This window comes from Drosophila subobscura, chromosome O, assembly GCF_008121235.1.
Source record: "Drosophila subobscura isolate 14011-0131.10 chromosome O, UCBerk_Dsub_1.0, whole genome shotgun sequence".
Lineage (NCBI taxonomy): Eukaryota > Metazoa > Arthropoda > Insecta > Diptera > Drosophilidae > Drosophila > Drosophila subobscura.
The window spans coordinates 8,735,724-8,868,576 of NC_048533.1; the positions used below are offsets into that span (position 1 = coordinate 8,735,724).

Below are 132,853 nucleotides of genomic sequence, written 5' to 3' on the forward strand. Positions count from 1 at the left end.
ACTCGAACAGCAAATATTTGTTTGTACAAAGGCACTCGGAATATTTTTCAATGCGAACGAGGAGCAGGTCAATGGATGGTTAAAGCCGAGAGACTAGGCTTTGAGCCTGCAAATTATTCAAGTCAATTGACTCAAGTCGACTCCACTCATAGGCACCAGGGCAGAGCCTCATTAGCATATTCTAATTAATTTATATTATTCCAAAATGCACAAAACTTAATTGGTTTGGACCACTTAGTTAATGAAATTGAAGTTTGCTCGAGAGTTACCCAACATCCTCAACTTCTTGTTTCACATGGAAAATCTTCTTCTCTGCAGAATTTTTTTTATCGTTCTTTTGCTGCCTCTGAGCTTTTCTGTAGCCCTTGTCTCTTGCTCTGCAGAGTTTTTGTAGCTGTTGACAATTTGGCGTTGCTCTGAATGGAAGCCAGACCCAGCCCAGCCCAGTCAGTGTTCCCCTGTCCTTCGGGCAAAGTTTTAACAACTCTACAGGGTTGCCAACATTGCATAACATGGAACCAGAGCCTCCTCCATCCTCCATCCTCCTGCCGCACCGCACCCCCTCTCATTAAGCAGCAGGGAAAGTAGCAGCAACGGCGGCTGCCTCAAGAGTTGTTGTGTTGGCAAACAAATTTTAGTCATCGTCGAGTTAGTTATGACTGACAACTTTTCGACATACAATTTGCATTTTGGCTTTTCCAACCCCCCTCTCTGCATACACTCGCAGTAGATATATCTGCCGCTGTTTCTGGTTTGTGCACCCCAAGAAGTTTGAGTGTCTGTAAGTTATTTTTGTATCCCTGTTTGACAAGGAGAGGACATGTGTTCTACCTCCTCAAAGGCAGACAGACAGCTGGGATGGGATTCCTTCTATTTGCCAGCTAATTTATGCCAAAGACAGTGGTTTGTCAGAGATGAGGATACGATTGCTGGAGACGCACCTTTGTGTGTGTGTCCCCGCATAAATGTGTCTTGTTAATTTCCACAATCCCATACCGAGCCACCACAATGTCAACCCGCTGGTGCGCTTACCTCCCTACCTCCCTCCCTCCCTGCCTGCCGAGATACTTGAAAGTTCTCCCTGCGGTTTGGCTTGCCAGGTCGTGGCATTACCATTGTTTGCCTGCACAATTGTTGCTCCACTTTTGCACCCACTTGCCTCCGGCCCCTGGCATGGAATGTGCAATGATGGGAAGACTGCTGGTGCTGCTGGCACATGGACATGTGCCAAACAATGCAGCTTCAATTACCAGGCAGCTTACAGCTTGTTTAGCTGGGAATGTTTTTGTTCCTTGAATCCTTCGAGTGGTAGGCTCAAGAAAATCCCCTACCAATGCCAATTGAATGCGGACCGGCCACTAAGACTATTAACTAAGGGTATTGTTTAACAGGCAGTAATACCCTGGCTAGTGTTTGAGTTATTGAGGGAACAAAGGAACAAAAGAATGGCTCTTGCATCGTTCTTAAAGTGTTTGCTGCGAGTGTCTGCCTGTCCATAGAGAATAAATATAAGGTAACATTTATCTATATTTTGTATGTCTTGTATTGACTTTTCTAGGTGTCCACCTAAAGATTTCATAGATACAGGGGGCATTGATAGTGAGCTTTAAATGCTTAGCTGTGAGAATATTCCTTGTTAAAATATTAAATTCCTCTGCAAAAATTACAACGAATCCTCCTCCATCAATCATTCTGCAAACTAAACCGAATCGGATGTAGGATAACCCGAACACCCCGTAGTACTCAAAAAAATCTGTGACAACCTTGAAAGCGATTGAGAGAATGGAGAAGTTAAGCAGCCAATGCCACACAGGTCTGTTCCATTCAAATTGCTGGACATTAAACGGATGTCGATAAACGAGATTGACAATGACAAACATGAAAACGAGAAGAGCGCCCCGAAACGAGAGTCAATAAAATCCCCCAAAGTAAAATCCTCCGCAGAGGTCACAGAGGGATAAGCTAAAAACGAAAAGGAAAAAACTGTTTGGAAATCCTTAAAGCAAAGCGGAGCGTGGCTGAGTGACAGCTGTAGCCCTCTCTTTTTCTCTATCTCCCTCTCTATGGGTTAACAGATGGCAGAACATTTACGGTCACAGTGTCACATATGTCAACCGGAGAGAGTCCGGATGATTGCAGGGCCGACAGAGATATGTACTGGCCAGAGGGAGAGGAGGAGCGAGATAGAGGGAGACGGACAACTGAAATGACCAAATGTCAAGAGCAATCCAAAATTCCAAAGAGAAAAGAAATACAAGAAATTAAGTCTAGTTTCTGGAGAGTCGAATCTTTGTGTACACTTGCAGATCGATCATTTAATAAAACATTTTGGGAATCTGTAACGGATGAAGTAGCATTGAAATTACTTACTTGCAACCTTCCTTGCAACCAATTATAAATTTAACACTACTACATAAAACCTTATTGATTCTAATTGAAAATCCTATGTTCTTCATTCCAATCTATGCAATATTTTGTCAGGAAATGCTTTGCAGAAAAGAACCCTCTTAAAGGGTATGCAATGACAGTGGACGAGCATTTTCCGTTTTATTTAAATGTGAATTAAAGAATCTCCCAAAGGGTGGTCCGGAGTGGAGCTTCAGGTTGGTCTAAGGTCCTAGGAGAGTTATGTAGGGCTAGGAGTAGGGCTTGGTGTTGGGTTTGGGGGTCAGAGTGTACGCACCCACACATATGAAAGATTGCTTATTTGGCTGCTGGCCACTTGGTGAGAATGGCAAGTGCAAACATTGGCTTCCAGGAGCTCTGCGCCACTTGCAGCTCACTTGTGTTGCCCCACCACTGCTGCACTTCTTCTCCAGCAACTGCAACTCCTCCTGAAACTCCACAGACACTCTTGGCTTTCGTGGTGCTTCTCCACTGCTCTTGCTGCTGCCTCTGCTCCTGATGTTCCTCTGCTGTTGCTGCTCACTTCTGCTGCTCCTGATGTTTCTCTGCTGCTGCCGTTCCAGTGCCGTTCTGCTGTTGCATGTGCCATTTGCATAAATCAAATTTGAATTTGCATTGCTGCCTGCTAAGAGCAGATGCTGGTGAAGAGTGCCAGAGAGAGAATGCTGGGTGGTAGAGATATACCCAGAGGGAGCACACAAACAGCATCTGCCGATTCAAAGCTCAACCCGTCATCCACACAAGCGTACACACGGACACCCCACCCCCACCTCCACGCCACAACCACACTCTACACCCAAAGTATATTAAACTGTTGGTGAGGCATTCTGAATTAGATTTCCATTCGAGCGCCAAGCCGTAGATTGCCATACCTTAAAGGCAAAATACCTTGCCCTTGGCCCCACCTATCCCAAACACCACCACTCACACATATGCCTGGCGAGGCAGCTGGATAAACACGTACCCAACGCGGTCCGTGGTGGTGTGGGGGCGGTGTGTTCTACCTGTGCGTGCTCGAACACGCACCAAGCAATGAGCACGCAGCCAAACTTACGCACGCTCGCTCCTCCTCGCCCCCTTTTATCCACAGCACAAACAGCGGCGACAAAGCAACGCCCGCAAAACCAGTTCCCCTTTTGCATAGTGCACCATGCAAAAGTAAAGCAATCAGATGAAGAAATGGCGGGCCTCACTTTTCCGAAATTAATAATTTCGATTACGATTTGAAAGCATTCTCCCAACAATTTAATGACAAATTTATATAATAAGCTGGAAACTTTCCTAAGCCATGAAAACGTTTTTGACACATTTGTTGGTGTCTAAATTTCAGAGTCTGGCGTACAGTTCCTTTGATTTCTTTGCAATTTCTTGCACATTAGCTCAAAAACTTTCGTTGCTAATTTACGAGGCATCCCACACTCACACGTACGCGTCCACACGTACGATATATGTACATGCAGGGAGGGGCAAGTGCATTAACACCCTGACACGCCCCAGCACACTTTGTGGCAACTTTTTGCCTCTCTCAAATGTGCAAATGAAATAATAAATGTGCGGAGTTTCGCAAATTTATAATGTTAAGCCAACCAAGCACTTTTGACTCCGCAGAGATGTAGGCGGTAATTGGAATTTAATTTTGGACCCTTGACACTTGGTGACCCAGACAAGGAATTAAGAAATGTAAAAGAATTACTCTTCATTAAATGTGAATTAATCGACAGAATGGAGAAGATCCTCCTGGTTTGTGATTTATATTTTCTTTTTTGGTGACTCCGAAATTGCATAAAAGTTTAATAAATAGAATATATGTATTAGAAGAATTAACACTATTGGAGACCCCGGAAAACATAATCTTATAAAACGAAAATTACTTCGGACTAGATTTCCTTTTCTTATGTTCATCTATCAGCTTTACCTTTTGTTGGAGAAATTTAACAAAATGTTTTCCACCGTTATCCGTCATTGAAATATCGACAGAAATCTTCCAATTTATTAAAAGAGATAAATTGCCTTTCCAGCTAGAATATAAAGCACAAAATATGCAGCTATTTTTTATCGTAAAAAATGCTTTGAGGCCAGCGAATACCAGTGTCAATGTCGCCTCAGTGTCTGTGATGGAAACCGGGCTCCATGGACGAGGGAGCACAACAAGGAACAAGTTTAATGCCCTTCAATCAAGTCTGTGGCCCCCGGAGCTGACGTGACTGTTGTTCATTTCACGCTTGGCCTTGTCATTGTCCTGCTGCCGGGACATTGTCTGCCAGCCCAGACCAAAGTCCTGATTATCGACGATTTTGCAGGAACTGCTGATAGCTTAGGATGTCCATAAACGCCAGGTTCGCCAACGGCTCTGCAACAGAGAGAAGGATATCAGTTAAGGGCTGTTGCATGATGAATCATCAGTCCGTAACAAATCACTTTCTGGCCCTGATGTCCCCGAGACTCCAGGCATCTCCGACGCATTGGCCCCCTCTGAAAAGAGAACCAAAATGAAGATCCATTGAATGGAACAGTCGATACCCTGGACGTGGAGCATATGTACGTGTGTCGCTCGAATGGTTCGGGTCCTGTTCAAATTGCGCCTGGTTGGGAGCAGCATCTGCCTTGGGATCCAGTGGAGAAGAGTTGACATTCGATTCAGTTTCGGGTTTGCTGCCGAAGAAGAAATTGGTCAGAATACTCTCCCGCCTCTTGCCGCCGGGGTCTCCAGTACCCCCGCGGCTTCGTCCGCCACCTCCACCTCCACCATCCATGAAGGGAGTCATTATCTCCATGGGGAAGGGGTAAATGATTCTGCATCGACGTTCCGCGGCAATCGAAGTCAGGATTTGTAGATGCCTTAGCTGAAATTCAGTGAAAGGGGCTAGCGTTATCCGCATAAAGAAATTTTTGACGACCCACCTGCAGGGTGATCTTGTTCTGAGACATGACATCGGAAGCCTCTTTGAGAGCCTGCGAGGCATTTAGCTCTACCTCGGCTGAAATTATCTTGGCCCTTGCCTCCCTGACTGCCTCTGCCTCGCTGGCCAGCGAACGCTGAAGTGTATAGGGTAGGCTTATGTCCATCCTATGGAATAAATTCACACGATCATTAACGAAAGATCTGTCTATAATCAGGGGAAGTTGACTTACACGTCCACTCTCTCCACTCGCACTCCCCATCGTTCCGTGATCTCAGCGACGGCAACCTGGATCTCCTTGGACAGGGTGTCCCTCGAGGTGAGAAGGGTGTGGAGTGGCTTGGCTCCGACTATGTGCCTCAGAGTGGTCTGGGCTATCAGCACGGTAGCCTCCTTCGCATCATCCACCTGAATGAGGGCATCCATGGGATCCTTGATGCAGTAGTACAGCACTGCGTCCACGGAAATCGTCACTGAGTCTCTGGTGAGGATGTCCTGGGAGGGCACCTCGGTAGCGAAGGTGCGTAGATCTACCTTAATAAAGTCGTCGATGCACGGCAGAGTCCACACGAGGCCTGGACCCCTGATGCCCTTCCTTCAGAGAGTACAGGGTGTACGGCTAAGGGAATGGAAACAGTTCCAATGATTTGCAGATCCTCACCTGACCCTGCCCAGTCGAAAGACCAGCACCCGATGGTACTCCTTTACCACAATCAGGCACAAGAAGATTGACAAGGGAAATGTGATAATTACGAAGAACACAGACAGGTAGACGGCGATCTTTTCGAAGCCCGAATCCTTGTCATCCTCGGCTGGAAGAGATCTTAGGCGATAAGTATAAAAGCGCGGAGATTGGATGATCCCTTACTGGTTGTTATGTATCGGGAAGGCCTAACCCTCGGTTCAGGGATGGCTTCATTATCGGATGGACCTGGAGGTGGCTTGTCCGGCTGCCTGTCCGGCTGCGGATTTGGCGCTAGTGTGTTCGTCGGTGGTTCCTTCTTTGGCGATGGTTCAACATCATCATACTCATCTGAAAAGGACGTTTGAATATCCCGATTTATTTTGCTCATTACAAAGATTTTGACTAACTAAGGGAAATACTATAATTTGACTTAGAGATCACGGAATGCTTTTGTCACTGTTGTGGCCTGTCAGTGGGAATGCACATAAACTACCCTTTTACCTAACAGATGACACAGCTACAGGACTATTTACTCTCATGAATTTTTTAATTTATTTTCCCACGCTAGAAGCCGGGAACAGGGAAATAGTTGTAGCAAATATGGACAGGGGGAAAATGTACAGAATCCGCAAGTGCTCATAAATTTTCCTTATTTTCTTTCCCATGCATCCGTGGGCGAGAGGGATGGAGAGGGCAGCAGGAAAGAAAGCTCAACTGCAGCCCATTCACTGTCAACCCACAAAACCCCAAAAGTGCACATTACTTTGCCTCATAAGCAAGCCACTTCTTTAAAAAGGGAATAAGGCGGCGCCTGTGTCGGTTGAAAGGAGGAGGAGTGCTGCGAAATGGAAATACTCGTACCTACAGTGCGGTTCGACAATCTAAGACAACGCAGAGTTAAATCTTAAAGAGCTGCAAGGGGATATTTGGTGATGAAATCAAATTGATTGGGTAATTGATTTATATTTGTAAAGATGAAAAGCAAAGACAAATCTATTGAAACTTTATGGACCTTGATGAAGCTTTATTATCGAAGATAAGTACATGGGTAATGAAAGAGTTTCCCCTCATTAAATGCGAAAGTTATCACTCTATATTATTACCGTTTTTATAGTTTCGCAACGCACTATACTTAGCGCCTTGACTGCCGCGGCGCAAGTGTCAAAATCTGACATGGAAAAATGAACCCAACACGAAGAGCTCCTAATTTCAGTTACAAAAGCAGGCTGCGGGTTTCTTGCCGTCGCATCGCGCCTTTGTGGCGCTTCCAGAGGAGACATGAAGTGAGATGAGAGATGACTGTGGCAGAGTGTGGGGGGAGGCAAACGGGGAGGGTAAGCTTCCGTTGATAATACCTGGTAACATGAACGTGACGATGACTGGCAAGATAACATTGAAATATTGCTTTGGCCAGAGCTACCCGTTGTGGTCCTCCCCTTGGTAGGGGTCCTGGTTCTAGTCCTACCCGTGGTTCCCATCGTGGGCAATTATAATTAGATGTGACTGACGCTTGGAGCTCAATTAAAAGCCACGTGGTCCGGGACCGAGACCGGGAGCCAGGCGAGCCGGAAAAATTGGGTTAAAACGTGCGGCAGCAAATACTCGAATGCAGGCCAGAAAAACCGCTCCAAATTGTTTCTATTTCAATTTGCCAGTCTGGTTTTTAGGGTGCGGAAGCGTGACATTTTGGCTATATTGAAATTTATGTTTTTCCGACTCAAATCCCGCACATTTACACAACTTTGGGCCCCACACTGTGGGCCTGTGGAACCAGGGGCAAAAGTTTTCGCGTTCATTTTCATGCCAAATTTCAGCACACATCCGCGTCTGTGGTCAGGTCCCCGTCCACAGCCCTAAAACCCACAGATCGGGGTCTCCACCGGAAGCCTTCGGCAATGCGACGATGGGAAATTGGTTTATTTTATTCCCATCGACAGTTTGTTGGGTGCTCAGAGGGGTTTTCGATGGTTCAATGGGTTGCGTTGAGTTGGGTTCTTGCTGGTGTTTTTGGCGAGTTTTCAAATTAACATGAAACACGATTTAACGATTTTGTTGGAAAAATCCAATTAAGAAAAAACAATTTCCTTTTTTTATATCGTTGGCGACTACCAACAAAATAATTAGAGTCGTATTAGTTGAATTCTTGATGTTTGTTCAGTTTTCCCAATGGAGAGCAACAACCGATTAAAGCCGTTTCGGAAATGTTTGGCTAACTTTTTGGGAACTAATAAAAGCGCAGCATACCGGAGTGCTCCCCAAAATGAGTTTTTATGTTAAGTCTGATGGCGAGTCACATCTGTTTTAAGCACGCATATACTCGCACGTTTATGGCTAACCTCCAGCGACCACTCCCCAAATAGTGTTCAAGTTTTCTGATTGCCCATATCATCTGCTTTAGATCTTCTAGTGTCCTGTCTGAAACACAGATTGGTTTGAAGCCAGAAACAATTTTTCTGCAGCGCTCTAATGAAAGCGAGTTTCAACGCGTTTCCCCAAATGAAGTCCGTCTACGGATGGCAATAACTGGGCCAAAAATACGGAAACAAAAAAGAGTTCACTCACTCGCATGCCCCTCTGCCAATGTCCAACCGCATGCAGCTGCAAATGCATTTTGAGTGTGCCACCGCAGAAACACCAAAAACCAAAAAGGGAGAAACCCAAGAATGAATGAAGTGGAAGACATGAATGGGTATATGCGAAACAAGTATATTCCGAGCACAAAAAAATTGGGGGGCTAAATGTGCTCGTTAGTGGTTTTCCAGCTGACTTTGTTTCTCTGTCTGGCTGTGTCCCTGATGTTCGGTGTTTCTGTTTCTGTTTCTGTCTGTGTCTGTGTCTCTTTCCACCCATTGGTTACAACCCCACATATCCGTATCCGTATCGCATAAATTGTGTCTGTGTCTAGCGGGAGCAAAATCCACACTCCCCATTTGCGATTTCTTCTAGTCTCTTCCCGGAATTCCTTTTACAACTGTGTGACTTTAAGCAAAGTCAACACGCAATTTAAATAACAATTGGATTTCTGTTAAATGTTTCAGTGGGAGAGAGAGAGAGAGTGTCATTAGCAAGACATTTATACGCCTCAGTGGAGCATCTACACACATGTTGGCCAATTTATGTGATTATGTACATATATCAGGAACCTTCTGCTGAGAATAAATTAAGTCAAGGCCAAAACGTGTTGGCTTGGGGAAGACAAGACATTTTACCAGACATGTGTCGCTCAGTGTACAACATGAGCTGCTGGAAGCAGTTGAGAATTTTGCATATTCATTAAAAGCTCCCGATCTTGTGAGAGAATGAACATCTCAGATAAAAGTTCCTTGAAGGTGGAACTTAAAGCTAAGTATACTCGTTACCATTCCGCTGTTAAAAGAGTAAGCGGTGGTAAGTAGTGCCCACCTTTTATAGTTTTACCCACATAATCGTATGTGGCTGAGAGCGTCTTATCTTAAATTCCGAGATGAAGGAAACGCGATCGGCCATAATACCAAATCTTACTCTCCGGCAAGCACTTAACACCACTCAAGCAGTGCCGGGAGCGAGCGAGAACATGCAATTGTTTACTGCTTGCTTTAACCGTTTGTTCTTCGGCTGAGCTGAGCTGCTTGCTTTTTCTCCAGCGTCCCCCCATAAGTACGCTAGTATGTTTTGTTTGTGTGTGTGTTTGTAAGCGCTTAGTAGCCATTTAAGAGCGAAAGTCTTGCGTTGAGTGAATCTTTTAACACTCACTTCCGACAGAAGCTGTGAGAAGACTCCCCCCAGCATCTATGTACCTGTAAAGCCATTCCACATGCTGAAGGGAATTATATGCAGTGGACCGGTTGACTGACCAGTCACCTGCTTCTCCCTGTCTCTCTCCTCTACCGATATCTTCCCATCGTTTTATTCCGCCGTCTGCTGTTCCTTCTCTCTCTTCTACCTCTTATCCTCTTTAACATGGCCGTTTTATCTAAGCTGAGCTTTGGCATTGTTAATGCCAACACATTTTCACATTTTTACCCACTTGGCAAATTTACGGATTCCCCCCTGTCACGGCATTTGTACTTTCATGCACTTTAGTGAGAGCGCTCAAAGCCGCACGGAGGGGCAGAGCCTTGAATTCCCACCAAGTAGGGGTTCCGCCTCAAATATTCACGAGCATCGGAGCAAATGCAAGAACAAAAAATGGGATTTTATCTTTTAGTCGCTTGTTGCTTGGGCTCTGCTACGGGTTCCTTGAAGTCCAATCTCTGGACACATCCGGCTGGAACCTTATACGTAACCTTATACGTACGTACGTACGGGTCGGGGTCGGCTTGACGTGGACTTATCGCATCTCTGGGATTTATGTTGAAGGAACAATGCTGCCGCTTCCCCTGATTGTGAGGATTAAAAGCATCGCATCGCATCGCATCGCATGGCATTGGGCATTAGTAAGATTTACGCAACATTAATTTATGGTTGCAGAGAAACTGCTTAAATTGCGTACATTTGTTGGGACATAATTGAATTCATTCGAAAGTTTCCAGAGCTGGCCGCAAGTGCCACAAGGATATTGAGTAGACAATGGCCTTTGACTTCTCTCTCTCTTCGCTCTCTGGACCAATCTCTTTTTTCGTTACAACTTCCTATGTAGAATATTTGCTTTCGCACCATTCATTGTCGTCGCCCAACAATGGACAAGGACAAAGAGAGACACCGAAGGAGAGTGCGAAGGAGAGCAATGCGCCGGCAGAAAGAGAAATTTAATGAAATTTCAAATTTCCCATTCACTTTCTGTCTAGATCTCAGGCTGTTTGTGTCTCAGTCTCGCCTCAGTCGCTGTCTTAAGTACTGGCTAAAGGGGAAAGCAGCAGATTTGAAGTAGGCATAGGAAGAGAGTCAATCGGGAACATGGCAGTGCAAATTTGATGCACATGGAAAAGACAATAATAGTTCCAGCTCCTTGAGCAGCTTCTCTTGTATTGCATTGCATTTCCTGTATCGTTTAGCCAGTACTTTAGTAACGGCCTCAGCTTTAGCTTGCATGTCCGGACACGACTCGACAAGACTCGCTTCCACTTTCCTTGTTCGTCGTCTCTTTTGTCCTGTTGCGACAGCTGCTCATTTCACGCTTGGTAATTTCAATGAATTTTGTCCTGCAGGACATCATGCTCCGCCATCTCACGCTATCTACTTATTTGTATGCCGCTTCATTAATTAAATTTCCTCTTTTATATTAGATACATCTACTTTGAATAGTTACTCATAGTTATTCAAAGTTGGAGCCGGAGCTCATTTCAATTACTTACTTGAGTGGGTTTTAGGTGGAGCCACTCAAACACTCAAATTAGTGCCCAACCATGAAAGGTCGTGCCTACTCTTGGTGCCTCTCTCCCAGACACACCATTCCCAGAGAAAACTGCACAGTGCTTACCACGCAATACAAAAAATGTTGAACTTTAATATTTGCTAATAAATAGTCTTCACCTGCGCAACAATTCCGCATGACGAGAGGGTAGATAGGCGAAGAAGCAGCTCTTTAGGGTCGCCGATTTGAGGAACTGCGGACGCATGGCCCTCCAGCAGGTGCGGGTCTCCAAGAGCAGCTTCTCGTTCAGGTTGTGATAGTAATCGTTCCTGATTTTTGTGGCCGTGTCCACCAACTTAACGACATGGCTGTAGTTGAAGTCCCCAATGAGTTCCTTCTTCTGGACACTGGGAGCATTTGCTTGCTGGGAAATCACGTCGAAAAAGGCTTGATCCGCTTTCTTGGCATTTAATTCGACCTCTTTGTGGGAGTAGATCTTGCCATAGCGCCGCTTGATCCACTCCTGGACCACCACCGCCGTGTGGGAGTTGGGGAAGGCAGCGAACACCAGCCGAGGATCGCGGCGCAGGACTCGGAAGGCATCGTGCAGCAGCCGCTCCATCAGCTTGCTGTTGTTGGGATCAAAGTACTTGATATCATCGACCCAATACAGGGGATTAGTCTTGTCCGGCGTGCAATTGGGACCCAATGGCTTGGGCGAATTGTTCTCCTTCTCCCACTGTCGCTGATGGGCCTCCAGGGAGCCGAACCACATGCTCTGGGCGCACTCAACAATTGCCTCGACCACCTGTGCTCTATGATTGAAGCTCGATCTGATGCTCTCCGCGCTGGCAGTTGTACCTTCAGGAATATCTTTCAACGAGCGAAGGACCTGCCTTCTCATTACAGTCTGTTGGGTTTCTGGCTTATCCGGCGATATCTCCTGGTAGTGGAACACGAAGGGTCGGTGCAGCGTGGCTGCCTCGAAGAATCGGCAAGGCAAGCCCGACCTCTGCTCGCTGAAGGGATCCTCCAAATCCTTATCCATTTTCGTGAATCGGGTAGCGCTTTTCCTGTGACTCTGTTCAAGGGGGAGCGGACACTTGGGCAGCTCCAGCTCAGTGGCAAAGGCCAGACATGGCTCCTCCTCGGGATCGGAGACACGCGCCCCGGCCACAGTCCTCAGGCGCTTCTTTTCGGTAATCACCTGAACGGCAGCAGTGTTCGATGTCGCCAGACGCGCGATATCTCCCTCCTGGCACATATACTTCATTTTGGCGGGGCCAACGGGTGTGGGCACAGTGCGAGCGCCGCGGACAATTCCCTGCTGCCTGATGAGACCCACTTGCGTGTACTGCAATCCTTTGAGCTTCTCCCAGCGCAGCGTAGAGTCCTCAATGTCCTTTTCTAAAAGAGAGATCACACGTTTCTTCAGGCGAACATCCTCTCTTGCTGCGAGGTCCACAAGGTCGAGGCAACGGTCGCGGGCCTTTACCGCGAGCTCATCCTTCATGAGCTGCTCCTGGCGGAGTGTCTCCACGTGATTCCTGCACAGCGACGCCTCCCCATCAATGGCCTCGTCCACGCTCAACTTCTCCCAGTATTCGTCCATTATGTCGGACACGAGCTTCAGGAGCATCCGCTTGACCGGCTGGAACTGGTAGGTGGCGAACCAGCGCTCTGCATCGTTGACTTTGTATGTGGGCTTCTCGCCCACTGGCCAGAAGGGAAAGGACACCACGTGGCTGCTACGCTGACAGCTAAAGCGGTTCGGTCCCCTCCCTCCACTTGAAGGCCTTGGCTGCTTTTGGAAGTAAGGGGATTTGTTCTTCGATACCTCCCGCTCCTTTCGTGGCCCAACCCTCGGACACACCTGAGGCGCCTGCTTTTTCTTCACGCATGGCTCATATCCCTGCGGTAGGATACGATCGAGCTCCCGAAAAGTTATATCGAGGTCGAGAAACATGATGCAGGACATGAGGATCTGTACGCTGTAGGTCAGGGGCAGCCGACAGGACTTGTAATGGCCCTCCAGGAGAAAGTACAGAAAGGCCAGGGTACTGCTGCGGCTCAGGAAGATAAGTTTCTTCAATGGTGCCGACTGTATCATTGGCGTTAGGCCCAGCTTCGTGAGGCAGATTTTGGTGTGGACCGTGGAGCCCACTTCGGCATCATCCCTGATGGCGTAGGCCAGCTCGTGAAGGGCTTCCAGTTGAAAGTCCGACAGAATTGTGTACCACGTTGCCATAGCCATTGTGTTTGTTCTTCAAGTATTCCCTTTTTTGGTTCTTTTCGCGGCTCAAATCAATTAAAAATGGTTTCATAAAATAACTTTAAAATTTTTTGTCTTTTATCTGAAGTAATATTTTTTTAAAATTGTAGTTTAAAATGGTTTTTGTTCATGGCTTATGTTTTGAGAAATGACATTTTACATCGACATGTTGTAAGGCGACTTTATCAGCCCCTGCCAATCGATTCCAACTATGTCTCCTCTGATCGACTCTCAATTATCGCTCAGCAATCAGCAATGATTGGGGCAACGGCAACTGCAGCTCATTCTGCATGAGAAACCCATTAATTTGCCACCCTGCAACACACACTCAACAAGTGGCAGACACAACACAACTCAATGGACTTCATCCTGTATCGCGCTCTGTTCCCTTCCCTCTATTTTTTGTTCTTTTCCACACCAATACGAGGATTCCATTACCCATCCTGACAACTGACAATGACGGATTAGTTCATCTGAGGAGGGCTTGCCCTGGCATTGGGTGGGACATTCATTTGCTCTCCGTTTCGCAGTTCATATTGGGTCCGCCCTGGTCCCCCTGTCTGCTCCTCCTTGGGGACTAATAACTTTATCCGTCATCGGAGCAAAATATAATAGAGTAATTTTCTATGTGACGCGCCAGGATAATTGGCTGGACTCGGGCTCGGACATGGGACTCTGACCGGACCATATGTCGCTGCACTTGCAATCAGATAAATTGTGGCAGGAGGTGACAGCCACAGAGACAGAGACAAAGGCAAAGGGGTGGAGAGGTGACCAGAAGAATGGGGCAAATCACATAAATTACTTTATGATGGCATCCCAGCCAGGAATCTGGTAGGAAAACTTTCGGTCCGGCCTGGCACATGTGGTCACGGAGTGGCAAAAAAGTTGCAACTTCGAGTCGGCTGCTGCTACTTCTGCTGCTGCCACAAGGAAGCAACAAAAGTCATTTCGAAGTTATTACCCCGCTCCTGTGGACTGTCTTCTCTAGGATCCCTCTCTTTTGGTCAGTTGCCATTTGTTTGTCGCTTCATAAAAAATAAAAATACAGAAACCAAAAGGAAAAGGCGGGAAAACAAAAGTTTTCCTTCTTTAGCTCTCCGAACTTTTGTCAGCTTCGTTGTGTGATAAAGTTTCTTTTCCCCCCTTCTATTTCATTTTCCGGCTCTCAATTTTTTCTTTATTTTTTCTGTGAATGGACTCTCGCACAATTTTTGACCATTCCGCATGTTTTTCTCTATTTTTGGTGGAATATTTTTATTTATTTTATTTTGTTTTTGCAGCAAAAGTTTCCCATTCAAAAAAAGTTGCATAAAAAATGCAATTTCGAATAAAATTTCAAGTTTCGAGTTACTTTTGGATCGCATAAATATGCAAATGATTAAATTGGGTAAATTTTAAGCTCTGCGCTTTCAATAGACCCTAAATAAATGAACGGATTCGGATGTTTTGATCCTTGAATTTACTCAACAACTCAATTGTTTTTTTGAAATTCCCTTCACAATATTTCAATTGAACAAATTATTTGTAATGAGTTATCCCACAAAGAACAATAATGGGGCACTATCATATGGAGATACTGATGCTGATGATGCACCACCAAGTCTGCAGCCGGACAAGCCACCTCCAGGTCCATCCGATAATGAAGCCATCCCTGAACCGAGGGTTAGGCCTTCCCGATACATAACAACCAGTAAGGGAATTCAACCATCCAATCTCCGCGCTTTTATCCTTATCGCCTAAGATCTCTTCCAGCCGAGGATGACAAGGATTCGGGCTTCGAAAAGATCGCCGTCTACCTGTCTGTGTTCTTCGTAATTATCACATTTCCCTTGTCGATCTTCTTGTGCCTGATTGTGGTAAAGGAGTACCATCGGGTGCTGGTCTTTCGACTGGGCAGGGTCAGGTGAGGATCTGCAAATCATTGGAACTGTTTCCATTCCCTTAGCCGTACACCCTGTACTCTCTCAAGGAAGGGTATCAGGGGACCAGGCCTCGTGTGGACTCTGCCGTGCATCGACGACTTTATAAAGGTAGATCTACGCACCTTCGCTACCGAGGTGCCCTCCCAGGACATCCTCACCAGAGACTCAGTGACGATTTCCGTGGACGCAGTGCTGTACTACTGCATCAAGGATCCCATGGATGCCCTCATTCAGGTGGATGATGCGAAGGAGGCTACCGTGCTGATAGCCCAGACCACTCTGAGGCACATAGTCGGAGCCAAGCCACTCCACACCCTTCTCACCTCGAGGGACACCCTGTCCAAGGAGATCCAGGTTGCCGTCGATGAGATCACGGAACGATGGGGAGTGCGAGTGGAGAGAGTGGATGTGTTAGTATATCCGTAAGCCTCGCCTAATCTTTCACTGATTATCTTGTGTTCTGATTCTACAGGATGGATATCAGCCTGCCTCTGGTTATGCAGCGATCCTTGGCCAGCGAGGCAGAGGCAGTTAGGGAGGCGCGGGCGAAGATCATTTCAGCGGAGGGCGAGCGGAATGCCTCGCAGGCGTTGAAGGAGGCATCCGATGTTATGTCTCAGAACAAGATCACCTTGCAGGTGGGTCCTCGTTAATGAAAGTAAGCCTTTAAATATCTGAGCCCTTTTCTGCACTTTAGCTGAGACATCTTCAGATCCTTACCGCCATCGCAGCCGAACATAACTGCACGATTATTTTTCCCTTCCCCATGGAAGTAATGACTGCATTTGGCTTCGTAGAAGGATCCTCTAAGAGCAAGCCCAAGCCAGATGGGAAAGATGGCGATGGGAAAAACCAACCATCAGATTTTTATCAATTGGGAGATTTTACGCCGAAGATCATTATTCCAGAACCAGCAAATCTCCCAGCAGACCTCCGTTTGGAGGAGACGTTTGGAGAAGAACAACAAGAAACGAATGAACCAGAAAGGAAAGCAGAAGACTCAGAATTGATCCATGAAGAACCAGGAGCTGTTAATGATATAGCGGCTGAGAATGATCACAGAAATGATAATGCGAAGAACGAAAAGAAATTGGAAGGCTCAGAATCGATTCAGCCCGAAAAAGGTGATGTGAATGATAGTGGTAACTTCACGAGTATGCCTTTGAGGCTTACCCGTCTAATTTCACCAACTTTTAGACGTTCCCATGCCAGGACCGGAGTCGAGACTGAAACTGATCCTCCAGCCACTGCCGAAGCTGATCAAAACCGAAAACACCAAGCTAGAAATGAGTTCAGCTATTATTCCATAATTCCCGAGAAAAAAGAGGAACCAAATAGAAATATTAAAACTAGTTCAAATACAAAATCAAATCCAAAACCGCCAAAACCGCCTTCACCTTCACCACCGCCTCCGTCCGCGCCTTCAGCACCGCCCTGGAATCCTTGGGATATTTATTAGTAGTGAATTGGTTTTTCCGCCAAATGGATAATGGAATAAAACATGTTAAAACATTTGGTGTTCGATTTTAATATAAACAAGGAATCCATAAAGAGAGTGTCACTAAGGCGTTCTTTTCATATTCAAACTTTCAAACGAAACAAAATCATTTCGATTTAAATTGTATTTATATATAAACTATATAATAATTCTTTAAAATATGTCGGATCTGATGAAAATATTTGGAGGTTGGCCACCAGACCAGGGCCCAGTTGCATCAAAGCCCGCCCTGGAGACTGTGAAGGCGGAGGAGTTCGAGGTCAGCCCCATGGTCTTGGGCCTGATGCTGTCCTTTTTGCTGTTTGTGATCGCCTTCTGGATCTGGCTGATCTCCCGCAGCTGTCTGCTGGCTCAGCCAGTGAAGCCAACCAAAGACCGAAAGCCGCGACAGCAGGGAGGTCAAGCTGCTGGGGCCAGAAAATCTTTGGGTCGTATCCTAAGCAAAAAGGGGCAGAGTGACGCGTCCTTTTCCAGCAAACAGAAGTCGAGCAGCTTGTTAACGTTGCCGCAGATCAGATCCCCGCGACTATCGAGACGCTATTATATGGGCTTGGACCGGATGGAGCCCTACAAACTACGCTTTGAGTCGGAGCGCACCTCAAGCGATACGAAAACGATCACTCAAAGCACAGTTAACAGGATAACAGAATCAACATCTTTGTCAGAGTCAAGCAGTCGATTGTCTAGAGAATCCTCCATAGGAAATACAACGTCTAAAACGGGAACGGAAACGGAAACGGGATCATCACCATTGTCAGAATCAAGCAGTCGACCGTCAAAAGAATCCTTCACAGGAAACTACACAACCGGAATGTCTACCTCCCCCCACGGCTGCTTGGTGACGAATCGGAGCAGGACAGCGGGTTTGCCCATGACGAAATACAGAATACGGTGGGCCAACTTGGGCAATCAGAAGGTTCGATTCATAACTTAACATTTAACATAATAAACACTGAAAGTTCCCCAGGACGAAGAACCCAACACGGAGACTACCAACAGCGAGAGGGGTTGAGAAAGAGTATTCAAAAAACGATTGGCATTCACCCTACACCTTCGTTCTGTCAAACAAAGCAAACTTGGCCAAATAAAAACTATCTTTTAATGTTTAAAAAAATATAAAGAAATAAAATATAAAATAAATTAAATGAATCCCGCATGCAAGATAGATCTGGCTGGTCGTGAGTGCCAGAAGTGGATGACGAAGGTGTGCGCCCACTGCAGCAGCCTTCTGCCGGATGCGGAGGAGGCAGCCCTTTGGGACAGATGGTGGCCGAACGAGCTGCCGTCGCCCTACAAGTCCCTGGTCAACTACATGTCCGCCTTCGACTGCCACAAGCTGCGGCGAGAGGTGGCGCGTCTGGTGGAAGAGTCGCTGTCTACAACAGACGAATCAACTGAGACCTGGACATACTCTAGAATCTATGGCTACCTTTTTGTGGCCATATTAGTGGGCGTTGTCCTTTTCCTGCTGATGTGCGTACTGTGGATGTTGGTGGTTACCTTCCGACATCATCCACAAATGGCTCCGCCATCGCCTTCGCCGAAGGGGAAGGATAAGGATGTGGAGGCAGCCAAATATAAGAAGTCGTCATCGGAATCAGCAACGCTACGTAATCCGGTCAAGCTTGCCTTTGCTGAGGAGTCCGATTCCAGGACGCACCACAGACCCTATAGAAAGAGCAGTAGCTCCGAGCTGAACTCCATGTACAATCAGGATAATAATTCGTCGTATCCAGAGCCGGGAACTGCGCAGCAGGGTCGACGAGAGCAGCACCGATTCAAATAATAAAGAATGCAAAGCCGAAGATCCCACAAGGATGGTGGATAGAGTAAGAAAGAGTCGGAAAGCAGAGCACGAAAGCTGCAGAGCATTTCGAGCTAGCGGAAAAAATAAAGGATGAGAAACGGGGAAAGCGGGTATAACCGAAAAATAACACCAACAAATTCGAAAACTGTCGTGGCTGTGCTCAATCGGGGAGAAGATTTATGAAATGTGTTCCGTTCCGCCCCGATTTGTCCTTTTTTTATTCGTTGATTTTGTTTCTGGGTTTGTTTCGTTTTGCTTGTGTGCCGCCAACAAACAGAAGAGAGACGAAAAAGAGTGCAAAAACAAATAAATATTCAACCAAATGCACAGTGGAACAGAAGCTTAGTGGAACATTTATATATTTAATAATAAAATTCAAATTTCACTTCGGTCTTTGTTGTATAAATAATTAAATCAAATTATGAAATTTTCATGCGAAAGACCATGAAACCATTTGGCATATATTGATCAGGTATAGCCCACTGTAGAACACACACACAGAGACATAATCTAGGATGTGCATGACCAGTGTGACCCCACCGAAGTGGCTTGGCCAAGTGTTGTCCCTGGCAGCGTATCAACATTTTGCCTATAAATACGGCGAATGTCGTTAATCTGGAATACAAGCAATTTTTAAAAATCCATAGACGATGGTTTATGGCTCGCCTGGGAGGGCAGCGCCAGAGGAATGGGTCTGGAGACTGACGGAGGGTCAGAGTGCACGGGATTGGCCATAAAAAAACAATTGCATTTAATATCAATTGAATGCACACACATTTTAAAATCGAAATTCTAGCAAACAATTTAGACAAAATGCGTTTATATTTATGTTATGTCTAAATGATTGTTCAAATTATGGATGCCAGCGCAGAATTTATGCGCTTTTCTTTTATATTTCAATGAATTTATTTTCGGATTTAGTTGGGGAGTCATCGAACAACCAGACGGGCAGAATCGAACCCATACCCAGACACAGAGACCCTCGTATATTCCGCAGTAGCTGCAGCAGTTGTGGCACTTAAATCACGGCCGCAACTGTAACGAAATTGAAAACTTTTACTATATGTATATGTACATATGTACATATATACGAATATGTTTGTTTGTCCCACTGTTTGTTTGTTTGTTTGTCTGTCTGTTGGTACTTTTAATTCATTCGATGCTGCAGCTGCCGCTCCCGAGCGAGACCCTTGCCTGACTTTGATTTATTTGTCGGTCTCGATGTCCAAAATGGAATTAAAAGTTTAACGGGTTGGCAGCGCTTTCCTTTCCCGCTTTAGTGCTTTAAAAACGCATTGATTGCTATTGACAAATTGATTGGCTGCTCCCAGCATTCCTGCCTTTAATGTCAATTTCATTCCAGCTTTATTAACAATTTGCGAGTGCGACATTATGACAGTCTGTCGTCGTAAATCAACCGACCGCAGACCACGTACGAGCTGCAGCCTCTTTCTGGTTCTGTCAACCCTTTTGATTCGTTATTTCCGACTGCACCATTTCTACAAGCAATTCAATCCCTATTAATATAATAATTAATCTTCGTTATAATGTTTTGCACCTCCGGAAATCAAATTAGAAATCCATTTGCATTTGATGGCTTAACAAAATTTATTTATCAAATCAATCAACTGATTGAAAATTTGGCACAAATTATTTACTAGCACTAATACATTTCCTGAGCCCTTGATGTGAAATTGGACTATGGTTTTGAGGCTACTATTCCATTCCAAATAAACCTTTCCTTGTCTTTGATATGTGCACAAAACACTCGTGGTTTAAGCCACAGAGTGGTTCAAGCAAATTTAAAATATTATAAACTTTCTCTCCGTGTAGTGCTTTCATGCTCCAGCTTCATTCTTTGCTCGATTTAACTCGTTGATTTTGTGGCTTACACTCATTAAGCCAGCCTGCACCGACCCCTGCCATTGTTGGTGGGAGCCTGCCAGCCCATCCTAACTGGACAGAGTTCGCCCCCCATTTCTTTGACCATTTGTGCCAGCTGTAGATTGTTCTTGGTTGGATTGAGACTGGCACTCGTCTCGGAGTAGGATGGGCGTTTGTTTTCCTCACGTCCACCCTTCATTACTGAAGATGTGGCCTGCATGTGGACGTTGAGTTTTATTCTCGGTTCGGTTCGGTCTCGGTCTCCGAGTTGATTTATTTTATGCCCTTGCGCCGGCTGCAATCATCAACCGGCCATTGTAGTAACTCGCCCACTGTTGGCCCTGGTGGTGCTATATGGAGGATATTGTGTGTATCCGGGGGTCTCACTTTTCACGAACTCAAACAAAGTATTAAATCGCACAAAAGCGATATGGAAAATATTAATAATCTGGCCCTGGCCAACGATTCCATGTCCCTTGTCCATAGTCTTGGAATTTACGATGCCTCGTCGTTTATTTATTCCTACCCTCGGATCCGCCCATACGATATGACCTCATTACATATTCAGGGGTCAGCCGTGTTTGCTTTAAAGTGTCCATTGGCATGGAGCGGACCAGATTGTACAACTAATTTTTATTCAAGTTTCTCACAGGCAGCCACCAAGACTGCATAATTCAGCAGATCCGAATCCAGGTCCGGAGATTCGTGAACGCCATCAATTCAAGGCACATAATGTGGCAATCGGTGAAACATTCGGTAAATATGAATTTTAGATTTGATTGAATTTGAATTACATTGTGCGCTGCTTTATCTGTTTAGCAAGTATGAAATTTGTTTTGTGTGTTTTATGTGGGTGAAATGCGCAATTTGACAAGATATAAAGCAAACAATTGAAATGGGTTTTGCGCTCAATGGAAGTACATATGTAAATGTGTGTGTTTCACATATTGTTTGATGCGGTTTTGGTGGCTATATCAATGGAATTGTGTTTTCCGACATTTGTTTTTTTATGGTAAATATAAAATTATAGATTGCCACAGCTCTATTCCTATATTTATGCCTTTTTTCATCACAGTTGTCTGTCTATTCAGAACTACTGTTCTTCTTTTTTTACACTTTTTTTAGCTGCTGTATTTGCAGTCACCTCTCCTCGTTACGCTGCCGCGCCAGCAGATAAAGCAATGCAAATAAACGTAATAAGCAGCGACGGCAAAAAGAAAAAAGAAAGAACGAAAGAAAGAAAGCAGAAGGCAAGCAGAAGAGAAGGTGGAAGCAGATACACGTCAGACGGAGCGTTGCTTTGGCAATATTCTATTTGAAGCTGTCTCTTTCACCTGAAGATGAAGCTTGCTCTTTGCCTTTCTTTCGTTTCTGTCTGGCACTTGAAGGTGGCAGGGCGTGTTAATTTGTTGTACCCTGTACTCTGACAAATTAAAGGTATATTTGTATCCACAAATGGTAAGCCATCAAGCAGAGTACATGACGACACACCACGATGAATCCAATTGTCAGGTATCCTTCAGTCGGAATACCACTCTACATAATTATCGTTTGACCACTCAGCAAACAACAAAGTGCATCAAATGTCGAGCAAAACAATGTAAGCTCTTGTGGGTATGTGCTATTAATTATTTGGATCATTGATTAAATGCGCTCACTTTATAATTGTTAATTAAATGGATATCATGCAAAGTCATGCGGCTTTTGGAAATTATTCTACTGACATAATTAATCCACAAAACACAACACAGCAAACTAAAGAGAATAATTAAACAATTTAATGATGGTTAATAATCAGCCTCTGTGACAACCTTAACCTCAATTGGGGAGCTACGACAGGAGACAGAGAGCCCAACAACCTTTTTGATTGTGTGCAAATCAGTTTTCACAGCAAATTAGGCAGCCACACATTAAAACTTTGACAGACAGGTCCCGGTCTGGGTCCCTGCCCCACGGGCACCCACGGACCACATAAAATCTCAAAGCCAACCCCAACCCTACCCTTTCCACCTAGCTGGGGGGGGAAAGTTCATCCGACGGCTCTTAAAAGTACACATGTAGCATATGTATGAAGAGCATCAAAAGTTTTAAAGCAGCTGCCACTGAAGGGCAAAGGGGTACGCCACTCGCACGCCATTCCCACTCCCATATAAAAAGTCACATAGAGATAGCGCATGGAAAAAAAAAGGTATGGAACGGTTGTACTCGAAGTTCGAGGCGTTTAATACACTTGGAGATCCATTGTGGCATTACGAAGATATTTAATTTGGATAAAATGACGCATGTTAGTTAAGAATCGGCATGTGTTGAATCATTAAATACTAATAGACTTATTCTCACAAATGCTTGTCATAAAACTTCTGCACTAATGTGAAATTTTAAGTAAGAGACGGAGACGGAGACTAGTCTGTGTAAAACAGGAAACAAATTCTCTTTTGCGTGGCAAACTTCTAAGGCAAGTTCTAATACCCACTGAAAGGGCATATCAAACTTTACGCGGCCACAGGAGCATGAAAGAGCCAAGAAAATTCAAACAAAAGTGCAACCAAGTTTGGGGTCACGACTCCTCTCATTTTGTGTGCCGCCCGCAGAAAAAGTTTTGTTCTTTGTCCTCAATTTTGTCTCTTTCCCAAAAGTACGTTTGTCGTGTAATTTATCTGATGAAAGACAATCAATAATGAGATATAAAGCATCGATAAAAATGTGGCAAATAAAATCAACAATGACATACGATTAAAGACCAAATAAAGGCAATTTAAAATTATTTAAGTCTGTGGTAACTTTCAATGGGCTGTTGCGGTTGTCAGATTTTTCTGCACACAAATACAAATAAGAGTATCTGCCATTTGTGGTGTATTAAGCGCCATCTGATTTGTTTGAAGACCTTCAATTGTCGGACTCCTGTCGTGTGGCAAGAAAAAAGCCATCTATGTGTTGCCAATTTCTCTTCCACAGCCAGCTAATTCTAGTCCAGCTAATGTCCTTGCATCTACCTCCAATATTCGGTTAAAATTTCGATTGGTCATGCCTGCCACAAAAACCACAATGAGAACACACAGACAACATGCATTCATTGCCTGGTCTTCAATTCGAACATCCTGCTCGGTCTCAGCCACGACCTATCCTCCGCTCTCATCTAATTTCATTGCCCGATGATGTAACCCCACAGCCCCTAGAGGCAATGGTTCGTTTCATGTTCCAGCATCTGCGAAAGATTTCTCGGACGTATCTATTCCGTTTCCATACATATTCCCATTCGGCACATTGGAGGAGTTGATTTTGTGTTTTGATTTTTAGAGGCAAACTGTTGCATGCTGTTCCCAGCGACGAATGCGCTTGTCTGTTCTCACAAAGTGTTCCCATGTTAACCGTTTGAGCCATATACTGTTCCCAGTTTTTGACAAATTCGAATTATCTTGATGTGAAAGGTTAAAGATAAAGAAACTTTCCTACATAAGAAAATACACAATATCGTTATAAAATAATCTCTTTAATCCACAATTTGTAAGCGAAGGCTTAATTATTAAATTATAATTATTTATGCATGTGGATATGTAGGCATTGTTTATCTATGCACCAAAAATGCACACCCTTTACCGTATTAATAAATAACTATTTTAATTGCTCCTTAATTTAATCGTTCATCCTTAAAACATGTACATATGTGTGTATATTGTGTTGGCGCTTGAACTAAAAACTGCTCCCCCACAAACTTTACCAAAACTTAATTTACTTCACAGAATTTTGCACGTAAACGTAAACTGTTACCTTTAGAGCTAATTAAATCGTGGGGGTGTAAGTAGGTCAAGTATTTTGATATTTCATCCAATATTTAATTGTTTTTGCCACTTTACTAATTAAATGAAGAGACTTTCCTTTGAGCTCTCACCTCGTGAGAGACTCCGACAATCCTATGGAGTGGGATGACCATGAAAGCGGCTACAGCTCTGACAATGGGACAAGGGCGCCTCTGGCTATGCTTATAAAGTGTGCGGAATGGGGATCCCCCGTCCGTCTGTCTGCTGGTGGCGTCTAATCTCATTCATTTTGAATAAGACGAGTCTTGTACATATGTATGTATGTACATACATACATATGCCATACATATTTAGCCCGAGTACTTGTGTCAACACAATTCAAGTCGGCTTCAAATTAAAAGGCCGTGTAATATGCGTCTATCTCTAAGACTGGTTTTGTTTCTGCTTTTTTCATGATTCTTGTTGGTTCGGCTCTTGGCATCTGTCAATGGAGATGCCTCCTTGGAGAGGTGCCTGCTTCTATTGGGACAAATTGCCTTGGACTGACGTCAGCAAGTTTTGGCCAAAGTGAAAGTAATTAAAAAAGTTCAGATGAACGGATTCTCCAAAATATCTAATTGCAAGTCTCATGTTGACAGCAAGAGGCACAGAAGAGTTGAAAAAATAAGCCATGAAGGAATATGTGGGAAATTTCTTAAATTTTAAGCTTTAAATAAACTATGCAACATTCGGAGAGTATTCTTTAAGCATTATTACTAGAAGGAAGCATATTTGAATTGACCTTTACTGGCATTTTATGAAAGTTTTTATTGCAATAAGCTGTTCTTTGTCGAGTTGCTCTTTCTCACAGTTCAAGGCAACCACCCAGCTGAGCGATTTTGTGGCATAAGACACTTGCACAATGTGGGCACTTTTCTTTTCTCTATTCCAGTTACATATGAATACATTGTTTATGGGATTATTGCCATATCAAACTACTTTTCAAAGTTTACGTTTGCGAGTTTATCTTTCAATAAGACATCATTCGGTAAACAGTTTAACCTCCTTCATACAGTATATTCTTTGTCTGTAATTCGTTCCTCTTCTCCAATCGAAGGGAAACTCGCATCTGGGGAATATTAAAAGCAGTCAGGCAGACAATCGCCGGGGAGTAGGATAATGTGGAAACTGTTCTTCCACACCCTGCTGGCCCACATTTACATTCAATAAAAGGGGTGTTCCACATGTGAATACATTGTTTAAAGGATTATAACCAGCCAAAACTACATCTGCGACCTTCAAAGTTTCCGTTTGCATGACTTTCTTTCAATGAGACATCCTTCGGTAAACGGTTTATGCTCGTTCATATCTGTAGTATATTCCTTGTCTATAATTTGTTCCTCCTCTTTAAGCGAAGTTGGGGAAAACTCTGTCATCTGGGTTTGGGGCATATTGACTTTAGCCTGCCTGAAAATTGGCTACGTGACTTGACAATACGAAGAGATGACGACGCCGTCGAGAACGACAGAGACGAGGACGTCGACCATCATGATGATGATGATGTTGGGGCTGAATGGGGGGACAATGCAAAGAGCCGCATGAAATGCAAATTTTGTAACATTAAGCGGGAGAGGGCCTGCCAATGAGGAGGTGAGGTGGTGGTGGTGGTGGAGGAAAGAATAACACAAGGAGCATAAGAGAGAAAACGAAATAAGTTTTTTTGGCTTAATTTCGTCACAGGCAGCTTGTTTTCATTAACTGGCCATCGAGGAGCCTTTTGACTTGGTCGGAACCAGAGCCCGGGGGCCCCGACCTGCTGGTTAGGCGTATGAGCAATCGATTAAGAATAATGTGCCGTTGAATTTACAGTTGCAACAGAAAGCAATCAACATTAAGCGTTTAGCCTGAGCGGAGAAGCAAGTGAGAGCAGGGGAAACCCAAGCAGTCGAAGAAGCATGGCAGCCGCATTCCTCTTATCCTCTTCCATATAACGCAGACACATCATGGCTGCTGCCTTTGGCAAAGAGCGAGGATGAGCCGTTCAAGGAACCAGCAGAGTTGCTGAGTTGCAACTTGCCTGATGGTTTATAAATAAAACCTTCTGGAGTAAAACCATGGAAAATAGAAGTAAGAAATATGAGAACAATTGTTCCGTCATGGCTTTCATGTGGGTAAACATGAATTTTGTTTAAATTAATTGATTTACAATTAATTTTGGACTGAAAAGTTAACGTATTGAATTCGAACTAGATTTCGCATCTCTATGAGCCAGATCTTCATCCTTTTCTGTCTCTTCCTCTCTCTCATCCTCTCTTGCTCGCACACACTCGCACTGCACAATAGGAAGTTGATTATTAAGTGCGTTCTCGCGGGTTGCTTCTCTTAATGCCTTCTCTCTGCTGCATTTTTCTGCTCCTGCGGCATCGTGGCAGCATGGCTCCTTGTTGCCTTCGTTTTTTTTTTGTCTGTCTGTCTTTTGGCATTCTTTATGTGTGTGTGTGTATTCCAGTACATGTTTGTGTGTGCGTGTGTTGAGTGTCGGCAAATTTCTTTATTGCGCTTTTATTTATCTGTCGGTGCCTGTTTCAACGTCGTTTACCGTTTCAATTTATCGACTCCACATGTCTGTTAATGGAGAGGGGTAGGGATATACCTTGTGGGGTGTTTGTTTGTGTTCACCGGCTACAATTCCCGGAAACTGTACGCCATTGTTGCTTGCATCCTCGTATATATGTATGTATGTACATATATTATGGATTTATGGATAGACATACTTACAGCACACATGTGAAAAGGAGCATGAACTGTAAGTGCATGAAGAGGAAGTGGGACGGATTTTCTTGAGTATCTTTATTATTATTATTTATTTTAAAGATTCGTAATGCAATAAAAATGTAGCGTAAAACTTTTAAATATAATAATTTTTATATGGCTAGGAAACTTCTTCTGAAATCAATGTCGCAGGAATTTCGATAGCGACCAATCTTGCGACTACTCATATGACGGAAGCGACGCATAGCCTCGTGTATTTCCTGGACGCTAATGGGCTTGACCACCTCCATGCCCCGACCCTGAGTGACCTCGGGACAGACATGCATCATGGCAGGACTGCCACCGGCAGAGGTTACCCGACTGTAAGGCTCCGTGGCGCGATTATCCGAGTTGAGGCGTGTTAGAATGGAGTAGTCGACAATGGCGGCAATCGTTTCGTGAGCCAAATACGCCAGGATGTTCATGGTGGGCGTGGGGATGCGCAGATCAGCGGGCAGATCCAGAAAGCGTCGAAACTTATTCTTGATCTTCTCGCCGTGGCGACAGTAGAAGGAGGTTTTGCGGGCCTCGTTGAACTCCAGGTACTGCTGGCCCGTGAGGATCTGAGAGATGCGGTCGGCGCGAAACAGGCGTCGCATACGGTCCTCATCGTGTAGCTCGTGCACTTCGATGGCCAGCTCCTCATCCTCCTCCTGCTGCTCCAGGTCGTCCATAAAGTCCTGCGGCCTGCCCGTCCTAATGCTGAGGAATCGTTTCAGTATACGCATATCCTTGAGATGCTTTCGCATGCGGGCAATCTTCACCAGATGGTTACGCATAAGAAACTCAAAGTCCGCCTGCGAGGGACACGGATTCTGCTTGCGCCGCATGGCCACCAGAGACGCCTCGTTGAAGATTCCCCTCAGCTGCTGCTGTAGGATCTGTTCCACCAGCTTGACACTGGCCGTGCGCGGCTGATCGCTGTCGCCAAAGCTGCGCATTATGTCGGCAATCTCTGTGAGCAGCGAAACCGGCGCATCGTCTTGCACCGGAGGGTTCCCAGCATTGCTGGCGTTCACGGCACTGGGCGCAGCCATATTAGCATGCTGTGGTGCAGCTCCGTGTGGCGGAGCCGGGGTCTGCGCTATGTTTCCGCTCTGCAGCAGGATAACCTGGCGTTGCACTTGAATCGGTTTGACGTCTTCCACGACCTGCAGCTGTGGTGTGGTGGGTGCCGAGGGCGGAGTGGGTGCTAGCATCACCGGCGACGATGCCAAATCGTTGGTTAATACGCATACCGAGTTTTGGCGCATTACGCGCTTTGCATTGTGATGCATTTTTTTGTATTTATAAACAAAATTTACAAATATTTAGGATCACACTCAAACAGCTGATGACGATTGTCCATCTCCTAAACCGATAGTTAGTGCATGCACCGATGGCGGGAAGGTGGTATATAAGGAGGTGGATTATGTTGGTTTTAACAAAATATTTGATATTGTTTCATCTTCTAAGTTGTGCAGACAATTATTATTTCTCTGCGATTTTGGGATCTCATCTGGTAAAAAGATTTGTTTTCCACATCGAATTTTGGGGGCGAGCTCTTTTTGTAACGATGTATCGTTACATCGACTTGTCGCAGGTATCGATAGTGCCATCGATGGTTTTGCAGCCATACTTTACGCACCACCATTTTTGTTTGGACAATGGAGAATTTTTCTAAATTTATAGAAAACGCATAATTTGGACGAAGTACCACGCCCACAAGATGTTCAATGGCATGGTGAGAACGATCCGCGACAGCGTCGTTGGAACCTACCCCTCTTGCCATGTCAGCACTCGGCTGGAGGAGCGGAGAGCCAAGCAAAGAGCGATGCGCCAGGAGCGCAGGCGGAAACCAGACAAGCCGGACGATTTTGTCACCTACGAAGACTCGGGCAGCGACGAAGAGACGCCCCAGCAGCAGGATGAGGTGCTCAACACATCATACAACCTATGCGACTACCTAAGGAGCAGAGAGAGTGCTCTCCAGGATGTGGGTATACATTGCATACAAAGATTTCATTTGCATTTCTAACAAGTATGAACTTTGCTCTGGTCTTTGTCTTTCCGTCGTCCACCTGCAGCGGCGCAGCGTCAATGTGGAGTATACCAGTCGATACGTGCTCACCCATGATATGCTGCGCGAGACCCAAATCAATCTGGGCTACATCAACAAGGTGTTCTGCTCCAAGTGGCTGAGCAACCGGCAGGTTGTGTTCGGCACCAAGTGCAATAAGCTGCTCGTCTACGATGTGAACATGCGGCGGGTGGACGCCATTCCAACGCTGTCCAACAGTCGGGCCAATCATCCGGAAGTTCAGGGAGGCCTGCATGCCATTGAGCTGTCGCCTAGTCGCTCGTTTCTGGCCACCGGTGCCCGCAACTCCTCCGACATTGCTGTGTACCGCCTGCCAACTCTGGATCCGGTGTGCGTGGGAGAGAACGGACATCGGGACTTGATCATGGGCATGTGCTGGCTAGACGATCAGTTTCTGGTCTCCGGCTCGAAGGATTCACGCATGGCCCTTTGGCGCATCAACGAGGATCATATGGAGTTTCCAGATGGCGGCGAGGAGGCGTGTCCTACCTTTGCCACCATTCATCCGCTTAGTGTTAAGGAAGTGCGAACTGCCCAAAGGGTAAATCGATTATTTAAACTCCTGAATGGATGTGGAACTAACTAATGCCCCCCAACAGATACGCTCCCTGTGCTTCAACAAGGAGTTCAAGGAGATTGCCGCCCTCTCGCTGAACGGCTACATACACATCTTCAATGCAGAGACCTTCAAGCAGACCCTCTCTCGCAAACTGCCCAACTGCCAGGACAATGTGAGCATTGCCTATCACAACGATGGCCTGTATGCGGTCGGCTGTCGTTCCTACACGATCCTACTGGACGCCCGCACGCTGCAGACCATAAAGAAGATCACCTCCCGGTACAGTGGGTGCGGCATTCGAGCCACCTCCTTCGAGGGCAACCTCCTAACGGTGGGCACTGGCCTTGGCATGCTTCTGTTCTATGACATTCGTGCCGGAAAGTATCTGGAGAGCAGCGTAAATGCCTCCCGGACAGTCGCCCTCAAGTGCAGTAAAGGGATTGTGGTATGTTGGACATGTTTGGTTCTTCTTAAAAACGATTATTAATCGACTTGTGATTGCAGTACCCGGAGGACGATTTGGACGGTTTCCAGCAGGTGAAATACGTGCCTGCCATCTACACCCACTGCTATGACAGTACGAGGATGCGACTTTTCGCGGCGGGCGGTCCACTGCCAGCCACCCTGGTTGGTAACTATGCGGGAGTTTGGCAATAGAAAGAATCCCTGGGGCTCATAAACTGATTAGCTTTTAAGTTGAGTCATTTGTTGATTTGTGATCTTTGATTTTTTCGCTCATAATTTGTCAGGCAATTTGCCTGTTAAACGTTTTTAAATTAAGCAAGCGATTAGGTACATATGTAAATTAGTCAGAACTGAATGGGTTCACCTAAAGATTTTGACCGATCAAGTCGGGGGCAGTTGTCCCTGGTTGATTTTGTTTCACTTGATTTCTCATGATTATTCTTGATTTGGTTTTAATGCGTCTTGTTTTAATTAGATATATGTATAAATGATGTATTCCTGTGTGAACAATATACACAGTTAGTAAATTTAGTTGTATGCATAATTACCGATCCTATTTATATATAGTTTATATATATATTTTAGTACATACGATACACGTAATACGAAACTAAGTAATAGACAACGCTAGCATTGATTTATAGTCTGATCTATATGGTAATAGAATTTCAAATTAAACAAACTATCGTCGGCTGTACTTATTGATTATTTGTTTAGAAAACAACAAGGAATCTCCCCCAATCGTGTGTATATTGCTCATAAGAGTGCTGTATAGGGCGCTCAATACAATGGATATATGAATACAATACAGTATAAAGTGTACAAAAACAGGAAACGGACAATTTTAAAATACATTAATATAAAAGGAATTGTACAAGATTTACAGCAAATATGTATGGGACAGAACTAGCCAAGTGTTACATTGTGTCCTACCCTCCTCCCCACACACATACATCAACATACAACAGCCAATAATACCGTTAACAAAAATATGTTTAAGAACTGTTCCCATTCTGGGCTCCACCGCCGCTCCACGCTGTCAGAAAGCCAGTCCAGCTGCGATTATTACCATCATTGGACACTGAAAGGGAAACAGAATAAAATATAAAAGGAAAACTCTAGAATATATTTACAGAGGATAGTCACCTTTTTGTCCTTTGGCCACACAGTTGAGCATCTCCATCTCGTTCCGGCTCAGGCGGAGAATGGTATTAAGCACAGGCACCAGACGCTGACGCTCATCCGCATTGTTCAGGGTAAGGAACTGCAATTTCAAAGCGTGTTAAACAATCAAAATGTGCTGTGTGCATAGTGACATTTAATTACCTTTAGGAATACATTCTTCAAGTACTCCGAATTATGCATGTGCTGCTCCCGCTCCTCGGATCGCTCTTGCCGGCGCAGCTCCTCCTTGAGCATATCGTTCATTTGCGTTAACTTGGCCAGATCCTGCTCGTTTTCGGCCAGCAGGGAAGTCAAGTGCTTGACGCGACTCTCCTGAATGCCCAACCGCTCCTTGGTGGCTTGAAGCTGGGCGACTTGGGCAGAGAAGTCTCCGCTGGCCGCCAGTTCCGCCTCCTCATCCTCCTGCATGGAAGCGCTGCGACCAAAGTGGGAAATTGTCGTAACAGTGTCGCTGGTGATCTGGTTCATAGAAGTATTGAGCAGCTCATCCAGTGGCATAAAGTCGTGGGAGCGTCTCGAGGCAGTGGAGATTTTACGCTGGGCAGCCAGTTGTGCGAGAGACGCCTCGCCCGACTGACCATCGATGGCAGCCTCGTGATCCATCAGCAGATAATCGATCTTGGACTGCTCCAAGCTGGGCTCTGCAGCCGCCACAGCAGTGTTGTTATTTGAGGAAAGCTTTTTGTGGTTCTGCTGGGACTCCTCCAGCTGCTGCTGGATCTGTTTAAGTTGTGCTTGGTGGCCGCCATCCATTTGGTCCATTTGTTGGCGATGCTGCTGCATAAGATCGTGCTGGTATTGCAGCTGGCGTTGATTTTCCTGTGTTAGGGTGTCGTTCTGCTGACGCAGATCGTCCACGAGAGTCAGGAGCTCCCTGCTACGTTTCTGCAGATCCGCATTGTCCTGCTGCAGTGCCTCCAATTGGCTCTCTAGCTGCGTTAGTCGAGCCGCCCTGCCATCGTTGCTAGCGCGCAGACTCCTTTCGCTCTCCCTCAGCGCGATTAGTTCATCCTCCAGCTCTTGCTCCTTGTTGGAGCCTTTGTTTTGGTTCTTTCGCAGCACGGCCTGCGCCTTGAGCTTGTATTCTGTGTACTCCACCCGTAGATCCTCCTGTGCACGTTCCGCATTCTTGAGATTGGTCTCCAGTTGCTTGTGCTGCTCCAAATGCGCCTCCAACTGCTGCGTCCGACTGTCCAGAAGTTCATTCGCTTTACTCAGCTTCGATTCATACTGCTGGGCACTATCCGCCAGCTGCAGACGCAGTTGTTCAGCCTCCAACTTGGACTGTTCCACACTGTGCTCCAGCTCCTTGTTCTGGGTGAGGGCCTGCTGCTTGCCGTGAACGGCATCTTTTACCTGGACTTGCATGCGGTCGATCTGCTCCTTCAGTTGCTGGGAATGTGATGCTTCTCCGTTCTTGGCCTGCTCGAGTAGACCGATCTCCTTGCGCAGCTGAACGATGGTACTCTCCTTGCCCTGCAGGGCCTCCTTGAGAGTCTCCAATTCGTTTGATTTGGCCGTCAGCTTGGCACTGACCTCGGACAGGGACTTCTCGGCCGCCTCAATCTCCAGATTGAGGACACTCGTGTTCTTCGTCTTCTCCTTGGACTTTAGTCTTTGGTTCTCCGCTCGGGCGGCATTCAAATCCTTTTGCAGCTGTGCCTGGGCCAGCTTGATGGCCTCCAGTTCCTCCTTCATGGCGGCACCCTTATCCATCTCATTGAGTTGCTGCGTCTGCTCCTGCAGTTTCTTCTTCAGCTTGGCAGCCAGTGCTCGCAGCTTGTGGTACTTCTCCTCGTAGCCCTCGTCCAGCTCTCGCAGGCGACTCAACTCCTCAGCTCGTGATATTGTCGACGTGGACAGGACATCACTCTGAGCATCCGCATTGGCCTGCTCCAGTTCCTCGACTTTCGTCTGAAGTTGCTCGATCTTCTGTGACTTTTCCCGCAACGATTGCTGACACTCGGAGAGATTCACCTCCAGTTCTCGGTACTTCTTAACCTCCAGATCGTGCTGCTCTTGCAGCCGCGAGATGACATCCCCACGGCCCTTAAGTGCCTCGTTAAGCTCGCGCATCTCGGCCAGCAGCTCGGTGTGCTCCTGCTCCTTCAGATGGTAGCGCGTGAGCAGATCTTCGTTGTGCTGACGCAGCTCAATGCAAATGGCTTCCAGGTCCTGCAGTTTTATTTGCTGACTATCACGCTCCTCCTCGAGACGTTTGGCAATGCTTTGCATTTGTTCCAGTTTGGTTTCGAACAGGCTAAAATTCAGGCTCGAGGCTTCCTTTTCCGTTTGCTGCTGATCCCGCAATAGAACAGACAATTCCTCCATCTCTGCCTTGTGCTGCTTTCTGACCATGGCCGCCAACTGTTCGACGGCGTTGAGTTTTTTAAGCATGCTTTCAACATCCAGGCCGCTCTTTTGCTGCTTTACAATATCGGTCAGGCATTCCAGATCGTTGCTGGAATTACTATTGGGCGTACCATTGCCGGCTGACTCTGAATCCTTCTTCAGCTTTTCGTTCTCTTCGTGCAGGGAGGTCATCTTGTCGCACAGCAGCTGCGAAGCTCTGATTATCTCCTCCTGCCACTTGGACACGGATGCGGCGTACTCGTGCTGCGTCTCCAGCAGGACACAGCGGCACTCCTTGAGCTTCTTCAGCTTGCGGTGGACTTCGATGAAGCGATCCTTCAGGGAGTTGAACTTCTTACGCTGCTCCGAGTTGAGTTCCTTGACATGCTGATACTTTTCCTGCAGTTCCTGGAGTTCGCTGGCACGCAACTTTGATTCCTTGTCCGCTTCCAGCAACTCCTGACGGAGGTTGTCGTTTTGCGCCTTGGCCTCCTTGAGGCTGACTATTTCCACCTCTAGGAGCTCCAGATTCTTGCGCTGCACGTTGCCCAAGGCATTCACCTGCTGCATGGCCTTCTCCATGCGGTCCACATCGCCCAGAAGGTCGTCGTTCTCATCACTCAGCCGTCCCAGCTGTCGCCTCAGACTCTCATTCTCAATCTCAAACTGCGACAACCGCTCGGCGTCGTCTTTGGTCCTGAGCTTCAAGCTGTTGACCTGCTCCGTGAGGATTAAATTCTTGTCTGTGAAGTCCTGAACCATCTCCTGCATGGCGGGCAGGGTGTTCTGCTTCTCGGCGGCCCGCTTGAGCGCCTCCTTGAGCTGGCGATTCTCCTCCGTGAGTTCTGTAAAGTGAAAAAATGGTGAATGGCTCTTCTGGAAACTTCTCCACATACCATCTTTCGCATGCTTTGCTTTCTTGGCAATGTTGAGCAGGCCTTTGTATTTGCTGATGATTTCATCTTTGCTCAGTGCTTCGATTGGGTTCGCGTTCTTCTGCAAATGCAAATTAAACGAAGATGAGACGTCATCAGCAACGTCGCCGTCACTAGCCTCTTTGGACCAGACCTGACTTGTGTCCCTCGGTGATGGGGTGTCCATGTTACTTGCTAGCGCCTGCCTTTTCAGCTCCTAGCCCTGTCGTATGCATTTATGTTGCAAAGATGTTTGTTTATGGCTTTGGCGTTTTCTGGGAGCGTATTAGATTGTTGAGAAATTGTATTGCTTTGGACCCTATAAATCAGCCACTGTCATACGGCCACACTAACAGCTGTTTTCAGGGTGTGCAACGAGAAGGTGGCGCAAGGTTAATCCAAATTAATACGAATTAATAAATAAAAATATGTCAATCTAAGAAAAAGTTAATTATCAATAAACGTTAATAATGCAGCTTCCATTGACCCTTAGGTTTTTGACTTTTATTTTTTGTGGACCGTTTTAGTGGGAACCTAATTTTGCAAATAATCCATTAAAATGAAGTCATGAAAACTAGCCAATCTGGTGGACAATTGATTCGCCAAGCAGATAAAATTGTAGTTTCAAAGCTGAGAATCTTAGCATGCCAGTAATATTAAAAAGCATATCAAAATCGTGAAATATTACTTTTATCGGTTTATTTACGATACATTTCAAAATTAAAAATGCATGTTTCAGTATGTTTTCAATGGTCTGACGGTATATTTAATCGACAGCTCCGATAACTCACACTGTTATCATATTTCCTCATTCTAAAAAGTGATGGATTTAAGTGATAATAATCAACTGGAGGATCAATATTTCATATACAAACATGAGCAGCTGTTTGGGGAAAGCTTTCCGCTATTCAAGGAGATACGAAGACTGGGCAAACTGTGCGATGTCACGCTGAAGGTCGGTAGCGAGCAATCACCCCCACAGGCAGCAGTCCGCAATGCATTTGCTGTGGCATTATCTATCGTCTAAATATAAATCCCATTCTAAATATTGCAGGTTGAAGATCAAACATTCTCGGCGCATCGCGTAGTGCTTGCTGCCACGATACCCTACTTCTATGCCATGTTTACCAACAACATGGCCGAGAGTCGGATCAAGGAAATCACCATGAAGGAGAGTGCCATCGAGCCCAGTGCCCTGGAGAGCCTTATCAACTACGTGTACAGTGGCCAGGTGCGCATCGACAATCAGAATGTGCAGAGCCTGATGGTCGGAGCCTCGTTTCTGCAATTATCCAATGTACGGGATGCCTGTGCCAACTTTCTGATCTCACGTTTCCATCCCCACAACGTCCTGGGCATACGCACCTTTGCCGACTCCATGATCTGCCGCCAATTAATCGATGCTGCCGACAAGTACATCGACCAGAACTTTGCCAAAGTCTCCCAGTCGGAGGAGTTCCTCACCCTGGACTGTGACCAGCTGCTGGAGCTGATGCGGCGCGACGAGCTCAATGTCCGCACCGAGGAGGTCATCTTTGAGGCCTGCATGAAGTGGGTGAAGTACGCGGAGGACAAGCGCTCGGAGCTGTTTCCTCAGGTGCTGGCCGCAGTCCGTCTGCCCCTGCTATCCCCCCAATTCCTGGCCGACCGAGTGGCCCGAGAGGAGCTCATCAAAACATCGCACCAGTGCCGGGATCTGCTCGACGAGGCCAAGGACTTTCATCTAATGCCCGAGCGCCGGGGGCTGCTGCAGAGTTTTCGCACTCGCCAACGATGTGGAGAATTCTTTACGGGACAAATCTATGCCGTCGGTGGACTGGCCAGCACCGGGGAGTCCGTGAGCACGGTGGAGATATACGATCCACTCACAAAGAAATGGAAAATGGGTGAACAAATGTCCATGATGAGGTGAGGACGAGCCCTTCAATGTGTGTGTATCTAATTAATTGATATTCTTGTACAGATCACGCGTGGGTGTGGCCGTTCTGGAGGGTAAACTGTACGCTTTTGGCGGTTTCAATGGCACCGAGCGTCTCTCCACTGTGGAGGTCTATGATCCGCGCAAGAACAAATGGTCTCAAGGCTGCGCCATGCTCTGTAAACGCAGTGCCGTGGGCGTGGCCGCTCTCGACGATTGCATCTATGTGTGCGGTGGATATGACGGCGTCACCTCCCTCAACACCGTTGAAGTTTACTATCCCAAGAATAACACATGGAAGACGGTGAGTCGAAAGCGTTTCTGATTAGATTGGCAGTCAAATTAATCAACGAACTTCATGCACAGGTTGCTCAAATGATGAAGTATCGCTCGGCCGGTGGCGTCACCCAGCTGAATGGGTTTGTCTATGCTCTGGGCGGACACGATGGACTGTCTATATTCGATTCGGTGGAAAGGTATGACCAAAACGAAGACTCCTGGGTTAAGATGTCGCCCATGCTGAACCGTCGCTGTCGCCTGGGCGTGGCCACGCTCAATGGTAAAATTTACGTGTGCGGCGGCTACTGCGGCAACTCTTTCCTGCGATCCGTCGAGTGCTACGATCCACAGACAGACACATGGAAACTTGTGACGCCCATGAACTGCAAGCGTTCGCGAGTGGCTCTGGCCGCCAATATGGGCAAACTGTGGGCCATTGGCGGCTACGACGGTGAATCGAATCTATCCACGGTGGAAGTGTACGATCCGGAGACAGACAAATGGACTTTTATGCCACCCATGTGTGCCCACAGCGGCGGCGTCGGGGCGGGAGTTATACGAATCGAATAGCCCCACCGCCCAGCCAAATCCCGTTTCTCCAGCCACTCCCTTAGGTAGCTTATGTGAATTTCAAATGATATTTAGTCTATAATCGATCTGTTTTGTTGAGTGTAACCAAGCTTTAGTGGGCCGCAGCGTGTCCGGCTCAGCTCACCTCCAGCAGCTCTCCAGCTAACGAAATTGTTCATAAAGTGTACGAGTATTTCTCTGAAAATTGTTTAGTGCTTATCATTCCAGTCGTGTAATTGTTTAGTTCTAATCTTAGCCCTAAATACTCACTACATTTTTAACCATGTAATCCCTAACTGAAATTGCAATTTTAAAATATACCAACCTACGTATCGTACGTGTTCTCTGATAATCCATTTATACATATCTTCTTTGACCTTTACAAATTCCATACCAATATTGCCATTATTTATTTACGAGTATGTGCGGCAATTTATTACCCTGCAAATTCGCATCAGCCAGCAGCATCGGAAGAGTCTTACTGCCCAATATAATAAATTAAATGAGTGCCACGATCTATAGCATTTGTACTTTAAAATATTATAATTGTAATGGGTATTTAAAGCTTCTAGTAATTCGTTCGTTCTCGTTTTTTGCCACTTTCAATAGCGTAGTCGCGAATCGTATAAATCAATTGTGCTGCGCGCATCCATATGGACGACAAATACGTTTTATTTGCTCAACAATAAATGGCTGACAAATAACGTTGCAATCTGAAAGACAACAAAAAAGCAAGGAAGTGGAGAGGGGTGCTCGAGGAGTTAGTGGAATCTGTATAAGACTCTGAAAAGAGACGGATTTGAGCTCAACGATTTTACACGCTTTGGACACCCATTCGAATGAAAGTCTCTTTGTTTCTGTATAAATTTCTATTCAGTTTGCATGTTTGTATCCCTCAGAGAAATCGTGTCAGATACCTCCTCAAGAGAAGCCAACTATTCACATTTAAATACCAAAACTATTTTTATCTTCAAACATTTCATCGCTGCCCTCGTTGGAACTCAGTGGGGTGCATCGGCTATTCAATAACCCACCGTGCCTTTATTCCCCTCCCTTCACACGGCGTATTCTCTTCGTGTAATGCAATTTTAAATTGAATTTTCTCCACCTGCGACTGTTGCAGATGCTCCATCGCCCTGCCTTCGACCAGGCCCTGCCACTGGCAACAGGTGGTGCCGCCACCCAAAAAAAGTCTCTCGGAAATAAAGCGAAATGAAAACCAAACGAAAAGGAATCAATTTTCTGCCTATCACTGACCCCCATAAAATGTCATTCGATGACAAAAGGCCATAATCCAATTAAGCCCACGCGTATGAGTGTCCCGTTCAGGCACACTCCAAAGCTATTCCGTGGCTATCTGCTGAAAGCATATCAACTCCATAGATAGCAGCTGCAAGCTGATCCACTCGGATGGAATGGAGGCGGGAACCTTATCTAGTCAGCGGCTATTTGTACAAGCGTCAAAGGCTTTGGCGGCGGAACCTATTTGATTTCGATAATCAAATCACAAATTGCTTGTCTATCGATGGGCTGTTTTATTTTAATTAAATGCTAATTATGTTTACCATCGGCTCGGGCAAATATTTGTGGGGGGGAGCTGTTAAATGATTCAAATTTCCGTTTCGGGGAAAAGCTAATTGAAACTTTCCTAGTAAGGGACTGTCTACACGAGCATGCTGTCCCGAAATCTATTGCAATTTAAATGCAAATTTCCCGGAAAGTGCACACTTTCGGAGGAGTTTTACGACGGAAACCGGAGGAAGGATATGGCCGAGATAAGCTGAGGCCAGGATGCCGATGCCGGGCAGGAAGCAGCCAGCCACATTGCCATGTTTAATTTTAGTCCAAAAAAACAAACGTTGTAGTGGTCGCAACATCAAGAACAATAACAATAAACGCCTGCCTCGCGGCCAAAAAGGGTACGACTACACTCGGAAAATCTTGGACCAATTTCAGCTGGGGTATCCGAAGGTCAATAAGTACAAGTAATCGTGTAATAAATACAATAAATAACAGCTTAAATATCAGTTTAAAATGGTAATGGCAGCCTTTAGCTGAGTCGATTTGTAAATATTACACATTTTTTCTCGGTGTAAAGAGGATGTGGCGGATGTGTCTTGCATCCACTTGGCCTTTGCGAGTGGCGCGTGGGTGGCTGGTCTTATCTTGAACGCTGCCTCGACCTCGCCTCAAGTGCATTGTTGTTGCTGTTGCCGCTTAAATGTGGCATCATCCACGTTTAACCTATGCGGATGCAACTTTCGCCTTTAATTAGTCGCTGCTTTATGACGCATTCATTCCCACATTAATTGTTCAGAAAGCTTTAAAAAAATATTAATATGAGCATGCGTATATTTGTCACTCTTATTATCCGTCTGTTTCGTTTGTTATACTCTTGCGGAAAGACCCATCCACCACAATCTTTCATGACACTATACATCCATTTTCTGCCATACATTAAATAATATTTTAATCAATGAACCCTTAGAGCGTACAATGTGATATGTACACAGCTGCCATAGGAACAAAGAATCGAAAGATTGATCTTGAAATCGGGTTGTGAAAAGCAACGAACTTTTAGAGGTTGATTTATCATAATGCCTTATTACAAAACAGCCAGAGGTACTGTCAAGAGTAGAGTATACAAATGTAACTGAAAGTTCAGCTCCCAAAACGACGCGTATCCTTTTCCGCTTGCTCAATGATCCGCACCTGAATATAATTTAATTTCGATGCACAAATATCAATGGTAAATCAACAACAGTTCATAATTTTTATTTGGGAAATTTTCATCACGAAAAAGTTAATCATAGATTCACCCAAAATGTAAAGACAAAAGAAAAACAGTCTGATTGAAATTATTATTCGCTCAGGCAAGTGGTGCGTCCGTTCGCCAGTTGGCGATTTTTCTGCCCATTTCTCATTTTCCATTTCATTTTTTTTTTCTGTTTTCTTTTTGTTCTTTGTTCTTTTTTTGCATATGTTTTATTCACATATGCAAACAGAATTTCCGTTCAATTCAATTGCGTGGTGAGGAGGCCTTTTTTATTCCACGGTGAAGTGGCGCCCACACACACACGAATTATTCGCACACACCAATTCCCCTACACACAAACACACGCACAACATACACCCACATGTTCTCACACCATGGTAATGTAGACTTTCTATTCGACCAATTGTTGATATGCACGAACATTGTTCGTGTCTGCTCGTCGCCGTGTTGGTGCCTGTCGTGCTTCCTGTTTCGGTTTTATCCGATGGCCGCTGCTGTTGCTTCTTCGTCCGCCCATTCTGCTATCCACGTTCGATTTTTATAAAAGCCCGCTGCAGCTCTGATCTGTCGCTCAGTTGTTGCATACCTCTCGGCGTGACCGATACGCGAACCTTTCTAAAGAACGAAACAGCAAAATAAAAGCCCCATAAAAGGAGTAAAATCAAGTGAAAGTGCTTCCCAAATTGAGTTTCCAACATTTGTAAGTGCAATTTTTGATTGAGTTTTTAACAATTGAACAAAACGAAACACGACAAAGCCTTGTCAAAAACCGAATGGTAGACATTGTTATAAATATGGAAACTCTTTATAATTCGGTGCAATTTTTCAAAGTGAAATTATTGTAACACTTTCTTAGCGGTAGTTTTCATTAGTTTAAGTTTGACTACAAATTCGTAATTAGATTTAGCTCAGAAATTATCAATATTAAAAAATAGTTCTTGAATTTTCATTTTGAAATCATTCTACAACAATTTTTTATTTTTGTTAATTAGTGCAGCAACATTTTCTTTTATAAATATACTAAGGAATTATTTAAAAATATGTTCGCTTAATTTTTACAAGTTTAAACCAATAAACTTGTAAAGAAATGAACACAGTGCAGAATTTGCTTGCAAAAATAAGATGCGTTTAAATCTTTCTTTTCTTCTTTTTTTACTGCCATTTGTTGTACAGAATTTAGTTAAGATTTCCATGACTATTTGATCTCTTGGGCCTTTTTAGTGTCATTGCCAAGTTTTCTTATGACGTGAAATTTTACTAGCAGCCCGTTCAACTTATTTTGACAGCTTTCACCTAATTTGAGGGTAATAAAAGAAACGAACCTCCTGGCGGGGGTTTGATTTATTGGTTTACTTTGAAATTATTTCTTTATTTAATTGATTGACTGAATGGTCAGAGCTAACAAGTTGGGAATTACCGATGAGATTCTCACTACTACTGAGTGATGGAAAATAATTTCACAAAATTATGTTTCCTTGAAATTATTGACAAAAGTTCGCTTTGTTTTACATCTTGCAAACAATGTTTATGGAGGATGGAAACCATCAATTGGCAGCCGGCGGCGAGAGCTAATAAAAGGCAGCAACAATGCCCAGATACAGATGCATGGACGGGACTGGGAGGGCACACATCCGGTGGCAGCACGCAACGCGGAGTCCATTAGGGGACCACTCTCTCACCAAAAAAGTAAAGCAAAGGACAGAAAATAACTACAGGGCGGGAAGTGGGGCGTACGAAGGCGAGGGGAATGTCATGGCCGGCATGAGGTGACGCTTTAAAACTGCCCCTGGGTCTTAACTTGTTTTATGTCAACTTGGACAACAGCAGAAGAGCGGAACAGCAGAATGACGAGAACACGGCAATTACATCATGTGTAGCTCGGCAAATACTTGAGTTGCAGCTGCGCCTAAAAGATGCTTTAAAATGTATCTGTACTTGCAAGTGTGTGCGTGTCTTGTGTGGGCGTACATATGTGTGAGAATGTCCACAGTAATTAACCCAAGCAACAACTGTACCAGAGATGGGACTCATTACAGACACAAGAGATGGTCAAGTGGGGAGCCATTCGCAGGCCCTAGCACTGCTTAGCCCCAAATAGGATCTAGTTAGGGACACTCTAATGGAACTTGTATGAATATAAATAGTTAAGCACCGCATTCAAGTGGATCTTTGTATCTAATTTGGGAATCATTTGGGCAAGGCACAAAGGTCACACATGTTAGAGCCTCACCTCCCACTCCTGCTGAAGGCACATCTTCAATTTACATTTATTTTTAATTTCTCAGTGATACTCTGACCCCTGAATGAATTTAAGGTGTGTTAAAAAATGTGCATAACTATTTTAATGTTTTGGGAAAAGTCTCATGACTGGAACCGATTTTGGTTCTAGGATAAAACTCTGCCAAAACGAAACTATTTCAAGCTGGCGCAAGAGAGGTTTTTGACACTTCGGTTCACTGTTAAACTGATTGATCGCAGTTCTTTGGGTACTTTAGGATTCGATTAGGTTATGACTTCAGAGCGTAGTTGGGTTTGAGAGTTTTGGTGAGCTGGTTGAAATTATTGCATCTCTCGTGTGGGCTTTTGTTTATTTTCTAATACTTACTGTTACTAAATAGTTAGAGTTTTCACATTGATTCTATTCCGTATAATTCATTTAAGTGAAAACGGATAAAAACCTTTACGCAGTCTTGCTTTAATTTTTTTGGAAATCGAGAGAGCTGAAGAGACTTGTAATTCAATCAGCCAAGGGAACCCATTCAGGCTTAGTAAAGTCACATATTTAAAGACGGCAAAGCAAAAGATGAACACACAGGGTAGTTGGTTTGAGAAACTGTCATAAAAAATACAACTTTTGGGCTACCTAAAAATCAACGAACCAAAACGCGGCGCTCTTCTTGGAGCTGCCTTTGACTTGGATCTCATCAGCGCACGTTGTGGATTTCAATCTCAATCATTTGGGATTAATTTGGGCAAGGCAGAAAGGTCACACATGTTAGAGCCTCCCAGCCAACTCCTTCTACAACAAACCATCCCTCACTCCCACATCTTTAATGAGTCTTTTACACAAAGGATGACGAGTCAGATGACTGGCTTTAATGCCTCACAAAGAGCTTAAACCGCATAAATTTACATTTAAATGTACATTAACGAATGATGCATGATGTATGGGAGAGAATGTGTGCCTTAGACCTAACCAGTTCTCGCATTAAGGATGGGCGTGTCCCGGAAATGCAACTCCGTGGCGGCAGGAGCCTGCTGGTACTCCACCACCACTATGCTATTCGAGCCAACTTTGAGCACCGGAGCGGGAACATAGAGTGTGACCTGTGGCCCCACCAGAGGCCAGTAGCGACCGAGGTTCTCGCCATTCAAGAACACAATGCCTTTGCCCCAACCGGACATGTCGAGGTAGGTGTCTGCCAGGTCCGCCTCCTGGACGACATTGAGCATGCCATGGTAGATGGCTGGTCCCGAGCGTAGCATATGCTGGGGCTTCCTCAGCTCCTGGAAGCCCATGCTAGCCGCCTCATTCGACTGCGTGATGAGCTGCTCCAGACTTTCGTAGGACTCCAGTGGGAAAGTGGTCATGTTCCAATTGACCAGCAGTTGCTTGTCCAGCCGCACGTCCTTGGTGATGCCCTTGAAGTCGTTGATCTGCCTGCCATAGTTGATCCGTCCCTGGTTCTCCACCAGGATCTGTAAGCGCCGTCCGGCACTGGCACTTAGCGGCAGCGAAAACACGGGCGTCTCCCGGGCCAGCAATCCCACATATTCATTGTCCACATAGATATAGCCACGATCTGCCAGTCCAGGCACATTCAGGATGCTCGGATCTCGCTTGAAGCGCGGCAACCAAGTCTCGTACAGCACCAGTCCCGAGTACTGGCCCAAGGCCTCGAAGGTCTTCGGCTTGGCAGCCTGCACCATGCCCGTGGCCAGCTTCTGGCGGGTTCCCGGGGCAAACAGTGTGCAGCAGCTGAGCAGACGCACTGTGCCATAGGCTCGCTTTGGCACGGGTGCCGGAACGGGCACATTGGGCAGCGGCAGATACCTGGCGATGATCCTGCGGAGAGCCTGATACTTGGGCGTGGGATCGCCGGCCTCTGTCATGGGTGCATCGTAGTCGTAGCTGGTGATGTCCGCTATGTAGTTGCCGGGACCATTCTCATTGGCGCCTGCAGTGAAGCCAAAATTTGTGCCGCCATAGAACATGTAGAAGTTGACACTCGCCCCACTGTCCAGCATGTTTCTGTTGGGGGTTAGGAAATTTACAAATGATCTTCTTGCCGCTTGAAACTCTCATCGAAGCTTACATAAAAGTTCCAGTAATCGAGTTCGTGCTCACATTGGCCATGGGCTCTGTCCAGTGTGTCAGCCAACCCGGATAGTACTCCGCATTGACCAAGGGACCCCTGGGCTGAAACTGCCTCAACCTTGACCAGGTTGCTTCCAGATCGTTGGTGGCACCAAAGTCCAAGGTGGCCAGTACGTTATCGATTTTGCCGCAGCGCAAGACGCTGGGCCCGTCGTTGGTGAAGAGCACGGCATGGCCCCTCACATGGCTCTCCGTTTCGTCGCGCAGCCAGGTGCGGTATTTGCCATCGCAGGCAAAGTACGAGCCATACTCGTTCTCCACTTGCACCATTATGATGGGTCCACCTTTCCCATACAGATATGGCACCATACGGGTAAAGAGCTGGTTATACCAGATGCGCACCTCACTGAGGTAGTCTAGAGGTGGAACGGAGTCACATTTAAATCAAATTCATTGATGAAGTTCACCTTCCACTTACTGACATCCGATGTGCGGACTTGAATGCCGGGATACTTTTTTAAGAGCCAGTAGGGAAAGCCGCCCATGTCACGCTCCGCACAGATGTACGGGCCTGGACGGAGGATAACCAGCAGGTCCTCGGCCACTGCCAGGCGGATAAAGCGCTCCAAATTGGCTATGCCTGTCCAGACGTACGCCCCATCTCGGGGATTATGGAGCGACCACTCCACATAGCTATGCGGCACACGGAGTATATTTGAAGGATTTTTAATCAAAGAGTGAAGTGAGAACCTACGTGGTCACCGCATTGAGTCCAGCTGCTCGCATTGTCCGCAAATGCCTCTGCCAGGTGGCGGGGTGAGCGCGGAAATAGTGAAACGATCCGGCAATAAAGCGAAATGGTGTACCGTCCTTCAAAAACTGATCATTTGGGTAGTCCACCGTGAAAGTTCGATTCCCATTTGCGCTTCCCATTAGGAAAACGACGCCCCAAAGGAAGGCTATGATCAATACGCCGAGCTTCATTTTCCTGAAGTAGAAAAACAAACAAAAATAATTAGAAATTATTCGTTGAACTACAAATAAATTGTACCTCCAAAGCCAATGTAAATTAAAAGAGGAACAATACATTTTTGTATTAATGTATTTGGTTTGCTTTTGCCAGTTGTATTTTTCATTGAAGTTTGATTCTAAGTTGGCTACATTTTTATTTTCGGAATGTGGATCCTGTCTATACTTATTGTAAGCACAAACCATCTGTCTTTCCCATTGTTTTAATAATTTGTTAAAAATTGTGTTTTCGCTTTCCAAAGGCAATAAATAACTAATTTATTTGTGATACATTTTTAAGCGCAATTTGTGTGGCATATAAAATGACTGGGCTTATGGAGAATAAATGCGTCTGTTTGAACTGGAGGATTATCATAAATTTATTAAATCTCGAGCAATTAATTAGAGTTTAATTTACATTATCGACCCCTCAGTTTAAGATTTAATCAGTCCAAAAAAATCACTGTCTACATATTCCCCTGGAACCATTTCAAATTGCTTGGCATCCAAGAATGGTCTATCCGATTACAATTATTCCTATTACTAGAACTACTCTCCCACTCACGAGTGCATGTGTATCTTCCGGCTAGGCAAACCCCTTCCGCTTCCTAGTACATCTATTTAAATCATCTCAAATCTGTTCGGTCGAGTTCATTTCAGTTCAGAACTCGTGTCGTCGTCTCAGTTGAGATGCTTCAATTGAAGTTCATGGCTCAATTGTTTAGTGACAACAAAATGATTTAATCTCTTGTTTGTTTTGCTTATAAATTGGTTGAAAATTAATTCCATCTGTCGTCCCGTCCCAGTTCCAGTCCCGTACCCCTCTCGAAAGTCAATCAGAACTTGGGACTTTTGTTAGACTTGTATTTTATGTTGCCGCTCATCAATTAATGCAGACCTCAAATTTATTGGCACGAATTAACTTTCATTATTGTTTATGGAGTTGTTTCTCTGCAATCGAGCAGCTGTTTAGCAATTAGTATAAAATGTTTTCATACACTTTTTATAAAACAAAACATTTCTTATCACTTTCATTTCGTTCTTTGCTTTGCTTTCCTTTTCTTTCTTTTTCTTGTTATTATAATACATACAATATTTTTTTGCGATTTGGCATTATGCTACGTGTGTTTGTGGTTTCTTTTTGTTGTCCGCTGATTATTTTGCACATAAGTGCTATAATTATCCCGACTACTATTATTGCTTTCTGCACATCTGAATATTCTCCATGATTCATGATACGTTCTGTATGACTGTATTTTTTGGTAATTTGAGGAGCATTTTTCAGCTTGAAAGAGTTTTTCTTTCATGATTTTGTGAAATTTTATATGAAGATTATAAATTAAATGGAATGGTTTCTGCATTTAAATATCAAACACCAGAGAGTACTGTACTTCAGAAGTGATTCCCTTGCACTACATCTATATTAATGATTAATAATAAAGGTCTTAAAAGATTAGCAATTCGAGCTAATTGAGCTGCTAGTGTTTCCCCTAATTTATTGAAAATATTATGAGAATTTCACTATCACTATTACTGATGTAACATTTATTTATTGTGTGCATTTTTTGGGCAAAAACCTATAAAAATATCCCATCAGATTCCTCCTGCTCAACAACATTTATTTTGGGTGAAATGATCTGTGAAATGGAAGCCATGAACTTGCCATTAACCTTACGTTGAATGAAATATTTAACAATATCAGCAAAAATAAAAATATTCCCATATATGTATGTATGTATGTATGTACATATTGTATGTATGTAAACCCAAGTTGTATCAACAAGAAAAACCGAATATTAAACAGAACCCAAAATTGGAATGGGAATGGGCATGAACACGGGAATGGGAACGCAAGCACAAATTTAGAGGCATTTGACCCAATTCAATTATTTTGCATACTCATACTCAAGCGAACCCGTACCCCTAGCCTATCTGTGGCTCTTTCACTGAACTGCGGCCCCCCGTTGCATGTTCCCTTTAACATTTGTACTTCACCGACAATGAGGCGAGAAAGTTGCGGCTTTTGTTTTGGCATGGCTCCATTGTTCTTTGAGGCAAAGTAAACCCCCAGAGGGTGGATTGGAATAGGAGTCAATAGTTGACCCAGAAGATCTCAGAGCTCTCTGTACACTCACCTCACTGATAGCACTGATAACAAATATTATAATAGCTCACTTATGATTCTATTATGTGGAACACACACAGAACGAGCGCGATCGCGACCGCGGTTGCAAGCGGTAGGTGGATCGGGAAGCGTAGAGTACCGAAGCGACTGTCTCGGTTGAAAGCTGAATGCGGAATGATCGCACGTTGACCACAAGCCGCCGATTAAGTGCAGAATCGACAGCGGCAGCCGCAACATGAGGCTCAGGCAATTGCAGTGTGCCAGCAACATTTTCTGGGAAGCGTTTTCCCAGATAGAACCAACGTGTTGGCAGATACGAATTAATAATGCAAATTGCAACATGCAGTCCAAGCAATTTATGTGCGCCAGCAAAATAGAAATTATACAAAAGATCTCTAAGTTGTCCAAGTATAACACATGTTCCCTTGAGAGCTGACAAATTTACTTAGTACTCGCATCAACTAATTGAATTGTGGGTCACCAACACTGAGTTTAACTCCAACTCCATTAGCGAAAATACAATGGAACAAACTGCAGCTGATCCTTAACCTTCAGCTGGGTATATCGTTTATTGTTATCCACAACAGCTGGAGGATAAAGCTCGTATGACCTGGCCCACTGGCATGCCCCGTACAAAAGGCCTCAATATTAATGTAAATTTATTTAAAATACGCACGCACGCTTCGATATTGAACCGCGGGGGGCCAGCAGCTGCTGGCAAAAACCCCAGAATCCAGAATCCAGAAGTCAGAACCGATTCAAAAGTACAGTCACGCCTCATATTTTATGCATTAACTGTGCTCGTGTGTGCGTGTTTGCTCCGCTCCGCTCCACTTGTCTGTTTGTTTTGGCCAGAACTTTTGGGCATGCAAAAATGGGTGACGAGAATGCAGCCCGCGGCCAATTGGCCAAAAAGTGAATTTTCTATGTTGTTTTATTATTAATTTTCATACGTTTGCTGCCGAAGTCGTACTCTGTTGCTGGGTCATGTTCCGTAGGCCTTTCAGCCGGGCTAATGGACCTATTTTATACACATCCAGGGCACACACATCCACAGCAAGGGGGAGAGCTGGCGAGAATGTAAATCTAGACGTGCCCGGACTCGTTTCCGTGCCCATCTTTAATCTCACACGCCTGTCGGCGGTTTAAAGTGTCCTTTGGGATGGACACTGGCGCACACACAAAGAAAGCAGAGCGCTCAGCAGGCTGGAGTACAGCCCCTACATAGACAATTAGACAACATACAAGGACACGTTAACAGCTTAGCCGCATTCCACACGGAGACACATTAAGGCACTGTCGTGGGAGTTGGATGGCAAAGGATGAAAGTGTGTGACTAGTGCTGGTCCGGTGCCATTGTTTGACTGGCTGCTGTCAGCCTCGTGTCCTTACAGGACGGTGAACCGGGGGCGTTGATGTGGCAGGGCACACGGCAGCGCCCAAAACCGGAAGCTCAACACACATTCGCCGCCGCTAGGCTGTTAATTCTGTGGCAGCTAAACTCTTGCATGGCATTAGAGTGAACGGGTACGATGGGATGATGAGCTAATGAAAGGGTTGAAATTTTGGAGCTGGGAATGGCAGCTAAATTCGATAACGAGCGAATGATCTCTGCCGGTTGCCTTGCTGCTAGATCATCCTCTTCAACTACTAGCAGAAGCTTCTCCCAATAATTATGCTTTTCTGCGACTGACCAGTTTAAGTCTTAGTCTACCCTATGGCACGTTCTTTTCCATTGCCACGGTGTCCTGATGCTTTGACATTTCCCTTATTATCTTTTTCCTTTTAACATTTAAAGTACAAAACTTTATGGCGCCCTGCACTTATGCTCAACTGTAACTCAAATCCCCGGACAAACAGAAGCCCCCAGCCCTCCCTCCGTCACTGACGACACAATTATTGTAGTCGGTGACGATGAGGTTTAAGTGGCAAGCGACAACCTGTTGATTGTGGCAAATGCAACATCAATTCAATTCAAATGCATTTCGTTAAGTTGTTCAATTGAATTGCTCTTTTTCTGCTGCTGCTGCTGATGCTCCAACACCTAACGCTCTCCTTTTACCCGCACCTTTGCCCCTCGCCACCTTATCCTCAGGTCTGCCCATCTATATTCCTCCGCTGTGTCTGCTCTGCTCTGTTTGCTTGCTGCCGCCTGTGGCAATCAATTGAATTACATGTTTGTTCTTGCTTCCTGTGCGCGCATCGTTAGACTTTTCCATAGTTTTTGATACCCATGAAGGGGCATGATGATTTTTAGCAAGGTTTCAACACACATAATCTGTGGAGTGTTTAATATTTTTTGTCATACTTTTATGGTTAGAAGTTCCTATTTATTTAAACTTATTTCTGGTTACGAATATCAATAGCTTCCAGAGAGCAGATTAACTTTCAAGGGTACCGACAGCTTCGGCAGACACAGCGCAAGCCTTTCTTGCTTCTTTCAGTAGCTGTTGCAGTTGCTGTTGTTGTTCTGACACCATTTCTCTATCTTGGAGTCTTATCAAGGCGTAACGCTCCAGGCGCAGAGCATTTGCATGGCAATTTGACTTAACAAGGCGTGGCTGTGTCGACAATATAGCCGCGTAATCATGTGTGGCATCATTGGAAGCTGGCTGCCTCCTTTGGCTGCATTTGCATTTGTGGCTGGTACCACAAATTGCAACATCAGAGAAACCGTTAGGTCTGCAGCATGCAAGCGGCCGCCAAATGAATGCATATGCAACTGGAAATCCCGCTTTTAGAGCTGGTCTTCTCTTCCAGCACCCAGTCCCCTCGAGAACTAAAACACAAAAAGGTCAAGTAGACCCTCGCCCCCGCGAGTCATTTGTAAGTCTAAGTGCACTACAGAAAATATATGCAAAAATACTGAAAAGAGTAACATCAAACACACAAACAAAACAGGAAGTGAAAATGGAAAACAGTTTGGGCGAAATGGGTTTCCAGCCGGCGGCAGTCAAATGCTGAAAAATATTTTAAGTCTGCATTAAAGCAGAAGGTTTATCGAAATGATTGTTATAGTTAAATCGATTGGTTCTTTGATCGATGACAGAGATCTTATGCCTAACCACATTCATTATAAGTGAGCTTAAAGATGGTTTAACTGCTGCAGTTATCGATAGAGTGATAAAAGCCAAGAGGAAAATAAATATTTATTATCTAATAACACATATAAATAACATTTTATTTAATAATTATTTCTAAATGGAGTTTTAAGTCCCTCTGCCAACACAAAACTCACCTGTCGCTTCCATGTTCAGCTCCCTTTCCAGCTGTGCTTCGATTCCAAACGCCCGCCTAAAAGCTCGCTACGTGCAATGCGCAATCAGGAAGGTTCGTTTGCAGTGGCGCTGCTGCTGCTGTTGCTGTTAACAGCCGCATCCACAGCAGCCGATGCCGAACCCGATGTGGAGGCCTCTGTTAGCACTCTGCCGCCCGGTCCAGACGCTCCCAGGCGGATGGTTAAGCGAGCGCCCACCTCCAGCTTTATAGGGATGCGAGGCAAGAAGGAGGAGGAGAAGGACCAGCGTGCTGCCGACTGGATAGGACCCGATCCTCTCGACTATGCCGATATGGATGAAGACAGTTTGTACTTCGAGAACGGGCGGCGGCTCAAGAAGGCCCCCATGTCCTTTGTGGGCATGAGAGGCAAGAAGTATATTCCCTTTAGCAACCGTCTATCCGACGTCCTACATCAGATAGAGGAGCAGCGAATGCGCGAGAATCTACTCCAGGATCTATTCGAGCGGCTGGCCGCTGGGGACGATAATGTTGGGGATGTGGGAAAGCGGGCACCCACCGGTTTCACAGGCATGAGGGGCAAGCGACCGATGAGCGCAGACGAGGACGAAGATGATGCCATGGAACTGCTCCAAAAACGGGCTCCGGTCAACTCCTTTCTGGGCGTGCGCGGCAAGAAGGATGTTTCGCATCAGCACTACAAGCGAGCGGCTCTGTCAGAGGTAAGAACAACTATCACGTGTCCTTGCACAAACTTTTTGAGAATCTAATCGCCTCCAGTTCTGGCACACTTTCTTAAAAAAGGCCTACGATGTGAGGGGCAAGAAGGAGCGCTACGCGGACTTCAATAGCAAATTTGTGGCAGTGCGTGGCAAGAAAAGTGAGCAGGACACTGGCCTAGACACTGACGATGGCGATCAGCAGTACCTGGTCCGTCCCTGGCTCTACCTTTGGGGGGATAACAAGCGGGCGCCCAGTGGCTTTCAGGGCATGCGCGGCAAGCGTCCAGGTGAGTGCTGGCTGATCCTCAATCCCTGATCTGCAGTTGAGATTAATCGTCTTCCTTGCAGCGCTCGTTGAATAGAAATCGTTCACTTCATGGGGTTGCCAGTGTTTGAAGTTCCTTTTAGAGCTACGAAACTAGGAAAAGAAAGACAGAATCAGACAGGAATCAGAGTTACAGACGACGACAAAAGAGTGTTTGCAATAATCTCAGGGCTGGCGATTATTTCAAACACCCTCAATACACACACCCACACAAACAGACACAGCAGATGGAAACAATTGGCTTTGTTTTATTTTCTTTCGGTGTAATGTAGAACGAGACTTGAATTGAATCCAGAGCCTCCTCAAGCATTGATCTATTTGCATATCTAATTGTGAAATTCTTAATCAAAATTAGCACGAGTGACAAAAGAAACACACACAAAAATATATGTACTATACGGGGAACACATTTATTTATTTTCAAATATATATATTTAAATAAAAAACATCTTTCATTGTGGTACATACATCAACGTATACAAGAGATATATAAAAATATGTAATACATAAAAATATAGCACAAATAAATATTGTAAATATTGTATGGTAACTAATGAATGAATAAACAATGATTCCACAAAAGAATAATCCTCTTTCATTTGATCTCCAGATGATAAGCAAATGTCATGACTAACCAGCGACAAGAACAATTAAAAAAGTAAGAAAAACCATTAAATAGTCTTCTCACAATTCCCAGAAATTCAATTTCAGCTACACATGTACAAATTGTACCTCCCAGGGCAAACAGATTGTACATGCAAAAACAAAATAAACCACAACGGAACAGTTTCTTAATATGAGCAAATGTACACAGACTCTTAATAAGCTGGAAGAGCCTATCCGAAGCCAGAGCCAGACCTGTCCAGAGCACTGGGTGACGGGAATCAGAGATTGATGGGTGTTAGGGAGTCACAGTCAGTCGTCCGGGAATAACCGACATTTAAAGTGCGCATTTCAGCTGGACATCACTTACACCTCTCGCGTAACAGGTAGCACAGCTGTGTGGCCATTCATATTATGGCCTGTACCTAAAGGAATATTTCCAGGAAAATGTAAAATATTGCCATCATACGTTTATGCAAACGTAAACAGTAGAGTATTTATTACACAGTATATTTTCGGTACTCAGATTAGTTTATTTATTTTCCCCTGTCGTTTTGGTGTTCAGCACTTATCACAGCTCGCACTTTCACAATTTGTACACACGAATTTGGCATTTGCCGTCACACTCCCACAGCCCTCTCGTCACACACCAATAAAAAGCGTCACCAAAAGTTCTCTCAGAAGCACGAAGCCCGAAGCCCGAAGCCCCGCTCAGAAAGCTCGCAAACGCAGAGACATAGGAGCGGCATCGCAGCGCAATCGCAGCTTATAAATAACAGACGCGATCTTCGTTCTTTTGCAGTTAGTTTTCAAAACTCGTAACGACTACATCCATCGTCGGATCTTCCAGAGAGAAATACCATTACTCGTGAGTGAGTGAGTGCGTTTTAGTGCTGTCGTTTTTGTATGCGAAAAAGGAGTCAGAGCCAAAGACACTTTGTGACTTTTTTAATCAAATTGATTGTGATGTGGATGTGCCAATTGTTGTAATCCAAAAGACAATTGACAATAATTAGATGTGTGTGTGCTCGCAATTAATGCGTGAAGACAGTGGAAAAGTTTCTCCTCTCTCCGCACTCGGTGGCCAGCCAGTCGTCACCTACATATTTGAGTGCAGGCTGCCGTGGAAAACCTGTATTTTGGTCGTCGTCTCAGCTGTTTCCAGTGCAGTAGTGAAATTTCTTGAGCCCAGCCAGCCATCGCCATCGCCATCCCGCAGAGTCTTTGTATTACAGCAACTTTCTGTTATTTTATTTTCTTCTCCATTCCCCCATTTGTATAGCACCCCAATTTAGTGGTTCAAATTGTGATATTGTGATATCAGACAACATGTTGAGACAGTGGGCTTGCCTGCTCCTGCTCGGGTCCATCTCCATCCAGGCGGTGCCCTTCTATGGAGAGTAAGTATTTGCTGATCAACACCAGTGTGTGTGTTGTGTTGTGTGTTCTGGCTTCATGCACATTTTATGTAGTTTGTGTTTTGTTCATTTCGTTGTGGTTTTCGGGCTAAGCACTCATCGACATCTTCTGATAAGGCATGAACTTGTTGTCGGAATGTAGAACTAAATGAAAAATGTTGTTGAAGCGTGTCCTAACACCGCGAATACACTAGAAAAATTCATGGAATCATTAGTAGAAATTGGACCACGAAGTCATCATCAATACGTTATTGGAATTTATTATACAAATTTCATGAAACATATCACCAAAGCCATTAATAATGCTTTTAAATCGGACTTTAATATCATTTTAACTAAATTTAATAACGAGTTCTTTATTTTAAGTCATAAAATACATTCAAAGAAGTGAGAAATTCAAAATTATAACGGTTTTCATTAAACAAATTGAAAGGAAGGACAATTTTATCTAAAATATATTATCATTCGTAGGGGACTTCAGGGAATCACTCACATACCAATATAGTAGATTGAATATAGCTAACTCAAACCCTTTGAAAATCCTTGGTCACAGTTCCCTAAAGTAATCCAATGATCTATAAAGATCAGTAGTACCCTCCACCTTCTCCTTCTTCCTCACCACCAATATTTAATTGATTGCAATTTCAGCTCAGGCTCTGGATCGGAATCTGAGTTTGATGAATCTGAGGGTTCTTCTTCCGAATCTTTAGCCAAATCCAGGTGAACTATATGCCAACCCAGTGCTTTTCTCACAGCCATACCATACCCAGTAGATCAGACCCAGCAAAAACTGGCAACTACTTACCAAAACAAACACCTGAAACCAGTTTTAATATTTACAATACACGTAGTTCACATGTAGTTCACAGAAACCTAAACACTCTCAGCAAGTTTCAATATTTAAGTGTGCAAGAAACTGAAATATTCTGTACGGGTTGACAGCTCCAACGACTGGCAGACTGGGTTCATTCAGTCTTCGGGTTTTTATGACAGTTTTTTCGAGGCAGAAACCTTTAGGTCTGTTTGTTCTGGGAGAAATTTTTCGCTCGCTAAACAAAACTGCAAATAAAGTTGACCGAAATGTGGTTGGAGGCGGAAGAAGGCCCAGAAAGAAAGTCCCAAAGCCCCAGAAATGACCTCAATTGATAAAACCTTCAACTGAAACTGTTGAGAGAATGTCTGGAGATTGTTCTGACGCGATTGAGACTAACCCTGCAGGTCGGACGGGTCTCCATTCGAGTTGAAGTTGGAGTCTGAGTCTCTTTTATGTTGCTCTTGCATTTATCTGTGCTTTGCGAAAGATATTGCTGCAAGAGAACAATGTGCAACTTAAGTGGGGCAACACCATCGCATCCGCCAGAGATGCAGCCGCGGGACTTGGCCAACAAAATCTTCATCCTCCAATCTGCGCCACACTCGGCTGACTCTGACAGGGGGCGGCGCAACCTTTAGGTTCAGGCCGCTCTAGGGCTCATCTTTGACACAATTCTCAAACAGTGTTGGCCCTGAAAACAATTGACATTTGACACGTCATTAGGTGCCAATTCGGGGGCCCAGGTATTCCTCACCCCACAATCGTATAATCTGCCCTCGAAGTGTGTCACTGCTGCTGCTGCGACTCTTTTTTTTCTGTGTGTTTTCCTCTCTAAATGGTTCGGTTCTGTCTGCCGCTGTTGCGCTTTAATTAAATCAGGCAGTCATTTGGTCGGATCCAGCCACCGCTCTGGGGACTGCCGCTGCGACTCCCCCTCCACATTACCATTTCTCCGACAATCTGTGATTCCCCATCAGCAGCTCTCTCGCTGCCTAGTCTGTGGCCAATGACTTTCGCTTTGGTGCCGAGCGAACAGAATTTATTTTGTTTAAAAATTTCATTTGTTTTCTGCATTCGTTATGCATTCTCCAGAATGTTCCAGAGTAGGGCTCTGAAGGTGTTATCCTTGGAATTAAATAACGAATCACGCAGATTTTAATTTGTTTAAACTTTCAATTAAATGTTTATAAATCAATGAAAATTAGGATGCAAATCTCTACAAAAAGGTCGCCTAACAATGGGCGTGAATGAATCTTTGAAAATTTGTTATGGGCATGGGAGAAATAACTCAAGGCAGAAACATTTAAAGCGAGAAATGTTAATGGGAATATTTATCCCAGAATAAATAAGAACGATTTTATATTAGTAGAAATTATAGATATAGCTTATAGGTATTATTTTAGATATATCACCTTCCGAAACTTCCATTCACAAGCTTTCCCTTGGGAATCTTTAATTTATTAACGCTTTCATCATTGTTTTATTCCCACATTTATAATGCCATTGTTAACCAAATCGTATTCATCATTCAATCATAATGAAATCTATTGTTTTTCAAGTATTTAGAAATAGTTTTCCATCGAACAATGAATTCCTCGAATTTAGGTGGAGTAAAAGGATTGCGTGGAGACTTAGAAGATCGTTTAGATTGGCTTCTAGGCTAAACTGCAGCAATTTGTGGAGAAACTTAAAGATTTACTTGAAATTGAAAGCGCATTTGATGTCTTATTTTTAGAATTAAAAGCGAAAATGTTTGGAATGGAAGCTAGTCCAATGTTAGCAACATATTTCCACTAGAAAATAATATTTTAATTGTTTAATTAACAAAAAAAAAGGGTTCTTTGACAGCTTGATGAATTTAGTGTTTAATTAGTTATTGTTTCAGTTAAAGGTTTCATGTAAAACAGAATAAACAATTCAACTAAGTTTGCATTTTTCAGCCAGAAAAGGGAATGGCTTTGGTTTCAGATGTATTTATATTCATTCCAAATAATTTATGCATCACAATTGTTGAGAGTGAAGAACAGTAACGTTAACAGTGGATTATTCAACTCAATGTGTTCTCTGGGTACATAAATTCCTCAAGACACGAGACAAGAGAGAGACACACATTTATCAGGCCAATGCCCAAGCCCCATCCATAATCGCTTTGTCGGCTTAAACACATATATTGCCAGTCCCTCGGTGTCTCTGAGGCTAAGCCGCCTTGAGCCCTAGCTCCTCACGTACCACTCGGGTAATGAGTCACACAGAACAGACAGAGCTCCAGTCAGAATACAGACCCATCAAAACTGAGGGACGGATAGACAGTTGGAGTACGGCGAGTCGTTGAACAAATTGTTTACGTTTTGCCTTTGAAGCATTATATTTTTATTGTTTATTGCCAGATAGTTTCGTTTCTTTATTTTTTAATTTAGCACTGATGATGGGGGTTTTTTTTTAATTAGCTTCCGCGAAGCGAATTTTAATGACCCGCAACCGAAGAATGTTCTAGAAAGTGTCTCTTTTGGATGGGTGATACTCCTATACGTAGACTCCAGATGCATCAATAGTAAAACCCAAAATATCGTTGACATAAATCCCAGTTGATGGATGGACCACTGCAAGGGGAATGTCTCAAGTTAGGTTTGGTGATGGATTTTTTTGTGGGTTGTTAAAAAGTTATTTTCATTTGATTTCATTGGTACAGAGAATTTGGTGTAGTGCTCGGGGGAGGCACTTAGTATGCGGCTCAGGCAAATGCTGCGCAAAAAACAAATTAGCTAAACAATGAGCACGATCAGCATATATACTAACCGGACATATACGAATTTACAAATACAAATAAACAGGGAGATATATATATGTACAGATAAATATATGCACAGACATTTGTGGATCTGTAGGGGCTGTGTGGAGGCTTCTTTTATGTGAGGGAACAATGAAGGCATATGAATTATGGTGCTCGGATTCTCCACTTCGTTCCGTTTCGAACCGTTCTTCATGGAATTTGCATGAGCAAACACAAACACAAGCAGCACATACACTTACAGATACAGATACAGATACAGATACAGATACACTAACCATAACACTCACACTCGATCGCCTACTCCCTCCCCTCACTTCAGCTTTATGCCACATTTAACACACACATTGCCGCTGCATCGCACCATGTTCGCGCCCATACCACTAGCACCGCTCGCACCACTCGAACCACTCGATCTGGAGCCCATGCATGCCCAGGCCTCGCAGCGAGTGGCTAGCGTCTGGGCCCACGGTCCGCCCGGCCCTGCGCCGCTGGCACCCCAGCGACCACAATCTCACCTGTTGCCACTCTTCAGCAGCGGCAGTAGCTTTGACACTGAGTTCGTGCCCCTGGAGCACCAGCAACGGCCACAAGGACGTCAGGATGTGGGACCAGCGCCTGGACCCGTTCCGCCAGCAGGTGGAGTGGAGCAGAAACCTTTCAGTAAGTGAAAAGTTAAGGTAAAAGAGATCTAGAAACATGACTTCTCTTTGTAGATGTGGATGCCATTACCACGGATGTGAATGCCCCCAATCCAGCCATATTCTTCCAGCAATCGTTCCCCTTCTTTGGCAATGAGTTCTTCAATTCATTTGGCGGCTTTGGCTTCGGCAATGCCCAGGAGCCCTGGTGGAAGGGGTAAGTAAAGTCGTTCTAACAGATATTTATAAGCAAAAATCTCTGGCAAATTTCCAACTATATTTGAATGTTAAAAATCCACTTGTTATGGTCCATAAGTTTTTGCTTCTTTCCTAATCGCCGCACACGACTGCCTTTGACTCTGGGCACTGGCACTGGCTTTGGAGCCGACAACTATGGCTGTTCTTGCCACTTGGCAATTAAGAGAGCACAATGTCAAGTTCACTCCAGCTATTAAATATTGTATGATTTTTTTTAAATTTTTTATTTCTTGGCTTATCGCTTTACAGCAGCAATCGAGCATAACCATTAAAATAAATACATAAATAAGTAGTTTTCCATCCACTCAAAGATTGCTCCCAGCCGAGAGAGTTAACGATCTCTGGGGTTCCGTGCCAATGATAGTTGCTTCAACGAATCTCTAGGCATCGATGGTGTCGGGTTCAATTGTTCTCTTGGGGTTACTTGTTCGTTCGATTAATTGTTTAAGTCGACAGAAAATTGTGGTTTATGGCATATACTCGTACTCGTACTTGTACTCGTACTCGGACAGAAAGTGAATGAGTACATTAAGTGAACTATATTGGATAAGTGCACAAGTCGGACTATACATTTATGCATATAGTACACAAAAACACAAAAGCTTGCACTTTTCTAAATTGTGAAATCAACCGACGTCGTTTTCACTCGCTGTGCGATATTTTGTTGTAAAATGAAAGTCAGAAATGTGGCAAATTGAAAAATTAGCTGCACAGAGAGATATATACACAGAGATATAGGTACGAGCATGTGCAACTATGGTTCACTGGGAAATTTCTAAAAAAGCTACGCACACAATGAGTTGGCTTTCAGAAAACAAAAATATTTCAGCGACTGCCATAATTGAATTGATGGCCTGGCATCACAAATATCTACTACATCTATGTACATCTCTATGTACTTGCATATATGTATAACTATGCTTTATATGGCGGATCACTGTGCAAATTCATTCAACAAACACTCGACACGAGTGGCGGCTGCCGATGGACTGTCTGATAAGTGCCTTGAACTAACTTTGATTGGTTTCATAGATAATATCTACATACATAGGCTGAGTTATGGGTACATTGACATTGCGATTTGCATACCTCTGATAAATGTATGACTAATTCATAAGCAAACATTTTCTAGGCTTGCTTTGGGTCTAGGCATGAACAAATTTCTTTAGAACTTGAAATGTAATTGAGAAATAACAAATATATTCCACATGGGATATGTAATATATTTTTATTACATAAAGATCTTTCGTTGCAGCTTCGATTCCACGAATGGAACCGATTCTAGTCGTTTCTTATTTTAGTTTCGAATTCCAAGCCCTGCTATAAACATTGATCGCATCATTTATACATCAATAAATCATTGAAATTTGTTAGCCAATTGTCGAAATAGTTGCACAGTTCTGAAAAGGGTGGATCGAATGTACTTTTCTACGAGTACACCTGCGGCAAACAGGTTTCCCATTAAATCAGTTGCAAACACTAGAGAGAGGCAAACGATTATTCAAGCAAATTACACAACTGAATAATTAACAAACGTCTCGATGATGCCTCTTCCTTCCCACCAGTCCCAATGTGTGCACCGAGAAAGAGGAAGGCGAGACAGTGGCCACAGAGACGGACGCTGATGAAACCGTCGACACCTTTGGCCAGGAACGTGACGGCGTCAGCAGCGTTGTGCGATCCCCACTCTTCGGACAGTTCCAGTTCAGCGTAAACTCCTGCATGGAGAAGCCCAACAAGCACGTCTGCACCAAGATGTAAGTCCAAATGGATTACCCAAGACTCTGTGTAACTGTCTTCCTTCTTCCCGATGTGCAGCGTCAATCAAAATGGCAAAAAGAAGACCCTGACTCTGACACGTCAGTGCTGTCATGGCTATGGACGCTCGAGGAATGCGGACTTCAGCACACCCTGCGAGAAGATCGACATCAAGGATGTGGAGGCCACAGCCAGCGACATGGGAGCCAAGCAGTTCATTGAGAGTGCCCGCAAAGCCGGAGAACTGTCCGACCTGCTGGGCCAAGGCAGTGGCAAGATGGTGACTCTCTTTTTGCCCAGAGACCAGGACTTTATGGAGTACCATGCCGCGCAGCAGCAGGAGAATGTAAGTGGCAAAGGAAAGTTGAAAATGGATTCCACACTAATCCCATGCCCCACAGATCGTTGAACAAGCCAATGCCGATAAAACAAAGCCATTGTCCATCTACAAGCTGCATGCAGTTCTTGGAGAAGTCCAGCTGGAGGATGTGCCCAACGAACAGCTGCTGCAGACGGAGGTGCCAGACCAGAAGATTCGCATCAATAGCTACCAGCTGCCGCCAGCACTGGGCCTGGAACCCTACCGCTATTCCGCCAACTGTGTGCCCATCGATAAGCATGACAAGCTCTCCGAGCAGGCCCTCGTCCACACACTGAATGGAATGCTCCAGCCCCTGACCAAGAACGTGATGGATCTCATTCGTGAGCGTCCGGATATGTCCATAATGCGCACAGTTCTGGAGAAGACCAACCTGAGCGCCATGCTGGAGGGTGAGAAGCCAGTGACCATCTTTGTGCCCACCGATGACGCCTTCGAGAAGCTGGAGCCGCACCTGCGACGTGCCCTGAAGGAGGGACGTGGCTGCGCTTCAAGTAAGTTCCATCTAGAAGACTAGCAATCATAAATACAATTCCAACTCTTTTATAGACATTCTCAAGAACCACATGCTGGACCTTACCTTCTGCTCGCTGGCTACAGTTCCCGGAGCCAAGACGACGGCCTTCAATCTGCTGGGTGAACCGCTGCTCCTCAATCGCACCCAGCGCGCCGAAAATCAGACCGAGCCATCTTCGATCTTGATCAATAATGTGGCCAAGATAATGGAAGCAGATATTATGGGCACAAACGGCGTGCTCCATGTGATCGATACCATTCTGCCCACGGAGACGGCACTGCCCATGACCACTCTCATCTCGCAGAAGAATCTGACGATCTTCAAGCAGCTGCTGGAGGCCTCTGGCTACGACGATCAGTTCGATGATCTGAACAATGTGACGATCTTTGCACCCACAGACAAGGCTCTGCAGAACACGGAGTGGGCTCGCCTGCTGAAGGAGCAGCCTGAGGTTCTGAACCACAATCTGGATCTGTTGGAGTTCCTCAACTATCACGTTGTCAAGCCCATGATCAAGACGTGCGATCTGTCGGAGAAGTCCCTGCCCACGGTGGCCGGCGCCAATGTCCGTCTGAATCTGTACTCCACTCATGCGCTCTTCTCGGATGTGATGAATCGTGCCACCGTGAACTGTGCCCGTCTGGTGCACTTCGATGACGAGAGCTGTGGCTCGGTGCTGCACCAGCTGGATCGTCCACTGACGCCACCCAAGAATGTGAGTCGGAAAGATAAACTTTTTATGGGGATTTGATTAAAAATGGTATCTTGCCTTTGATATCCACAGAACATCCTCAAGGTGCTGGAGGCCAATCCCAGCTACAGCCACTTCCTGGAACTGGTGCGCAAGGCCAATCTGACCCAACTGCTGTCCAACGACTCGAATAGCTACACCCTGCTGGTGCCCAAGAACGATGTCTTTGAGGAGTTCAGCGAGTCGGGAGAGACATTGAAGCCCGCGGCCCAGACCCAGGCCGAACTGGTGGCCATGGTCAAGACGCACATTGTCGAGGATGTTGTCTGCTGTGCTGGCATCATTCCCACCAATTGGCCATTTGTGCGCTCCATCGAATCAATTGGGGGTCAGCATTTGCGCATCACACGCGATCGTCGGCCCAAGATCGAGAACGCCGGCGTCACCAAGTGCGATGTGGTGGCCACCAATGGCATTCTCCACGAGATCAATGACATCATTGTGCCGAGGCCACCTCGTGCCCAGCAGCGACCCCAGCTGATCCCGCCGGGCGCTGGCTATCAGCCACAGGGCGACTTCGATGCCTTCTTCTGAGCGGAGCAACGTTGATGATCGCTCCCTTTCCTCTATCTCAAGCACATATATGATCGTATATAAAGTATATATTTATATTAACTCTTAACGATTTGATTTGTCAATTGATTGGCATTCGCTAATGACTTCACTCTGATAAATAAAACAAAAATAGTATTTAAAAAAAACATGCAGAGTTTTGATAAGGAATATGTTAATGGAAAATGGCTGAAAATATTTGACAGAGTAGATGGGAAAGAAAGATTTCATGTTTTTGAGCAACATCCAACAATATTTAATAACAAAATAAATAATTGCTTAAGGAAATATACGAAGTTCAAAAGGAGAGAAAAGATTTCATACATATCCTGATATTCGTATGATATGATAGAGGCAACTATAAATGTTCCACAATTCGGAAGAGAGACAACAGATTCGCATAAACACGCTCTTAGCATGTATAGCCCCAAAGAGAGCACCGCCAGAGAGCAGCAAGAGAACATCCCAATCAGAGAATGGATAGAGAGAGAGAGAGAGAGAGAGAGCGCGAGAGAGTAAACAATTTCAGATTGCGGTTTCTGAGCGCAAACACTTACAGAACTCACACACATACGAGTATACACTCCCTCACAGTTCTTATCGCTACTGAAGAGGTTTTCCAAATCCTATAAAAACTCGTACCCCTCTAGGTGCCGTACCCATTCCAACTTAAAGATTCACAGAATAGAGATGCCAGGAGAACTGCCAGCCACCTTTGTCGAGGGCTTCCATAATGAGGAGCTGGTGCGACGCATGGAGTACCGGGAGCTGGGCAGCACGGGACTTCGAGTGTCCAAGATAGCACTGGGAGGTGCCACCCTGTCCTCCATTTTCTACAACGACTTTCAACGCGAGGAGGGCATCAAGACGGTGGTGGAGGCAATCAAATCGGGCATCAACTACATTGACACTGCTCCCTTCTATGGCAATTCGGAGGAGCTCCTCGGCCAGGCCCTGAAGGGTATACCTCGGGAGGCCTACTACATAGCCACCAAAGTGGCTCGCTATGAGCTGGATCCCAAGAAAATGTTCAATTATACGGCGGCCAAGACGAAAGAGAGTGTGAAGCGGAGCCTGGACTTGCTTGGACTGGAGAAAGTGGACGTCCTTCAGGTGCATGATGTGGACGCCGCTCCCAGCCTGGACATGGTTCTTGACGAAACTATACCCGTTCTGGAGGAGTATGTGAAGGCGGGCAAGGCTCGCTGCATTGGCATCACCGGCTACGATGTGGACGTGCTCAAGGAGTGCGCCGAGCGGGGCAAGGGACGCATTCAGGTGGTCCTCAACTATGCCCGCTATACGCTGGTGGACAACACCCTGCTGCGTCACATGAAGGCCTTCAAGGAGCTACACGTGGGCGTCATTTGCGCCTCTGCCCACTCGCTGGGGCTACTCACCAATGCTGGACCCCCATCCATACATCCCGGTAGTCCCGAGCTCCTGGCTCTGGGTCGGCGGGCGGCAGATATCTGCAAGCAGCGTGACGTTGAGCTGGGGAAGTTGGCCATGTACTACACCATGCAACTGGACGGAGCAGCCACCTTCCTCGTTGGCATTCCCAATCGCCGGCTGCTACAGGTTAATCTGGACGCAATCTTCGATGGTCTCACCTCAAACGAGCAGGAAGTGCTGCAGTATCTGCGCGAAAAGTGAGTAGGAATTGTGCAAATCGGATTTGGTGTTAGCAATTGCATCACGGGCACTGGCACTGCCACTGGATCTGCCACTGAAACCGGGTCGAACTTGGCCTCAGCCTCCAAACTGGTTACACCAATCCAATTAGGTCCAGTCCAATCCAATCCAATCACTTTTTTCACATGTATTTCTTTCTTTGTCTTTGTTTCAGTGTTTTCACCAAATCCTATAGCTGGGGCTCCACTCTATCATACATCAACAATTTCCAATGAGTAAAGGTCAAAGAAGAGGAATGCATGTGGCCTGAAGAGCTCCAAAATCTTTATGCATGTAATAAAATCAAATAATATACATACATATATAAAATAAATTAATTAATGAAGAGACAATGCCTGTAATTTTATTGGAAGACATTTCACTTCATAAACCAAAGAACATCATTTACGTACAGATTTCCTTATTTATTTCCTTTGGAATTGATTTGTTTCCAATACTTATTCGACTTAGTTGAAAACATTCACCTTTTATAAGAAGTAAATTTGTACATATGTACATACATACATATGTATGTATGAATGTGTTTTAAACAACATATTGATAATTTCCAAGATAAGCTCAGGCTCACCCACAGATCAATTGTCGTTACCTGGTACATCAAATATATTTATAAACAAGTGTATGGCTAGCAAGTGTTTTATTTGTTTTTGATTGAAATATTTGTATTCTTGGTTTACATAAACATTCCAAAGCTTCAGCTGTTTTAATTGACTTCTCAAATTGCATGGATTTTGAGCTCAGAGAGTGCACATAGGGCAAGAGGGTGAGAGAATGCATTGGGTTAGTCGTGGACTTGCAAAAAAGAAGGTGCAGATGCTGGAATACCACACAATGAATAGGCAAATACTCAACCATTTCTACAAGAGAGAAGTTGCTTTGCAGATGTATGGGAATATGTATTAATCTGCAATATGTTTGACAGGCAAAAGAAAAAGATATACTTTTACCTAACGTCTACTTTTTATTAAAAAACAGAAAACATGTATGTACATGCTCATCTGCGAGAGCACTCAGTAGACGCGCCTCACCTTTTTACATGCATATGCAAATATATCTTGGGAGAGTAGAACTTTTGTCAATTCCTCTCTCTCTTTGGTCCGTCTCGTTTGCAGCTTTTACGCTTACGCTCTCTCAGCACAGCACAGAAGCGCAGTCAACAGTTACCTAGACTTCTGCTCTCTCTCTCCCTTACGATGATCTTTCGTATCAAATTTGAGTCCGACCCTGTGCGCAAACATTCGCTGATATCAGAGCACAAAAATGTGTGTATTTGTTTGATTAAGTGCACTTCAGCTCCGCTCTCTTTATCAGATCTGGCAAATATAAACTAAATATATGGCAAACTCTTGCCAGTATTGCTCTGACTGGGGTAAGAATTTCATCAGAGTGTGACATAGATTGGACGCTCATCAAAATGTCTGGAACATTACCGACTACCTTTGTGAAGGGTTTCCATGATGAAGAGAAGGTGCGACGCATGGAATACCGCAAGCTCGGAAATACAGGTCTAGAAGTATCGAAGATTTCATTTGGTGGCGGTGTGCTGTGTGCCAACTATGGGTAAGAGATGTAAAAAATCTCTTAAGGGGACTCTTAAATTAAATACGACTTCTCTTTCTGTCATAGCTTTGAACTTGAAGAGGCCATCCAAACAGTGCATGAGGCCTTGAAATCGGGCATCAATTATATTGACACTGCTCCATGGTATGGACAGGGACGGTCGGAGGAGGTGCTCGGCCAGGCCTTGAAGGATGTGCCCCGGGAGTCCTATTATATAGCCACAAAGGTGGCTCGCTATGAGCTCGACCATGAGAACATGTTCGACTTTAGTGCCAAGAAGACCCGCGAGAGTGTGGAGAAGAGCCTGAAGCTGTTGGGTCTGAAATATGTGGATATCATCCAGATCCACGATATTGAATTTGCCAAGAATTTGGATATTGTTCTCAACGAAACACTGCCCACTTTGGAGGCGCTGGTCAAGGAGGGAAAGGCCAAGTATATTGGTGTCTCTGCGTATCCCCTTTCCGTGCTCAAGGAGTTTCTATCGCGAGCACCAGGAAGACTCGATGTACGTTGTCTGGAGGAAGCGACCTTGACTTATTAAACTTTTATGAACTACTTTCAGACGGTGCTGACATATTGCAGGTACACTCTAACCGATGACACGCTTCTCGAATATTTGGATTTCTTCAAGTCGCAGAATTTGGGCGTCATATCTGCTGCTGCCCATGGCCTGGGCTTGCTCACAAATGCTGGTCCTCCGCCGTGGCATCCGGCCACCGATGAACAAAAGGCTCTGTGTCGCAAGGCATCCGAGATATGCATAGAGCGCGGTGTGGAGCTGGGAAAACTGGCCCTCTATTACTCCATGAAATTGGGGAAGTCGGCACCTTCCTCACTGGCATGCAGACGCGGCAGTTGCTCCAGATTAATCTGGCGGCTTGCGAACAGCGTCTCACCGACAAGGAGCAGGAAGCGTTGCTTTATCTAACCAAAAAGTGAGTGTCCGACTCGGAAGTTGGCCAAAAACAAGACAAAGACGGAGCTAAAAATTGTGCAACTCGGATACAATGTTAGCATTACATCATTTCCACCACTTCCATGCTGTTGACCAGGCCATACCCGTCCCAGACCCAGTGTATGGCGTCCACACATACAGACACACACACATATGTACATCCGTATGTGCATGATCATTGTCAATCTTGGCCATCGGTGCAGTAGGCACCGGGAAAAAAAAGCACTTTACCAGCCCCAACATTTTGCTATCCACTTCCCAGTGCCTATTGAACTTGTTGCTCTTCCTCTCTCTCTCTCTTCATCATTATACTTCTCTATTTTGCCCGTTACGTGCTCCACGGGAATTATGATTATGTGCAGTAACTTTTCCCCACTTTAACTGCTCGCAAATTTTACTTGATCCTCTCAGATCGGACATTATGTAAATTTCTTAATGTTTCTCCTTTCATTTTCAGTGTTTTGACGAAACCTTTCAATTGGGAAGGCATCGAACTGGAGCGCTATTGGGCGGCGATAAAGAACAAGTAATTCCAGAGTAATATTGTATAGAAAATAAAACGAAGAATTGAAGAAAGGTTGATGGTTTTACAGCTCTAGATAACCTTTAGCAATGATTTTGTTTGCCCTAGAATTGAACTTGACATAAATGAATCAACAAAAGTCAGTTTCAATAAATGATAACTATTATTCAAGTATTAAGAGGGAAAATCACAAAACCAATATATGATAAGCGAAGAGTAAGTACTTGAAAGACTGATAACAATTATTTGGAAAGGTAAGGTATTAACCCGAGAAGAGAGATGGAAAACACAAACATTTCGTTCGTTGAGCATCATAACAACTTAATTATGTCCAGCTTTTGGGGAAAATGCATTCCCATACCCTACCAACGGTTGTTATACTTTTGCTGAGATTTTTTGTATTAATTCAAGAAAAACTCACAAATATTTCCCTTAAACGAACTACTCTGTTTTTCAAATCTGCGTTTATATTTATTTAATAGTCTTGGAGATCAAGGGGTACATTATCTTCGGTGCACCGAATTAATATCTTTCTATGCACTTATTTTGGACAATATTGAAAATCCACTTCCACCTTTCGCTCTCCATGGCGAAAATCCAAATCACCAACTAATTACGCTTTAATTAACTCAGTAAACGTAAAACAAAAGATGTAAATACGAGTACAAATAAAAACAGAAACCACATGGAAAGGCAAGACGGCAACTCAAATTATTTAGTTGGTTGCATGAAGGAGAACCGAGTCGCACCAAGTCGAACCGAATCGAGCTGAAGCGAGGCGGAAAACGTGGAAGTTTAATAACATTTTGAATAATGAACGAGGAGCCACAAAAAAAACAGCAAGTGCTGCGGTAAAAATGCGATGCGAATGCACACAGCAGAAATGCAATCCACATGCCACACGAAAAGCGGAAATGTCTCTGGAGCGATGCCGCACTTTGTTTTCCTTAAACTGCCGCTTTTAATAATTTTATTTTACGTTTCCATCTGGCACCATGGCGCAATCCAGTAAATTTTCGTCCTATCAAAAGTGCACAGCACTTTTTTTTTATGAGTACTGGCCAAACGAGATGACTTATTAAAAAAGCTTTGTTAGCTTTGAATGAGTCAAAAGAAACCCCTGAAAGGGTTACATCCAAATTTAAGTACGTATTATGTACCTTTACATATAATTCGTCAAAGTACGATCCTGTTACGAGCTGTTACATTTTTTTATGTTTGTGGCCATAATATTCCCACAACCACACGAATGGTTGCCGCCACATACATAACTTGTTTAGCCAGTACTCAACGCTCAGCTGTTGGCCAGGTTCTCACTCATTTTACTCTCTCTCTCTCTCTCTCTCTCGGCTTTCTCAAGCTTTTTCCCGTGTTATGCGCTGGAAGCTGATCGAAGCTTTTCAGCTGCGCTTATATGTGCTGCGCCGTCGCAGAAGAAGCGGTACTTTCTGTTTGAATTTCCAGCCATTGAGACGTGTTCGCGCCGCGTTAACTTTACCACACGAACATTTGTTGTTAAATAATAATAAAGTGCAATATGCTGAGGTTACAGAATGGAATATTGCTTTTGTTCGCCTGCAACATAATGCTGGCTGTCTACGTGTCCGGCAATAATAATAATAATAACAAGCAGCAACAACAAAATCAGCAGCAGAAACAAGGTAGGGTTATCGACATCGCACACACAACGAGAAGGGACTGACTGACTGATTCATGTTGTGAGGAGAAGTTCTCAATGCCTTTGCCAAGTTCTTCTGCGGGCTGTTCTAGCCATACCAAAATAAACAGAAACCGGTTTGGGAAGAGTAAGTAAGAAGCTCAGAGAATGCCGGCCAGACAGAAGACGAGTGAACTTCAACGCTTTGTTGCGATTCGCTGGAGTAAATGCCGCCAGATGTTAGGCTTATGAAGAAGTAACGGTTAGATCTAGAAAGAAAGCATAAACGCATTATGATATGGGGAAAGCAAAGAAAATGGAAAGTTTAGGGTTAGAAAATTCTTTTAAAAAGGGTTCAAAAACTGCGTTCTCTAAAAAGAGTTTATTGGATAGAATTCACATCTTGAATCGAAATTATAAGTCTACATCCCAATTTCCAAATCTTACCACATGTGCATCACTCAAGTAAGATTGCTCACTTTATTGCAGAAATCTGGGAACAAGACCTTTCGGACACCTTTAAAATCGAGGGCAGCGATCAGGGCATACAAAAGGTCAACCTGAAGTGCGGTGCCAACTCCATGAATGTGATGCTCGAGACGGAAAAGCCCTTCACGGGAGTGATGTACACTCGTGGCAGTTTCTACAAGCAGACGCCACCGTGCTTCATGAAGCCCACAGCCAACCAGGGTGCCCGATCATTGGAGATGAACTTCCAACTGGACCAGTGCCAGACTCTGAAGGATGGTGATCTCTACACGAACATTGTGGTGATTCAGAACGACCCAGAGCTGATAACACCCGGCGATTCGGCCTTCTCGCTGGAGTGCGACTTCCGTCAGCCGCGCAGCCTCGATGTGGAGGCCAGCATGCAGGCCAGGGATAGGTAAGAAAACGGGATGTGATAGTCCTTTGTAAAGTTGTGATGTCATGATCTGAACTTGCAACAGAAACCCACAAAAGTTGCGTGGAGCACGCGGTGGAGCCCGCCAGCGTCAATAGAACTTTCAACCCACGAACTCCACTCCTAAGTTCTGTACTTCTTCTTCTTCAACTGCAATCATTTCCAAATAGCTGTACATAAGGTACAAAACGAAAGTACCCCCATTCTTATGCACTGCGTCCCCCTCCCTCAAAACTAAACACCAAACGCGTAGCGGCTTACTAACCCTAAAACCAAATGAAACACAGCAAAGACCAAAAACACTACAATACAATCCACAGGGTGGCCACAGGCTCCAAAATTACACTCACTAGTCCCGATCCCGCGGCATCCACGGAACATCTACACAACTCGGTGGTTAGCAACAGTGATTCGGTTGAGTACATACCAAAGTTTAGCAGACCAAATAGAACCATACACCTGGGCTCCGTCGAGGAGGTGGCGCTGCCATCCTCGGAGTACGCCAGGGACGAGCTCTAAAGAACACTAAAGATTCTCCTCAACACAGCACACAAATAGAACAAACACAATCACAACACTTGAAAATCACACTTAAATACAGGTGAGACACGAGGACACGCTTTTGTTGCTACATATTTGTGTTGTTTTAAAATTTAAATGTAACAAAACTGTTGTGTTTCTTTTTTACTGACTTTTTCCCGAACTTCACAGGAAAATCGCACAGAATTCGACGACCGCGACGTAAACGGAGAAACCGGCGAACAACAGATGCACTAACACCACTTCATGTATTTTTCATTTAAATGGTTTTTCATATCCTGTGATATTTTTTAAGTTTGATTTTAATAAAACTACAAGCAAAAGTTTCTTAAAGTTTGTGGCTTTTTTTGTTCCTGTAACTCTGTGATTGTTTTCCTATAGGTACGGAGAATGTATCTAGATCGGAGTACAGTACATACATATGTATATACATACAAACAAAATTTTAATCGGTTAAAAGCTTGTCAGTCTAAGACAAAGTCATTGTTAATGTTTAAGAACAGCTGGTAAAATAAAAAATATTAATATTAATTCTAGCAAATAGGGTACACAAGTGACCATACAATTTGTTGGCCAGCAACAAATTGTCAAATAACGTAACATTGCATTCGCATTTTTTTTAATTTTAAGCTTATTTTGAAATCAATCCAATAAAGATAAGTCATGAAAATCAGACAATCTTGTCGAGAATTGAGTGGTCATTTTATTAAAATTACAGTTTTAATGATAAAAGTAATAACCAACTGGCAATATTAAACAGAAGATCAATGTCTATGAAAATGATATAAGATTACGGTATATTTGCAGTATATTTTGAAAAGAAAAGGGTATATTTCTGAATATTTTCCGCGGTCACACTACAAAGAACGTCAATAATAAAAATTTAAATTTAATTAAATTAAAGAAACGCTGCTGATTTTGTGGTTTAAAATGGATCATCGTGTATTCCTATCGCTGGTCTTTGTGCTCAGCGGCACTTTTAATGTTTTGGTGGTGAAGTAAGTGGCGTTAAATATAAGTAATGCGTAGAAACAACGTACATATGTATGTTTGCATGTACATATTTATGTTTGTTAATCTTTCAGGTGGGCTAACCAGCAGCAGGTTATTGGTAGCGATGGCGAACTACATGGCTTCCAACATCCTGTGGTCTTCACGATGCTCATGTTCCTGGGTGAATTCCTTTGTTTCATTGCCTTCAAAGTGGGCCGATTGGTGGTCAATCGTCGTGGGGTAAGAGTAATGCAGCGAGAGAATATTGAAAGGGAATATTCAACTTGGACTTTTTTGCAGCCTGGGGCGGAGTTGGACAGTATCCTGACCCAAGTTAGCGGCGAATTCCATCCCCTGAGCATGCTGCTGCCCACAATGCTGGATGCTATGGCTTCCATATTGCTGTTCACCGGCTTGTACTTGACTTACGCCACCAGCTTCCAGATGATAAGAGGTTCGTTTATCAGCTGCTGACATTGCTTATCTTGGTTTACATTGAATGTGTCTTCCCCTCAGGCGCTGCCCTGATCTTTGTGGGCATCTTCAGCACCATGTACTTGAATAATACTCTGGGAACACGCCACTGGTTGGCCATTTTCACTATGGCTTGTGGCATCCTGGACATAATCTCCTTGGATGTGCAACGCGTGGACTACGATCGGTTTACGCTGCCGCACACGGACCACAAATCGATTTTGGCTGGCGATATGCTCATCATTATAGCCGAGATCCTGCACGGCCTGCAGTATGTCTATGAGGAGAAGCAGCTTAAGATCTCGAACGCGGCTCCGCTGCAGGCCGCTGGCTGGCAGGGTATATTTGGCATGGCCATTACCGCGATCTTAGCCATCTGTATGCACTTTGTGCCCAGCGTGATGCCATTCAACGAGAGCTCGCGTGCTGTCTTTGACGATTGGAGCGATCTGTGGACGGGACTAGAGGGAAATGCACCCTTAATCCTGGCCCTGATTGGATTTACCCTGTCATGTGCCGTCTACAACTTTATTGGACTGTTCATTGTGATGTACTCGTCGAGCGCAAACCGACTCCTGGCAGACGGTCTGCGCGTCTATTTTATCTTTGTGTTTGTCATTGTCATGGAATGGGAATACTTCAATCTGATCACGATCATGGGCTTCATCATAATGCAAATGGGAATTATCATGTATCGTCAGGCCATATTCGTGGATTGGTATCGTGCGGCTCTGGCCCGCTGGCAGCGCAGTCGCTATGTGGATCTGAGTGCCGATGCAGCCCCCGCAGCGCCCAACAGCAGGCCAGCCGATGTCATTTAAGGGAAGAAGACCAGAAGGAGGACAGTCGAATGTGATATGAGAGGTTGGGGCCATTGGAGAGCCCAGGGCTGATTCATCAAAATTACTTATCAATTGTAAACGTTAAAAATTAGATTATAAATTACACAAATACACATACAATTTATTCATACACTGACTACACGACATTAAACAGTCTTCTTCCTTTCCATACCAAGGATCCGCTCGCCCATGCCGGTGAAGTACACCATTTGGGCGATGCCAAACATCGGGGCAATTACCATGATGCGACACAAGCCGCCCTTGAAGAAGGCAGTGGGACCCTCATACTTCATGGTCTTGCTGACACAGTCAAAGAAGCCTTCGAACTCCTTCTCGCCTTCGATCTTCTTGATGGCCTGCAGACGGGTCTTGATTACGTCGAAGGGTGTGCACAGAAACGCAGATGTCATGCCAGCGGACAGACCGGCGAGCAGAGACCAGTAGAAGACTGCCTCACCGGAGTTATCTGTCTTGCGGGGTCCCGCATCATTGATTGTAGCCATCATGGGGAAGTAGATAACCGAAAACAATACATCCCGCACCCCTGTGGCCTTCACGCCCTTGTACAGACCAAAGATGCCATTCTCCTTGACCAGCTGCTTGGCGACGCTCAGTGCTGTTAATTTGTGCACCTCCCTGCCGGCGGCACGATCTGCGCTAGCAATGCGTCCCGCATCCTGCATCTGGATCTTGAGCAGCTCCATCGGTGTTGTGACAACGATCTGAAACAGCCCCGCCAAGCCACCGGCTATGCCCGCCATATGCAACGGCAGCTTACCCTGAGGCGTGGACAAATGATAGCGAAAATAATCATTGGCCGCCAACTTGATGGCCTTTTCGGGCGTAACCAATATGATGTTGACCGCGGATCCCCTGTACATGCCAAAGAATCCGTCTTGTGCGATGGTCTTGCGAAAGCAATCAATGCTGCATTGAGGATTAATTCTCATTCAGCATTGATTTAATTGTAAAATGTTAGCACCACTCACATGCTGCTGTACATCTTCTCGCCATTGGGTAATATTTGTTGATTCTGCAAGCGGGTCTTGACCAAATCCATGGGGAACACACAGGTGACGCCAATGATGCCAGCGATACCGCCATTGATGATCTTGGGAAGTACACTAGGGGACAATGCGTGATTAGCGTGGAACTCGCCAACTCACCATCGCCAAGAACTCACCTAAACGAGGCCGGTTTCTTTTGTTCCGTCATTTAAACTAAAAATTTTACTTACACAAAAAAAAGTAAAATACGAAAGATATGAAATAACAACTAAACAGTAAGACGACGAATGTACAACTAAATTTGATACATATGTATAGATATATATTTCGTTTGTTCATGTCTGACAGTTTTTTATAAAGTATAGTATATGGTTTTTGCTCTATAGTCATGTTCTTTAACGCTACTAAAAGTTACACTTTGGCCTAGCAGCAAAAGAAAAATGCATTTGTAATACGATTATAAGCGAAAGGTTAACAGCTAACTGTGCATGGCTCAGGGATAGAGAGTTACATAGAGAGAGAGAGAAAGGGATAGGCAAAACACAACAGTTATAAATTATACTAAAACAAAAGGGACTAGCAAACAAACATTTTACATAATAATAGCTTTGATTCCACTTTATCTTATTGTCATAGGAGCATAGGTTCACTGCCAAAGGCCTGTACTATGATATACGTACATACAATATTCTGTCGGTATACGGGGAGGGGGGATCAAGGATAACTTTAACAACTGTTCGTTCTGGACTGATGGCTAACTTTTTGAGACTTTACAATTACATTGTTGGACAGCTTTAACAATAACATTTAAACACAAATACACATTCAACATTTAGAGAGTAAACTTAAAATGCGTTGTCTTATCGATCCGCTCTATCGGAAAGGGGAAGTCGTCCTCCTTTATTTCTTTTCCACGCCCAACAGCCCCTCGGCCACGCCCAGATAGTAAACTGTCTGGGCAATGCCAAACAATGGAGCAATCACAATCATACGGCACAGGCCACCCTTGAAGAAGGCCGTGGGTCCCTCATGCTTCAGCGTCTTGCTAAAAGTTAAGAGAGAGAGAATGAGAGTGAACGGACAATGAGTGGTGATTAGCCAGTGGAATGGTTCAGTACTCACGTGATGCAATCGGATATGCCTTTGAACTCCTTCTCGCCATCGGCCTTCTTAATCGCCTGAAGGCGTGTCTTAACCACATCGAAAAGGATTGACAGCAAGAGCAGCTGTAGAACCAGCCGCCAAGCCAGCCAGGAAGGAGCACCTTTAAGGAAATAATTATACAGTGAATAAAGGTACAGCAAGTGGGCTGGGCAATCTGAATTCTCACCAGAAGACAGCCTCGCCAGAGCCATCCTTGCGCCTGGGGCCGAGATCATTGAGCGTGGCAAACAGCGGGAAGTAGATCACCGAGAATGTCACATCTCGCAGACCTGTGGCACCGATGCCCTTGTAGAGCCCAAAGATACCCTTCTCCTTGACCAGCTGAGAGGCCAGCTGGGTGGCCGACACCTTCTCCACCGTCTTGCCAGCCAGTTTGGCAGCCGCTGCCACACGTCCCGCATCCTGCATCTGAATCTTGAAAAGCTCCATGGGAGTAGTGACAACGATTTGGAATGCACCGGCCAGACCACCGGCTACCATCTGACTGCTGATGGGTAGCTTGCCATCCTTGGTGGTCAGCTTGTGACGGAAGTAATCGTTGGCAGTCAGTTTGATTGCCTTCTCAGGGGTAATCAACAGGATATTCACACCCGAGCCGCGATACATGCCAAAGTATCCTTCGGCGGCGTATGTCTTGCGAAAGCAATCGAACCTGTTGGGGTTTATTTCATAGAATTAGATCAACTCTTTAGGGTTACATGGATGCTTACTTACATGCTCTTGTACATGCGTTCGCCATTTGGACCGACCTGCTGGTTCTGCAGCCTCGTCTTGACCAAATCCAATGGAAACACACATGTCACACCAATGACGCCAGCAATTCCACCGTTGATGATTTTGGGCAGCAGTCTGTAAGGAGTTGTATAGAGAGGGAGAGTGTTTTGTAGTCTGTCTTGCGACTCACTTTTGGCTAATTGACAACTATTTGCACTGCGTTAACTTTTGCATTCCCATTTGCATGTGCAACAGGCACCAGGGCCTTGAACTTGACCACCAACAAGACATCTTGTTCCCCGCAAACTTTGTTTCTAAAGGTGTCTTAGCTAATTGATCTAACAAGTAACACAAAAGAGAGGTCAAAGCAATGAGTCGCTTCCCCTTAATATGCCAACAAATATTTGGTTCACTGCCAACATATCAAAATGTATATCTTTTCAGATCTATAGCTAGTCGGTCGATGCTTTGGTCTATTTTGGGATTTTGCGCGCTGTCGCTGCCAACAAAAGCGAAATGCATTTGTTCGAAGGACCGAGCCTAGGAACAAACAACCATAGCAAATAATATGCAATCATATTATGTCATAGTAGATACGTCTGTCCTTGAATGCACTTTTGCCCTAAATTTGTTGCGACGCGACGATGGGATCAGGCGGTTGGCATGGCGGCATATTTGCTGCAAAATTGTCTTGTTTATTTGCACAGCTATGACACCTACATAACATTTTATAGCATCCAACAGCATACGGTAAAATTTGAGAAGGAAAAAGTAGTTAGAGGGAGATGAATATTCACTTTCAAATAAATCTACTTGGCCTGCACACAGGTTGCTTTTAAGTAAGTGTCATATACGAAAACAAGCAGTGTAAATTCTTGATACACAATACATACATGCATGTATCATACATATGTACATACATATGTAAGTAGTATGCATTAATAACTTATTTATTCGTTTTGTAAAAATATTATTTACTTTTCTGATTACGCCGCCAAGGCATCTAATTAAAATGTTATTGATAACTTACGCAAATTGCTGGTGCTTTGGCTGTTCTAGCGGTGTTTTGTCTACCTGGATCGTCGCCATGCTGAAAACAAAACAATAAATGTATAAATACACATACACATATATTCATACATGCATACATATACATTAATATGTATGATATAGATATGAAAAAGTGGTGCAAACTGGTTTGTTTATATTTTAAAAAATATTCGCACATATACAATTATTTCTGTACACTTGGTTCCCTTAGCTTGACCACTTTACTCCAATTAAACAATACATCATATAATTATGTTAACCAACTGATAGGACAATTTATTACAGTCGATAAGAACGGCTGAGGGTGAGGCGGGGGTACAAAGTTTATTGACATGCACGGGGAGCGAAGAAGATTAGCGCATACCAAGCAAGCATTTCCATTAGATGTTTGCCATTGTGAATAAATATGATAATATAACACCCGAGTGTTAAACGAACAAATTAAACACATTTTAAGGGGCATTTAAATTTTTGGAAGGTATTGGAACCACCGCCCGAAATAGCGGCTCTTTTACCCGCATTGCGCAGAAGATAAGCGCAACTTTTTTTATCTTTTTCAAGAATAATTCAAGCATAAAGATATCAGAGAAGAAGTTTCCGATAATCAGCCGAGGGGAAAAAGTGGAAGAAGGCCCAAGTACGCTCCACAAGTCAAGGTAGCCACAAGCAACTATAAACGCGAATGATAAAAAGGTAATATTGTCAAGATTAAGGCTTCAAAGAGGCGTTGTGTTGTTGCCGTGTCCAAAAAAAAGTTATTGATTATTGCGCGAAACGGCAGAACAGGCTTGGAGGGGCTTGAGAACTACTTAAGAGCCTGCCTGCGTGTAACATTTTTGAACAGGTATACAATTGCATGTACATTGAACCAATTCCATGTGATAATGTTTAATCATTGGGGTAACTGGAGCAACAAGCACTTGTATGAGATTTTACGTAATTTCTGTATTCATCAAACCCTCGAGAACACCTTTAATAAATTGAATTTATTGCCGCACTCTTCTGATACATATACGACTGTATATGTGGCCCTCGCAGGCTATTAAATGTTTAAATTAATTTGTGCGTCGCGTTTGTTTATACCACCCCCGCATGTTGTGGAACTCACTTATCACTTATTTCTTCGATGAATAGTTAATTGACTTGATTACTGTGCACTTAAATGCAGACTTTACTGAACAACGATTAATTAACGGCTATTAAACTAAATTAAATGTATTTCTTGCGTTTTTCTTCGCGCCGTCGGCGTGCAAAACAGAGGTGGAGAACTATCGATGGCACCATCGGTACCATCGATGGTTGGACAGTATCGAACTAGCTCACCATCGATGGTTTGAAGTCTCGATAGTTATCTTTCACATCACTGAAATCAATTTTTGCGCGTTTTTAAAGGCAGCACCACACAATACACAAAATTATAGCCAAAAATTTGCTATATATTTCTTTTGTGCATGGAACGGAACTAACACAGGCATACGAATCAGCTGTGTTTTTTAAACATGTGTACTGCACTAAAATTCAAACTGAATTGAGAATGTATTTGGCATTTGTCAATATTGCCAAAAGAGCACAAATAGTAAATAATTCATTTATTAATTTCAGTAAAATGATTTAATTTTTAATAAAGTCATGGGAGAAGTATTTTTTGACTCCGTCGATCTATTTCGATCTTTTTCCTCCATTTCGCAAACTACACACCAGAAATAATTGTCAACCAAATATTTCTTGCCTGTGTACCAGCTGTTCTCTCAGTCCACACACGCACTTCGTATCGATATATGGATAAGAATCTGTGGATTTGGTCAATTTCGACCTCAAAATATCATAACGTATAAAATAAATATTATACTCCAGAAACAGTCCCCCTGGTGGGGCGGGGCCCTATTTGGTCTCTGCAATAAAGTATGGGCCCTTCCTCTATCCCCTATTCCACCCATATAATTTGTACAGCTCTGTTCTTCTCTTTTTAAGTAAGTCAGTTTTCAAAGTCTGATTTTACATGAATAATAAGTTATTTCTTCTTTCTCTACTGCCGATAGTTATTCCGTGAGCACATCGCTAAAACTCTGAAGAGCACGCTTTACAACACCAGCACGGAAGCACAACAAAAGAATTTGGCAACACTTTTTCACTGCGCGACTACATTCCTCAACAAAAAATATAGAAAATAGCAATTGTTTAACTAAAGAATTGGCGCACAATGAGCACGACACGTTTTGCGCGTTCCGGGCGCGTCCGAATTTGCATTCTGATGAGCATGTTCGTGGTGCTGATCATGATGATTGTCATTTACCAAATGTCCCAACACCAATTGGACGAAAGCCGAGCCTTTCAGGAGGGCCTCAACGTTCAGATGCAATGTAAGATAAATGCTTCCGGCAGAGCCCCTTAACTGATAATAATATGCAGCCTTAACAGCTGAGAAACTGACGGCCGAGAAGAGAATGAGTGTGCTGCGCACGGAGAAGGAAAAGTACGAGAACCAGCTAGCAGAGTCCATACAAAAGCAACAGGAGACGGAGCGTGCCCTGCAGGAGAAGTTTGATGGCCAGCTGGAGAAGTACAAGCTGCTGGAGTTCAAATATTCCGAGCTGGAGGGAGAGTGTGTCAAGAGCAAGAAGAAGCACATTGAAGATACGAATTCATTTGATCAAAAGCTGCAGAAACTGCTGGCGGATGTGCACAAAGATAAGGCCTCCAAGGAGCACGAAGTGGCCGCATGGAAGGTGGGTGTAGCGTCTGTCAAAGAGTTTTGAAACTTGTATCGATACTTTAACTTTTCAGGAGAAGCATGATAAGCTGCAGCGCGAATCGGAGCACAAGATACATGCCCTGGAGGCGACTCTGACCGAATACAAGAGCAACTGCCACTACATACCAAAGGTGCAACCCGCAGAGGCACCAGCACGAACTGGCGTTCAGCAGCAGTTGAACAAGCCAGCGGAAATGACACCAACCACACGTCACTCCAGTCCGTCGCAGCAGGCGCACAGCATTGATAAGCCGCGCAACGATAAATCCTTCAACGCGCAATTGCAAGTGAGTGAAGGCGTCTACAGGATTGGCGGCGGGGTAAATCTTCTAGCAACTAACCAACACCAAAACCAAACCACTAATAATACTAATAACACTGCAACCAATCCAACTCGTGGCGGCGGGCTGATGGAGCAGATCCAGCGGACAGTGGAGCAGAAAGAGGAACAGCTGCCACTCTTGCCCTTTGCCGTGCGCAACAATCACAGCCTGATACTAAACTCTGTCGAAAATTTTCAGATTGTACCCAAGTCGCTTACTGAAAAGCAGCAGCAAGAGGAGCCCCAGCTGGCCGGTGGACCCGTCTCGCCGCTGAGTGCTCCGCGTAAGAGCAGCACTGCGGGCGCTGCCGTCAAGAGTGCTGGCGATGCTCCGAATGCTTCAGTGGCGCCCAGGCTCAGCAGCAGCAGCAGCGGTCTGCCGCCCCTGGCACTGCCACCGGCCAAGCCAGAGCGCAAGCTACCGGAGAATGTGGCCCCCATACCCGACAACTTTGAAGACACCAAAGTAGACGCCAAGGGCGACGCTGTCGACCTGGACACGGCGGCCGAAGAGCTGCCCAAAAATGAGAACAACAATCGCTATGCGAACGTTGTGAATGATCTCGAGTCCAATAAGAATTTGGGCGTGGCCCCAAAACCCGTTGAGGACTCGGGCGCACACGAAGTCAAGGATGCCATGAACGAGCCCAGCTTCAATTTGCCTGCAGCGGGACAAAATCTCTTTGACGGAGAGCTGCCAGCGCCTGGACCTGGCCCAGCGGCCGATGATGCTGTCAAAGCCGAAGCAGCCGGCGGTGGTGACGGTGACGACGATGATGATGTGGGCGATGTGGCGGTGAAGCAGCCGCAACATTTGCTCGACACTGACAATCTGAACAACGAGATAGCGGCCGACCAAGGCAAAGAGTTTGCCGAGGGCATACATCTCGAGGATGCCATGGATGAGGATCAAGATGGTAAGGCAACAACGACTCTATTTACTCTATGAAATGTGGTCCTTACACTTTGTGATTTTCCAGAGGATGACTACTCCAATGGGGCGCGCAAGAAGGGAGGCGAAGCCATTAGAAATTAAGCGTCAGATTAGATTTAAAGCGGCATGTGTGCAAAGGATTGGCAACCTTTTTTCTTTAAGTTAAAGCCGTGCTCGCACAGAGCATTGAACAAATTTCCATTGAACAAATTCCGATTAGTTTCCCCTTCAAATCGGATCAACGAGTACACGGATTATGTATTATAATTGAAGACTAGAGTAATATATTGACAGTGTGAGCACGGCCTAGGGAATAGATTTACTTAGGGGTTAAGTAAAGTTCAGTCTCATTCATCATTGTTCTTTTTTACAAATGGCAAACACCCAGAGATGGATAAATGGCAGAAGCCTGGATTTGCGTGTGTCACAAAGATAATTGCATTCTCCTATCCTAACTATAGACATTCTCAAGCATAATTTCATCACAGTTTAAATGACGCTTCGGCTTATCATTCAATCGGAGATTTTGTACTTTGTTTTCTGTGATAAGAAACTTTTGACACCCACTGGGAATGTTGCCTGCATTTTTGCATTTTTGTCTCTGCTGCAAAACACTCAACATGGATAGAGAATAAATAGAACACGACGACACGCCTTGCATTCGGAACACACTCACAAACTTTATTTTAAATGATAATAAAACTAAATGAATATATGTTAATTTTTCTTGCGTAACCAGCGCTGGCTTTAGGACAGGGCGGGCGCCCCAATGAGAATACATCTAAGTACTGCTGCCGGTCTTAGACCTAAAGCCAGCCCTGCTTGTAGCTTGCTAAATGATGAAAATCTTAAATGCCATAATTATATTACGCGGCGCAACTCAAACACAAATATGAACTAGGAAATAACTCAAAATCAAAATAAATAGAAAAAAAACGATAAAACGTTCACTTTGTGTGCGCCAGAATCCATGGGTGCACCAACACCTGGTCCAGGGGCAGACGATGCTGGGGATTGAGGACCAACAGCTTGGAAATCAAGTGAGCAGCCGCCTTGGAAATTTGCTCTGGCAGCTTGTACTCCACCTTGAGGATCTTCTTGTAGGTCTCGTCATAGTTTTTCGAGTAGAATGGGGCATGACCCACCAGCAGCTCAAAGCAGAGCACACCCAGGCTCCACAGGTCCACGTTCTTTGTGTGCGGCTTGCCCTGGACCATTTCCGGTGGCAGATAGTCCACAGTTCCGCACAACGTCATGCGCATCGAGTTGGGCTCGTGCACTGACCACCCAAAATCGGCTATCTTCAGCACACCCTTGTGGCCCAGCAGGAGATTCTCCGGCTTGATGTCGCGATGGATTATGTCACGCTCGTGCAGGTACAACAGGGCCGAGCAGAGCGACTTGATGTAGGTGGCCGACTGGCGTTCATCGAAGCGCTTTGACGGCTGCGCCTGCAGCGCATTGAAGAGCGTGCCCTGTGGAGCATACTCCAGGATCAAGTAGATGCGCACGTCGTCATGGAAGTAGGCGTATAAACGCAGAATGTGTGGATGTCGCAGATGCGATTGGATTTCGATCTCCCGGCGCACCTGATGCTCCACATTGGACTCGCCAATCTGACGCTTGAACAGCACCTTCAAGGCCACAACGAACTGGGATTCCTTCTCGCGTGCCAGGTACACATTGCCGAACTTTCCGCGTCCCAGTAGACGACCAATGTCAAAGTTGTTCAGCTCCCAAGTTTTCTTTGGCTTCGGGGGCTGGCTTTCTGTTTGGGTTTGCATCAATGTAAATCACACACGTAGAGTTATTAATAATAAACTCACCAGTCTTGCCTTTCTCTTTGTCAGTGCTGTTTGCAGATGTGGATGCAGCCGGTGCAGCTGCTTCAGTGGCTGCTTTCTCGACTGCGACAGCGTTAGTCTTCTTGGTTTCTGTTACAGGAGCTGGCGCCACAAACTCCGAGGTTGTTTTCTTTAGTGCATTGGCGGTGGGCACAAGTGGCTTTGCAAATTTCGACACTGCCGCTGGGGCGGAAATTCCTGGCCCCGCTTTATTTGCTGGATGTGCAATTGTCGTAGCCGCTTTGGCCGATACCGACGGAAGGAGCTTGCTGCCTGGTGCCATATTCTCGCTCGTCGGCTATGTTGTAAAATGATTAGTCGGTACCAAGTTAACAATTGACGGCAGTCTCCCGACTCACCTTTTTAGTCAGCAACAAATTTTTCTTTTGCATGCCAAGTGCGGCGGCCGCTGCCTCCGGCTTTCTGGCCATGGCATTTTCTTTCGGACGCAACACATTGTTGGACTGATGAGACATGTTTGCACACGCAATCAATAATTACGAACAAACACTTTTGGTCAATTTGAAACAATACAAACACAAAACTCAATTGGTAAAATTCACGACGTGGGAAAATAAAATGCCGTTCGTTTGAATTAGGAAGCGGGTGTCCGAGTGTCGTTGTGAATGGCAAGCTGTGTGACCGCTGACCATACCGAAATATCAACTTTTATAATATTCAACACACAAAACTGAAGTACCTGGTCAATGCGGACTCATCTCTGCGACCAACCAATTTCGCTGAAGCGATTAAATATCAAAAAAAAAAATACCGAAATATACCGTAAATATACCGAATGAAAAACAAAACAAAAATATTTAAAATTCCAACTTTTTCGATGTATAATGCAAAATCAAGTTATTAATATTAACGATCTAAGTTGCCGTGTTTGTCTGGAGACAAACGAGGACGCCTTGCGTCTGCACGACGAGATCCAGTACAATGAGCTGAACTTTGAGTTGTGGCAACTGCTGGAAACCGTCTCCAAAGTGAAGGTAAACCCATGAAACATGAATTATTAGTTTCGATGAAACCATGGCTGAAACGATTTCCTCTCTAGTGCACCTGGAACGAAGCAGATATGCCGACCCGCTTGTGCCAGAAGTGTACACGCCGCCTGATAGCTGCCTATGAGTTTATCCTCGATGTGGAGAATGCGCAGCACACGCTGCAGAACTTGTATCTGCAGCAAACGCCAGCGACTACGACTACGAGTATGATGAAGGATCCGGAGCAGATGCATGTGGAGGTTCTGGGAGTGTGCAGCCAGGACGAGTATCAGCCCGTCCTCTGTGACACTGAGGAGGTGGCTGTGACGATGGATGCAGAGGATGCCGTTGAAGCTGTGGTGGATGTGCAATTTTCACAAGCCGAAACGATTGTCGAGCCAGTCTATACATCAGAGCATCTACAAGAACTGGAGACGGGTATACCATTTGAGGCAGAAGGCGTGGAGGTTGCACAAAGCGTGAAAGCGGAGAAACAGGAACCTCCGGGTGGGACTAAGCCGCGTCCCTCACAGCTGGGCAGTCGGCTAACCCACTCACAGAATTTCATCTTCAAGTGTGCCATTTGCCCGCGTGTCTTTGCCAAAAATGATTCGCTCGTCCGGCACACTGCCGTTGCCCACAGTCAGACAGCCGACGTGGCCGCCCAGGAGCTGGCAAACGAGAGCAGTGGAAGCGGCGTGCTCACCTGCAAGCACTGTCCACGCATTTTGAAGCGTCAGGACACGCTGCGTCGTCACATGCAGGCATTCCATCCAGAGGAAGCGGCCAAAGATGAGGCTGAATCAACTGCCACTTCACAGCGGAAGCGCACCGCCAAGCGTCGTGAGTGCCCGCACTGTGGCATTAGTTTTCCCACCTCCAGCCTGACCATCCACATACGCCGGCACACGGGCGAGTATCCGTACAAGTGCGGCCAGTGCGAGAAGGCCTTTCCGCGCAGCCAGGATCTCAGCTTGCACATGCGACACCACACGGGCGAGAGGCCCAGCGAGTGCAAAATCTGCTCCAAGAAATTCATATCCCAGAACAAGCTGTCCCGACACATGCGCCTGCACACGGGCCAGCGTCCGTATGCCTGCGACAAGTGTGACAAAAGTTTCGTGCAATCCAACGACCTAAAGATCCACATGCGCCGCCATACAGGCGAGCGGCCGTACAAGTGTGATGTGTGCGGGGACAGCTTTGTCTCTGGATCCCTGCTGAACGTGCATCGCAATCAGAAAGGTCACCTGGCCACTTGTGGAAACCTGAGCACTGGCGAAACCACCACTGAAGATCCGTACATGAATGCACGTGTCAGCAAGCGTCGAGCGGAGGATATTGAGCGAATGCGACTGAAGCGAGGTGCGGAGGATGTACGCAACCAGCCGCAGATGTCTCCGCCGCCGATACAGTACTCGCCTCCAGAGAAGCCGCTCCTCATCTACAAGTGTGGCGTCTGTGACTGGACCTTCAAGAGCGGCGCCTGCCTAACCATTCATCGCAATAATATGTCCCACTACGAGATAGGCAAAGTGGACTACGGCGATCCATTTTCAAAGGTAGTCAAGCGGCATAGCTAAGAGAACAGTTTGGGGATTTACTTTACGATCTTTTATTTATTTATTTATTTATTTACCCACAAACCCACCAGCAGGAGATGGTGCCAGAATCTATTTTTAAGCAGTGATTAATATCTTTTTATTAGGTTGAGTAAAAACTGATGACAACTAAAATCATTTAAAACTGAAGAGGAAAATAGAGAAAATTTACATTTAACAATTAATAGTTGCAAGTTGTTGTTGTATTTCGTTTAGTGGCGCTTGCGCTGATGCGACGCGGAAGAGGAGGAGTACGAGTTGGAGTGGTGAGTGCTGCGCGACTTGGAGCGGGATCTAGAGCGGTGTCTGTGCTTGCCATGATCATAGCTGCTGGCATGGCCGCTGCGAGTGCTGCTGTGACGCGAGGAGCGTCGATCGTCATCGCCAGAGTGGCTCGAGTCCCGTGGCCGTCGTTGATGTTGATGGTGGCTGCTGCTGCTGTTCCGCCTGCCACCGATATAATGAGTTCGATTGCGCCGGGTACGACGCTCTCGTTCCCTCTCATGGTCACGGCGCTCGTATTTACTCCGACTACTGCTGCTGCCGCCGCCTGCATGATCGCGTTGATCGCGGCGACTGCTTGTTGTCCGGCGGCTGCGGCTGCTGCTGCTCTTGCCGCGACTGCTGGAAGTTTTGGAACTGCCGGAGTGGCTGTGGCTGTCATCGCTGCCGTTGGAAGAGCTACTGCTGCTCGAGCTGCTTGAGGAAGACGATGTGGAAGACCGATGTCTCTTGCTCTTTGACTTTCGTGACGATTTGTTGGCCTTGCTCAGGGCCTTCTCTGCAGCACTCAGCATGCAGGCCACTGCCTCCGGCATCTGCAGCAGATTGGTGGCCAAATTGGGCACAGGCTTTAGCTTAGTAAGAGTCGTGCTAGAGCTCACTGGCGCACTGGCCACAATTTGGGCGTAGTTTGCCGTTGAGCTTTTGCCATCCTTATTGTCGCTGAAGCGAGTGGTGCGCTCCTTGCGACTCGGTCGTTTGCCTGTCAACAAAAAGATGAAGAGGAGTTAATCAATGCATTGCGTACAATATTCTAGTGGCTAACCATTAAACTGGAGCAGCTTATCATGGTGGGTGGGGTGTTTGGCTGTTGTCTCCCCAGGCGGTTCGGGATTACTATGGGTGGTACGTCGCCTTTCCTTGTCAGCATCGGAACGCTCTCGTTCCTGCTTGCGATGTCTCTGAAGTGTCTGCTCATCGCGCTGCTCCTGCTTGGCCACGCGATCCTCAATGTCATCAATGACTCTTTCAAATGCTCGTTTGCTGCGTCGTATGCGAGCCTATTAAAAGGGAGTTATTAATGCCAGATTTATAGGAAGGATTTGCTCCTACTCACCTTCAACTCCTCCGCGCTGAGCTGTACGCTTTTATCTGGATCCTTTGATGCTTCTGCATTGCGCGCGCCTTCTTCATCGTCGTCATCCTCATCGCTTTCGCTGGAAGAATCGCCATAGGCTGCTAAACCTATAATTCAAATCAGTCAAGTGCTAATTGTGGCTACCAGAGACAATCGCGATGCAAATCGGGCGCAGTTTATGGGGAATATTTTTATGGCGAATTCGTTTAGGGAAACATTTTCAGAGACAGACAGAGACAGAGAGCGAACCCATGAATTTGGACAACAAGTTAAGGAAGAAGTAAAGGAATTTAGGTTTAGGTCGACCAATTATAGAGACTATAAGTTGGGATCTGCACAGAGGGTGGGTGGATGGTTGGGGGGGGGGTGGGTCTTTAAGCATAACTCAGACTACCTTTTAAACGAACAAAAAATAAAGTGCAAAACGAAACATAGGGATATTTATATTGAATATTGTAAACTTACCCAGGTTGCCGGTAATGGAGGACAAGGCGCTTTTGCGAATCACTTGGGCTGATGATGCTTTTGATTTACACACATACATATATATATATAGTAGTAGCATATTATATAATACGATTATAAATTGTTCAGCAAGGGATTCATTTTGGTTTGTGTTTTGTGTTTGTTTTGAGACGTAAGAATAACAATTGAATAAATGACAAAAAAAAGAACGCGATCGCCGGATTTCACACAGAGATAGAGCAAGGATCGTTCGTTGCAGAGAGATTCTTCCATCATCTTATGTTCTAGATACTTACACACACCAACAAAACACACGCCAGTTGAACGCTGAAAGAGATCGGGCTTTGGGGGTGGGGGGAGAGGGTGGAGAGCAAGAGATTTGATCTTAATTATCTATAATGTACCTTTAGCGCGGTGCGCTTTTAATGTTTCTGCTGCAATCGCTGCAATCTCTTCGTTGGTCGTTTCCAGCAGTATTTCGGTTAATGTGCGACGCACCAAAAGCATCTATAGATTTCGTATTTATAGATTCATTCGGGACCAAAGTGTATATAAATGTTGGTGGATGCGCAGCCATTGGCCAGGGAATGAAACGAAGATACATACATATGTGCATGGAAAGAGAGTGCAGTGCAGGCTCCTTCTGCATGTGATAGGATTCGTATAATTATAGATTGCGATTTCATTGCCTGGCTGAGCGCACACACATCAAATAGATTCAAATAGTGAATGCCTACCAGATCCGCGAGTCTTTCTTCGTAGTTTTTACCATTGCCAGCGGCTTCTGCTGCCCCTGTTGCCACACCGTCTGCCTTTTCCGCATCCTCCAGTGACTTTGACTCCTTCTCATGCTCCTGCTGCTCTTCATCGCCGCTGGCGCTGCTGCTTCTGTAGCAAGCCTTATTCAATATATCTTTACCTACGAGTATTTTCGGTTCCACTGCTGCCGTCTCCTCCTCGGTCTCCTCCTCCCCAGCATTGGAATCTTCGCTGTCGCTGGCCTGAATGTTCAAGTTCATGTTAAATTTCATGTGTTCCCAGCATTAAATGCCTTGCAAATTGTCCGTCTTTAAGTCAGTTTATTCAGTATCGTTCGGTATCGTTTTTGTGTGCAACCAATTGAGTGTAGCGCATGTGAGTGAGTTGCACTTTTCGCACATTTGTTGGTCGGTGGTGGGTGGAGGGTAATGATAGTCGATAATAACCAGGCCATGCCTTTGCCTTTTACTTACCACAATCGCGATGTTCAATGGATTAACAGGTGTTGTTAGTGTTTTGCTAGATACTTGCTTAACATTGCTTGTAGCTTGGAGAAGTACCTCAGCATCCGCACCACTGGAATGCTGTCGTTCCATCTGTCGCTGCTTCTCGCGCTCCATTTTCTCCAGACCCTCTCTGTAACCAGACGAGAGGTGTGATTTTTGTGTTCATTTTACACTACTTATTCCTGCTCGCCCTTACCTTATCCAAGCCGGCAACATTTTCCGTTTGTTGGCATCTATTTCACTGCTGGCACTGCTGTTCATGCTGCCACTGCCGCTGCTGCTCTCTGGCAGCGGCTGCAGCACATGTTGGTGTGGATTTTGATGTTGATGTGGATGTGGATGTGAATGTGCTTGTGGTGTTTGCTGTGGCTGCTGCTGATTCTGTGCCTGCAGCTGTTGATGCGGCTCATTGGGATTGCTCACGTTGAGCTTCAGCAACGAGGGAATATGCGCTGTGCGATTGGAAGAGGCATTGCCCGTCTTGTTGGGCCACAGGCTCCATGGCGGCTTGCCTGAAGGAGACATAAACATTAGCCCACCAGTCATTTTTGAGTCTCTCGAGTCGCTCTCACCCGTATTGCTGGAGGCCGCTACTGTTGCTTTGCTTTCGCCGAGTCCTAGCCACTGCGATTGCGTAACCGTAGGAGCGGGCGGTGGCGTTTCACTGCCATGTCCTCGCTCATTGTCATCGTCCATGTCCATGTCAGCCTCGCCGTGCTCCTCAAAACGTGTCATCTTCGTGGTGGTTGCCAGCGGGCGCACGGGCAGCGTCGGCATTTGCGGCAGCTGCTGCTGATACCCAGACACATTGCCAATGATGGGTGGCGGCGGTGCCATGGGCATAGCGACCCCAGCCGGAGTTGTGTCCCGCATATGTATCCATTGCTGGGCGAGCTGGGCCCAATCGATGGTCAGAGGAAGCCCTGTGGACACCAAGGGATTCGCGACGGCTGCCGCGGGAACAAAGTGAGACGGGGGCGGCGGCGGCAGCTGGGCCATAAACTGATTGTGGTTGCGTTTATTGTAGCCAAGATCGGCGTTAGAATTTCCACCGGGAAACATTTTAGTTATTTGCTACACGATAAAACAATACAGTTCTGCTAATGTGTTGATCGTCTATCGTTTGTGATTAACAGATGCCGTATAAGGTGGTGATTGGATGTTCAAATTACTCGATTTTGGTATTCAGCTTATTATTACTTACTATGTAGCACTCTCTGCACTGGTAATATAATTTTCTACTATAAATCAATCAATTTTCTAACAGATTTGCTGGTTTTGAGTACTCATTTTGATTTCATTATTCATAAAAAAGGTTTCATCGAAATCGGTTCAATCAAAATTCAATTTGTACCAAGTAACTACACGGTAACTACACATTTGTTACATAATAACTACATATTTATGTATTTTTAGCGACAGAGACCCTTGACGATGCAAAGAGCACGTTTGTTACAACGGAAGGAAGCGGTTTTCCCTCTAGGAATATTATAGTGATCACAACTTAGTATTCAATTAAATAGCCTAGGACATGGATCTAAGTTGCATTTCTACACGTTTCCTACACGGGTGCATTGCACAAGAGGGTGACGTATAAATCATTAAAAATACTATAAATCAGGAAATACTCAAAAATACTAAAATAATTATTAAAATATGAAAGGTGTGGAACCTAAACAAGGTTGTCGCAAAAGTGACGAACACTTAACCGCTTTATTTAAATATGGACACCTTGAGTAAAATCGCGGAAATTATTATTGTTTGTACATTTTTATTGTAGCTCCATCCTTCCTCTTTAAGCCCAGTAGTCGGATTTGCAAAATTGTTTGTCATTTTCCAACGGAAGGAACTCCATTGGGCTGTCTGACGCCTTCAATAATATTTCCCCAGAAAGTGACTGGCGATGATGAATAGATTAAAACACAATCCTTAACAAGTGATCTAAGTTTATATTTTCATATTCGTATAAGGGAAAACACAGGCGAAAGAGTCAAATAAATGGCCAACGCTGGCGAGAAGTTTAATATAAATCTCTCACAGTGCCAGCGCGGCAATTTAATTTAAAATTTAATCCAAAGCTTTGTCTTTGCTAAATGCAACAACAGGTGCCGAACATACAGCTCTCTCTTTGTACACACTAATGAGAGTTACTATAGCGTTAGTTAATAATACAATTATCAGTAGGTAAAACTTAATTGCATTGATGAACACGCGATAGTCTATCATGGATTTCGTTTGTACAGTTAGTAAAATGCATATATGTACACATACATAACGGTATATACACACATATAGTAGGTTGATCTCAGCTGTTGTTTTGGTATCCATTAATCAGAAAAAGCCCTGTGCGTTACCAACTTAAAGTTAGGACAATTAACAACTAAATATGTGAATGAATGGAGTCTGTCCTGCCTACGCTCCTCCAGGTACTCCAGGATCACCACAAGCTCACAATTTGTTGGCAGTGAGTGTTAAAGGTGGGGCAACAGTTCCGCCCGTAATCGATTTATGATCAGCACGCTCCTGATCCGACAACCAAGCCATCTACGAAAAGATTTCGTTTAGCAAATTGCAATTGAATTTGTAGAAAAAGACTCACCTTTTGCTTGTGCTGCTCAGCGGCCGAGTAGCATCTGTCCAGAACCATTTTCTCGGACAGTACACCGTCCTCAGAGGCGTAGACGGCTGCCTGCCAGGAAACGCCCAGTTTGGAGATCTCACGTCCAGACATGCCATTGCACAGCACAGCCATCTTTGAGCAAGTCTTGCCATAGTCGAATGTGTCCAGCTTGAAGCGCCTGGCCCCAGATGCGGCCGGCTGCAGCACATATTTGTCAAAGTAGAGACGCAACAGACGCTCGCGCTCCTCCAGGCCGGGCAGCGTGAACTCCACCATCTCGTCCAGACGATCGTTGATGGCATAATCGAACTGTTCGGGCGTGTTCGAGGCCAGGACGAGCATGAATTTGGGATTCTGCTCGGATGTTCTGTACAGGAAAGCGTTTAGAGCGGCCCTCAAGTCCTCCGATATCTTTTCCGACGAACGCTTCCTCAGGAAGGCATCAGCCTCGTCCACAAACAGCAGCAGACCGCGCCGCGAGGCATGCGACCAATCAAACACTTTGTGAATGGCTGTGACACCTTCCTTGCCCATGGGCGCCACATCGCCGCCGGTCATGATGGCAAAGTCCATCCCAGAGTGCTCGGCCAACTTTTTGGCAAACATTGTCTTGCCGGTACCCGGTGGGCCGTGCATCAGCACATTCCTGTAGAGGCCACGATTGATGCGTGTGTTCTTTGTGGCGATGGCAATGTCACGCAGACGTTCCTCGAGACTCGGATTGAGTACAACGCCCTGCAGTGCATCGGCAGGCTTGGAGCGCAGTCGCTTGATGTAGTTCAACGGATGCTTTACGGCATCGAGGAAGGCAAATCGCGAGGTCTCGCCCACCAGCGATGGCTTGCCAATGCGCGCCTCCACGTAGCGGGACACAACGCCGGTGGCCCCCTTCGCCGAGTAGACACCCAAGGCAAGCAGCGACAGGCCGCCAGCGGCAGTCAATACCTTGTCCCAATCGGTGAGCATGGCCTCGGCACCAGCTCCAATGACGGATCCAGCCGTTCTGCCAGGGAACAATAATGTTTGTATGAAATTTAAACGTTTTTCTCTATATAAAAGAACTCACTTGATGCCCTCCATCACAGTGGTACGATGCTCCTGCGCCTTCAGACGAATCTTCTCCAAGTTCAGATCACGATTCTCACGGTCCACGCGCGCCTTGGCCCTCAGCTCGTGCTCCAGCAGCTTCAGGCGATTCTTCTCCTTCATCTCGATCTCATGTTCGATGGTCTGACGACGCATGGCCTCCTGCCGCTGTACGCTCTCCTCCTGCTTGCGAAGATTCTCCTCCTGGACACGCTGCTGTTGGACCAGCTGATCCTCGTACCGCTTTCGTGACAGCTGATCCTGATACTGGGCTCGCTGCTGCTGTTGCTTTGTCTCTTCAATCAGCGTCTTGCGTCGCTCCTCGTGATCAATGCGTCGTTGCTCCACCTTGGCCTGCTCGATGTGCGCCTCGTACTCCTTCACCTTGGTGCTGTACTCCGCCTGGCGGGTGGACTCCTGCATCTTGGACAGCTCCAAAGCCTCTCTAGCATGTTCTGCAAAAATATTATTATAAGTTACACACACACACTCATACAGTAACAAACACACACACAAGCGACCAAGCTTTGATAGCAATTGGGGGGCGCATGTCGATTATGCAATTGGCTGATGAAATTTTCCACTTACTTGAGCGTTCTAGGGTCTTGGCAGCATCTGCGGCCCGCTCCAGTGCCGATGAATCAAAGCGGTAGGCCTCCATGGCCTTGCGCTCGGCACGGGTCAGCTCTGCATCGCCGGTCCGCCCACCGGCCGTTTTACCCCGGGATCGGCTCCATCTACGCCGCCAGCAGAAGGATCTGGCTGCGGTTGCTGACGATTTCTGCCCAATAACCACGACATGACTGTTTTAACTGATAAATGGATTGACTACAATTTGCGTTTCACTAATAAATGAGTGTGCAATTTCGGCTGAAACAAGTATTTGTGTGATTAAAAAAATGTTAAAAGTTCGTAAGTTCCTACAACGTGATTCTGATTTAGGGTTGTCAAAACGGTCAATTATCCAGCCTATCGATATTTTTCAAAATAACAATATACTTATATCGTGAAATTATTTGGTGCAATTTGCAACATATTTTTTCGAGTTTTGCGGAAAAGCTGGAAATCAATCAAGTCGAGTACCGTGGATTGAATTGCGAAAGACAAATAAAGGGTTTAAAATATATCGATATTTTCCAGCCGATACATCGCGATAGTTCTGTTCAAAGCACTCAATCAGCTGTTTTTCTCCGGCAAACAATTGCATTTTAAATTGCATCTTTTGTTTTTGGTTTTTTAGCTGATTTTGTAGGCGTCTACCGCGTTCGTCCCCACCATGTTCGAACGCAACCAAAAGACCATTTTCGTGCTGGACCACACGCGGTACTTCAGCATTGCCAGCGAGGAGTACATATCGATGGACTTTCTGAAGGGCAAACCCTCTGGCCACAGTGCCGCCAGCGGTACGGGCTCACAGTTTAGCAAGAGTCTGTGGACCTGCGCCTGCGAATCCTCCATCGAGTACTGTCGCGTCGTCTGGGACCTGTTTCCGGGCAAGAAGCATGTGCGCTTCATAGTCTCGGACACGGCGGCCCACATCGTCAACACGTGGAGCGCCAGCACACAGAATATGTCGCATGTGATGAATGCCATGGTCATGGTGGGCGTACCATCGCGCAGCATGCCCCAGTCATCGGATTACTCGGTTATCCATGGCCTGCGGGCGGCCATTGATGCGCTGGTAGAGCCAACGGACGAGCAGATCCAGGCCATGGCCAGCGGCATTCCCACCGACCAGATACTCAACGAGGGCCGCGTCATATGCATCACCTCGGCGAGGGACAACACCAGCATGAAGAGCCTCGAGGACATATTCAATACGGTGCTCATCCAGCAGAACGCCCTGTCCGCAGCAGCCCCCAAAAAGGGATTGGTCGTCAATCACTGTCACCTGGTGATTCTCAATATTGTACCTCTGGGCATCGACTCGATGGTGACCAATCGCAATCTGCTCGCGATTTCCCCCCTGTTGGATGTGGAAATCCATACGGTGGGTGCCCCGGACATATCCTACAAGCTGACGCATCTCATTCTGGATCACTACGATCTGGCCAGCACAACGGTAACGAATATTCCGATGAAGGAGGAGCAGAATGCCAATTCCAGTGCCAACTACGATGTGGAGATACTGCATTCCCGCCGCGCCCATTCCATAACGTGTGGCCCGGACTTTAGTCTGCCCACCAGCATCAAGCAGGGGGCCACGTACGAGACGGTGACCCTCAAATGGTGCACACCGCGTGGCTGCGGATCGGCCGATCTGCAGCCGTGTTTGGGCCAGTTTCTGGTCACGCCCGTGGATGTTACGTCGCGGCCCAGCTCCTGTCTAATTAACTTTCTACTGAACGGACGCTCTGTGCTGCTGGAGATGCCCCGAAAGACCGGCTCCAAGGCCACCAGTCACATGCTGTCTGCCCGCGGCGGAGAGATCTTTGTCCATTCGCTGTGCATCACCCGCTCCTGCATGGACGAGGCGCCCTCCATTACCGACGGCCCCGGCGGACGAGTGACGGATTATCGCACCTCGGAGCTGGGACAACTGATGAAGATGTCGCGCATGGTGCCGCTTAAATCCAGAGATCCTGCAGCTCCCAATTTGCCGCGACGCTTGCCACGCTACTTCCCCCTGACCACCACCTCGACAGTGCTGTTCCATCTGCAGCGGCATCTCAGTTGGCTGCCGCACTTTCTCCATCTGCTGCTCAAGGAGGACATGGACAAGCAGGACGAAGTGCGCTGTCAGCAGCACATCCATGAGCTCTACAAGAGTGCCTCCCGAGGCGATGTCTTACCCTTTACCCACACGAATGGAGCGCGGTAGGAGCATGTCCTTTAATACTCCAATTCCTTTACTAAACTCCTTTTGTTTTGCAGTTTAAAACCGCACAAGGCCAAGGATCAGTATCGACTGCTGTACAGGGAGTTGGAGCAGCTCATCCAGCTGAACGCCAGCACAGTACATCACAAGAATCTGCTGGAGAGCCTGCAAACACTACGCGCGGCGTATGGCGATGGCCCCACCAAAACGGATGCAGGCACACCCAATCTCCGCGCCTTTACAGAGTCACCCCTGTCGCCAGAGCGCCTCGAGGGAATGAGCAATGTCAGTGTCAGCAGCAGCAACAATTCCAACAGCCTGCTAAAAGCCAGCAAGCGACGCATGTCCAATTGTGGGACAAGGTAAGGCCATCCTTTAAAGCTTTTACTTTTCCCTCACCGCCTTCTTTTTTAGATCTCTGCTGGACATTATTTCCTCTGCTGAGCGGAGTCAATCGAATAAACGATTAGATTTCTCGGGTCGCATCTGCACACCCAACGGACAGATTGCCAAGCTGTATCCCGATTTTGGTAACAAAGAGAAGGATGCTGCCGCTGCTGCTGCCACAGCATCGGGAGTTGGTATTGTGCCCAAAGAGGAGACGAATCGAAGCTGAAAATTCAGAATTGCACATAAGCCTATGGATAAGGAAGTATAAATGGCCCTTCGGCCAGCTCGGAATAACTCTTTGGCCATCCAAAAATGCCTCTGAATGTGCTTAAAGTTCCGAACTACATTTAAGGTTGAACATTACTGATTTAGGGATTCCCTCAACAAGTTCTTTGTTCTTAAATAGTTGAAGATTAAACTAAGTTAAATCTTACATTTATGTAGAAAACTTCATATTGAATTATTTTCTGTGTCTGTATTCTTTATATTCCTTTGATTCAATCAAACATTTTGCCACTTTTTGGCCCCTTTGTGTTTTGTGTAATGTTTATAGAGAAACTGTTCAAAAATATACATAGAAATTTCTAGAAAAATATTCAAAATTATTCTTGTATTTAACAAAAACAATGGCCAACAATGTGACAAAGCTGCTGCAAGTGTCAGAGGAGTCGGCACCCTTGCTTCAGAGTAAGTGCAAGATTTTACCTAGTCCCTAAGTACATTTTTTCCCACTCATTTTAGTACCCATAATGGTGGGCAATGAGATGTTTGTGCTCACCCAGCAGGACGTTAGGCGAACGGAGGACATACGCTATTTGAGCTACAATCGGATTATGCCCAATGGCCATCTGTTTCCCACAGCAGCAGCAGCACCTGCCGCAGCCTCAGACAACCACTTTGGTGGAATCTCCGCGCCTCCAAACTCTACGCTGCAGGAACTCTTTAGTCCGAAGAAGCCTGAGGAGGCTGACAAGCTGCTCTCTGCCTCTATCCATGACAAAGCGCCACGCAATGTTGCCAATGTGTCCACTCAACTGGCCTGGTCCAAGCAGAACGAGATCGAACCCTTGCGCTACAGCGCGGCCACCTCTACCTCCAGCCTGAGCCAAAGCTGTGGATGCCAGCACGAGCCGCCAAGGTCGAGGAGCCAGCATACCAGCTGTCATGCGCACGCTGCACGTAATGCCTGCTGCCAGACCAGGCCAGAGACAGCTGCAGCAGCTTCCAATACGGAGTCGAAACTCAATTTGAAACCAGCAGCGTCTGCAAATGCATCAGATGAGGATTCAAAGAACCCTTGCAATGGATACTCAAGTGGAAATGTTTCAGAAGAGGAGTCCGAGAATAATTTGAATGGATGTTCAGCTAGTAATGTGTCGGTTGAGGCCTTCAAGTATCCCAGTCGCCACAGCAAGGGGCAACAGACATGCACGTACACGGATGGGCAGAGCTATCATCGATGCAGTCCACGCGAGGGACGGTTTCCACCACGACAGCAGCAGCACCAGAGCTATGGACAACGATCAGAGCAGGATCAGTCCTTCGCCTGTCCACAATTTCAGAGCGGAACTGTCTCTGCTCATAATCCGTCAGGATGGCCACCAGTCCAGCCTCAAGATCAATCTCATTCCCAGCGCCAAGATCAGCTTTATCCTCTTCCTCAATGTCAGTCAAGTGTGAATGGAGCAACGCCCTGCACGTGTCTGCCAACCAGAGCTCGATGTGTGCACTTCACTCGGTAGAATCCAAACTGCGAAACAAAGGACAGCCAGCAGCAATAAGCAATAATCATTCCATTGTCTAATATTTTCTTTAACTTTTGTCTGGCTTAACAATCTTCTAGCTTTAATTATGAATTCTTGTGGGTTTATCCTTACTTTACATTGGGGCTACAACTAGCTCAGCGATTTCAGGGGTTTGCTCTTGATCAGAGCTTTCTTCTTCGGCGGAGCTTGCACTTTTGCTGCCTTGGCCAGCTTTCGCTTCTTTGACTTGGAGCTGGCGTCCGTTTCCTGGTGCTTGGCATTGAAATATCGCTTGGGATTTTGCTGCTCCCGCTGTTCACGCTTGAGCTCCTCGGGCGTGCTGATGCGCAGATAAAAGTCTTTGAGCAGCACTTTGAAATCCTCCACTAGGGTTTCCCGCACCACCTGAACCTTGCCCTTGTCGCAGGGCGTGCAAGCCTGCAGCTCCGTGACCTTGAACGCTTTCGGTGCGAACTCTGTTGGGGGACGCCACATAATGGCCAGTTCCTTGCCGCCATGGGGATTGTAGAAGAAGGCGGCATAGTCGGAGTAGGCAGACTGCAAGGATTCAAATGAATTTACAAGTTTATTTAGAGGTTAAAGTCAAGCTCTTACTCTCAATTGTTGGACGATTCCTGCCAGTAGGTCCTTGCCTGCTCTTGGTAACAGGTAATTCGGTTGATCAAAGGACACAAAGGGCGAACCGAGATCATAGCTCAGGGCATTGGGCACCATATCAGACTTGAGTTGTATCACCAGATCGTAGCCCTCGCTGGAGCCGCGGAACAGCTGTGCGGGACGCACAAATCGCAGATCTTTCGACAGCAGACTGGTCTCGATCATCTCCAGGGCGTGGCGGGCCAAGCGTGAGACATGCGAGAGTATGCGCAGACTGGGCGACTCCGCGGTGGTCCACAGGCGGCCAGCATGCTGTTGATCGTAGGACGTGGCCAGTGCCAAAGGCGGATAACTCTGCCGATCGCTGCGGAAACTGTGCTCCAGATCCCCAATCTGTTGTTCTGTATAAGAGAAGAATAAAGATAAATTACGATAAAGAGAAACCATTGGGAGGACTCACCCTGCCAGCTGCCATTAAAGTTCAACAGAAAGAGTTCTCCATTCCAGTCGCTGTGCGCGAGCAGATGCAGGAACCGAATGAATCCGGTTTGGGGTGCCGCTATGGCCTGAGGCGCATTCCGCTGCAGGTAGAGATGTGCAACCAGCAGCTCTGTGGCCATGGCAGGCCACACACCATCGTCCAGCAGTTGTGTGGCCAGCCAACGCTTGGCAATCAACACAGTCCCCCCGTAGGCCGAGTGCGTCTGATGCAGGGCGTGCAGTGCGCCACTGACCTTGGGCAGGATGTAGTGCCGTTGCTCCAGGGCACGACTTTCGCTGTTGTCCACATATTTGGTCACTCCCCGTTCGGTTACCTCGTGCTTGAGCAGCGCCAGCTCCTTGTTGTGCGCCAGCTCCAGCAGGAAACAGAAGCCCCACTTAAGCACCAGCAGACCCTCGGAGGTAATCGACCAGTTGAGATGACACTGGGCCTTCAGTTTCTCTCCAATCTCAATGAGGAATGCCGTCTTGAGGGCTCTCAGGGCGCCCAACTCATTGGGCCACTTGCCGCTCTGCCCCAGCTGAATGATTACCCGCTGGATGTGGCTGGCATGGATGCGGTCGGCCATCAGGCGAGCCTGCGGCAGCACTGGCATTGGTTCACAGTAGCGGGAAACGGGTGAAATGCTCGATATGGACACAATCTCTAGCGGCAGATCGTCCAGGGCATGCAGCTGACGCGCCAAATCATCGTAGCAGCGTATCACATTGGGACTCAGTGCCTCCGCATCCGTGTCCTGCTGCAGCTCCAGTTTGGTCTTCACTTTGGACACCTTGAACCAAGGGGTTAGATGATAAACCAAGTCCAACTCGGCTGCAATGTACTGGATGTCGTTGCTCTCCAGCTGCAGATGATGCTCCAGCAGATGCAGCACAATCTGGCGCACAATCAGACGCTTCTTGCTGGGCGCATCCTTGGCTGTGCCCCACACAACTGCCTCTGTGATGCTGCCATCCTGAAAGCGTCGCAGATTGGATTTCTCTCCCCAAAACTTTCGAAACTCGGCAGAGCCCTCGGGATTATCGTTGGACGCCGGTCCCTTGTCGAGCACTTCATAGGCATGCTCCGGATCGAGTATGAGACCCAGCTGTATGGCTTGTCCGATAATGGGGGCCTTGCTCTCGACGGGCCATGAACTGCAGACGGATTCTATGGGCAGAATGGACTGAACACGTTCCTTGAGTCCCTTCTGCAGCAGCCTAACAAGTTTGGTTTATAATTAATTTTAGCAGCCAGGAAGGATGTACAAATTCTACTCACTCTGTAAGGATTTTCAGCAGCTGAGGATAGGCATAGTTTGCATAATCGTATTTTGCCTGCGGCTTGGAATGCAGCACAAGCATTTGCTGTATACTCGAGTAGTTGGTGATTCTGTGGCAAGAAGGAACAGGATTAATTTTATGCCACAAAAAGAGAGAGAACTCCATTGAAGACTCACTTGAGTATGTTATCCACGCGGGTGTACAGGGGACACTTTTGCATGAAAATGTACGGGAAGCTATTCAATTTCATGTCATTCAGCAAGTCCACAGCCAATTTGGCCTCTGCCCGGACCCTCTGGTACACAGCCAGCGGCACATTCGCACAGAGATTGAGCTGTCCAGTGACATCCATGAAGCACACATCGTAGTAGCCGGCCAGGGTGCTCAGCTGCTCGGTTTGGCTGGCAGCGGGCGCCAAGGTGATGCCATTCGTCCAGTCTGTGTTGGACAATTGATTCCAAACGGTTCGTGCCACTTGGTAGCTGCTGCTCGATTGGTGCAGTATCCGCTGCTGATTCAGATACACGATAAACGACGCCAGAATGTGCGCCCCAAAGCCAGTGAATCCTGTGTCCAGCTCCCGCTGACGCAGCCACACTTTGAGCAGCAAAAGACCGTCCTGAAAGTTGCGCCTGCCCTTGAAGGCCTTGTCGAGAAGGGCCTGGTTCTGGGCCAGCGTCAGGTCAAACAGAACGTTGGCATTGTAGTGCTGTGTCGACGGGAGTGCCTCCTCCTCCTCCCACTCATCATTATAGTATGTGGGTCGTATATTATTGTTCCAGGGCACAAATCGGCCCGGCTTGAAGGTGCTCTGTGGCGCCGTAATGAACAGACGCAGCAGCAAGTGCTTCGACACCTGCTTGGCGGCTGGCGTCAGCTCCAGCACTGGCTTGAGGGGATTATTGCCATGATAGTTGAAGGCAAACTTGTCCTGAGCATAGGCGGGGTAGCTTCTCATCTGGTTCGTTATGTAGGTCAGGTACAGGGCCCGCTTCTGATCGTATATCAAGTTTAGATAATCGTCCTTGTGTAGACAGTCCTTGGGCATCTCCAGGGCCACATCTACCACGATCTTTGGGCCCAGCAAGGTGCCCGTGGAGGCGGCACCAATCAGTTGGGGCTCTTTCGTGGGCTTGGAGAAGATAAAGCTCGATATTTTCATGTCCACATTCAACGGCACTTCCAACTGACTCTTCTGCATCAGACCATCCTTAAGCTGCTGCTGTGTGAAGGCGGTAAACGATTCCATCCAACTTTCTATGTACTCGGTGTACTTGGTCTTTAGCTGGAGCTCCTCCAGCATCTCTTTGACCTGCAACTTAAACAGATTCGAGTGAAAGAGATTGCGTGTGTCGCGCAGCTCCTTCATCTCCTCCAGTGTCGGTGGCTTCACATTTTTCGTGTCGTCTGTCCTAAACTTGTTCTTCTTTCGCGCAATGATCGACACGGGCCCGGGCAAAGATGTGGTCTTCTTGGATAGCTTGGGAGTTGGCTCCTCGAAGCCGTCATCGCTGCTTGTGCCCGGCTTCTCTAGATCGCTGCTGTGTGAATCCTGAACCAGTACAGAGTCTTCTGCGGCTTTTTGTAGACGCTTCGGGGCCAGGGGCTGAATTGATGAAATATTTAGTCGTGTTTTTTCTCATAGAGATTCCGCACTTACCCCTTTCCGTTGACTGTTATTAATTTTACCCATTTCGCTCTCAAAACAAATTTAAAAATTATCTGGAATGGAAGCACAACACGCACGTGTTGCCATTCAGTATTTTCTTGGGTATTTTATCTGCAACTACAGTGTTGTCCAGTGCTGTCACTTTAGCTTATTTTAGCTACAACATTATTATTAAATTGCTAGAATTTAGCTTGTTTCTCTTTTATTGTTGAGCAAAATTAGGTAAGATTTGCGGGGTACCCACATAGAACAGAAAAAAACGTTATTTGTCGAGCCGCTAGCAAACTACCATCCAGTACTATAAAATACCAACGGCTATTTTTCCAACTGCTAACTAAGTCGTCGAAAAATGGATTTATCGGTATCATGCGAATATTATCCCTGATTATTCTGCGGTACACAATCAAAATTGTTTTTGCTGTTTGCGCTCTTTTCCGTAGGGAATTTTCTCTCTCTTTTTAAGGGATATTTCTCTCTCGCAACATGGGAACTTTCATCCCAACAATGTTTCTTTATTCCATCCTTACGTTGAATTTCATCCCCACTTACGTATTTTACCGTTGGCAACATAATTTGTATGGACCAGCAACCTGCAGCGAAAAGTGAGCAGCACTGTTTCTCAACATTTGGCACGGAATAAGCAACATTTAGTACCCTTAGATGGACGGATATCCTCGAATTTAAGAAATTTTGCAAATCTCTGGCTTCAATCAATGAAAAAAAATTCTATCTGTGTTGGTAAGCCATCGCAACAAAATTATGCAAATACAGAGAATATGTCAGTCCAATATAAACTAATTAAAAATGTTTGAGAGCAGCTTTGAAAATTCAATTTTACTATTAATTTATGGAAATAGGGTATACAAATTCAATACTATGATATATACCGGTTGACAAGCAACAAATTGTCTTATGACGTAGCATTCCGTTCCCACTCACGTAACGTTTAATGCTATTTTTGCTCGTTGACCTTTTTAGTTTTAAACTTAATTTGGAAACATTCAAAGAAAAAGAAGTCGTGAAAACTAGCCACTCTTGTGGAGAATTGATTGATAATTCGGATTAAACTATAGTTCTAGCGCGAAAACTCCAAACTAGCTAGTAATATCTAAAAGAACATCAAAATCGAGGAAAATAGTTTATGATTCGCGGTATATTCTCAGTATACTTTGAAAATGCAAGGGTAGATTTCGGTTTATTTCCGAGGGTCTGTCGGTATATTTGATCGATAATTCCGCGGTCACACTGCTTGCGTGCTTTTTTGGTCTTTGCGAAGAGTTTAATTGAAAATGGAACAAAAATAGATCATGATAAATATGTAAAAAGTAGTGCAATAAGGTAGTTAACGAAGCGCTCGAAAAATCAACTAATATACACACCGCTCCGCTATTAGTTAGTTGCAAAATTGAAGTCGGTCCTAGTGTGAGTGTGTGAAACTGTGTCTGTTCGTGCGTGCGTGTGAGTGTATGAGTGAAAAAAATGAGGCGTAGTGAAAATGCGTGCAAAACTGTCTAAAAGGTAAATCAGCAAAAATCGGGACCACCAAATTAATTAAGCGTGAAAATCATTAAGTTAGAGAGAAACAATAAAGCCCTCGGAAAATAATGATGCGTTGGCAAAAGGCGGCTCAATGAAAAAATATGGCCAAAAATTTGAGTAGTTACACCCTCTCTTCCTCTCATACGCGCTCTCTCTCTTTCTCTTTGGCCATCAGTTGGCCGCCGCAGAGTTTTTTTTTCTGCATCAAATAACAAAACGTGAAAAATTATAAGAATAAAAGAAATCACGTACGAAAATTGATCGCTTGGCCTTCCGCCTAGCCCTGGACGAGACATTTTTCCAAAATTGTAACGCAATGAAATGGCCCCAAGAGGAGGTATACGCAACGACACTAATTGGCCTAATTCTGTCTGCCCTGGTCCAAAGGAGGTGTTCCGATCAATTTTCAAACGCAATAACAACTTTCTTTGGACCAAAGTCCATATTTTTGAAGTGCATGGCAGTTTGAAAGAGCAAATTGGGGACCACAAGCCTGTAAATTAAACGAAAATCAATGACAAAAATCAAATTTAGCCAGCCAGCCTGCGCTCTCAGTGTGACCATGCCGCCACGAGCAGGTTCACTTCACTCAATATACCAAGCAAAAATACTGCCCTGCCTGATAGAAATACCATGCAAGATTGGACCTTTTGTTGAGGTGTGAATTAATGCAACTTCTTTCATTTTTTAATTGCAGCTTGATCTGATTACGAATTACGACCTGGCAGCCTGCCCTTATCGGGAAGCACCCGAAGAAATGTGCTGTAAATGTTCAAAACGCGCGCTGACCGGTTAAATCAAATCTTCATTAACAGAATTTAACTACAACACAAAAAAGCGACTCGTTTGTTGTTGATTTTGCCTTTTGTTGTTCCTCACCGGGGCCGGAATGTGAGAAGGAAAAAACTATCAACAAATTGAACAGAAAACAATACACACAATTGGTCCACGTTTGTTGGAGAAAAATGTTGAAGCGTGTGGTCTTGTCAAATGGTATTGGCAAAAGAAATTGTTTAACAAGAGATATTTAACGTAGAACAAAACTTCCCTTCGAAACGTGCGAGGGGAGTTTAAAACAAAATAGCCCGCCTTTTGACACATACCTAAACACATACACATCTACACCCCCCATACAAAATTTAATACAAATTTCATGAAATTTCTACAAAAATAATAGAAATAAACCATAAAATTCAAAGAAATGCTGCTCAAATTTCATATTTAATGTCAAACGACGTCCTCACAGCAACAACAACAGCTGCTGCTAAAACGGGAAAAGGAACAGGAATAACTGTAAGCTAGCACAGCCTATAGCGTGGGAGAGGGAGCGGGAGCGACGACGACCGACGCACACCTGTACTCTTCAGCTGGAGAGCGGCCGGATAGAGAAAGAGAGATCCAGCGTAAACGTACGTGTGTGTTGGCCGCATGCGCGACATGCGTGAACGTTAAGTGAGTGTGTGTGTACGTGCATGTCCGTGCGTGTCCGACATTCGGGTCTCTCAGTGCCCCCGTACCCTGTGTCTGTATCTGATCCAACAGATCCTCCAGCTAATCTCGGATCACTCTTACCGATCGAAAAACAACACCAGCAACAGCAGGGAGAAGGAAACAGCAGGCAGCACCACCAATCCAACAATAGTACCAGTTCCAATTTGCCGATACAAAAAATTCGCTATCAAAATTCAGTAGAAAGTGATTAATAATTTTTGAATCGAATTTCAAAGAGCCTGTCGTCAGAGCTGCAATCATTAATACAACAAAATAAACAAAAACCAATACCAACATGCAGCGACGTGAACGGCAAGCCAGGTGAGTCGAAAAGTCGAATAAATTCATGGAACGATTCCTATTGGAAATCCTCTGTAATCTTATAGAAAGAGTGAGAATTTCCCATTTGTACTTTTCCCGATCATTCTTATAATATTTAAAAGCAATTTAATTTTTATTGTGCGCTGGTTGATTAGGATATTTAAGACTCTGAGACACTGGTATGAAAATAATTATTACTCTTAAAGAATTATACTAAGATTATTTTCATAGTTTCGCAGGAAAAATACTCTTAAGCACCGGAAGAGTCAATTGTTTTTATAAATGTTGCTATCATGCTTAGATATTGAATGATTGATGTTTTTGATAACGTTCAGATTTTTCTGGATGAGAACATGTTTTTAATACAGTTTTTTGAACCCCTAAAGTCTTGACAAAACAAAGGCAGTGAGAGAACAAATGTATTTTATTAGATACTATTACTATTAAATCTTCCTATGACATCAACACGTCACCCCTTCTTTTCGTTCAAAATACTCTTTTTTCCTTTTCTATATTCAATGCCAAGTTTTTAGGGAAATTAAGCAGTGCCACATGAAAATGCTGTCATTGAACAGATTATGCCACCTGTATGGGGCACACAACCGCACAATAAACTATATCCTATATAGATTGGCTTTTTGTGTATATATTTTAGCCAAGAAAACCAACGCACACACTTGGCCAAAAGTTCAACTATCACTTGAGTGGCTTTTCTCTTTTTGTTGTTGTTTTTGGGGTTTGCCAAAAGGATTTTATTTTTAGCCCAGAGAATATTCTATTTAAACTTTGTGTGTTTTTTGTTTGATTTGATTTTATTTTCCGATGCGAAGGCGGCTTCTGCTTGTTGCTGCTGCTGCCGCCTAGAGAAGTTGGTTTATCACAGTGGCGGAGACGTCTGCTTCTTGTTCCTCTTGGCACAAAATGGTTTTCCAATCTATACATAATAGATATACTATACATACGAGAAATGTTTGTGTAAGGAAGCGGAAAGTACAATTCACACACACGCCACGCACATTATAAATATTTTATAGACATTTTAGTTGATCCCATCCCGGTGCGGCCTCCTTGTGTCGGAAAGAGGTTGCCGCTGCCTTGGAAATGGGTCCAATAGTGTGTCGGTCGTCTCCGTCTTGTTGTTACCTTGTGCGCTGCCCTGCACGTCTATTGACATTTCTAGGTTGTTGTTGGCTTTGACTTTGGGTTTGGGTTCCTTCCACTCTCAGGTCTCTCTGCGAGGAATGGAGTGTTTTATATTACATTATACGGTTTGTTTGTTGTCTGCATTTTGGGTTCTTTTTTTTCGTATATGTTTGTACACACTTGTTTGCTCTTCATGATGCCACCAAGCATACACTGGAATGACTTTCTAGGGGGGATTCATTAGGAACATGCACCATGAGAATGTTGTATTCGAATAGACAGAGGATAGTCGGATAAGGAATGACAAACTGGGGAACCATTTGCTCCGTACTTTATTGATCTAGGGCTTAATATGCGGTGAAATTGCTACACAGTGAAACTTCTTCTTCAGTGCCTTTAGTGAGTAGGTAGACATATTAATAGGAAATCTAATTGGACTGCACTTCATTATGGAGTTTTTACATTATTCGAATGATCAGCTCAGCGAATGTTTTCGTGATTAGATATGGTCACACTGTCTAACAACAACAGCGCCGCAATATAGAATCATTTGTGCAAATATTTACTTAGACCCTCCCTTCCCCAGGAGGTCTCTATACACTATCTTTCCATGTATCGATGCCGAAGCGTCGATAGTCATAATTAAATGTTTCAATATTTAGTTACGGGCTCTCTCAGGTGATTTAACCTTCAATCAAATGAGTTTCTTGCATCCAGTAATTGAATGAAAATGTTCATGCATATTCCGGACATTTGTACATTTTGTTACCCATACATTTTAGAGAGAGAGCTTTACTTGCAATCGTCATGAATATTTATATAAACATATTACATACATAGTTCCAGACTCGGAAATGGAATGGAATATATTTTTCTTTTTGTTTAAGTTTGAAGAACTCAAACTATTACGGGGTATCGATTAGTCGTAACGTAGGGTACACATTGGTTTTAGACTGCATATTGATATGCGTTTACCATACACACAGATGCATACATATGTATGTATGAGTGTTTGTTTGTTGTGTAATTATCGAACAAAAAAATTAAATAAAAACTCGAGCAACAACTCTTGGACTTTGGGGTTATTGAGCTCCCTCTCCAATCTTTTACTCTCTCTCTCTCTCTCTCTCTCTCTCTCCTACTCCAACAAAACTGGCGCTCTCCGGATACTCCTCTGCACTGCTTCTCTCTCCTGCTTCTGGTGCAGTTGATATGCGGACAACGCATTTGACCTCAATTACATGCACAGGCGAGACAGGGATGCCCTTACACCATACCCCTTCCATAACCATGAAAGATTACTGTAAATACATACATATGTACATGATTGTGTGGCTCCCCGGGTTGTCCTTGTTTTTCTTATTGGTCTTTTGCTTTGGTGGCCGAAAAGCAATTAATTAATTAAAATGTAATTTATGAATTTGTGTTGTTTCAACGCGACATTTATTTGTTTTCGAAAATTAAAAACAATTACGAGAGCATAAAGAAAAAAATAAAATACCAAGACCGAAATCAATGGCAATGGGAAAACCAGTTGCTGATAATTAAGAAGGAAAAATAAATGATTGAGAACGTTAAGAAGAAGAAAAACGAGGGCAAACAAAACCAGCTAATGAGGAGAGGGGGATAAAGTCATTGTAAGGAAAAGAGACCCAGACTTTGTTCATTAATAACGAACACACAAAAAAAAAGAAAAAACTAAATCATGAAAGAAAAAACTGAAGTGCAACATTTTTTTTTTACACACTAACACCTCCTTAAAGAGTTATTTTAGGTAGCCGAAGTTCGAACACCTTTGCAGTTACAGAACCCTCAAACAAACTAAATATTCCCATCAAAGGATGAAACAGTCTTAAGTTAAACATTACAAGATATCGATCGAGATGTGCTCGACTCATCTAGACAATCCAATCAACAACAAAATAAAGAGATATACATAGAAGTTATAAAACCCGATAAAATGTTAGAGAATCAACATGGAATTAAGTGTGGAAGGAAGAGCAGCTCAAACAAAAAACCAGACTTGAGACTTGACCTGAGCAACTTGTTAGTGCGCTTCGCTTTTCTCTAAAGTTTGTCTCAGTTCATGGTTCTACTTCTACACAGCTCCTACTTGTTCATCCTCTCCTCTCCGCCAGAGGAATGCCTGGGACAGAGACAAAGATGAGAAATTAACGCAAATAGTTGAGCTCAGCTCTGTTGGAGAGCCGTAGAACAAGAGCAGGAGCTGGAGGAGATTGAGGAGTGAAGTGTGTTGTGGGGTGAAAGGAAAGAAAGAAACTCGAGCTGGTTGAAAATAGTTTGAATGAGCACTTGTCCCTTTTCATTTTCCTGCTCTTTGGCTCGTTGCACTTGAAATTTTCCAGTGTGGAAATGTGAGAAAATCGGTAAAACGTCTGTGTGTGTCGAGTGCTGCGTAAACGCACAGTTTAAGTCGGTCTTTTGAAATTCTGATAGCTTCCCAAACAAAGTCATTAATTTTATTAATCAATGATCTCCCACAAAAGTTGTCAAAATGGAACAGTTATCGCTATTGCGAAGAAATAAATTATAAAGATTATTCTTCGAAATTAGAGCAGATATCAGTGTCTGGCTATTCCTTCATATATTGAGTGAGATATGTACATATGTACGTAAATATGTTTGCATGTGTTTATTAACTTGATATTTCTTTTTTTGTTGATGAGTAATGCACATTGCAATGATAAACACATGTTGTGTAATCCCTCTCCCAAAAAGACATAATCATGTTGTAATGTAATACAGAACAGACTACAGACTACATTATTCATTAATCCAAAGTCCACTGGACGTCGACACTGGCTGAGGCTGAGGCTGAGGCTGTCACCATTAGCTCTTCCTCTTCGCTTGGTCCATCGTTCAAACTAAAGTGCAAAAAGGATTTTCTGTGCGAATTCCTTTTCCGTTTTCTGTCAAACGTACATATTGAATAATACGTGATGAGTCACTGTGGATGGGTTTTAAAGGTATGTAGCTGCTGAGATGGTGAGGGGGAGGAGCTAGATGGTGTCCAAGCTTTGTGTCAGCTGTTTGTTAAGTAAATCCCCATCGATTTGTTTGACAGGCTTTTTACTTGCACACGCACGCTCCCTCTCCATCCCTCCGATTTACCACCGTGTTCCTTTTCGCCTGTTCAAGCATGACTGGCATCTAATTTAATTAGATGAAAATTTCACACTTGTGGTTTTCCTGTTTTCTGCCTACGTTCGCTGAACCAATGCACACACCGCCATGTGCATTTCTTTTTGCACTATTGTTTGAAGAGCTGCCAGACCTCCGTGCCCCCCGTACCACCCAATGGTGATAGAGGTGCATTGAAAAGTGCACGAAAAGCATTTCTCAGACAAACCTACAATTGTCATGAAGCCCAATTCCACCCCCATACACATTTCTTAATGTAGCCCACTTATCAGCGATTAATTCTCGTTTTTGTTCAAAGTTTTTTAATTTATTTGGTAATGCCTGCCCAACCTGCAGATAAGTTTCGATTCAATGTGTCTTCAGCAAGGGGACTTGTTCAAAAACTGATGCAGATGTATTCAATTATCCATCATTTATTTATTCCCATGCTGCGGATCATGCCTTTGCATGGCTGCTGCCAGCATTTATGTGTGCTGTTAGTCGTCAGAAATCTTGGCCTTTTCTATATTGCTGATGCGTGCACCCACACAAATACAACTAAGCATACACTCTCTCTTCTCTTTTTCCCCGAAGAGAGAAAGAAGCCGTGGAGAAGCAATCAGCAGAACCACCGACCGATTGACAGTCGACAACAGCCTAATGACGTCATCAACAGACTGGCAGTGAGTGGTGTCGCTGTGGTGTTTGTGGATGTTTGGGTCTTTGGGGTCTGACGGTCGGTCGGTTAGTCTGATGGTCCCGTTAGTCGGTCTGGAAGTCATGTGCTTTGCTTTTTATTTCCTTTGTGTGTACGCTTTTACATTCACATTCTTTTTGCTTAATCCGCAATTTGTCCTTGTTTTTTTTTGTGTGCCACAGCTGCTTGCCCCCGATTCCCCTCTCCCCTCGCCACCTTGCGCCTCACGTTATCCCTCCTCTCGCTTTCGTTCACTTTTCATCAGTATTTTCTTGTATTATTATTATTATTGAAGCTACTTTTCGCCACACGCAACTTTGGCTTTGCTTTTTGCGGTTCTTCTGGTTCTGCTCCACCATCTCCTCTCTTTTTCAATTCCTTCTCGATTGGGGGCAGGTGGCAACTCTGGCCCGTCACAGCCCGGCCCACGTTACAGTTATACATACACACATACATACATACGTACATACATACATAAATATGTATGTTTCTGGTTGTTCTCGTTGCCAACTCAACTCAAAATTTAGGTTATCCCAACCGAAGAAACACCCTACAACCCCGCAACAAGAGCTGCCCCATGGAGCTGCTTCGGCTATTAAATAATAAAAAGTAATACAAAAAGTTTGTTTTACGTTACATGAGGCTGTCTCTTTCCCCTCCATGTGTGTGTGGTTGGTTGGCAACAAAGTTACGTTGGTTTAGTTTTGGTTTTGTTTTCTTTTATTATGTAGCGCAAGTGGCGTGTAAAAAAATTATTTTCAACATCATTGTTTTCCTTCGTTTTTGTTGTATAAACATGTGCAGGAGAAAATTCAATCAACCTTACAGTTACAGCTATTGTTTTCCTGCAATTTCATTTTCGCTAAAAATTCGATTCTGTGGATTAACTGTTAAAAAATGTCCAGTGCGGTAGAAAAATATGTACATAGGTCATGTTTCTCTCCTAAAATGTCTTCGAATTGGGTTAACAGTTAATCACTTTCCCCAACTCCCTAACAGATAATCCTCCCACAAAAACATACAGCACTGGATTGCACCCTCATTCATTGAAATGATACTTTTAAAGCAGTGCCGTTGTTAAAGCATAACGAGCCCCAACATCCAGCTGTCTTGCACTGCTTATTTACAGCATGCATGAGTCATCCACCCCGTTATTCCGTCCAACAGAAGCTGCGACTGCGCTGCAAACGAATTGTGAAGATCTGCTTGCTGGCTCAGTGCAGAGAGTCTCATACATGTGTGTGTTTGACAGGTGCGTTTTGTTTGTGAAGCGAGTTTGCTATAAGTTTGGGTCCCCTCTGACGCATGTACTCACACGCATGTACAAACACTCGCGGTTACTTATATGTACATCATTATGAATTTGACGCTCGCTCACACACACTATTGCTATTGAAGTATCTGCCTCTCCCACCACATTCTCTGTTGTAGTATCTCTCTCCCCCACATTTACTATTGCAGTATCTCTCTTCTATATTTGCTGTTTTAGAATCTCTCTCTCTCTCCCTTATGTAGCGGCAACAGCAGAACAGCGGCATGAACAATAATTACATACTAATACAAAATGCTCGTTTGCCGCATTTTAATTTTCACACGCTCACAAGTGTGTTTTGCTTCGCTCCGCTCTCTCGCATTCTCTCTCTTCTTCTCTCTCTCTCTCTCTCTCTCTCTCTCTCTTTGTTGTGGCCGCATCAGACGCGACTGAACACGATGCGACTTGGCCAAGTGCTCTCTCTCTCTCCTTCACAGTTCATTTTCGATCGCTTTCCGTAGCAGTTGTCATTCCTCCTCCATTTGAGTTTTTTTGCAATCACTCAGAGGTCGCGCGGTGCGCTGCGGGTGTGCACTAAACATACACATATAGTTACACAAAATATACCCACATATAAGTGGAAAATTCTTGTTTTTGTTGTACGTGTTAATCATTATATCGCTATGACGTTTTGTTAAATTTGTGTTTGCTCCAGTTCTTTTTTTTTGTGAATGCAGCAGCCAGCATTCGTTTATTCGTCCGCCTGTGTGTATCTGAGCTCTTGTTGAGTTTTGTTTGCATGTTTGTAATAATAGAGTTGGAAACGCCAATTCTTCCTGCATAGAAGTTTTTTAACAGTTCCATTATCTTTCTTGGAATTGTATCTTTATCTTTTTATCTCTTTTGCTCCATCTCGAACACACAGCTGTGTGTATGTATCTTTTGGTTTTTTCGAGTCAGCTGTCTTCTGTGCTTTATTTTTCCAACATCTTCTATAGAGCTTTAACGAGTTTCTGTTGTTTCTTCGCGTTAAGTACTATTCTTGGCTCGCTCGCACTTCCTCGGCTTGCACATTCTTAGTGTTATTGTTGTTTTCTGTTTGTACACCGGCAACATAAACTGGTTTTTCGAGTTATTTATGAGGTTTTTTCTACAATATATTTTGCCTGCTGCCTACCTTTTCGGTATCTGTATGCTGCTGTGCGAGACTCTCCTCGTTCTCTTTCGAGCTCTCTTTCTCCTGCTTCCACAGCCACTTCCACTGCTTTGTCTTGCAGACTTTTGACCTGTAAAGACAAGAATCTGTTAAACAAAATTAAAAGAAGCATGAAAAGGGGGATGTGAACGAAGGCTTTCGTAATGTGGCGAAAGTTTCGAACAGTGAGAGAAAGAGAGCCTCGAATTGCAACATCATGCCCATGGGCGCAGAACCTTAACCCTCTCTGAACCCCCTGCATATGTACATAAATATGCATGCATGTGTGTATGTAACTCCATGTCTCACTCACGCAAAAACAAACACACGAACGCACTTACAGAGACAAAGCGTAGCGGATATGACAAATTAAAATATTTTACCTTCAATAAAAAGCAGAAAAAACTGTAGCAAACACAAAAAGAAAAGAAAATTGTAATAATACATAAATACTAAAAAAATGGTTTAATTGTGTTTTTCCAAAAAATAAAAAAAAGTGCTGTTAAAAGTGTTCAAACCCCTAAAATAAATATATTTTAGAGGGAAGAAGAAACGAGTGAGATTGTGTATTGTGTATTTGAGATTGTGCAGAGGTTTCCTTGAAAGTTATCCATGAGAAAGTCAGCCGATTGGCTGAAGTCCATTATTAATACAGATATCCAGTTCCATTTAAAAAAAAAAATATAGAACCAAAAAACTTTGAAAATTTGTTTACACGAAATTGAAGAAGATTATTAATATTGTGTAAAAAAGATGCAAAGAAGTGTCAAAACAAAATAAATGTTTTATTTCAATTTTAGCAGTTTTCCCCACTAAAAATTGCAACAAACGTGCTCAAAAGTGTGAAAATAAAATTAAAAAAACCGGAATAAAGTGCAAGCCATAAAAGGCAATTAAACAATTATAAAACAAAAAAAAGGAAAAAAAACACGTTCTCAAGTACAAATCAGTATCAAAAACAACAAAGAAAGCAGCAGAAACAACAGCAGAGAGTGTAACGGCCGCCGGAGCAGAAGTCAATCCAACAACAGCTGCTTACAGTTGGACCAAGCAGTGCGCTGCTGTTGGCTGCTGATCCCCCCCGCATTGCATACAGAAATCCATGCATGAGGCCAAGCAGCAGTGCTCTCTTTGAAACTCTCGCAGTGGTCTGACTAACTCCGTCGCTTGACGGAGTTTTGCCGGGTTAGTGTTTTGTTGTTCTTGTACACCATCCATTCCGTTCTCTTATGTTAAACACATGTTGTCGGTGGAAGGCTGATGACAGAGAGGGGAATGAATGGATGCTTAATAGTGTGGGAACGAACTAAAGTATGACCAGATCAATTAGTGTGTGTTTAGCCTTCAATTTCGCAAATGCTGATTTGAGATAAATAAAGAAGGGAAAAAATATGCTCACATTACATTGCATTCGCGACTTTGACCTCCACAGAGCATCAAGCTTAACAGAATGCAAAAAAGTACGATATTTTTTAGTTGGCAACGCGAAACGCACGTGAGGTTTTTCAATGTCAACAGCACATGCCGCCCGCCCCTACGCTGCATATGCACATTCCTCTACTCATTCACACGCCTACACGGTACAGTAGTCGGAAGGAAGGAAGGAAGGAAACGAACGTAAATTATCGTAAAAGCAGGGTTGGGACCCCAGGCACGGTTTGTGGTGATTTTCGGGGTCGTCTGGTACTAAATGAGCCCAGTGGCAGGCAGGAAGAAAACACTAGAAAGCAAATTACAGGCAATTTTTCAACACACATGCATACATGCATATGTATGGGCACATGTATGGGTGGGGATTTATGCTGCATAGATAAATGATAGCATTTGACCTCTATCATACTCATTTGCATAGCTTTTAGCTTTTGCACGTGGTGGTCTCCCAGCTAAGGCTAAACTAATTAAATCTCTAACCACAAATACACACAAGGGGGGTTTGGTGTGGGGGTGCTGCATATTCAATGTTAATCTAACATGCAAAGGTCAATCGGCCATTGAGGCGTCCCGGCATACACACACATATGTACATATGTACATATACCCATACAGACAACGCACACATACAGTTTGTCTGTTTGAGGCTGTGGTGTTGATAGACTACATCGTCAATGGAATTGTTGTTGTTCTTTTTGCTGCTGGTGCTGTTACTGTGACGTGCAAACCAAACCCAGCCCCAAAGCAGCATCAATCAGTCTCGTACAATGGTAATAGACAGGGGTATTTCCGCAAAAAAAAAACTCTAATGTTGGAAGCATGGCTTGCATACATATGTACATATGTACATTCATTCAATGTTATTAATTCAATTCAATTATTCTTTCAAAGGATCACTTGTGTATGGTGTGCAGCCCACTGTACTCTGGTTGCACTGGCGCTTGCACCTCATTCTATCCTGCTTGCACTGCCATGCCAGGCCTTGGTGCTATCTCTCTCTCTCTCTCTTCCTTCTGCTGCTTCTACTACAAGTTGCTGCTGCTGTTGCTCTCTTCTCCATGCCCACTCATCACACTCACTCACTCGTTCATTTCGCCTCTCTATTGTCTGACGTCGCAGCTAATCAACGCGCGCTTATCTAGCCAACTTGTTCACACTGCTTGCGACTTGGCCTACGAGAGAGGGAGAGCGAGTATATGCGATAGTGTGCGCTCTCAAGTGCTTTTTGCATGTGTGATGTTCTCTTTTGCTTATCAATGCGCTGGTTGATAGGTCATTTGGAGTGACAAGAGGGTGGTGGCGTAGAGGAGTGCGGCCGTTGAAGCGCAGTGTGTGTGTGTGTGATGCCTATTTATGTGCTATGCGAATCAAAATGATAGTAGTATTGTTTTTGTTGTCGGCAGTTCCTTTTAAAACGTCAAAATGCCATTGAAATTGGATATTGACACGTTATGTTGTGTTTAGCAGTCCCTGTGGCAACAATTCGATTAGAGAAGCAGTGAAATCGTCGCTGCGAACCGCAATAACAAAATTATTAATACATACATATGTAATAACCCAAGCGCATTGTCAATTGAATTTGATTATAAACCCAATTCAATACCCTTTCTGATTAAGAATTAACACAAAATAATATTGTCTAACTGGCCAAAAAATCGAACATACCGAACAATAGTTATTTTAATTTGTAACAGAGTGGTTTCCGACTGGATATAATGTTAAGGAAGACCAAATTTTAAAAACATTCAACAACACAAGGTGCCGCTTTGCCATAAACTAGTAAACCATAAACCATGCAGAGAGCGTATTCAAGATTCGATTCAGTTATGTTTACTTTCCCTATATAATATTTTCCAATTGATTTGCATAATTGAAATTCAATTGCCTGTGCGCTGGCAATTATATTGAAATGTTTTGTTTCTATAAATAGTGTCGATTATAACAACAAATCAATTGTGTAATCCACAAAGAGAAACAGTGAGCAAAAGAGGGTGTAAATCGAGAGGGAAACCACAAGCAAACACAAATCTCTGCCTGATAAGAAATACGCTCTGAAGCACAGACACACACCAATACTATTGCTCGTACTTATCACACATTAATTTACTTTATCAAAAGTTTGCTGTTATTTTCTGTTTTTGTTGTTTATTTTCAAGCGCCATGTTCTTTAATGCTTATGTAATTTCCCTAAAAATACCAGCATTACCAAAGTATTTGGGTATTTTCTAGGGCTTCTTCCTCGAGCCCAATGATTTTGCTGTGTGTTTCTAATTGAATTTTCGAATGACTAAGAGTTTGAAAAGCACCGGCAAATCAATAATTTGTCAAATTATGGTTCCATTCTCTAGGCGGTCCATCCCCTACAAAGGGAAGAAATTCTAATTGGGGTTTTCCGCTGTTTTGAGGTTGCGGTTTCCTCTCTTCGCTTCTCTCGCTCTCTCTCTCTCTCACAGGCTTTGGTTTTACCTTCTTTGATTTACAGTTGATTTATTCATGAACCACATGTGAATAAGAGTTCGTATATGAGTGTGGAGTGTGTGTGTGTGTGTGTGTGTGTGTGTGTGTGTGTGTGTGTGTGTGTGTGTGTGTGTGTGTGTGTGTGTGTGTGTGTGTGTGTGTGTGTGTGTGTGTGTGTGTGTGTGTGGAACCCACCTTGTGCATAATTTTATTTTTAGCTCCTGGCTTATTTTTAATTATTGATTTTCTCTCTTCATCCCTATGTCTCTCTCTCTTTCTGGCTAACAAAATACCTTACAAACAAAATGTTGTATTTTTCTTTCTTTTCACTTTCTTTGAAACGGGTTTCTTGTGTGATTTGCATCGATTTGCCTGGGGTCCGAAACTTAATTTAGTTTCTCTCAGAAATCAAGTGTTAATTTTGAAATTCCTAAAGATTATGCAATGAAATATTATCGAAACAAATTAGAATATAAATAAAAAGTAGTCCTGTATGCCAGAGAAGGATATTCGGGGGTTTTCTATGAAACATGGATGTACTCCTGCAAATCCAAAACTTTATATGGTTGGACTATTCATGAAAGTCTTCAGAAAATGTATGATATATTTTTCAAAACAAAGGAAATCCATTTTCTTAAAGTTACAAAAACTTATCATCTTAAAATTTGAATTTAAAATCCAGTATCGAGTAACTAAATTATATGGTGTCCAGTGTTGTGTTCAGAGAGTGGTGCTGATTACCCTCTCTCTCTCTCTGTCTGCGTGTTTCTTTGCCAGGAAACCGGTCAATGCTGATCGTTTTACAACAGGACCCCAGCTGTGCTCAATTCCCCAGTCGATAGCCTTTTCTCACATGTTGATTCATACAGAAATAAGGCAACAAAAAAATACACTTTATTTTTTGCAATTTAAGAAGTGGGAACCCGTTTAGCGAGAAGAAGAAGCAAAAGCAAAGCGAACGACCCCAAAATATAAAGAGACAGACAAACTCAATAAAAAACTGTTAAAAGTGGGGAGCCATAAGATATACACAAGAAGTAGAGCCAAAACGGCGATCGATAGTTGGGACATGTATGTATGTGTACACCACGAATTAATGGAGGGAGATACAGACACATACACCCATATGCATCTGTAGGCACAGAGACACAACCATCCATCGACAAATACTCGTACAGTACTTTTGAACCAGTTTTACCTGCAGGATATTAAGCCATAAAAACAGTCATAGCAAAAACAAGAAAAGACATGAAAAATGGAGACATAAATATGAAGGCAATACCCTGCAGAAGGTAAAATGATTGAGAGGAAAATGCTGGCTTAATTGCCACTGTGTGTGATTTGAGTTTTTAATTATTTACCGAAAGCGCTTTGCAAATTCTTCGCGGTTTATTTGTAGGTTTCCTAATGGACTCATATGCCCTTTAGTTTTGTGGTGTAGGGTATTCCAATTGAAATTTGCTTGCTTCTGTAAAGCAGGAGACGGAGAAGGAGAAGGAGAACTTGTAATCGAAGTCGAACTCGAACTTGTTCTGCCTCATTCGTCGCCTGCTCTCTGTGATCACTCCTTCTCCCTCTGTCACACTCTTCTGTATCATTTCTCGCTCTCTTTCTCTCTGTCGCTGTTAAACTCTTCTCAGAGCAATTTAGCTTTTAATTGTTATCGGCGGTTTCTACTCTGTTTTATTTTTTACAACAGTGCTTAACGGTACAATTATCGGTTGTGTGTGTGTTTGTGTGTGTATTTATATCTCTATTTCGCCCTCTCACGATCTCGTTCACTCCTTCTGTGATTGAGTGCTTGTGAGTGGTGGTGTGTGTGTGTGGGCAGATAAGATTTTCTACCCGGACTACCGCTTGGAGCTGGAAAAATAGTAATTGACAAGCAACAAATACTGATATTATATGAAAAGTGGAGAAAGAGAGAGAGATCGGGAGAGAGAGAGTAAGAGATAGAGACAACGAGAAGTGGGGAGATTGTGGAGTATAACGACTAACTAATAATTTCCTGTTAATAGTTTGGGCGGAGTCTTTTCCTACAGAGATTCAGAGAAGAAATTGCAAATATTCTCTACCAAATACAAATTGCCATACACATAATGTCCATAAAGATCGATCTATCTTGTATGTAATTGGGGGGATATTTTGTTTGACTCTATGATCAAAGAAACCTTTTAAAAACCAAAGTAGTGTTTCTTTTAAAGTTGTAAATAGATGTAGAAGATGAAGACACACAGTTGAAGGCTGAGAGATTTTCTTAGAAAAGATGGACAAATATCAGTATTTAGATTTTGATCCACTAATCTTTTGTTAATTTTTGTCTTTACATTGGGGGTGTTTTTTTACCATCGACATTAAGTTCAGCTTTAATTCGAGTTTAACTTTGATTCTATGATTCATGCTCTGACTATCCCTCTTCTACAGACGGAATTTACAGAAAAGATAAACTAAAGCCTTAAGACTGATTTAGGTCATCCGCCACCTGACATTGAACTCAATTCTGGCATTATGAAAAAGATCTTGCGTTGGGCCACACCCTAACAGCCAAAAGCCACCAGCCAGCACGAAATGCAATAAAGTAAAACCTTTTGTCTTAATCAAACGTATCGAGTATTTCCCTTGTCTGGCCCTGAGTCATGACTCACTCTGTCGCACTCCGATCCGAATGGTTATGCCTGGGCGAACTCTCTCGCCTCGACATGTGGCCCGCTCTCTGGGGCCCCAGACCCCCCCGTCCATGCTATAGGCAAACAGAGAACCTACCTGGCCTAGACACAACTTCACTTAACTTCACTCGAGAGTCGACTCTCCCTCTCCGCTCCTCTGCACTTCACTCCACACCATTCCACACTCGACTTGTATCGATTCTTTGTGCTTGGGACTTTATAATGCAAAAAGTTTCTGTGTCATTGTCCTGTCGTTTCTTATAAGCTGCACAGAGGTAACGCCCACTTGCGGCATGACAATTTTATTTTAGAAGGGTTAACACTAAGCGACTTAAGCGAACAGGTTTCTAGGTGACTTTTTTATTTGTATAAAAAAGTAGTGAAGAACAAAGGACATACATTTGGGTATTGTATTCCTGAAGCTGGGAGTGAAAGAAGGCAGCTCTTCAGACTATAACAGAAAAGTTCTCGGATCTCGATGGTTAAGATCTTGAAAATCTATGCATTTCAGCTTGATGTGTAAAATTACAAGGCAGATAACCAATTTATCTTTCGATACGATACGATCGTGTATTCTTTTGTACATTTTTTTTTGTGAAGCTAATTTCAATAGATCGAAAAAAAATCATTACAACGGAAAAACAAAGAAGTTCCCATGTTTTCATTAATTACAAACAAACTTTTTTTCCTTTCATTAATTTCCAATTGTTAAAGTGCGCTGTGTGTTTGTGGCTTCTATTTTCTACACGAAACAAAAGCATGCTCAAAAATATAAAAATAGTTCGAGTAGCAATAGATTTTATGGTCGGAATATCGACACAGAATTTATAACATTTGTATTATTTTATTTGCATTTTCTGTTGTAAATTGTGTCGATCCAGTCCGCAGAATTCAAAATTAAATGTTGCGTAAATATTTGTCGACCCACAAAGCAAAAGAGGAGTACGTTTGAGAAGGATGGGATATAGTTTTAGAGATTAAAATTAAATACAAATTTTCCATCAAATACTAATCGATTTATCTTCTCTTTGCAGTGGCGGCGTCCCACAGACGACAACTGCCGGCCCATCTGCTGGTAATGTGGCCAATGCCACGACAGCTTTAGCCGGTGGTAAGAGCTCAAGCAATAATATGTATTCCACCCGCCAATCTGTAAGCACCACAACCGGTGTACTTATGGTCGGACCAAATTTTCGTGTCGGTAAAAAAATTGGCTGTGGTAATTTTGGCGAATTGCGTTTAGGTAAGTACCCATAGACAATTAAATATTAAAGCTGAACCCATTTATAATTCAAAATGTTGTGTCATAGTGTGTTCAACATCCAACCAGTGAAATTTTACATCATTCTCTATAAGTAAAAGAGTAGATATGTATGTTTGAGCCATAATTTTACCGTCTGAGTATCGATTGGGTTTAGTAATATCGATCATCATTTCCCAAAGGTTGATTTGAAAGCTTTTAAAAGCAATCAATCTAATGCTCTCTTTAAAAGCATCCATTCGCACATTCTCTCTCTTTCCCTGCCCTTCTGTAATGTTGGTGTGCCGTACCGGCAACAATAGCTGTAAATAAATTGCAAATTAAGTTTATGATGACTCAAAGTCAAGCTTCTGTCTACCTGTCACACACACACACACACCAACACTCACTCTCCCTTCCTTTCCTGCCGTCTTCCTGCAGTCCGTTCTTCACATTCTGCTGTCTGTTCTTTTCCTCATCCTGCTGTCCGCTACTCCCCTCTTGCTGCCCTTTGCTTTCCTCATTTAACTTTTTGGAATGCAAGTAATGTCGCCTTGATGTGTTTGATACCCTAACAGAGGGTACAATTATTTGTACCTAATGTAAAAGAGAGAAACATTTACATATGTATTTACAAGAATGATCTTCAAGGGTATCTAAAGCTTGAGCTTTTGCTTGTTGCTTCTCTTTATTTTTAGGCAGCCATTCTTGTTGGCTACTTCCTTTCAGGCAGTACCTGAAATGCAAGTAATGCCCTGCCGGCATTCCTTTCCTCAGTCTGCGGCTGTTGCTGCCAAACAGCATTAACCACAATGAGAACAGTACTTTTTTCTCGTTACTTTTCTGTTGTTCCCTTTCCCGTTTTTTACGTACGAGAGTGCCCACAACACAAGCAGCAAACAAACAAGCAAAAACTGCCATTCCATTCCGCCATCTGTTTTCTTGGCGTCGTCGTCGTTGTCGTCACTTTTGCTTTGTTTGCTAAATGCGCTTTTATAAAGTTGTTGCCTTACCCCTCATTCCTCATCTGTTGTGCCCCTCTTTTATTTTTTGGGGCCTGCCACTTCCTTTTGTGCATTTGTTGTCACATTGCCAACAGGTAGCGCCCGCCCACCCCGACGGGTAAAACCACGACGGTTCTGAAAAAACTGTGAGCATTCCCGCCCTCAAAGTTCATAAAAAAGGGTAACGAATTCTTCGAGAGACGTGTATTTTGTAGAGAAATGAGAGCGAAAGCTTTAAGGCAGCTCTACCCTCTATAAATATACCTTGATTCCACCTTACCATAAAGCAGTAGAAACACACTTTGAGGTAGACCCTTATATTCCATCAGTGATGCTTAAACCCCATAAATGCTCTCTCTCTCTCTCTCTTTCACTCATTCCCTTTTTTAATTGTGAGCCCCCTTTAAAGCTTAAGCCGCGCTTTTTCTTTGTTCTACCTCTCAGCCTCACGTTTTATTATTTGTTTTGTTTGGCCTCTTTCTCTCTTCATATTTTTCTCTTATTTGCATTTTGCGCGGGCACCACACACACACATGCTCTTACAAATGTGTCGTTTTTGGATGAATCATTGCGCTGGAGAAGAGTAGACAATCAAGAATGAAGGAGATTGGAGAATGAAGATAGCAAGAAAGATACACTGAATAAAAAAGCTGTTTTTAATTGGATTCATTTATAGTGTTGCTAAACGATAGGGCTTTATTTCGCAATTTCGCAACTAGGAAAATCCCATACAGTTTAAATGTCACTGAACCGTCGAATGCACGATCGCAGCTTTTTGATTGCTTTTAACTGCTTTATGTAGTTGGAGCTAGACCCAGAACCTTTTGAAAGCTTATTTTAGCTAATAAGTATTCAGCCAAATATACATAGACTATCCAAGAGACAAATTAAGTGTCGCATTAACCAACAAATTTCATCTCATACTATGCCAACTGTAATCTCACCTTACGTTGTGACGTTAGTCAACGTTTGATTAAACTATAGACATTTTCTGTGACGTCACAGAGAGCTTGTGATTTTACATTTATTCTTTTTTCATGCTTTTGATATCATTTTTATGAATTGTGCTCTGTAATTAATTTCTTCTTTAGGTTTCTTCGTTTGTTTAATTTTTCCGCAAACAATTAAGATACAATTTGCTATAATTTTTGGTGGGGTTTTATATAAAGTGACAATTTTGTTCATTCCTCCACACGCCCATTTAGTCATTTCTCTTTGGTTTTCCCAATTTTAATAAAAGAAATAATAAAAGGTAAAAACGTAGGTGGTTGTTCGGTTTGGTTTTTTCCTCTCTTTTTCTGTGGGTCATTTTTATGGGCGATTTGCGTGGGCGTTTCTCGTTTAATTTGGGAAATTTTCTCGGTTTATTTCTGTGTTCTTTAGCACGCCCTTAAAAAATAAATTGTTTTTTGGGCTGTTGTTGTTTAGGGCCGGGTATTGGTGTGGACTATTTATGAAAAACTTTTGTTCTTGTTAGGCATCTACTATTGAGGTCCACTGTTCCTCAGGTTCATTAATAATGTCTAATATTAAATATTGCGTTAGGTCATGACGTTTAAGAGTCACTTGTGTACGAAATGTGGTTTTATACTTTTAGTGCACCCCTGGCTAGGGTGTTTTTCAACTTATTTTAATTATAACTTGTTAGTTTCCGTGGAACAGAAATTAAATACATAAAATCTTTATAAATGACAGTCAGCTAGCGCAACGTGTTGGATCAACCCCGCTTTGACTTCCACTTACTCTTTATAATATTTTAAATGCATTTGTTTTTGTTCCATCTAAGAAATTATCGAATGAAATTCTTTATGTTTTTAAATGTGTGGGGCTTGGTGGGTGGACTGAGTAGGAGGGCGTGCCAGAGGACGTTGCTGGGCTGTGCTGTCTTCGTCGTCTATATGTATGTATTTATGTATGTAATCAAAGTCATGCGGCCTTCTGTAAAATTGTGTGTGTGCTGAGCTTGTTGTGTATGTGTGTGATGACTCTATCAACGGTTTAATGTTCTGTCTGTTGATAAGCACAGTACCTCTGTCCACCACGCCCACCCACTGCCACACCCACACCTATGAACACCTACACAGACGCACACACTCAGGCATACATTTCAGTCGCTCTCCCCACACTCTTCTACTTTACGCTCAGACTCATTCAGAGTCTCTCACTTCCATTACCTCTCTAGTCTCGCCCCCTCTCACCCACTCTCTTATGACATAATTTCGCACATGAGCGAACATGTGATACCCTTGCAGGGAGTATGATGATTATTGACAGATGTTTGCAAAGCTAAGATGTAGATCCATCGAATCCATTGAAATGTTATTGTTTTCATACCACTTTATCAAATTGACTGTTTTATAAAACTCAAACATGTTCATAGGAACCTTAAACCCGCAAGGGTATCAAAAGCTTCGGCAGCCGTTTTCCTTTAATCTCCCTGTGCTGTTCATCATTGACATCGTCTGTCTCTGTCAGTGTCTTCATCGTTTACCGTTGCTTGTGTTGAGTGTGTTTCGTCACATCAACGAAAACAAAAACCAAAATGCAATTCTCATATTGTATATATTTCTTTTCGTATTTCTCCCCCTTCCTTCGCCCAACATAGGTCGTCGAATGTGTTGCTTTGGTGGGCGTGGCACTGCCGAGAACAGTGGGGCAGGTAAAGGAAGTTTGTGCGCAGAATGCATGCAGAAGAATGACGTGACTCCTGTCTTTAGCATGAGAATCTTGTGCGTGGGAGAGGGTATCTTATTCCTTCTCTTGGTTTTTGCTTGAATTCTTTAGGGTTTTTTCAATTGATATTTTACAATTCCATATCAAATTTGAACTAACATTTTATTCTCTTTTTATTTTCAGGAAAAAATCTTTACAACAATGAACATGTAGCAATAAAAATGGAGCCTATGAAGTCAAAGGCTCCGCAACTACACTTAGAGTATAGGTTTTATAAACTATTAGGATCACATGGTATGTAAACTATTCATTACCTTTACTTTAACGACCTAAAAAAACAAGAAATACCCAAAAACCCGCCCCAAATGCTGTCGTCCTCTTTCGTAATACTAATTAAACAACAATTAACAATTACTAACCCCCAGAAGAAATCCCCCTTTCCCTAGAAAGAGCAATGACAAAGCGGTACAGTTTGTGCCAAAATGAATATGCAAGATAACTTCAAGTTCGCCCGCTCTATTACTTATCTCTCCTTCTATATCTCCCTGTCTATCTCTTACTAACCTTAAACTCCAAAATAAAACAAAGTTTTGCACCGTTACCACCACTATTTGATTAGTTACATATATACTTGTATAACAACGTACTTATCATTTTCTGTATAACACTCTTTGGTAGTATCCAGCAAGTGTTATACCGTTGAGAAGAAAGAAAATTACGACGAAAGAAAAAAACATGAATAGATTTTCTCAAGCATATTTTCGGAGGTCGGTCGCGGTGCGTGAAGTGACATTTGACAAAACAACTTATAACAATATATTTTTTAAATATTATTGTAGCTGTAGCTACTTTTATACTGTTATACCCTCAAATGTAAAAATAGCTCGAAATTACTTTACCGCTAAATCACTCTCTGTCTATATACATATGTATATATCTCTATGCTATATAAACCGATTTATAAACTCTTGTTTTTTGGCCTTCTACTTTTGAATAATTCTTTTTTTTGCCCTTCTACTTTTGGTTACATTTTTTTCTTTTTCTTACCTTCCGTACTTGTTTGTTGTTTCTATTTACCCATATATTGCTCTCTGTTCCTCTTAAAAACATCAACAATCAACTATAGTCTGCCAAAACCACCCTACTCCAAAAAAACCGAAAATATATATTCATTCGCAATGAATAATTGAACAAAAACCGTTAATAAAATTGAAATTCAAAACCGAAATTGATCATCATGCGCTGCTCTCTGTCTCTATCTCTCTCTCTATATATATACATAAATATCGATCTCCCTGTGTCTGCTGCAATCAACCTCAACCACAACCCAAAACCGAAACCGAACTGATCTGAATCCAACCAACAACTGTTGCATAATACATTGTGATGGCATGTTATATACAAAACCCCTCCACATCAACCCATTATCGGAATGGTAATCGGAACTGAAATCGGATTGGATCGTAATTTGGAAATGGATTCTAATACTATCTATATGACGAAACAAAATGAAATTAAACAAAACGAATGTCCAGCCGAAACCGCCCCAGATGGCATACCACGCATTTATCACTTGGGCACTTGCGGTGGCCGTTACAATGCCATGGTTTTAGAGTTATTGGGATTGTCATTAGAAGATCTCTTCAATATTTGCGCCCGTAAATTTTCACTTAAGACTGTATTGATGATAGCAAAACAACTTGTAAGTGTGGCATTTTTCAAGCCAATGAAAAACCATCAACACAACAAAAGTTAATTAACTTTTTTTTTTTAATATTTGTTGATGAGAAATTGGACGGATTTTATTAGTATAAGAGTAAATACTTACGAATAGCTTACTATTCGTATGCTTGACAAGTAATAAATCAAAGGAAAAATGTATGAAATCCGTCCAAAACTCATAGAAAAAAACATAACAAATATTATTTTTCTGTAATTGTAAATAAAATTTTGAACCAAAAGTGTCTCAACGGCTAAAGCAAGCTTTCTCAATTCTTTTTGTATTATTTTTATGATTTACAAAATCGGTTAAAAACCTCCTAGAACACACGCAATGAACGTTAGTCGAGTTTTTAGTTTATTGTAGATACATAGAATGAGAAGTGTACCGTAGAAGTAAATTAATTTAAAAATTGCATAGAACTCCTCCCTTTTTTTACTTTTGGTTGTAGCTACCAGTTGTAACGATCTACAAAGAAACTTATTCTAACCTCAAAAACAAAAAGCATGTAAATTAAGCGTCGTATATAGAAAAAAGTAAATATTTAAGGCATACCAGCAACCGAAATATTTCCTTGTAAATAAAAGAAAACAACAGCAAACCTTTCCTTCTATTGTATATTCCAAAATTAAACTATTACACTGTGCCCAAAGCATATTTAACAAACATTTTTGGTTGTTCTTATACCCAAAACTTTTTAGTTAACGTTCTCTCTATCTCTTTCACTTTTGATTTTGTTTTCCAAAACATATTTTTGTATGCGCCGCTCTCTCTTTCTCTATGATTATATCTATAAACAACAGTGTATATAATTTAACCAAAAACTACTAACACAGTTGCAAAAGATTGTCTATCGAAATAGTAGATTTGAATATCGATAATCGAATTCAGAGAGACGGAACACGACCAAATCTGTTTTAAACACACACACCACAAACCCACAGCAACACCCCAGGAAAGCCAGCTACCATAATATTTAAGTGTATCCTTAAGCACACTCAAATACAATTGTTGAAACAGTTGACAAAATCTCCATTTTAGTAAGGTTAGAAGTTGTGTTTATTGAGATGTTAGGTGAGTTCTTGTGCTTCAGTTGGGTCGTCGAGCAGCAGAAGGCTTCCTCGTGTATATGCTTCGAGAATCTCTATTTTTGTTGTTCTTGTTGTGTTTAGCACAGTTACTTGATTGTATATTTATTCTCTCTCTTTCTCTATCGATCAAAGGAAAGGTGGTAATATCGTAAGACGCGCTAACTAACCTCCAAACCATGAGCCGTATCTCCATCGCTCTCTCTCTCTCTATCTCTCATTCTCTCGCTTTACACACCTCTCCCTGTCTCTGTCAATCATGTTCTCTCCTTCTGGTTGTATCCGACCACCCGCCAAATCAAAGAAGTACAGTTCCCTTAAAAACAAAAAAAACTGTTATATTAAAACAAACCAAAAGAAAAGAAATAAAATGTGAAATTTTGTATCTCTCATCTTTCTTTCTTCTCTCTCCCATCTCTCTCTCTCTTTTTATCTCTCGCTCACGAATTTTTGAATAAATACAACAAAAACAACAACAACCGAACAACCAAAACTTTTGTGCGCTGTCCAACACTCAAATCACTCGAACAAAAACCAACCAACCAATCAATTATTTAATCAATCAACGATTGTTGGGCAATAGCCGAGGGTGTACCAGAAGTATATTACTTCGGCCCATGCGGCAAATATAATGCTCTTGTTATGGAATTACTTGGTCCATCACTCGAAGATTTGTTCGATATTTGCGGCAGACGTTTCACTTTGAAGAGCGTACTACTGATAGCTATACAATTAGTAAGTACAACCACAAACAAATCAAAACAAAACCAACAATCACAACAGCAAAAAAGCAACAACAATCAGCAAAGTTTTCTTTAAGCACGCGCATAAATCAGCACATAACCACATTCACAACACTGGTAGTCAGGCCAAAAATTAACCAATACTACTGCTAAGCTCAAGACCAACACTATTTTATATTTGTTTGCGTGTGTGCGTGTGTGTGCTGGGTATGGGAGTGTATACATATGTGATTTTTCATTAGGGCTATCCTCCTTTAAATTTGTTTATTTACACTTTTTAGTTTTTAATTTGATATTTTACATCACTAACAAATTAGGTCGCTGCCTCTATTTCGCTCTCGCCCGCTCTCCCTCTCTCTCTGCGACTCTCACCCTCTTTCTCTCATTTTTGTAGACGCCTGGTTGAGGTTTAATTGTAATTATAATTTGTTCGTAAGTTGATTATTCGCCTACATTATTCAGAGGTTGACATACACTTACAATTTTTGTTTTTGTTTTTATAGCCACCATAGTTTATAAAATTTACCACGAAACTCAGCCAAAAAAACAAAAAGCAAACGTTCATTGTAATATTATATCAAATTTGCATGAGTACATACGATTTTGTAGCTTACAAAATAGACTTTTTAAGTTGGTAATTTATGATTTATCAGAGAAATCAACCCATCGATTGATAATCGAATCGCAAACGTAATCGGTATTAAATTTAAAATTATAATCAAAACCGTTGCCATCAAACAACAAACAGAACCATTTACAAACAAAGCTAGTTGAGACACTAAAGAAAATCGAATTAAAATTTAAAACTAAATTTCATTCTGTTCAAAATAAAAGGACGATCCATAATGGTTTTAAGATATCTTATGGATTGCTCTATATAGAATTATCAACAGCAAATACTACCTTTACTAATTGAATTTCTTTATATTTTTGTATAACCTTCGACCACCAAACACTAAAATCTATAGCTCCACCGGATCGAATATGTTCATAGTCGGCACTTAATATATAGGGATGTGAAACCAGAGAACTTTCTCATTGGCAGAACGTCAACAAAACGTGAAAAAATTATACACATAATTGGTGAGTATCCTCTAATCGAATCGCATATTAATTGAAATTTATAATATTAATCGAATCTTTTATTTCATTTAGATTTCGGTTTGGCCAAAGAATACATTGATTTAGATACAAATAGGCATATACCATATCGGGAGCATAAGTCCCTAACCGGCACCGCACGCTATATGTCAATCAATACGCATATGGGGCGCGAGCAGTCGCGACGCGACGATCTGGAAGCATTGGGTCATATGTTTATGTATTTCTTAAGAGGTTCACTGCCGTGGCAAGGCCTTAAGGCTGATACACTCAAGGAGAGATATCAAAAAATCGGTGATACGAAACGAGCAACGCCCATTGAGGTTAACTATTCATCTCTAAATATCTTTCTACAAATTAATGATATACTAATGCCTGTTGTCTTGTCTAATAGGTGCTCTGCGACGGACATCCGGAAGAGTTTGCAACATACTTGCGTTACGTACGGCGGTTAGATTTCTTCGAAACGCCCGACTATGATTTTCTGCGAAGACTGTTTCAAGACTTATTCGAACGTAAGGGCTACACCGACGAGGGCGAGTTCGACTGGACAGGGAAGACAATGGTAGGTGGTCCTCAATCAACCCAATCATTACAAAAACAACATTCTAATCAGACACTAAGATTAAGTTTTCATTGAGTGCACTCACAAAAGACACCACACATACACTCACAAGAAGAAATCTCTGCCGAATTCTAAAGCATCGAAATCATAATTTAATTTATAGGAGACATAGTGAGAATGCAAACCTCTAGATCAAATCAAGATCATATCAAAACCAAAACCATCTAAATTCACCCAATTAGATCTTAAATTATTTTTTGGAATTATGGAAAAGATCGAGCATGAAAGGTCGATGTCACTAACCAACCACCACCAGAAAAACTAATTACCATTGAAACGCTATAAGCCACTCAATCTGCAGGGCTGGATGAACATAAATATATACGTATTCATTACAAAAAGCCAATTCTCAGCTAACTTTTTGATGCTGCGGAATGAGAAGAGATGACCCATGATCAGTTTGTTCAAAAGTTCGATTCCTGTGTTTATATCTTTGATCAAAAAACAAATATTTTATAATTGAGGCCTCCCTCTCTCCCAAGTTACCTCCAAAGTAAAGATGAGCAGAACAAAAAGAACTAATAGAAAAGTGTGCTTTAATTATCCTTTTACCCTTGTATACCTTGCACCTGTATACCATTCTACGTTTGCCATAGAAATTCAGATATTTCTGTATTGTTTTTAAGACGAAGGAGCAGCTGGATCAAATGAAGGTCATTAAGAATGCGCCACCGTCGCATTTGGCAAAGAACAAGTCAGATAAGGTATCAGAAGAAAATAAAGAGTTATCGAAATATTAAAATCAGTGTTACATAGCCATGTATGATGCTCGACCGCTCGCTCGCTCACTCAGTGTTGGTAAATGCTTGTACTGTTTGCTTTAGAATTTGGTTGGTTAAGCTAGCATACAACTTAAAAAAGAAAACTAATGATGAAACTAACTTAAACAACAAATTGATACCATTATTTAACAGCACTTAACTTCTCTCTTGAACTCTTTTTCTCTCTCTTTTCGGTTGTCAACACCGTTTCATGTCCGTGTGCGTGTAACTCTGTGTGTGTTTAAACCAAAAACTCCAAACTGCATCACAAAAATATATATATATATATATAAAAACATATATAATATAAATATAAAAATCAACTGCATCCCAAAAAATCATTGACACAAAAAATAAAAAATAAACAGTCAACGCCCGTCGGATCTCTGCAAACTGGCCATGAAGTCATCATTTCACCAAATAAAGATCGGCATAATGTTACGGCTAAGGTAAAGTATACTTATATGCATATATAATCCATATTACTAAACATAAAACAACTTTGTACCACTCTATAATATACATATGTAAATCTCTCTAAATCTCTGATGGAAATGTAACTTAATTTTGTTTACATAATGGTTATAAGACAAACAACAGTTACATTTGTTTAAGCAAAGCTTTAGCTGACATTTTCTCTCTTTGGTTATTCTTTTTCGATTCTAACATTTGATCTTTAAATATTCTTCTTTTTCCCGCCCACTTTCTCAAACGCTTTTGTTTTGATCCTAATCCTATTTTCTCTCCACACATAATGTCGCCATTTCCGTTTTATATATGTATGTATTTAAATGAAATGCCTATATCCGTCCATAGGATGTTTCATATTTTGATTTTGATGACGATAATGAGAATGAAGAATATATCATACTTCAGGTTAGACGTTGTAGACTTGAAAAATATCTCTGTACTGGTTAGTGTGAAATGCGAATCTAACCAATCATACTAGAATACCTGTAACCGATTGTAGAGAGTAATGCTAGGATCAGAAACGTCTTATGTGTATTTGTTTTTAATTTATTCTGCCAAGGACATTGTTTAGATCTCTATGACTTTTAAGGGACTGCCAGCTTGAGTTCTAAGTAAAACTAACCTTAATTTTGTGTACTAGAACTGCTTGAATCGATTGATCGGTGAACGGGTCTTGTAGTAGCGTTGCTCTCTCACACAACTAATTCCGCTCTCTTTTCCTCTCTTTGTTTGATGAACTTTGAATTTTTGTTGGCTTTACTTGTCTACCATATGAAATAAGTTTATGTTTTCAGTTTTTGTTTCGGTGATAACTTGAGTTCCAGCACACTCTTGACTTGCTTTAGTTTTATTTAGACTCACACACACAAAACATACACACCCTAAAAAATACTTGATATCAATTAGAGATGTCTCTTTGTTGTACAGTAAAACAAAATGAAATGTATACAAATCGAAAATTAATTATTGACAAATTTTGCATAAATCCGTTTCCAACAATTGCTCGCTCGCTCGCTCGAAAACCGATCCGAAAACTGTACCCAAACAAAAAACCAAACCACACAACTTACCTCCAATCCTCCACAATCAACCATCGAACCGAACCATACCGAATTGAATTGAATGGTATTGAATCGACAACCAGACAAATGCCAAAGGAGGTGTTGCTGCGTGGCCTGATGTGCCAAAGCCGGGGGCAACACTGGGCAATCTAACGCCGGCCGATCGGCATGGCTCAGTGCAGGTAAGTTCGCTGCGACAACCGGCCAGTGTTGTACAACCGTTTTTCTTTCTTTGTTTTTCCGTTTATTCTGTTCTGTTTTGATTTATGTTTTGTCGCTCGCTCGCTCTCCGCTCTCAGTCTTCAGTCTGTAATTGTACATAAATAATACGTACGAAAATATAACGAAATTCTGTAGCAAGGCCAAAACAAGTCCCCACATCTATAAACATAAATACATACTTATTTGCATTATCGCCTCATGTTATTGAAGTCTTTGAACGATTGTAATTTTGTACATATACCCGTATTGTATATCCTATAAGTATTTGTATCTATCCTATGGTTATTACAACGAAAAATTATCTATTCATTGAATTACTCGCAGACTGTTATATTTTTGGCCTTTTCAATTCTAATGTTTTCACTTGATTTACTCTACATTAGCTCAACAAGGTACTGAAAAACAATCTCTCTCTCAATCTCCTCCCAACGTGTGTTATTCCTAATCCTATCCACTCTAGTTTACTCCACTTTGGTTTGGTTCGTTTTGGTTTATCCCCACGTTTCGTTCGTTCTCTTCTTGGGTACAACTTTTTCTCGGATCTTCCTCTACTTTATTTTTGAACTTAGAGTTTTTTTCCTTGACTAGTGTAATTGATTGAGGAATCCACAATGAAAACTGCATGAGAGATTTTAAAGAAGATGAAAAGTGTTCGCACCTGCATGCCGTGTGTATTAACCAACACTGGCCTAGCCGTAACTGTACTTGTCTGCATGTCACACACCAACAAAAAAAAATACACTGCTCTACTTAGAAGCTGCATGACTCACCATAAACATACCAGACACAAAAAAGACACATACACCACATACAGTCATAGACTTAAGAATTCGGCGCTAGAGGATTACCATTGTCATAATTCAAGAACCAATATTGAATCAATCATTGGCATGCCCTAGTCTTACTGTTGGAGAGAGTCTATTTTTGATGCATCGAAACACATTCGAAACAAACCACCAAAAACTTATTACAGAGATTGCCCGAAGATTCTAGCTCCGATGATGATAGCCCATTTGATGCTTATTATGAGAAAACGAGCGACGACGAACCGCCAAAGAAATAAAGACACCAATCAAAGTACCACCTCCAACACTACTAGCACTACTCTACTTCTACTACTATAACTCAAATATAAACGAATTTACCCTCCGAAATATGCCCAACGGGTTTCCTATTGTTCCTAAGCGAGAGGTATTTGCTAAACTATGTTCATCCAGTCTGTCTACTTGTGTTCTGTCATACATCATTTATGTGAAGCAGGATCTGTGCGTGTTTTGTTGATGTGTGCCTGTAATTGTAATCTGCAAACGAGTCCCTATGTTCAAAGGCAATCTCTGTAGCAGGTCCAGCAAGGGAAATTCATGACAGATATTGATGGTTAATCGCTCGTTTGCAAAAAATAGAACCCTCAAAAATGTACCCACACGTAGTCCAGTTTGGTTTTGTAGATCTGTATAACAGTTTTGTTCCATGTGGTGTGTGTGCCACCTTTCCAAGTCTGGTTTTTGTTTAAATTGTATTTCGATTAATGATTTCATTTTTGAATAGAGCTAACAAGAAATCAAAATAACGAGTGTAAATCGTCTAATTATGTATTATCACCAGTTAATATATTTATATATATACATCTAACTAAATATAAATGAATATATATATAAATATACCATGTGTATGAACTATATGTTTAGTACAATAGTTGATGACAAGTGGAGACTAATAACTAATATTTTATGCATCATCTTTTTCTGTCCTTGTTTCCAGGTTGTGAGTTCGACGAATGGCGAACTAAATCCGGACGATCCCACTGCCGGACACTCAAACACGCCCATCACACAGCAGCCTGAAGTCGAAGTTGTCGATGAAACAAAGTATGTGTTATTTAAGTGATGAATTAATCGATATGTCGATAGATGGATAGTTTTCTAGATAGATGCTGAGAAACGGATTTAATTTTATATGAATTCAATTTTGATTCTCAA

General features: G+C 43.8%; 27 protein-coding genes and 2 long non-coding RNA genes across 53 annotated transcripts in view; 17 read left to right on the forward strand and 12 right to left on the reverse strand.

Moving 5' to 3' along the window:
- Positions 1-4,376: 4,376 nt before the first annotated feature.
- On the reverse strand, positions 4,377-6,420 carry LOC117896566 (erythrocyte band 7 integral membrane protein). The gene is made up of 7 exons (XM_034804967.1): positions 6,175-6,420; positions 5,968-6,118; positions 5,539-5,901; positions 5,308-5,473; positions 4,949-5,249; positions 4,825-4,878; positions 4,377-4,756 (listed from the first exon to the last, which is right to left on the reverse strand). Exons 1-7 carry the CDS (start codon positions 6,377-6,379, stop codon positions 4,689-4,691), a joined length of 1,308 nt encoding a protein of 435 aa, XP_034660858.1. The 5' UTR covers positions 6,380-6,420; the 3' UTR covers positions 4,377-4,688.
- Positions 6,421-11,414: 4,994 nt separating this feature from the next.
- LOC117898245 lies at positions 11,415-13,548 on the reverse strand. The gene has a single exon (XM_034807490.1). It carries the CDS (start codon positions 13,515-13,517, stop codon positions 11,439-11,441), a length of 2,079 nt encoding a protein of 692 aa, XP_034663381.1. The 5' UTR covers positions 13,518-13,548; the 3' UTR covers positions 11,415-11,438.
- A 1,502-nt stretch (positions 13,549-15,050) lies between these two features.
- LOC117898174 (protein unc-1-like) lies at positions 15,051-16,934 on the forward strand. The gene is made up of 5 exons (XM_034807383.1): positions 15,051-15,228; positions 15,291-15,441; positions 15,508-15,870; positions 15,933-16,098; positions 16,158-16,934. The coding sequence occupies exons 1-5, from the start codon at positions 15,066-15,068 to the stop codon at positions 16,917-16,919; spliced, it is 1,605 nt and encodes a 534-aa protein (XP_034663274.1). The 5' UTR covers positions 15,051-15,065; the 3' UTR covers positions 16,920-16,934.
- Positions 16,935-17,065: 131 nt separating this feature from the next.
- LOC117898175 lies at positions 17,066-18,029 on the forward strand. The gene is made up of 2 exons (XM_034807384.1): positions 17,066-17,874; positions 17,926-18,029. Exons 1-2 carry the CDS (start codon positions 17,119-17,121, stop codon positions 17,968-17,970), a joined length of 801 nt encoding a protein of 266 aa, XP_034663275.1. The 5' UTR covers positions 17,066-17,118; the 3' UTR covers positions 17,971-18,029.
- Positions 18,030-18,072: 43 nt separating this feature from the next.
- Positions 18,073-19,008, forward strand: LOC117898176. Its single transcript, XM_034807385.1, has one exon. It carries the CDS (start codon positions 18,103-18,105, stop codon positions 18,742-18,744), a length of 642 nt encoding a protein of 213 aa, XP_034663276.1. The 5' UTR covers positions 18,073-18,102; the 3' UTR covers positions 18,745-19,008.
- Positions 19,009-27,291: 8,283 nt separating this feature from the next.
- LOC117898076 (transcription initiation protein SPT3 homolog) lies at positions 27,292-28,535 on the reverse strand. Its single transcript, XM_034807251.1, has one exon. The coding sequence runs from the start codon at positions 28,472-28,474 to the stop codon at positions 27,311-27,313; it is 1,164 nt and encodes a 387-aa protein (XP_034663142.1). The 5' UTR covers positions 28,475-28,535; the 3' UTR covers positions 27,292-27,310.
- Positions 28,536-28,792: 257 nt separating this feature from the next.
- Positions 28,793-30,983, forward strand: LOC117898408 (DDB1- and CUL4-associated factor 12). Its single transcript, XM_034807777.1, has 4 exons — positions 28,793-29,172; positions 29,264-29,818; positions 29,877-30,281; positions 30,341-30,983. The coding sequence occupies exons 1-4, from the start codon at positions 28,906-28,908 to the stop codon at positions 30,491-30,493; spliced, it is 1,380 nt and encodes a 459-aa protein (XP_034663668.1). The 5' UTR covers positions 28,793-28,905; the 3' UTR covers positions 30,494-30,983.
- A 51-nt stretch (positions 30,984-31,034) lies between these two features.
- On the reverse strand, positions 31,035-35,097 carry LOC117898404 (GRIP and coiled-coil domain-containing protein 2). Of its 2 annotated transcripts, XM_034807766.1 has the most exons (6): positions 34,907-35,097; positions 34,735-34,834; positions 31,628-34,683; positions 31,448-31,565; positions 31,260-31,382; positions 31,035-31,223 (listed from the first exon to the last, which is right to left on the reverse strand). In XM_034807766.1, exons 1-5 carry the CDS (start codon positions 34,937-34,939, stop codon positions 31,297-31,299), a joined length of 3,393 nt encoding a protein of 1,130 aa, XP_034663657.1. In that variant the 5' UTR covers positions 34,940-35,097; the 3' UTR covers positions 31,035-31,223; positions 31,260-31,296. The 2 variants fall into 2 exon arrangements, with proteins under 2 accessions (XP_034663657.1, XP_034663656.1); XM_034807765.1 differs by having other exon boundaries at positions 31,035-31,382.
- A 431-nt stretch (positions 35,098-35,528) lies between these two features.
- On the forward strand, positions 35,529-37,875 carry LOC117898407 (kelch-like protein 18). The gene is made up of 4 exons (XM_034807775.1): positions 35,529-35,707; positions 35,807-36,660; positions 36,716-36,974; positions 37,037-37,875. Exons 1-4 carry the CDS (start codon positions 35,576-35,578, stop codon positions 37,517-37,519), a joined length of 1,728 nt encoding a protein of 575 aa, XP_034663666.1. The 5' UTR covers positions 35,529-35,575; the 3' UTR covers positions 37,520-37,875.
- A 2,991-nt stretch (positions 37,876-40,866) lies between these two features.
- Positions 40,867-52,387, forward strand: LOC117898409 (tachykinins). Of its 2 annotated transcripts, none has more exons than XM_034807778.1 (4): positions 40,867-40,995; positions 51,004-51,705; positions 51,764-51,992; positions 52,054-52,387. In XM_034807778.1, the coding sequence occupies exons 2-4, from the start codon at positions 51,061-51,063 to the stop codon at positions 52,065-52,067; spliced, it is 888 nt and encodes a 295-aa protein (XP_034663669.1). In that variant the 5' UTR covers positions 40,867-40,995; positions 51,004-51,060; the 3' UTR covers positions 52,068-52,387. The 2 variants fall into 2 exon arrangements, with proteins under 2 accessions (XP_034663669.1, XP_034663670.1); XM_034807779.1 differs by having other exon boundaries at positions 51,788-51,992.
- On the reverse strand, positions 43,365-47,933 carry LOC117898406 (beta-galactosidase). Of its 2 annotated transcripts, none has more exons than XM_034807774.1 (5): positions 47,757-47,933; positions 45,368-45,601; positions 45,092-45,306; positions 44,612-45,029; positions 43,365-44,547 (listed from the first exon to the last, which is right to left on the reverse strand). In XM_034807774.1, the coding sequence occupies exons 2-5, from the start codon at positions 45,595-45,597 to the stop codon at positions 43,488-43,490; spliced, it is 1,923 nt and encodes a 640-aa protein (XP_034663665.1). In that variant the 5' UTR covers positions 45,598-45,601; positions 47,757-47,933; the 3' UTR covers positions 43,365-43,487. The 2 variants fall into 2 exon arrangements, with proteins under 2 accessions (XP_034663665.1, XP_034663664.1); XM_034807773.1 differs by lacking the exon at positions 47,757-47,933 and adding an exon at positions 45,665-45,681.
- Positions 52,388-53,453: 1,066 nt separating the features above from the next.
- LOC117898405 (transforming growth factor-beta-induced protein ig-h3) lies at positions 53,454-62,625 on the forward strand. 5 transcript variants are annotated; one of them, XM_034807769.1, is made up of 10 exons: positions 53,456-53,513; positions 53,916-54,033; positions 54,700-54,771; positions 58,189-58,316; positions 58,370-58,511; positions 60,118-60,309; positions 60,371-60,656; positions 60,712-61,183; positions 61,239-61,921; positions 61,991-62,625. In XM_034807769.1, the coding sequence occupies exons 2-10, from the start codon at positions 53,963-53,965 to the stop codon at positions 62,489-62,491; spliced, it is 2,547 nt and encodes an 848-aa protein (XP_034663660.1). In that variant the 5' UTR covers positions 53,456-53,513; positions 53,916-53,962; the 3' UTR covers positions 62,492-62,625. The 5 variants fall into 5 exon arrangements, with proteins under 5 accessions (XP_034663659.1, XP_034663660.1, XP_034663661.1 ...); XM_034807770.1 differs by having other exon boundaries at positions 58,192-58,316; XM_034807768.1 differs by lacking the exon at positions 54,700-54,771 and having other exon boundaries at positions 53,454-53,513; positions 57,976-58,316.
- On the reverse strand, positions 55,298-55,826 carry LOC117898410. The gene is made up of 2 exons (XR_004649138.1): positions 55,620-55,826; positions 55,298-55,556 (listed from the first exon to the last, which is right to left on the reverse strand). It is a non-coding gene; the product is annotated as an uncharacterized LOC117898410 (long non-coding RNA).
- Positions 62,626-63,160: 535 nt separating the features above from the next.
- Positions 63,161-64,533, forward strand: LOC117897947 (L-galactose dehydrogenase). Its single transcript, XM_034807047.1, has 2 exons — positions 63,161-64,161; positions 64,359-64,533. The coding sequence occupies exons 1-2, from the start codon at positions 63,200-63,202 to the stop codon at positions 64,417-64,419; spliced, it is 1,023 nt and encodes a 340-aa protein (XP_034662938.1). The 5' UTR covers positions 63,161-63,199; the 3' UTR covers positions 64,420-64,533.
- Positions 64,534-65,553: 1,020 nt separating this feature from the next.
- LOC117899270 (L-galactose dehydrogenase) lies at positions 65,554-79,216 on the forward strand. Its single transcript, XM_034809168.1, is given in 6 exon segments — positions 65,554-65,764; positions 65,831-66,272; positions 66,330-66,573; positions 66,576-66,702; positions 67,180-67,267; positions 79,205-79,216. Coding segments are annotated over 5 exon segments (1,032 nt in total). The 5' UTR covers positions 65,554-65,618; the 3' UTR covers positions 67,253-67,267; positions 79,205-79,216.
- LOC117899273 lies at positions 68,679-70,679 on the forward strand. Of its 3 annotated transcripts, none has more exons than XM_034809171.1 (4): positions 68,680-68,906; positions 69,392-69,788; positions 70,115-70,407; positions 70,518-70,679. In XM_034809171.1, the coding sequence occupies exons 1-3, from the start codon at positions 68,783-68,785 to the stop codon at positions 70,323-70,325; spliced, it is 732 nt and encodes a 243-aa protein (XP_034665062.1). In that variant the 5' UTR covers positions 68,680-68,782; the 3' UTR covers positions 70,326-70,407; positions 70,518-70,679. The 3 variants fall into 3 exon arrangements, with proteins under 3 accessions (XP_034665065.1, XP_034665062.1, XP_034665063.1); XM_034809172.1 differs by having other exon boundaries at positions 70,127-70,407; XM_034809174.1 differs by lacking the exons at positions 70,115-70,407; positions 70,518-70,679 and adding an exon at positions 69,853-70,108 and having other exon boundaries at positions 68,679-68,906.
- On the forward strand, positions 71,195-72,799 carry LOC117899269 (solute carrier family 35 member F6). Its single transcript, XM_034809167.1, has 4 exons — positions 71,195-71,344; positions 71,432-71,579; positions 71,640-71,793; positions 71,856-72,799. The coding sequence occupies exons 1-4, from the start codon at positions 71,277-71,279 to the stop codon at positions 72,632-72,634; spliced, it is 1,149 nt and encodes a 382-aa protein (XP_034665058.1). The 5' UTR covers positions 71,195-71,276; the 3' UTR covers positions 72,635-72,799.
- On the reverse strand, positions 72,756-73,986 carry LOC117899272 (mitochondrial glutamate carrier 1). Its single transcript, XM_034809170.1, has 3 exons — positions 73,839-73,986; positions 73,645-73,779; positions 72,756-73,582 (listed from the first exon to the last, which is right to left on the reverse strand). The coding sequence occupies exons 1-3, from the start codon at positions 73,868-73,870 to the stop codon at positions 72,802-72,804; spliced, it is 948 nt and encodes a 315-aa protein (XP_034665061.1). The 5' UTR covers positions 73,871-73,986; the 3' UTR covers positions 72,756-72,801.
- LOC117899271 (mitochondrial glutamate carrier 1-like) lies at positions 73,959-77,855 on the reverse strand. Its single transcript, XM_034809169.1, is given in 7 exon segments — positions 73,959-74,707; positions 74,785-74,867; positions 74,869-74,926; positions 74,993-75,478; positions 75,541-75,675; positions 76,571-76,630; positions 77,699-77,855. Coding segments are annotated over 6 exon segments (966 nt in total). The 5' UTR covers position 76,630; positions 77,699-77,855; the 3' UTR covers positions 73,959-74,562.
- On the forward strand, positions 78,684-81,092 carry LOC117899267. Of its 4 annotated transcripts, none has more exons than XM_034809163.1 (5): positions 78,791-78,950; positions 79,000-79,316; positions 79,375-79,662; positions 79,864-80,581; positions 80,645-81,092. In XM_034809163.1, the coding sequence occupies exons 1-5, from the start codon at positions 78,791-78,793 to the stop codon at positions 80,698-80,700; spliced, it is 1,539 nt and encodes a 512-aa protein (XP_034665054.1). In that variant the 3' UTR covers positions 80,701-81,092. The 4 variants fall into 4 exon arrangements, with proteins under 4 accessions (XP_034665052.1, XP_034665053.1, XP_034665054.1 ...); XM_034809164.1 differs by having other exon boundaries at positions 79,375-79,629; XM_034809161.1 differs by having other exon boundaries at positions 78,684-78,950; positions 79,375-80,581.
- Positions 81,093-81,258: 166 nt separating this feature from the next.
- On the reverse strand, positions 81,259-83,048 carry LOC117899268 (aurora kinase C). Its single transcript, XM_034809166.1, has 3 exons — positions 82,802-83,048; positions 82,425-82,740; positions 81,259-82,366 (listed from the first exon to the last, which is right to left on the reverse strand). Exons 1-3 carry the CDS (start codon positions 82,916-82,918, stop codon positions 81,546-81,548), a joined length of 1,254 nt encoding a protein of 417 aa, XP_034665057.1. The 5' UTR covers positions 82,919-83,048; the 3' UTR covers positions 81,259-81,545.
- A 197-nt stretch (positions 83,049-83,245) lies between these two features.
- On the forward strand, positions 83,246-85,217 carry LOC117896091 (zinc finger protein 2 homolog). 2 transcript variants are annotated; one of them, XM_034804132.1, is made up of 3 exons: positions 83,247-83,437; positions 83,503-83,627; positions 83,658-85,217. In XM_034804132.1, exons 1-3 carry the CDS (start codon positions 83,288-83,290, stop codon positions 85,012-85,014), a joined length of 1,632 nt encoding a protein of 543 aa, XP_034660023.1. In that variant the 5' UTR covers positions 83,247-83,287; the 3' UTR covers positions 85,015-85,217. The 2 variants fall into 2 exon arrangements, with proteins under 2 accessions (XP_034660022.1, XP_034660023.1); XM_034804131.1 differs by having other exon boundaries at positions 83,246-83,437; positions 83,503-85,217.
- LOC117896085 (arginine/serine-rich protein PNISR) lies at positions 85,119-89,223 on the reverse strand. The gene is made up of 9 exons (XM_034804124.1): positions 88,695-89,223; positions 88,319-88,634; positions 88,090-88,252; positions 87,595-87,858; positions 87,262-87,364; positions 86,858-86,914; positions 86,372-86,499; positions 86,081-86,315; positions 85,119-86,017 (listed from the first exon to the last, which is right to left on the reverse strand). The coding sequence occupies exons 1-9, from the start codon at positions 89,182-89,184 to the stop codon at positions 85,245-85,247; spliced, it is 2,529 nt and encodes an 842-aa protein (XP_034660015.1). The 5' UTR covers positions 89,185-89,223; the 3' UTR covers positions 85,119-85,244.
- Positions 89,224-90,112: 889 nt separating this feature from the next.
- LOC117896089 (ATPase family AAA domain-containing protein 3A homolog) lies at positions 90,113-92,754 on the reverse strand. Its single transcript, XM_034804127.1, is given in 5 exon segments — positions 90,113-90,666; positions 90,722-91,745; positions 91,809-92,283; positions 92,417-92,551; positions 92,554-92,754. Coding segments are annotated over 5 exon segments (1,806 nt in total). The 5' UTR covers positions 92,630-92,754; the 3' UTR covers positions 90,113-90,570.
- Positions 92,755-93,035: 281 nt separating this feature from the next.
- LOC117896086 (protein asunder) lies at positions 93,036-95,437 on the forward strand. The gene is made up of 3 exons (XM_034804125.1): positions 93,036-94,645; positions 94,703-95,008; positions 95,061-95,437. Exons 1-3 carry the CDS (start codon positions 93,105-93,107, stop codon positions 95,260-95,262), a joined length of 2,049 nt encoding a protein of 682 aa, XP_034660016.1. The 5' UTR covers positions 93,036-93,104; the 3' UTR covers positions 95,263-95,437.
- A 129-nt stretch (positions 95,438-95,566) lies between these two features.
- LOC117896103 lies at positions 95,567-96,892 on the forward strand. The gene is made up of 2 exons (XM_034804155.1): positions 95,567-95,723; positions 95,778-96,892. The coding sequence occupies exons 1-2, from the start codon at positions 95,663-95,665 to the stop codon at positions 96,776-96,778; spliced, it is 1,062 nt and encodes a 353-aa protein (XP_034660046.1). The 5' UTR covers positions 95,567-95,662; the 3' UTR covers positions 96,779-96,892.
- On the reverse strand, positions 96,862-100,956 carry LOC117896079 (nucleolar protein 6). Its single transcript, XM_034804115.1, has 6 exons — positions 100,824-100,956; positions 99,340-100,769; positions 99,162-99,272; positions 97,860-99,100; positions 97,397-97,800; positions 96,862-97,339 (listed from the first exon to the last, which is right to left on the reverse strand). Exons 1-6 carry the CDS (start codon positions 100,854-100,856, stop codon positions 96,932-96,934), a joined length of 3,627 nt encoding a protein of 1,208 aa, XP_034660006.1. The 5' UTR covers positions 100,857-100,956; the 3' UTR covers positions 96,862-96,931.
- A 1,102-nt stretch (positions 100,957-102,058) lies between these two features.
- On the forward strand, positions 102,059-104,184 carry LOC117896117. Its single transcript, XR_004648998.1, has 2 exons — positions 102,059-102,350; positions 103,069-104,184. It is a non-coding gene; the product is annotated as an uncharacterized LOC117896117 (long non-coding RNA).
- A 14,756-nt stretch (positions 104,185-118,940) lies between these two features.
- LOC117896092 (casein kinase I) overlaps positions 118,941-132,853 on the forward strand; it is a 14,572-nt gene continuing 659 nt past the window's right edge. For 2 of the 12 annotated variants that reach the window (XM_034804141.1, XM_034804143.1), the window contains exons 1-10: positions 118,952-119,108; positions 119,198-119,408; positions 123,266-123,376; positions 126,474-126,625; positions 127,602-127,716; positions 127,789-128,057; positions 128,129-128,299; positions 129,489-129,569; positions 130,736-130,834; positions 132,636-132,742. In XM_034804141.1, the coding sequence (XP_034660032.1) occupies positions 119,067-119,108; positions 119,198-119,408; positions 123,266-123,376; positions 126,474-126,625; positions 127,602-127,716; positions 127,789-128,057; positions 128,129-128,299; positions 129,489-129,569; positions 130,736-130,834; positions 132,636-132,742 (1,358 nt within the window). In that variant the 5' untranslated portion in view covers positions 118,952-119,066. Of the gene's footprint in view, positions 119,109-119,197; positions 119,409-123,014; positions 123,069-123,265; positions 123,377-124,617; positions 124,785-126,473; positions 126,626-127,601; positions 127,717-127,788; positions 128,058-128,128; positions 128,300-128,985; positions 129,064-129,488; positions 129,570-129,936; positions 129,997-130,735; positions 130,835-131,847; positions 132,066-132,635; positions 132,743-132,853 lie in introns of those variants that run through there. The other 10 variants (XM_034804140.1, XM_034804142.1, XM_034804134.1 and 7 more) reach the window with 9 other exon arrangements.

Bases quoted from the DNA above. Each gene is read 5' to 3' on its own strand.
- LOC117896566 (XM_034804967.1), bottom strand. From the start codon at position 6,379: ATGAGCAAAATAAATCGGGATATTCAAACGTCCTTTTCAGATGAGTAT. The intron at 5,902-5,967 runs GTGAGGATCTGC...TACTCTCTGAAG, and splicing joins TTTCGACTGGGCAGGGTCAG to GAAGGGCATCAGGGGTCCAG. The intron at 4,879-4,948 runs GTACATATGCTC...TTCTCTTTTCAG, and splicing joins GAACCATTCGAGCGACACAC to AGGGGGCCAATGCGTCGGAG.
- LOC117898245 (XM_034807490.1), bottom strand. From the start codon at position 13,517: ATGGCTATGGCAACGTGGTACACAATTCTGTCGGACTTTCAACTGGAA.
- LOC117898174 (XM_034807383.1), top strand. From the start codon at position 15,066: ATGAGTTATCCCACAAAGAACAATAATGGGGCACTATCATATGGAGAT. The intron at 15,442-15,507 runs GTGAGGATCTGC...TACTCTCTCAAG, and splicing joins TTTCGACTGGGCAGGGTCAG to GAAGGGTATCAGGGGACCAG. The intron at 15,871-15,932 runs GTTAGTATATCC...CTGATTCTACAG, and splicing joins CGAGTGGAGAGAGTGGATGT to GATGGATATCAGCCTGCCTC.
- LOC117898175 (XM_034807384.1), top strand. From the start codon at position 17,119: ATGTCGGATCTGATGAAAATATTTGGAGGTTGGCCACCAGACCAGGGC. The intron at 17,875-17,925 runs GTTCGATTCATA...AAAGTTCCCCAG, and splicing joins CCAACTTGGGCAATCAGAAG to GACGAAGAACCCAACACGGA.
- LOC117898176 (XM_034807385.1), top strand. From the start codon at position 18,103: ATGAATCCCGCATGCAAGATAGATCTGGCTGGTCGTGAGTGCCAGAAG.
- LOC117898076 (XM_034807251.1), bottom strand. From the start codon at position 28,474: ATGCATCACAATGCAAAGCGCGTAATGCGCCAAAACTCGGTATGCGTA.
- LOC117898408 (XM_034807777.1), top strand. From the start codon at position 28,906: ATGTTCAATGGCATGGTGAGAACGATCCGCGACAGCGTCGTTGGAACC. The intron at 29,173-29,263 runs GTGGGTATACAT...GTCCACCTGCAG, and splicing joins GAGAGAGTGCTCTCCAGGAT to CGGCGCAGCGTCAATGTGGA. The intron at 30,282-30,340 runs GTATGTTGGACA...TTGTGATTGCAG, and splicing joins AGTGCAGTAAAGGGATTGTG to TACCCGGAGGACGATTTGGA.
- LOC117898404 (XM_034807766.1), bottom strand. From the start codon at position 34,939: ATGGACACCCCATCACCGAGGGACACAAGTCAG. The intron at 34,684-34,734 runs GTATGTGGAGAA...TTCACTTTACAG, and splicing joins AGCAAAGCATGCGAAAGATG to AACTCACGGAGGAGAATCGC. The intron at 31,566-31,627 runs GTAATTAAATGT...TTGAAATTGCAG, and splicing joins TGAAGAATGTATTCCTAAAG to TTCCTTACCCTGAACAATGC.
- LOC117898407 (XM_034807775.1), top strand. From the start codon at position 35,576: ATGGATTTAAGTGATAATAATCAACTGGAGGATCAATATTTCATATAC. The intron at 35,708-35,806 runs GTCGGTAGCGAG...TAAATATTGCAG, and splicing joins TGTGCGATGTCACGCTGAAG to GTTGAAGATCAAACATTCTC. The intron at 36,661-36,715 runs GTGAGGACGAGC...ATTCTTGTACAG, and splicing joins GAACAAATGTCCATGATGAG to ATCACGCGTGGGTGTGGCCG.
- LOC117898406 (XM_034807774.1), bottom strand. From the start codon at position 45,597: ATGAAGCTCGGCGTATTGATCATAGCCTTCCTTTGGGGCGTCGTTTTC. The intron at 45,030-45,091 runs GTAAGTGGAAGG...TTCCACCTCTAG, and splicing joins AGTCCGCACATCGGATGTCA to ACTACCTCAGTGAGGTGCGC. The intron at 44,548-44,611 runs GTAAGCTTCGAT...AACCCCCAACAG, and splicing joins TCGATTACTGGAACTTTTAT to AAACATGCTGGACAGTGGGG.
- LOC117898409 (XM_034807778.1), top strand. From the start codon at position 51,061: ATGCGCAATCAGGAAGGTTCGTTTGCAGTGGCGCTGCTGCTGCTGTTG. The intron at 51,706-51,763 runs GTAAGAACAACT...AATCGCCTCCAG, and splicing joins AGCGAGCGGCTCTGTCAGAG to TTCTGGCACACTTTCTTAAA.
- LOC117898405 (XM_034807768.1), top strand. From the start codon at position 53,963: ATGTTGAGACAGTGGGCTTGCCTGCTCCTGCTCGGGTCCATCTCCATC. The intron at 58,512-60,117 runs GTAAGTAAAGTC...CCTTCCCACCAG, and splicing joins CAGGAGCCCTGGTGGAAGGG to TCCCAATGTGTGCACCGAGA. The intron at 61,184-61,238 runs GTAAGTTCCATC...ACTCTTTTATAG, and splicing joins GGGACGTGGCTGCGCTTCAA to ACATTCTCAAGAACCACATG.
- LOC117897947 (XM_034807047.1), top strand. From the start codon at position 63,200: ATGCCAGGAGAACTGCCAGCCACCTTTGTCGAGGGCTTCCATAATGAG. The intron at 64,162-64,358 runs GTGAGTAGGAAT...TCTTTGTTTCAG, and splicing joins CTGCAGTATCTGCGCGAAAA to TGTTTTCACCAAATCCTATA.
- LOC117899273 (XM_034809171.1), top strand. From the start codon at position 68,783: ATGCTGAGGTTACAGAATGGAATATTGCTTTTGTTCGCCTGCAACATA. The intron at 68,907-69,391 runs GTAGGGTTATCG...ACTTTATTGCAG, and splicing joins AAATCAGCAGCAGAAACAAG to AAATCTGGGAACAAGACCTT. The intron at 69,789-70,114 runs GTAAGAAAACGG...AAAACACTACAA, and splicing joins AGCATGCAGGCCAGGGATAG to TACAATCCACAGGGTGGCCA.
- LOC117899269 (XM_034809167.1), top strand. From the start codon at position 71,277: ATGGATCATCGTGTATTCCTATCGCTGGTCTTTGTGCTCAGCGGCACT. The intron at 71,345-71,431 runs GTAAGTGGCGTT...TTAATCTTTCAG, and splicing joins TTTAATGTTTTGGTGGTGAA to GTGGGCTAACCAGCAGCAGG. The intron at 71,794-71,855 runs GTTCGTTTATCA...TCTTCCCCTCAG, and splicing joins CAGCTTCCAGATGATAAGAG to GCGCTGCCCTGATCTTTGTG.
- LOC117899272 (XM_034809170.1), bottom strand. From the start codon at position 73,870: ATGACGGAACAAAAGAAACCGGCCTCGTTTAG. The intron at 73,780-73,838 runs GTGAGTTCTTGG...ATTGTCCCCTAG, and splicing joins AAGAAACCGGCCTCGTTTAG to TGTACTTCCCAAGATCATCA. The intron at 73,583-73,644 runs GTGAGTGGTGCT...TCCTCAATGCAG, and splicing joins GAGAAGATGTACAGCAGCAT to CATTGATTGCTTTCGCAAGA.
- LOC117899267 (XM_034809161.1), top strand. From the start codon at position 78,791: ATGAGCACGACACGTTTTGCGCGTTCCGGGCGCGTCCGAATTTGCATT. The intron at 78,951-78,999 runs GTAAGATAAATG...AATAATATGCAG, and splicing joins CCTCAACGTTCAGATGCAAT to CCTTAACAGCTGAGAAACTG. The intron at 79,317-79,374 runs GTGGGTGTAGCG...TTAACTTTTCAG, and splicing joins ACGAAGTGGCCGCATGGAAG to GAGAAGCATGATAAGCTGCA.
- LOC117899268 (XM_034809166.1), bottom strand. From the start codon at position 82,918: ATGTCTCATCAGTCCAACAATGTGTTGCGTCCGAAAGAAAATGCCATG. The intron at 82,741-82,801 runs GTGAGTCGGGAG...TTTACAACATAG, and splicing joins ATTTGTTGCTGACTAAAAAG to CCGACGAGCGAGAATATGGC. The intron at 82,367-82,424 runs GTGAGTTTATTA...AAACCCAAACAG, and splicing joins CAAAGAGAAAGGCAAGACTG to AAAGCCAGCCCCCGAAGCCA.
- LOC117896091 (XM_034804131.1), top strand. From the start codon at position 83,288: ATGCAAAATCAAGTTATTAATATTAACGATCTAAGTTGCCGTGTTTGT. The intron at 83,438-83,502 runs GTAAACCCATGA...TTTCCTCTCTAG, and splicing joins AAACCGTCTCCAAAGTGAAG to TGCACCTGGAACGAAGCAGA.
- LOC117896085 (XM_034804124.1), bottom strand. From the start codon at position 89,184: ATGTTTCCCGGTGGAAATTCTAACGCCGATCTTGGCTACAATAAACGC. The intron at 88,253-88,318 runs GTAAGGGCGAGC...GTCTGGTTACAG, and splicing joins ATGTTGCCGGCTTGGATAAG to AGAGGGTCTGGAGAAAATGG. The intron at 87,859-88,089 runs GTAAGTAAAAGG...TTGAACATTCAG, and splicing joins CATTGAACATCGCGATTGTG to GCCAGCGACAGCGAAGATTC.
- LOC117896086 (XM_034804125.1), top strand. From the start codon at position 93,105: ATGTTCGAACGCAACCAAAAGACCATTTTCGTGCTGGACCACACGCGG. The intron at 94,646-94,702 runs GTAGGAGCATGT...TTTGTTTTGCAG, and splicing joins ACCCACACGAATGGAGCGCG to TTTAAAACCGCACAAGGCCA. The intron at 95,009-95,060 runs GTAAGGCCATCC...CTTCTTTTTTAG, and splicing joins ATGTCCAATTGTGGGACAAG to ATCTCTGCTGGACATTATTT.
- LOC117896103 (XM_034804155.1), top strand. From the start codon at position 95,663: ATGGCCAACAATGTGACAAAGCTGCTGCAAGTGTCAGAGGAGTCGGCA. The intron at 95,724-95,777 runs GTAAGTGCAAGA...CACTCATTTTAG, and splicing joins GTCGGCACCCTTGCTTCAGA to TACCCATAATGGTGGGCAAT.
- LOC117896079 (XM_034804115.1), bottom strand. From the start codon at position 100,856: ATGGGTAAAATTAATAACAGTCAACGGAAAGGG. The intron at 100,770-100,823 runs GTAAGTGCGGAA...TCATCAATTCAG, and splicing joins ATAACAGTCAACGGAAAGGG to CCCCTGGCCCCGAAGCGTCT. The intron at 99,273-99,339 runs GTGAGTCTTCAA...TTCTTGCCACAG, and splicing joins CGCGTGGATAACATACTCAA to AATCACCAACTACTCGAGTA.